Genomic DNA, 144,179 nt, shown 5'->3' on the forward strand with positions numbered 1-144,179 from the left:
CTGTGTCCTTCAGTAACAATTCTGTGTCTGTCCCTGAGTAACAATTCTGTTTCCCTGAGTAACAATTCTGTGTCCCTGAGTAACAATTCTGTGTCCCTGAGTAACAATTCTGTGTCCATCAGTAACAATTCTGTGTCCCTCAGTAACAATTCTGTGTCTGTCCCTGAGTAACAATTCTGTGTCCCTCAGTAACAATTCTGTGTCCCTCAGTAATAATTCTGTGTCTGTCCCTGAGTAGCAATTCTGTGTCCCTGAGTAACAATTCTGTGTCCCTCAGTAACAATTCTGTGTCCCTGAGTAACAATTCTGTGTCCCTGAGTAACAATTCTGTGTCCCTCAGTAACAATTCTGTGTCCCTCAGTAACAATTCTGTGTCCCTCAGTAACAATTCTGTGTCTGTCCCTGAGTAACAATTCTGTGTCCCTCAGTAATAATTCTGTGTCTGTCCCTGAGTAGCAATTCTGTGTCCCTCAGTAACAATTCTGTGTCTCTGAGTAACAATTCTGTGTCCCTGAGTAACAATTCTGTGTCCCTGAGTAACAATTCTGTGTCCTTCAGTAACAATTCTGTGTCTGTCCCTGAGTAACAATTCTGTGTCCCTGAGTACCAATTCTGTGTCCCTGAGTAACAATTCTGTGTCCCTCAGTAACAATTCTGTGTCCCTCAGTAACAATTCTGTGTCCCTCAGTAACAATTCTGTGTCTGTCCCTGAGTAGCAATTCTGTGTCCCTGAGTAACAATTCTGTGTCCCTCAGTAACAATTCTGTGTCCCTCAGTAACAATTCTGTGTCCCTGAGTAACAATTCTGTGTCCGAGTAACGATTCTGTGTCCCTGAGTAACGATTCTGTGTCCCTCAGTAACAATTCTGTGTCCCTCAGTAACAATTCTGTGTCTGTCCCTGAGTAACAATTCTGTGTCCCTCAGTAACAATTCTGTGTCCCTCAGTAACAGTTCTGTGTCCCTCAGTAACAGTTCTTTGTCCCTCAGTAACAATTCTGTGTCTGTCCCTGAGTAACAATTCTGTGTCCCTGAGTAACAATTCTGTGTCCCTCAGTAACAATTCTGTGTCCCTCAGTAACAATTCTGTGTCCCTCAGTAACAATTCTGTGTCCCTCAGTAACAATTCTGTGTCCCTCAGTAACAATTCTGTTTCCCTCAGTAACAATTCTGTGTCTGTCCCTGAGTAACAATTCTGTGTCCCTGAGTAACAATTCTGTGTCCCTCAGTAACAATTCTGTGTCCCTCAGTAACAATTCTGTGTCCCTCAGTAACAATTTTGTGTCTGTCCCTGAGTAACAATTTTGTGTCTGTCCCTGAGTAACAATTCTGTGTCTGTCCCTGAGTAACAATTCTGTGTCTGTCCCTGAGTAACAATTCTGTGTCCCTCAGTAACAATTCTGTGTCTGTCCCTGAGTAACAATTCTGTGTCTGTCCCTGAGTAACAATTCTGTGTCTGTCCCTGAGTAACAATTCTGTCTGTCCCTGAGTAACAATTCTGTGTCTGTCCCTGAGTAACAATTCTGTGTCTGTCCCTGAGTAACAATTCTGTGTCTGTCCCTGAGTAACAATTCTGTGTCTGTCCCTGAGTAACAATTCTGTGTCTGTCCCTGAGTAACAATTCTGTGTCTGTCCCTGAGTAACAATTCTGTGTCCCTCAGTAACAATTCTGTGTCCCTCAGTAACAATTCTGTGTCCCTCAGTAACAATTCTGTGTCCCTGAGTAACAATTCTGTGTCTGTCCCTGAGTAACGGTTCTGTGTCCCTAAGTTACGATTGTGTGTCCCTAAGTAAAGGTTGTGTGTCCCTAAGTAAAGGTTCTGTGTCCCTAAGTAACGGTAAGTAACGGTTCTGTGTCCCTAAGTAACGGTTCTGTGTCCCTAAGTAACGATTCTGTGTCCCTAATACAGAGAGATCTGTCTCTCTTGAATGACCAGAGGCAAATGGAGAATTGTAAGATGGCCGCAATTTATAGCTCCACCATTACACAGTGCTGGCTGGCTGGCTGCTGATTGGCTAATGCGATCACATGTCATGAATGAATGCATTATGGGTCAGCGCGCCTTGTCTGCGCGCCTTCCCAGAGATCCCTGCTCCGTCGCCGCACATGTCGCCGCCATTTTTGGAAAAATTTCGATTCGCGCATCCGAAGTCTGCTAATTTTCGGATTCGGCGCGAAATTTTCCTAATATTCGAAACGAATTCCACTTCGCAGAGTTCGATTCGCTCATCTCTAATCATGAGATCTTCCAAAGACTCATAGGAGTCAGCTTTCAGTCCCTTAGTCCACTGTCAGAATGTGGTGCGTAAGCGACTCGCCACATCCATGTAAGAGTCCCCAGGTCCCTTCTGCATGGACCTGAACCGCTTGCGGTACACTTCCGGGGTCATCTGGAACTTCCGGATGATGGCTTCTTTTAAAACTTCGTAATCATCGTCTTGCCCCTCTGGCAATTCAACAAACGCATTCTTCATAAATTTAGATCTGTCATGGTATAGGGGCCCCTGCCAATTATTGATTTCACTTAATCCCCTTATTAATTCCCCGTACCAAACGTCCCTCAGATTCAATCACTGTACGTCCTCCGTGTCACCCTGCCAAATAGCCAAATCAAATAACTGTAGCTTCCCCCCCATTCCTGCCAGCTTGCTACATGTCCCCAAATTGCATTAAATAATTCCCTGCACCAGGTCCTTCTGATGTCCCCAGGGGGCCCAGTGTCATCCCGTGTCCAGGGGGCGTGCCTCACTGCCGGGCAACGAGGCATGCCAGCTCTGGCCCGCCCCGGTTACCAAGACGACCAGGGAGCGTCCTGCATCAGCTTAAGAAGCCGATGCCGGGCGCTCCAGTCACTTTCTCCGCTGCGCAGCCAAAGCAGGGAGCCCAGCTGCGGCGGGACCCTCGTGGCTAGACTCTGCCAAGACCCCCAGTCAAGGGGGGGAACCGCACCCAAGCCTGCCTGAGACCCCAATCCAGGGGATTACCTACCAGTGCCTGAGACCCCAGTCCAAGGGGATTGCTTACCAGTGCCTGAAACCCCAGTCCGGGGGGATTGCCTACAAGTTGCCTGAGATCCCAGTCCAGGGGGATTTGCCTGCCAGCTGCCCGAGACCCCAGTCCAACAGGAGAGACAACCCGCCTACTCCAGACCTCAACAGGTACATGTGTCTTACTTTCTCTCCCTGGGAGACCAGGCACCCTGTCGGACCCGTAGGCATATGCTTTTCCCTGTTTTACTTGAACTGCTCCCGTGTTGACCCCCCTACTCCCCCTGTTGGATAACAATCTGCTACAGAGGCTCTTCCTTGCCCCCTGTACTGGACTATAGTGTTTCAGCCCCTCCTTGCTGTTTTCTTGCCGCCGAAGTCACCCTTCCGGCGAACCCCCCTATTGAGTGACTGTCATCTTTTGTCTCAATAAAACTTTGTGCGTTTGCCATCTACTCTGTGTGTTCGGTCCTGCCTACCCTCCGTCACAAGATCAAAATGATATCTGCCACATTTCGTTGGTAAAAATAACCCAAATCAGTGTATATTATTTAATCTGTAGGAAAGTTATATAACCCACAAACTATGGTATGGTACAGTATATCTGAAAATTTATCAATTCTGATGTAATGATTGTCACAAACGTGCGCAACACACAGTGACACACACCTGGCAGCCAAGTTTCCTGTGATGGAAAAAGATGGTGACATTGACACGTACTTACTGTCATTTGAAAAAAACGTGCCGTCAGTACCATGTGCCCCAAACACAATGGGCTCGGTACCTGACACCAGGGCTATGAGGCAAGGCCCTGGATGCGTTTGTTGAATTGCCAGAGGGGCAAGACAATGATTACGAAGTTTTAAAGGAAGCCATCATCCGGAAGTTCCACATGACCCCGGAAGTGTACCGCAAGCGGTTCAGGTCCATGCAGAAGGGACCTGGGGACTCTTACATGGATGTGGCGAGTCGCTTACCCACCACATTCTGACAATGGACTAAGGGACTGAAAGCTGACTCCTATGAGTCTTTGGAAGATCTCATGATACGAGATCAACTTTTGCACATTTGCCCAACAGACTTCAGACAGTTTTTCTTGGAGAGAGAGCCAGCATCTACTAAAGCTGCAGCAGATCTGGCAGATACCTTCGTCCACACACGGGTGTCTGACACTCGCAAGGCTCCTCCGAACGGCTGGAAAGGGGGGAAATCGCCCCTAGCAACCTCTCCTACGTCGGTGAGTCAAGCTTCCCCTCCGCCCACACCTGCAGCTCCTGAAGCCAAGTCATTCCTGCCTGACAACTGCAGATGTTTCACCTGTGGGAAAGCCGGACATCTCGGGATGCAGTGTCCTGAGCAGAAGCAGATGACATCATCTGGCCAACCGGCCAGCAACTCTTCCTCCGTGCTGTTTGTCCACAGGAAGATGCGGATAACCCCCGCCAACTTACAGCCAGTCACTGTGGGCAACCGGTCTGTAACTGGTTTCCGGGACACCAGGGCAGAAGTCACCTTGATCCGGCCAGAGGTGATTGAGCAAAGGAACCTCATCCCAGGAAAGTTCCTTACCCTCACGGGAGTTGGGGGGACCCGTTCACGCATACCCTGTGCCAAGGTATTCATAGATTGTGGTGCAGTAAGGGGGATGAGGGAGGTGGGTGTCTCGGAGGAAATTCCCACACCTGTTTTGTTGGGTGCTGATCTAGGTACTCTTGTTTCCTATTATGCCCCTGCCGAGAATACCCAGAAGGGCCCCCTGGAACTCTCTGGACATGCCAAGGTACTGTGTGCAGATATTGGGGTAATGTCTGGGCAACCTGTGGATGGACTGAGGGAAGGGGCTGGGAATGGAGTGGGGCTACAGGATTCTCCATTAGCTGGAGAATGAGAAGAAATCCCCTTGCCTGGGGAGGTATCGAACTCATGTGTCATTGATATTATAAACGTGATTAATGATAATGATGACAATGAGGATGATATTAATAATGTCAGTAATGTTGATGATACTGTTAACGCTAATGATGTTTTTTATGGTCATGATGAAGCATTTTCATTGTTGGGGGTCACCCACAGTGCTGTGGAGGGGGCAGAGGTACAATCTCTGGGGGCTGAGCAAAGGGATGGTCTGGATAGGCCTGTCCCATGCCCGGCCCAAAAGATTGTGCCTCTATAAGTGCCCAGCCGTTAGCCTTGCATGGTACTAAGCAGCTGGCTGGGACTTGTAGTGCCACGTATAAGGCGGCACTGAAAAGTGATCCACAAAGGACCTTCAGAGGCCAGCTTGCTGGGACTTGTAGTTCCACGAGTAAGGCAGCCCTGGAAAGCCATTCATATGGAGATTTCAGCCTCTGGCTAAATGTGCGCTCCCCAAAGGCCTGACAGGGAGGCTGGAAGGACTGGCCTATTCAGGGGGGGGGGGGGGGCTGGGAGCCTGAAAGCATGTCATTTGATCTAACCTGTCATGGTGTGTCAACAGGCAGACAAAGGTGCCCTAGATGATGACAGCACACCTGGAGGGGGAGTGTGAGGGGCCTTCTTGGGGTTGATCCTTGGATCTCAGAGAGGGGGCTGTGGCCCCTTTCCACGCAGGTTCTGAAGCTGCTGGCAATGCCTATGATAAGTGGTGGCTCAATTCTGGGAAACCCGGGGAGAACTCACCGTGCGGTTCAGGAGGTGGACGGCAGAATGCATGCCTCCCTCCTGCCCTCCGCCAACCTTATCTCCCAGGAGGTGCAGGCTGAATGAGCCAAAGAGACAGAGGGAATGGCGCAGTCTGGAATCCAGGGGTCAGCTAGAGTCTGGGCATCCCCAGTAGTCTTGGTCCTCAAGCAGGATCAGATGACCAGGCTTTTTGAGGACCTTGGAAAACTGAGCGCCAGCCCTGAGGTAGTGACCTACCCTATGCCCAGGAGTCATGAGGCAATGGAGCTTCCGGAAGGAGTCCGCGGTCTAACCATCATGGACCTGAGCAGGGGGTATGGGCCACCATCTCTAACCCAGGAGGCTCAGGACGAGCCCGCCTTCACTACCTCATGTGGCTTGCCTGAATTTACGGGGAAAGCTAGTTGGGGTTGAGAACGCACCAACCACCTCCCCAGGGGTCAGGAATGACCTGCAATACAGAGGGGAACTGGGTGCAGTTGCCCGCTTTAGGGGCCTTGCGATGTTTGGCCCTGTCTGGGAAAAGTAACTCGGGCCCCTGTCACTAGTTAGGAACAAACTGCCAGTGCCTAGTCTGACAGTCGAGAATGGTAACTGTCAGAGGGGCATGTCATTGGTTCAGCTTTGGGAACCACCAGTAGGAAAAGACCCCCTGAGGTCTGGGCTGGGGAGACTGAGGCAGTGGTGGCCTGGTCTGCTCCCCAGGCCAAAAAGCAGGTTACGTCAGTCGTGGGTGCAGCTGGCTACGATAAGACGCCTGGGTGCAACTATCATGGCTCAGCTGGACCTGTGACTGACCTAGCAGACAGGAAACTGGAGGAACTGGTGTCCTGGATGCTAGCAGGTAACAAGCACTGTTCATCTTGGATGAAGGTACCTGTGGAACCATCAGGAGGCGAGTTCCAGAACTCGCCTGTCCGGCTCCGGGGCACACAGGCGCCACTACCTTCGGGCCAGATGTAGTCCTAGGCCTGAGGAAGGAGATGGGAGAGGGAAATCTTCTCTACCTCGACAAGAGACTGCACATTAATATGGTAGCAGATGACACCCCTGAGCCGAAGTATTTTGTGAACAGGTGGGCAACCCGGCAGTCACCACGTTATTCAGATAGCCAAAGCCACCTGGTGCCCACCCGTGACCACTCACTTGGTCGGCACAGCAGTGTTCCCGGGGAGAAAAGATTCCTTTTCAGACGGAACTTGGTCCTCCCGCAGTGCAGCGGTACCAGGGCGACCCAAGGTGAACCTCTGGGCAGAGGTCAGTTGCATCAGGAGGGAAATTGTAGTTGCCTCCCATGCAACTACATGAGGGGGAGGTGTTGCAAACGTGCGCAACACACAGTGAAGGACGCAAACTCTATTTTGTTAAGACTATCCATTTCTCCCTTATTGTTCCTTCCCCCTCCCTCTCTCTCTGAGAGGAGACATTTGGCCAGCGTGTGTGTGTGCTGGTTGTGGGTCACTGGCAGGCCAAGGCAGCAAGAAACCCCAGAGCTATAAACATCTCTGAGCTAGGTGCCTAGCTGTCTTGGAAAGCTGTGCCATTTCACACCTCAGAAGAGATAAAGCAAGCTTTCCCAAGAGTTGAAAGAGATTCTGACCTCATAAACCTACCTCAGTGTAGGTGATAGAATCAGATAACCTCTGTTAAAGCCATGTTTTCCCCTATGTCTCATATCTTGGAATATGAGAGACTTACATAAAAACCAGACATATCGTCAGATGGCCAATGAGCAGACGAACAGTTTGATTGGTCACTCGCCTTGTCTCGAATACACAGGAAAGCAGAAAAATAGATCTTGCGAACCGTACAGTGTACGCTTTCATAATTCATATCTAATCAATCCTCAGACTTGGCTGCATAATAATCTACCCACGGGTGGACTGTCCCTTGTGCAGATGGACAGTTATGGGCCAAAATATGAGTTAGGGACGACTTTTGCTCTAGTTGAGGCATCTGCCCATAACTACACGCCATAAATGTGTTATTGGGCCTTGACTTAAGAGACACCCCCTGCTGGGGACTACAAAATAGGCTGTCAGACCTAAGAGTAAGGAAGTTGAAGAATTCTCCCCTCTTTACCATCGTAACACAGGGAGATCAAAAGCACCATTCTGCTCTGAAACTTGGATCTGCTAACCCAGGACTTTGGCAAGTACTTTAACCCTTTCACCTCTCTCTAATATCTCTTTGCTGTGCTATGGTTCTTTGTATATGTATATACAGGTGAAACGCGAAAAATTAGAATATTGTGCAAAAGTTCTTTAGTTCAGTAATGCAACTTAAAAGGTGAAACTAATATATGAGATAGACTCATTACATGCAAAGCAAGATAGTTCAAGCCGTGATTTGTCATAATTGTGATGATTATGGCTTACAGCTCATGAAAACCCCAAATCCACAATCTCAGAAAATTAGACTATTACCTGCAATCAATAAAAGGATTTTACATAGAACAATATCGGACCTCTGAAAAGTATAAGCATGCATATATACTCAGTATTTGGTTTGGGCCCCTTTTGCTGCAATTACTGCCTCAATGCGGCGTGGTATGGAGGCTATCAGCCTGTGGCACTGCTGAGATGTTATGGAAGACCAGGATGCTTCAATAGCGGCCTTCAGCTCTTCTGCATTGTTCGGTCTCTCATCTTTCTCTTGGAAATGCCCCATAGATTCTCTATGGGCTTCAGGTCAGGCGAGTTTGCTGGCCAATCAAGCACCGTAATCCCACGGTCATTGAACCAGGTTTTGGTGCTTTTGGCAGTGTGGGCAGGTGTCAAGTCCTGCTGGAAAATTAAGTCAGCATCCCCAAAAAGCTTGTCTGCGGAAGGAAGCATGAAGTGCTCCAAAATCTCCTGGTAGACGGCTGCGTTGACCCTGGACTTAATGAAGCACAGTGGACCAACACCAGCAGATGACATGGCTCCCCAAATCAACACAGACTGTGGAAACTTCACAGACTTCAAGCATCTTGCAGTGTGTGCCTCTACATTCTTCCTCCATACTCTGGGTCCTTGGTTTCCAAATGAGATGCAAAAGTTGCTCTCATCAGAAAAGAGGACTTTGGACCACTGAGCAACAGAGCAGGTCTGTTTTTCTTTAGCCCAGGTAAGACGCTTCTGACGTTGTTTGTTGTTCAGGAGTGGCTTGACAAGAGGAATACGACATTTATAGTCCATGAGCAGGATCCGTCTGTGTGTGTGTGGTGGCTCTTGTTGCACTGACTCCAGCCTCAGTCCACTGCTTGTGAAAGTCCCCAACACTTTTGAATGGCCTTTTCCTGACAATCCTCTCCAGGCTGCGGTCATCCCTGCTGCCTGTGCACCTTTTTCTTCCACACTTTTCCCTTCCACATAACTTTCTATTAATGTGCTTTGATAAAGCACTTTGGGAACATCCTACTTCTTTTGCAATTACCTTTTGAGGCTTTCCCGTCTTATGGAGGGTGTCAATGATGGTTTTCTGCACAACTGTCAGGTCAGCAGTCTTTCCCATGATTGTGATTCCTACTGAACCAGACTGAGAAACCATATAAAGGCTCAGGAACCCTTTGCAGGTGTTATGGCTTAATTAGCTGATTAGAGTGGGACACTTTGAGCCTAGAATATTGCACTTTATCACAATATTCTAATTTTCTGAGATTGTGGATTTGGGGTTTTCAGGACCTGTAAGCCATAATCATCACAATTATTTCAAATCACGGCTTGAACTGTCTTGCTTTGCATGTAATGAGTCTATCTCATATATTAGTTTCACCTTTTAAGTTGCATTACTGAAATAAATGAACTTTTGCACGATATTAAAATTTTTCGAGTTTCACCTGTATATATTATTATTATTATACAGTATTTATATAGCGCCAAAGGGTATGCTCAGCGCTGTACAGTAGCAAGGGGGACAGAACATGAGACGAGACAGTAACAATACACTACACGAGGGGTTCAAGGGCCCTGCTCTTTTGAGCTTACAATCTAAGAGGGAGGGGAAGGTGGTACAGGAGGAGATGGCTGTGGGGGATGGAGTGGTGAGAGGAGTGGAGGAGGTTAGTTGTTAGGTGAGGTCGGGTGTTAGGTGAGGTTGGGGTAGGCTTCCCTGAAGAGAAAGGTTTTCACGGTGCGCCTGAAGGTGAGGAGGGTAGGTGACAGTCTGATGGATTGGGGGTAGGGAGTTCCAGAGGATGGGGGAAGTCCTGGAGAAGTCCTGCAATCGGGCGTGGGAGGATTAGACCAGGGAGCTACAGAGTAGGAGGTCCTGTGAGGAGCAGAGGGCACGGGTAGGGTGGTATTTGGGTATCAGGTCAGTTATGTAGTTCGGGGCAGCATTGTGAATGGCTTTGTGGATGGCTTTGAATTTGATGCGTTGGGCAATCGGGAGCCAGTGAAGGGATTGGCAGAGGGGGGAGGCAGATGTGGAGCGGTTGGTGAGGTGGATGAGTCTAGCCACTGAGTGTAGGATCGACTGTAGTGGGGATAGCGTTCGTTTGGGTAGGCCAGTGAGAAGGGAATTGCAATATATCTTAGTTACATCTTTTTTCTGTAAATATTTTATTGCACCCGTTTTGACCTTTTAGTAATAAATCTTTCTTTCTGAAAGTGTTGAACTGTTTCTACAGCTCTGTATTGCAACTTACGAATTCCTGCCTCTAAAGAGAACGCTACTGTTTGTTTTAACCCTCTGTATAACTGGCCTGTGTTATGACCGTGTTATGCAGTCGATTACTTCAATCATTATAGTGTTATAGCTGATAATGCAGAGTTTCCTCTTTCTCTGTACAAAAAGGAGGTGGTGGCAGTGTGAAGGGTTGTGTGATTAACCTGACCCAGTAACAATCACCCAGGCTGCCTGTACATCGATTGTGGTCCATTAGCTGGAAAATCGTTGTGCAGGGTGCAGGTGGGTGTGGCATTGTTACGCACGTCACATCGCGGTTTTAGATTGGCTAGTCCTTCGGTAACGAGTTTGGTGAGAAGGTCTGGGGTCTGACGCCACGATCAAGACATATTGGACATCGCAATCGTGGGATTGTCGCATGTTGGTGGGGGCGATATTGCAATTGTGACACTGATGGTTTATCTAATTTCTTGAGACCTGAAAAATACCAGGACATTACAAATATCCTACAAATTACCCCTTTTTGGAAAGTAGATACCCCTAGGTATTTAGTAAGAGGCATAACAAGTTTTTTGAAGTTCGCATTTTTTTGTCATAATTTTTTGGGAAAATTTAGGAAATTAAAAAAAAAATTTTTTTTTGCACAATTGTGTACCACACTGCAGCATCATATAACTGGTGTGGCAAGTGTTCAGGGACACTGACTGGTGACAGTATGTAAAAAAATTTCACAATTTGATACTTTAAAAAAAAAAAAAGTTTATATATGTAATTTTTTTTTTAAGTATCAAATTATTATATATATATATATGACACCGTGATCAAAGCACTAATGTTACCATAGTACCACTGTACTACTACTGTACACACTATGATACTCACTGTTTCAAATGATCAATTTTTCTCAATGAAATCTCTTCATTCAGTGTGTACTATTGTCATTAGCTGTGATCACATGGTGCAGATGGGCTGTGATTGGCCTTGTTTGTACCATGTGATCACTGTTACCAATCATAGAGATCAACACAATAGTACATACTGAATGGCATTAATGGACACCATCCATTGTGTACAATGGTCATATGTGATCTGCTCCGATTGGTCACAGCGATCACATGGTACCAACAGTGACCCGATACAGTGGTTGACAGATCATGCAGCCCATGGGGCCCCCACAAGGCGCATTCTGGGAGTACATCATATGACATCCACTGAGAACTAGAGCGGTCCCGCCCGGCCTATAGTCAAATGACTATATGAGCTGGTTAAACTTTGACAATAAAACCTGGAAGCTGATTATGATGCAAAGTTGCACTCGTCAGTTTTAGTTAATAATCACCAATGCATCTAGATGGTACATAATATTCTGGAAAGCTGTGAACAATGGTAGTGACAGTGGGAATTATTTACTAAAACTGAAGAGTGCAAAATCTGATGCAACTCTGCATTGAAACCAATCCGCTTCCAGGTTTTATTGTCAAAGCTTAATTGAACAAGCTGAAGTTAGAAGCTGATTGGCTTCCATGCACAGCTGCACCGAATTCTGAGTACATTAGTGTCACGGTGTGGCCGCTGTCCCTGCTCGCTCCCCCCTCCCTCCCCCCTCGCCGGACCCTCTCATCCTGCACACAGCCTTTGAAGCAGGCTGTGCGGGATGGGGGGAGGGGACCCCTGCGGCGAGGATCACGGCCCCCCGGCAATCTAGCCGGAAGGAGCTGTGACCCCCCCGCCAGGAGACCCCAGCGGGGGGGCGCTGGGACGTCTCCGCACGCCCCCGGCAGACGCAGCGCGGGCACAGGGCTTCCCATGCTCTGCGACCACCAGCGACAAAGGCTGCGCTCATGAGAGCTGGCCGGAGTCAAGGGGGCGTGCCTCGTTGCCCCGGCAACGCGGTGCTGGGCCGGCCATTGCTCGGGCAACCTGGAAGCATCCTGCGTGGCTTTAAAAGGCTAGTGCGGGACCAGGCCAGTCTCTCTTCCTTGTGTGTGCCTGCTGGCCACCGCTGCTAGACTGGCAAGCTGCTGGGAGGTCCGGGTGGGGGGACAGGGCCTCCGCAGCCATCCCCACTGAGCACTCTGCAGGAGACCCCCCCCCCAAAGGTCAGGACTATTATCCGCTGCCACTCTGCTCAATACTCCAGGGTTGGGAGTACCCGCTGCCCCTCTGCTAAATACCCCCAGGGTTGGGAGTACCCGCTGCCCCTCTGCTAAATACCCCCAGGGTTGGGAATATCCGCTGCCTATCTGCGGATATTCCCAACTGCTAATATTCCCTATCTGCTAATACTCCAGGGTTGGGAGTACTTGCTGCCCCTCTGCTAATACTCCAGGGTTGGGAATACCCACTGCCACCCCTCTAATACTCTGGGGCCCGGATTACCCGCTGTGCTGCGGGCTGGAACTGCTTTGTTGTGGGCCCCACGATACCCTGCCTAATACTCTGGGGCCCGGATTACCAGCTGTGCTGTGTGCTGGAACTGCTTTGCTGTGGGCCCCATGATACTCTGCTAATACTCTGGGGCCCGGATTACCCGCTGTGCTGTGTGCTGGAACTGCTTTGCTGTGGGCCCCACGATACCCTGCCTAATATTCTGGGGCCCGGATTACCCGCTGTGCTGTGTGCTGGAACTGCTTTGCTGTGCGCCCCCTGATACCCTGCCTACTACTCTGGGGCCCGGGTTATCCGCTCTGCTGTGTGCTGAGGAGGTTCGCCCCCCCCCCTTTCTCTGTCGCCTGCTGTGAGCCAGGACATAGCTGCCGGAGCCATGAGTATCCGCACGCTGCCTACCTCCCTTGAAGCCACCTGCTGCTGAGCGTCCGCAAGCCGCCTACCTCCCTGGAAGCCGCCTGCTGCTGAGTGTCTGCAAGCCACCTACCTCCCTGGAAGCCGCCCACTGCTGAGCGTCTGCAAGCCGCCTACCTCCCTGGAAGCCACCCGCTGCTGAGCGTCCGCAAGCCGCCTACCTCCCTGGAAGCCGCCTGCTGCTGAGTGTCTGCAAGCCACCTACCTCCCTGGAAGCCGCCCACTGCTGAGCGTCTGCAAGCCGCCTACCTCCCTGGAAGCCACCCGCTGCTGAGCGTCCGCAAGCCGCCTACCTCCCTGGAAGCCGCCTGCTGCTGAGTGTCTGCAAGCCACCTACCTCCCTGGAAGCCGCCCACTGCTGAGCGTCCGCAAGCCGCCTACCTCCCTGGAAGCCGCCTGCTGCTGAGTGTCTGCAAGCCACCTACCTCCCTGGAAGCCGCCCACTGCTGAGCGTCTGCAAGCCGCCTACCTCCCTGGAAGCCACCCGCTGCTGAGCGTCTGCAAGCCGCCTACCTCCCTGGAAGCCGCCTGCTGCTGAGCATCTGCAAGCCGCCTATCGTGAGTGCCATGAACTGCGCCTATTGTGTGCTCAGACTACCCTTTCCATGAACTGCCCCTATTGCATGCTCAGACCACCCTTGCCATAAACTGCCCCTATTGTGTGCTCAGACATCCCTTGTTTGTACTGCCCCATGATGCCCAGAGTATAGCTACCTGGACTGCCCCCTGAGGGCTTGAGCCACCGCTACCTGAACCAGACCCCATAGCCAAGATCCCTCTGAGTCCCCGTGAGCCTGATGTTGTTCCTAGAAAGCTGTGTGGGAGCTGTGCTGAGGTCGGACCCCATAGCCAAGATCCCACTGAGTCCCTGTGAGCCTGATGTTGTCCCTAGAAAGCTGTGTGGGAGCTGTGCTGAGGTCAGACCCCATAGCCAAGGTCCCGCTGAGTCCCCGTGAGCCTGATGATGTCCCTAGAAAGCTGTGTGGGAGCTGTGCTGAGGTCAGACCTCATAGTCGAGGTCCCGCTGAGTCCCCATGAGCCTGATGTTGTCCCTAGAAAGCTGTGTGAGAGCTGTGCTGAGGTCAGACCCCATAGCTAAAGTCCCGCTGAGTCCCCGGGAGCCTGATGTTGTCCCTAGAGAGCTGTGTGAAGGTTGTGCTGAGGTCATACCCCATAGCTAAGGTCCCGTTGAGTCCCCGTGAACCCGCTTACCATGAGTGTCCCTACAAGCCGCATGTTGCGGAGTGCCAAGAGCTGCCCCGATTGAGTGCCTCCCATAGTTCAATAAAGCTTTGTGTGTTTACCATCTTCTTTGTGTGTTCTGTCCTGCCTACGCTTCCGTCACAACTAGTTTTAGTAAATCTACCCCAGTGTGTATTGTATCATGGTAAAGGTTGTGATGATGGTACTTGTTTAAATTCTGGGAAGCTGTGCTTCAAATAAAACAGAACTTCTTTGAAAATGCAAAAAAAAAAAAAAAGTCTTATTTTATACAAAATATTTATTAATTATCACTTAAAAACGCAACACTAGTAAAAATCAGCAGCAGCCAAATTAACAACAGATGTCTAATCAAAAATTATGCGATGAGCATTCTCTCAACCATAAGAGATTAAACCCATATTTTGTCTAATATGCTTATTTCCTTGTGGTCATCAGCTCCATCTAGTTGCCAGAATGCTGTACTTTCCTGAATGAGGTATATCAGGAAAATAACAGATTATGGCTAAAAGATGAAGCGATGATCATAGATAATTATCAAATTAGATGAAATATGGAGATAGTTAATTTTGACTGAGCGAATGCTTTGGACATTCATACAGCAATTTATTTTTTAAAAATAGAAATGGACCCCACAATGTTATTACAATAAAGTGTAAACCCACTTTAGTCTGATAATATGAGCCAACACTGTAAAATGGAATACATTAACAAAAAGTATTTATTACCTGCCTTGTTCAAATATGCGAACACAATTTTTTGCTGACTGGGAAATACAGTATAAGGTCATTTCATGTTAATGCAACAGTTGCTGTACAAAACATTTAAAGAGACCCGTTCATGAAAAACTTAAATATTTTAAATGATGGCAGATGAGATCATCCCCTAGCTTTACATAAACCTGCCAGAATGTCAGGGATAGAAATCCCCATTCATCTGTCATTATATCTACATCTATATCTGGGCATTATATCTACCACCCACTCTCACTTTCCATTTTTCCATTTATGTTATATTAAAAGAGAATATCAGGTTTTCTTGCACTTTCAATAATTAGCTTGAGTCAGTTTGGACCAAAACAATTAATTGCATGCAGGACTGGCTGTTGCTTAGACAAAAGACGGTGCGAATTTGCAAGATTACCCCATCAACGCAGACCATGAACAGGGGAATTCCTCTAGCCGAGCAATTGTCATCTCCTAGCAGGGGGTGTGCGGGGGGGGGGGGCATCCCCTCTGGGAGAGACAATGTGATTATTGCTAATGGCTATAGCAGCCATTAGTGATAATCGCCAAGTGAATCTGGCAGGCTGGTTGTACCCAAGTCGGTGCATTCCACTTGACCACACACAGTTCGAGTCTCAGCAGGTTCCTGCTGAATCGTCTGATATTCTAACCATCTATGGCTGGCCTTAGGCTGCGATATTACTGCAGCAGCTTGTGGTAAGTTCAGTAAGTGGCACTGTGTTTCATCAACAGCACGACAGACTATCCCTCAGCTCATGGATATAGACAGAGACCATTGTAATGCATCTCCACCATTTATGGGAAAGCCTTGTATTTTTTCAATGAATACAAGTCCTAAAATGCAAGATAAGTAATAAACATTATGTGCAAATGTATTTCATTGTCCTGGCTTACAATCTCTCAGCTGTCAAAAAAGTGGCCTATTACTTTCAAGCTGCTGACATTTTATAGACAGTATAGCAGGCTCTAAAGCTCTCAGTCCAATCAGTATTGCACACATTTTAACGGAATGCCCTGTTTTCTTATAACTACCACTCACCGTTTTTGCTGTGAATTTATCCTGTTAAAAGTGTAAGGTGGGGTTGCTACTATTAGTTCCTAATGCCCATATCCTTCTAATTTCAAAAACTTGGGCTCTGATGGAGGGTCCCAGAACATTCCAAGTAAACAGTTCTAAGGGTGGCCATAGACGTAGATGGTGATTGGACACACAGGTGCAATCCAAACATCCTCAGCCTAAACAGCCTTAAACATATATAAGCATACTTCTTTACATAGATGTCTTAGGTCAATAGAGAGGGGAATATCAGATGCTGCCAGCATCCCCTTATCAGAAGATAAATGGCAATCAAACTCTTTTTCTACACAGCTGCTCATGCCTATAGGCCTACATAGATATGAGGCACAGAATAGCAGCCATCATCCATGGTGCTGTCATGTGGAATCTTGTGTTGGATTTACAAATAATCACTATTGAAGAGCTTTACAAAAATATATTTAAGCTGATGAATGCACCATGAAAAGTACCCACCTTATCCCTACTTCAAGTAACCAGGTCACTGACTTGGCAATGTACTCTAATAATAGGTATATGTCAGCCAGGAGTTTTAAAATAATTTTCAGACTATGAACTATGGCACAGGTCACTAAATGGCAGACTGCAGTCCAGAGCCAGACTAATGCAGGCCATAGACGGGGAGAAAAACGGCAGATTTTTCTTTTAAAAAACGAAAAATTGGTCGTTCAAGCGGCCGACGTTACCACTAGAGATGAGCGAATCGAACTAGGCGAACCGGAATTCGAGTCGAATTTCAGGAAATATTCGATTCGTGTCGAAACCGAAATTTTGCCTACTTCGGGTGCGCGAATCGAACATTTCCCGATCAGCCGGCAAAAGTGTCCCTGCAGTGAGCTCCGCTATTTCTGACAGTTCTCTGACAGAAGGAACACATGTTTAGCGGTTGAAACATTGTATCTATTAGTTTACATTTAGGATACAGATGTTTCAACCACTGTACATGTGAAGAAGTTGTGAGAGAACTGTCAGAAATAGAGGAACTCTGCACATACACTTTTTGCCGGCTTGGAATTATTCTTCTTTTCATCCTACTTCTTCTTCTTCTTCATCCTCAGAAGAAGAGGATGAGGATGAGGATGAAGAAGAAGAAGAAGAAGAAGAAGAAGAAGAAGAAGAAGAAGAAGTAGGATGAAAAGAAGAATAATTCCAAGCCGGCAAAAAGTGTATGTGCAGAGTTCCTCTATTTCTGACAGTTCTCTCACAGCTTCTTCACATGTACAGCGGTTGAAACATCTGTATCCTAAATGGAAACTAATAGATACAATTTGTATCTATTAGTTTCCATTTAGGATACAGATATTTCAACCGCTGTACATGTGAAGAAGCTGTGAGAGAACTGTCAGAAATAGAGGAACTCTGCACATACACTTTTTGCCGGCATGGAATTATTCTTCTTTTCATTATACTTCTTCTTCTTCTTCTTCTTCTTCTTCTTCTTCTTCTTCTTCTTCTTCCTCATCCTCATCTTCTGAGGATGAGGATGAAGAAGAAGAAGAAGAAGAAGTAGGATGAAAAGAAGAATAATTCCAAGCCGGCAAAAAGTGTATGTGCAGAGTTCCTCTATTCTGCAGATACACTTAGAGGAGCTCTGCAGATACACTTAGAGGAGCTCTGCACATACACTTTTTGCCGGCTTGGAATTAATCTTATTTTCATCCTACTTCTTCTTCTTCTTCTTCTTCTTCTTCTTCATCCTCATCCTCATCCTCAGAAGAAGAAGAGGATGAGGATGAGGATGAAGAAGAAGAAGAAGAAGTAGGATGAAAATAAGAATAATTCCAAAACGGAAAAAAGTGTATGTGCAGAGCTCCTCTAAGTGTATCTGCAGAGCTCCTCTAAGTGTATCTGCAGAATAGAGGAACTCTGCACATACACTTTTTGCCGGAAACCGCTGTATGGAGTGAATGTCCCAGAACTGTCAGAAATAGACTATTTATGACAGTTCTGGGACATTCACTGCATACAGCTGTTTTAACCGCTGTATGGAGGGAATGTCATGGAACTGTCAGAAATAGACTATTAATGACAGTTGTGGGACTGTCCTTCCATACAGCGGTTGAAACATTGTATGTATTTGTTTCCATAAATGGATCCATTTATGGAAACAAATACATACAATGTTTCAACCGCTGTATGGAAGGACAGTCCCACAACTGTCATTAATAGTCTATTTCTGACAGTTCCATGACATTCCCTCCATACAGCGGTTAAAACAGCTGTATGGAGTGAATGTCCCAGATCTATCAGAAATAGACTATTTATGACAGTTCTGGGACATTCACTGCATACAGCTGTTTTAACCGCTGTATGGAGGGAATGTCATGGAACTGTCAGAAATAGACTATTAATGACAGTTCTGGGACTGTCCTTCCATACAGCGGTTGAAACATTGTATGTATTTGTTTCCATAAATGGATCCATTTATGGAAACAAATACATACAATGTTTCAACCGCTGTATGGAAGGACAGTCCCATAACTGTCATTAATAGTCTATTTCTGACAGTTCCATGACATTCCCTCCATACAGCGGTTAAAACAGCTGTATGGAGTGAATGTCCCAGATCTGTCAGAAATAGACTATTTATGACAGTTCTGGGACATTCACTGCATACAGCTGTTTTAACCGCTGTATGGAGGGAATGTCATGGAACTGTCAGAAATAGACTATTAATGACAGTTGTGGGACTGTCCTTCCATACAGCGGTTGAAACATTGTATGTATTTGTTTCCATAAATGGATCCATTTATGGAAACAAATACATACAATGTTTCAACCGCTGCATGGAAGGACAGTCCCAGAACTGTCATTAATAGTCTATTTCTGACAGTTCCATGACATTCCCTCCATACAGCGGTTAAAACAGCTGTATGGAGTGAATGTCCCAGATCTGTCAGAAATAGACTATTTATGACAGTTCTGGGACATTCACTGCATACAGCTGTTTTAACCGCTGTATGGAGGGAATGTCATGGAACTGTCAGAAATAGACTATTAATGACAGTTCTGGGACTGTCCTTAAATGCAGCGGTTGAAACATTGTATGTAAATGTTTCCATAAATGGATCCATTTATGGAAACAAATACATACAATGTTTCAACCGCTGTATGGAAGGACAGTCCCAGAACTGTCATTAATAGTCTATTTCTGACAGTTCCATGACATTCCCTCCATACAGCGGTTAAAACAGCTGTATGGAGTGAATGTCCCAGATCTGTCAGAAATAGACTATTTATGACAGTTCTGGGACATTCACTGCATACAGCTGTTTTAACCGCTGTATGGAGGGAATGTCATGGAACTGTCAGAAATAGACTATTAATGACAGTTCTGGGACTGTCCTTCAATGCAGCGGTTGAAACATTGTATGTAAATGTTTCCATAAATGGATCCATTTATGGAAACAAATACATACAATGTTTCAACCGCTGTATGGAAGGACAGTCCCAGAACTGTCATTAATAGTCTATTTCTGACAGTTCCATGACATTCCCTCCATACAGCGGTTAAAACAGCTGTATGGAGTGAATGTCCCAGATCTGTCAGAAATAGACTATTTATGACAGTTCTGGGACATTCACTGCATACAGCTGTTTTAACCGCTGTATGGAGGGAATGTCATGGAACTGTCAGAAATAGACTATTAATGACAGTTGTGGGACTGTCCTTCCATACAGCGGTTGAAACATTGTATGTATTTGTTTCCATAAATGGATCCATTTATGGAAACAAATACATACAATGTTTCAACCGCTGCATGGAAGGACAGTCCCACAACTGTCATTAATAGTCTATTTCTGACAGTTCCATGACATTCCCTCCATACAGCGGTTAAAACAGCTGTATGGAGTGAATGTCCCAGATCTGTCAGAAATAGACTATTTATGACAGTTCTGGGACATTCACTGCATACAGCTGTTTTAACCGCTGTATGGAGGGAATGTCATGGAACTGTCAGAAATAGACTATTAATGACAGTTCTGGGACTGTCCTTCCATGCAGCGGTTGAAACATTGTATGTATTTGTTTCCATAAATGGATCCATTTATGGAAACAAATACATACAATGTTTCAACCGCTGCATGGAAGGACAGTCCCAGAACTGTCATTAATGGAAACAAATACATACAATGTTTCAACCGCTGCATGGAAGGACAGTCCCAGAACTGTCATTAATAGTCTATTTCTGACAGTTCTATGACATTCCCTCCATACAGCGGTTGAAACCGCTGTATGGAGTGAATGTCCCAGAACTGTCAGAAATAGACAGAAACTGTCACAGAACTGTCCTTCTTCTCATCCTTCTCCTTCTTCTCATCCTTCTTCTCATCCTTCTTCTCATCCTTCTCCTTCTTCTCATCCTTCTCCTTCTTCTCATCCTTCTCCTTCTGCTCATCCTTCTTCTCATCCTTCTCCTTCTTCTCATCCTTCTCCTTCTCCTTCTTCTCATCCTTCTCCTTCTCCTTCTTCTCATCCTTCTTCTTCTGCTTCTCCTTCTCCTTCTTCTCATCCTTCTCCTTCTTCTCATCCTTCTCCTTCTTCTCATCCTTCTCCTTCTCCTTCTTCTCTTCCTTCTCCTTCTCCTTCTCATCCTTCTCCTTCTTCTTCTTCTCATCCTTTTTCTTCTCATCCTTCTCCTTCTCCTTCTTCTCATCCTTCTCCTTCTTCTCATCCTTCTCCTTCTTCTCATCCTTCTCCTTCTTCTCATCATTCTCCTTCTTCTCATCCTTCTCCTTCTTCTCATCCTTCTTCTTCTCATCCTTCTCCTCCTTCTTCTCATCCTTCTTCTCATCCTTCTTCTTCTCATCCTTCTCCTTCTTCTCATCCTTCTCCTTCTCCTTCTTCTCATCCTTCTCCTTCTTCTCATCCTTCTCCTTCTTCTCATCCTTCTCCTTCTCCTTCTTCTCTTCCTTCTCCTTCTTATCATCCTTCTCCTTCTTCTCATCATTCTCCTTCTTCTCATCCTTCTCCTTCTTCTCATCCTTCTTCTCATCCTTTTCCTTCTTCTCATCCTTCTTCTTCTCATCCTTCTCCTTCTTCTCATCCTTCTTCTTCTCATCCTTCTCTTTCTTCTCATCCTTCTCCTTCTCCTTCTTCTCATCCTTCTCCTTCTCCTTCTTCTCATCCTTCTCCTTCTTCTCATCCTTCTCCTTCTTCTCATCCTTCTTCTTCTCATCCTTCTCCTTCTCATCCTTCTCCTTCTCCTTCTTCTCATCCTTCTCCTTCTCCTTCTTCTCATCCTTCTCCTTCTCCTTCTTCTCATCCTTCTCCTTCTTCTCATCCTTCTCCTTCTTCTCATCCTTCTCCTTCTCCTTCTTCTCATCCTTCTCCTTCTCCTTCTTCTCATCCTTCTCCTTCTCCTTCTCCTTCCTCATCTCCAAGGGCATTTAAATTAAAGGTACAGTGTTCTGCACTAATTTAAAGGCTCTCTGAAGCCTAGAAACCCTTTAAATAAGTCATCTTCGTAGCGGAGAAATTCGCATCGAATCGAATTTCACACTGGAATTCGCCGAATCAGCCGAATCGAATTTTTCATTTCTTCGCTCATCTCTAGTTACCACCAATGGTAAAAAAAATCGGCCGATTTTCATCCCGTCTACAGCCGGCAAAAAGTGTCCCTGCAGAGAGCTCTGCTATTTCTTTGACAGTTCCTTGACATTTACAGAGGTTGCAACAATGTATCTATTTGTATCCATTTAGGATACAGATGTATTTATTCGGAAACAAATAGATACAATGTTGCAACCTCTGTAAATGTCAAGGAACTGTCAAAGAAATAGCGGAGCTCTCTGCAGGGACACTTTTTGCCGGACTGGAATTCCTATTTTTCATCCTTCTTCTTCTCCTTCTTCATCATCATCCTCTTCTTCTTCATCATCATCATCATCCTCTTCTTCTACTTCTTCATCATCATCATCATCATCATCATCATCCTCTTCTTCTTCTTTTTCTTCATCATCATCCTCTTCTTCTACTTCATCATCATCATCCTCCTCCTCTACTTCTTCTTCTTCTTCTTCTTTTTCATCATCATCATCCTCTTCTTCTTCATCATCATCCTCTTCTTCTTCTACTTCTTCATCATCATCCTCTTCTTCATCTTCTTCTACTTCTTCATCATCATCCTCTTCTTCATCTTCTTCTACTTCTTCATCATCATCCTCTTCTTCATCTTCTTCTACTTCTTCATCATCATCCTCTTCATCTTCTTCTTCTGCTTCGTCATCATCATCCTCTTCTTCTACTTCATCATCGTCATCATCATCCTCTTCTTCGTCATCTCCTCTTCTTCTTCTTCTTCTTCTTCTTCTTCTTCTTCGTCTTCTTCTTCTTCTTCTTCTTCGTCTTCTTCTTCTTCCTCTTCCACTTCTTCGTCATCTTCTTCTTCTACTTCTTCGTCATCCTCTTCTTCTTCTACTTCATTGTCTTCTACTTCATCCTCTTCTTCTTCCTCTTCTTCTTCATCCTCTTCTTCATCTTCTACTTCTTCGTCATCTTCATCCTCTTCTTCTTCTTCTACTTCATCGTCATCCTCTTCTTCATCATCATCATCATCATCTTCTACTTCATCCTCTTCTTCTTCCTCTTCTTCTTGTCTTCCTCTTGCAGGTCACTGCTCATGCGCAGATTTTTTATCGGTAAAAAATCGGCCGATTAGCCCATTATTGCCGCGAAAATCGGCCGATCGGCCGATTTTTTTCCAACTCTCCCGATTAAAAAAAACGGCCAAAATACCAAAAAACGGCCGAACAAATAGCCCACTAACGATCCGAAAATTGGCCGATTTTATTTTCGGCCGAAAAATTGGCCGATTTTCGACCCATCTATGGCCTGCATAAGTGACAGTCCTATCCAGACCGTGGCTTTGCCACTGCCACAGCTGGCCACCGATGTCATGCTCACAGCGGGTGGGGGGCTGCAGATCGGAACAGAGGGTGGGAGTCTTTTCCTATTAACAAGCCAGGTAATCACGCATGCTAACATAATATCTTGGGCATTTTCCATCCTCAGTCCTGATCTGCAGCTCTCCCCACCCGCTGTGAGGATGACATTGGTGGCTGGGCAGGACCCTTGGGAGAGGATACCCCAGGATAATTAGTACTTCTGGCCTGCCAAAGGTACCCTAAAACTGTACAGGGGAGGCTTGCATTAAAAGGGGCTCAGAGATATGAATGGGGAACAGAGGACACTGTGGGACTGCTGTAAAGAGGGGATTGTGATGTAAAGGGGACTACAGTATGCAAGGTACACTGAAGACAATGATGTACATGGGGCACCGTGATGTGTTCTAGCGCTAAAGAGATTCGGACCTCTGCCAGTAGGAAATTTTGCTGACCGGACCTCCATTAAGTTTATTTCAAGACCTCTGACCTATGGCAATGAAAACACAAGTTGAGACTACCTCAGTTTACCTGAGGAAAAGTTGGGTTCTTGTCACTCAACTGTCAGGAGTAGCCAGCCAAAGCTGTGCATACCACACGGTCTCAGTGAACAGAGAAAGGAGAGGAATGGGGAGTCATGACGTCCAGAGCAATTACAAGACTCCGGAGCACAAAAAAATACACAGACATCTTATCCCCTATCTCTGCAGGTTCCAGACTGTTCAGTCTAGTAAGAGCATGTATGCACCATCACTACAGTAACACTTCATGGTATATTATGTTCATGACAATATTATGGAGACCTGAATATATAAAAAAAAAAAAAAGCATTTGAGTCTATATCATAAGAAGGCGGCACAATTTGCATAGATAGAACTCATTATAGAAGAGAGCTCGCTCCTACTACCACCATTGGCAACTGCAGGAATTTCAGAAAATGTTTCATTTTATTGCAAAAAAACAAAATGTAGTGCTTAGTACTCTCATATGAAAGGATCCAATGGTACGCAGCTAACAGATTTCCAGCTGCTCATAAATTCTCACACCCTTCATTCTCTACCAGCACTTGGTCATTTTTCTTCAGCAGCTAAAAGATGAGAGATTTCTGGCTTTTGTGACTCCCAGTACAAATCATCAGTATAAAACATAAAATAAAACACATGAAAAGCAAGTTACAGAGACAAATATAATAATCTATGTAATTAAGCAGAGAGGATTGAAGCAAATATTTTGCTTCCCAAAAACAGCTACACACTCATCCCTTACATATATACAATAAACAAATTGATGTAAAAAAAGTAGCATCCTGTCATTTCAGGTCCAAAAACAATATCTGCAACATAGTCGGTATGGGGCTGAAACAGCCACCATCCTCATCCTGGTGATGCTTCATCACTGAAGCTACATTGCTAAATATGTAAGTCCAATGGAGTAAGGCTCCATGAACACTGCAGCTGATAAACTCACGTTTAGCTTTTCTGCATTTTTTTTTCAGCAGCACCTGAACTCTCCCTAATGTTTTCTTATGTGTCCATGTACACTATGTCGTTTACAGGCAGTTGAGTTTACAGTCGTTTTTTTGAACGCACCAAACTTGCGTTCAGGAGTAGATTTTATCAGTGTTTCAAATGCCAAACGCTTGTAAATGCGGCTAACTGCATTTATAAGCGTTTTGAAATTTTATGTAACTCTTCCATTTCCAGATGCTGTCCAGAGCCTTTTTTCATTATGAAAGATGCATGCAAAGCGTTTTCCCGGTACACAAATGGACCTGGTACACCATACTTTGAGGTTGCGCATGAAAGAAAATATGTTAGACACTGCTGCAATAATTTCCGCACAGAAATGAGCTGGAACACATCAAAACACCACAAAAAAAAAGACAGCTAATCTCAACAAATACTGCTCTCTCTGCTTCTACTCTCTCTATTTCTCTCAAACAGTCTGAAATAGTTAATAATTTACCATTTTCCAGTGCATTCTAGGCATTTGGGTGGTTCTCCTGTGTTTATCTTTAAAAAACACTTCTGAACGCAAACGTTCATAAACACAGCTAAACACGCATAAATGCGATATGCAAATGCGGCAAAACTGATGTTTTTTAACCTGCATTTTCCTGCTGTCAATTTCCAGCGTTCAGAAGAGTTCTCCAAATGCACCATGTACATGGAGCCTAACAGTGCAGAACAGCATCACATCATTTAGTTTAGGTTTCAGTCTATTATGATATGTGCAGTAGAACTATATTGGCATGCTCGGGTTATTAGACCAGAGATACAATAAACACATTCTACTGCTATAGACAATGCCAAGACCTAGTGTCCAAAATTCAATGTGCCAAAGAACAAGTCGCCTAGGCCTGTAATAAAAATAAATATTCAATGTCATAGTCACATATGCATATGACTACCCTTATTTATTAACAAAAAGTGCTATTATATACATAAACTATAATATATAGAATATTATCACAGCCACTTAGTTACCACTTTTACCAGGTTTACCTTAATGTTAAAAACTGATTTCTGATGTTTTGTTTTATATCACATCGTTTCTGTGACATCACGTATTAAAGGGCAAAATGTACTCTGCTGAGCAACCAACACTCATTCTCCCGCATGTTCCAAAGATTTCCGACAACTAACGGGTGCTAAAACAAGGAGGAGAGTCTACCATGTTTTATAAGCAGGCTATGACAATGTCCCCAGTGATGCTTATGATAGCATGTATGTTTGTATAGCCATTCTCACATCTCCTTATAGCTTCTGTGCAGTTCACTTTTTCAGTCTGTCAGGTGTGTCAGAAATCCATGAAATCCCTATAGATAGGTTAGTGGCCACCAGTATAATTGTTCATCATTGCCTGCTGTAGTGCTCACAGTGCTGATACTGTGTTTGGTCTGAAGTCAGTGGTAGAGGTGTGCATGCTGGCATACAGCTTTTTCTGTGAGCGCAGGAGAGGAGTCTGTGTGTCCACATCCCGACAACCTCTTTGTTTTAAGCTCCGTAGCATGTGTTGTGTCCATCCGTATGCTAAGCAGTTAATAAATCCGGGAGAGACTGCTGTAATGGCCTAAAAAACAACAACATATTTTAACATGAGGAATGAATTATTGTAATAATATCAAGCAGACTTTTCACATGAAACACAAAATGAGAATATTAAATAGCAGAACAGCCACATGACATAGCCGAGTATCTGGTGTGCAGAGCTTGTTCGAATGAGAAAAAAAAGTTGAATATATCAGAGCAATGCTAAAAAGGCGTATTAAACTATCATGGGGTACTTTTGGTGCCTGGGTGGTGCCGTTGGGACTTTTCCAATATGGATACTTGTTGTGAGTCAGACAGGGACAGGCACCTACCATTTCAGAAGGTTAGTGATAACCGTTTAGATATCTTTCTCAATACAGGTTTCCCTTAAATTGATCCAGTCACTAAAAATACAAATGAAAGTTCATATGTTACCTGTGCAGAAGATGATAGTAAATACCTCTACTGCTGTCTGAGCCCCTGAATGCAGCTTTGATGAAGAAGAAACACCACACTAAAGTTTTACTAAACTCACAACAGTAAAATCAGTCTGTATATTCAGTAAAGCATGCTTGTTATGCTCACTGTGGAATCCAAGGGGATAGTCCTCCTCATTGTGTATAAAGACTGTTTCATCCGGTCTTCTCTGATCCTCCCCTTCCTCTACTGTCCCCAACTCATCTGCTGATAGTACAGAGCTCTACGAGTCACTATGCACATGTTCAGTTTAGTGTGTATTTCCAAAGAATTTTTTTTTTCTTTGGGAGAGTACATGTGATCAGCACAGGGCAATCAGCACTGTCTAAACAGAGGGTCATGGGTTATGCAGCCTCATAGGACAGTCAGGACAGAATGAAAACTCCTTCTACAAGCTTTAACATGTGCTCATCCAGGCACTGATAGAAGTCACAAGACTGTTATACACTGCTGATGAGAAATGGTATTTGTCAGTTTATTAAAATAATAATATTCTATAAAAAATAAAGTATTAATGCAGCGCTTATACTGAAACAAATGATGTTCAAAATAAATAAACACATAAAAAGTCCAAATGATTCAGTCCATTTTTGTGATCACCACGTGAAATTAATTCATAATCATATTCATATTTGATTTTCCAATAATCTCCACGTGAATAATAGTGAAAAAAAATTAAGATGTGTCATGCTCCTCTCTTAGGGTATCTTGCTTACTACTACTCATGTGATCACTGATTGGCCACTCAGTGATCACATGATTGGGACCTCACACAAAGGTCCCATAAAGCAATCGGTGTACGGCTCCCAGGGAGCGCGCACAGCCTGAAAATGCGGGCGGCGTTTATGAACGGGAACCCTCTCCGTTTATGTACATGGGTCGGACGGGAGCAGTGCAGGAGCAGGTTGGTTAAAACAGCTTTGCTATTGAGGAATTAATGGCTGACAGGCTCAGCACGTTTTTCTCTATCTTAGGGACACACTGAAATTCATATGTTAGCTCCAAGCCATGGTATTCAGTAAACTATTGTGCATGGGCAAAAAAACCTGATTTAATCCAGTTATATGTAGAAATGTTAGGGACATCATAAATTACCTTGTAAGATCTATATAATCTCCATATCTGGACATGGAATATAAAGTTCATTAGCATGCAGACAACTTTCTATATAGGGCTACTGACAGTTACTTAAAGATCTAGAGGGCAGCACAGGGGCTAATTTGTTAGCACTTCCGCCTGGCAGTACTAGGGTCGTCAGTTCGAATCCCAACCATGGCACCACCTGCCTGAAGTTTGCTTGTTCTCCCTGTGCCTGTGTGGGTTTCCTCTGGGTATTCCGGTTTCCTCCCATACTCCAAAGACATTCTGGTAGGTAATTTGTCCCTAGTATTTGTATGAATGTGAGTTAGGGACCTTAGATTGTACACTCCTTGAGGCTTAGGGACCAATGTGAATGTTCAACATATATGTAAAGCGCTCCGTAAATTGATGGCACTATATAAGTACCTGTAATAAATTAATAATAATAAATGATGCATCTTAAACAAAAAAAAAAAAAAAACAACAGTACAAGCCGTTATCTCCTATCATAAACAACACGTTGGGAATTCATTATTTTATATTTCCACAGAATTATGCATAGGTAGGAACACAGGTAAAACATTAATGGGAAATTATCACCAGCTAAGGGAAAATCAAAAAATAAATATTAACTAACCTGAATGCAAAAAAGAAATATGTATAATGCAATTGTTCCTTTGTAGTCAGTCAGCTTTAAAAAAGCTAGGAGAACAGCTGTAAATGAAGACAGACAAAGTGAAACATACACAGATATCTTTCCCTCTTGTATTGAACTGTATTGTTGCTGTATTGTCTCCCGTTATATTGTAAAGCGCTGAGCAAACTGTTGGCGCTATATAAATCCTGTATAATAATAATATCTTAATAATCACTTGTTCAACTATGGCACTTAGAAATATGAACATATATTGTACATAACTATGTAGCAGAGAGTGCATATTCTACGACTTGTTCATTTAAAGGCTTATTCCAATATGATTTCTTTCTTTGGAAGATGATGATGTATTTAATGTCTCAAAAGCTTGACTAGTGCACCAGAGATCGGTTCATCCAGATCCCCCTACCTATAACTTCTACTTAAAGAAAAACATGACACCAATTTGGAGTAAAATGGCCAACGCGACCTTTTATTAACAAACACGTTTTAAACATCAAACCATTCCTTATAACAGAAAAACATACAGATTTGTTGTTGGTCTTCAAAGGCACCATCCAAAAATGATCTGAAATGCACCTGCGGACCCCATATAACACCAGGCCTCCAGCCGCAACCAACCAGCTCGGAGACAACCTTACTGTCCGCAGTGCAGCACCACCACCTTCCAGTTAAACCTTGGTTAACTGGAATGTCCCCGGGCACACCATACCACCGATGGGTCCCACACCATTCTCTGTACCTCCAAGATAATACCCGCCTCCAAAGGCCAACAACCGCCCATGAAACGCATAACCCCCATTCCCCTTAGAGGAACCCAATACTCACTAAATAGGGAGGGTGGGAGGGAAGCTCACTCACCAACGTCCAGCTCCGACTGACTGCCCCCACCCAGGACACCCCACCCAAAGGTGCCAAAGAGACCACCCACGCTCTCCCTCTACCAACCAGCTCCCCTCCTATATATTTTCAAACCCCCTGGCACTGACTTAACCCTTTCTAGTCTTCCTTCCCACTCTAGGCCTAGTCATGCCTGCCCTGCGCTACTTCTTTTCTTTCTTTTACGCTACGGGCATTACTTTTCAGCTTGGCCTCCCACTTTCTACAACCTTTACATTGGAATTTCATTGTCCTCACTGATTTCTACACTTATTTTTGAACTATAGAAGGGGCTGCAGGAAAAGTGAGACTGCATGGGTGATTGGCTGCTGGAATCCTCTACAGCAGGGGTCCTCAATCTTTTTAAACAGGGGGCCAGTTCACTGACCTTCACAGTATTGGGGGTCGGACTATAGTTTGAAAAAAATATGAACAAATTCCTATGCACACCACACATATCTTATTTGTTGTGCAAAAAAACAGTAAAAAAAAATACAATATTTAAAATGCACTGTACACTGTACCGTACTGGACACTGCAATGCACCGTACTCATAATGCACTGGACTCCGCTATGCACTGTACACTGTAACGCACTGGACATCGCAATGCACCGTACTCTGTAACGCACTGGACACTGCAATGCACCGTACACTGTAACACACTGGACACCGCAATGCACCGTACTCTGTAACGCACTGGACTCCGCAATGCACCGTACTCTGTAACGCACTGGACACCGCAATGCACCATACACTGTAACACACTGCACACCGCCATGCACCGTACACTGTAATGAACTGGACACCGCAATGCACCGTACACTGTAATGAACTGGACACCGCACTGCACCGTACACTGTAATGAACTGGACACCGCAATGCACCGTACACTGTAATGAACTGGACACCGCAATGCACCGTACACTGTAACGCACTGGACACCGCAATGCACCATACACTGTAATGAACTGGACACCGCAATGCACCATACACTGTAATGAACTGGACACCGCAATGCACCGTACACTGTAATGAACTGGACACCGCAATGCACCGTACACTGTAATGAACTGGACACCGCAATGCACCGTACACTATAATGTACTGGACACCGCAATGCACCGTACACTGTAACGCACTGGACACCGCAATGCACCGTACACTGTAACGCACTGGACTCCGCAATGCACCGTACTCTGTAACGCACTGCACACCGCAATGCACCGTACTCATAATGCACTGCACACCGCCATGCACCGCACTCTGTAATGAACTGGACACCGCAATGCACCGTACACTGTAATGAACTGGACACCGCAATGCACCGTACACTGTAATGAACTGGACACCGCACTGCACCGTACACTGTAATGAACTGGACACCGCAATGCACCGTACACTCTAATGAACTGGACACCGCAATGCACCGTACACTGTAACGCACTGGACACCGCAATGCACCGTACACTGTAATGAACTGGACACCGCCATGCACCGTACTCTGTAATGAACTGGACACCGCAATGCACCGTACACTGTAATGAACTGGACACCGCAATGCACCGTACACTGTAACGCACTGGACACCGCAATGCACCGTACACTGTAACGCACTGGACTCCGCAATGCACCGTACACTGTAACGCACTGGACACCGCAATGCACCGTACACTGTAACACACTGCACACCACAATGCACCATACACTGTAATGCACTGGACACCGCAATGCACCGTACACTGTAACGCACTGGACACCGCAATGCACCGTACACTGTAACGCACTGGACACCGCAATGCACCGTACACTGTAACACACTGCACACCACAATGCACCATACACTGTAATGCACTGGACACCGCAATGCACCGTACTCTGTAACGCACTGGACACCGCAATGCACCGTACACTGTAATGCACTGGACACCGCAATGCACCGTACTCTGTAACGCACTGGACACCGCAATGCACCGTACTCTGTAACGCACTGGACACCGCAATGCACCGTACACTGTAACACACTGCACACCGCAATGCACTGTACTATGTAACGCACTGAACACCGCTATGCACTGTAGTCTGTAATGCACTGGACACCACAATGCACTGTACACTGTAATGCACTGGACACCGCAATGCACTGTACTCTGTAACGCACTTGACACCAAAATGGACTGTACACTGTAACGCACATGACACTGAAATGTACTGTAGCTGGTGCCTGGTGTGCTCTCCTCCTCCTCTCCTGTTGCTCCTCTGGCTGCAGCAGTTGAATCATGGGTTTCCAGGCTGCTGCTTGCTGGGTTCTTGCAGCCAAGGACCCAGCAAGCAGCCTAGCTATTTGCCTGCTGGCACCGTTTTGTTTTTTTAGCAGCTGGCTCGGCGGGCCAGTTAAATGTCTTTGGTGGGCCGTATCTGGCCTGCAGGCCGTAGTTTGAGGACCCCTACTCTACAGGATACATAATTCAGACGAACTGACTTCACCATTAATAAAATTTTAGTTATAGTAGGACTGATGCTTTACACACAGGCTCTATAGCTCAGTTATTATAAAATAGGCTTGATATTAACATTTATAAAATGAAAATCTAAAATAAAATTATTTTAAAATTTGGCTTAATATTTTGTGCTTTATATGGTTTACATTTAATATATAATGTCACCAAATGAGTGTGAGCTATGGTGTTCTACCCATTACATATTTATTGGTTCATCTTGGTTGATTGAGTTAAAATGTAAAGCAGTATTAAACCCAAAGGCAAAAAAATCTTTTATATTGCAGTTTATTACCGGTAATTCTAAGATGTGATGGCTGCATTAGTATTCTTTTTTAGGCTTTTTTTTCTAAATTTTCACTTGTTGAAAACAAGTCTGTCCGGACAAGATAGCAGTTAGAGGGTTAAATCAAACTGTTTAACAATAGCAGGGTGGCTTACAATGGTCATTTTTTTTCCTTTATGTAAACCTTTATCTCAAAAGGAAAAAAACTGTTGCTGTACCTGTTAAATAGTGTTAGCTGGAGTTCTGCTTGAATTTGTTAGTTAAATCCATCTATATCTGCTAATACATGCAACACTATCCTCTCTCTGTGTTAATTCCATAAGGTAAACTTAGATATGCTTTTTATATTCAAACCCTAATGATCTCCCTATGCACCTAGGATTTTGGCCTCCTAAATTATCTTAATTAAAGATTCTTAATTAAAGACTTAAAGTGTTACTAAACCCACAACAGTAAAATCAGTCTGTATATGCAGTAAAGCATGATTGATATACTCACTGTAGTACCTAAGGGATTAATCCTCTGCATTGTGTAAAAACACTATTCGATTCTGACTTCTCTGATCCTCCCCTTTTTCCAGTGTCCCCCTCTTATCTCCTGATATGGAATATGGTGTGGAGTCACTCTGCACATGCTAAGTTTGGTGTGTATTGCTAGAGAGGTTTTTTTTTTCCTTTGGAGAGTACATGTGATCTGCACAGGGTCAATCAGAGGTTAGGGGTTCTGCATCCTCCTAGAGCAAAATTAAAACTAATCCTACAAGCTTTAACCAGTGCTCGGCTGGACACTTATAGAAGTCACAAAACTGCTCTAAATGCTGATGAGAAAAGGTATTGAGCAGTTTATATTTACTAAAATAATTGCACTTCCATGTTCCGTGTACTGTGGGAGACCAGATATAGTGAATGTAGGGTCCTGGGTTTAGTAACACTTTAAAGGCTACCTCCCTGAACACAAAACAAATGTAAATTTACATTGAAGGATTTGATCATATCCTAGAGCAGTGATGGCGAACCCGTGGCACGCGTGCCACAGCCAGCACGCCGAGCCTTATCTGTGGGCACGCCAGGAGATTCCAGCGGCGCGCTGTCTTCCCGGCTGTAGTGTGCGTGACAGCCGGGTCCCAAGTGCGCATGCACAAGAAGCAGTGCTCTTTGTGAATGGTAAGGCGGTACCTGGGACACATGACAGATCCCAGAAGCCGCCGGACCAATCACAAAGCGCAGCGCTTCTCGCGCATGCACACTGGGCATCCGGCTGTCCGACGAGCGCCCACACTACAGAAGCCGGGAAGACAGCGCGCGGCTGGATAAAGGAACAGGTAAGATAAAAAAAAACTCTGCGGAAGTAAGAGCGGGTACCTGTCAAATTCAGGTACCCGCTCCCCCTCCCTCCCCAAAGGTCAGCAGTCATCTCTGTACTGTCCGCAGTCTCTGGTCATCCCTGTGCTGTCCGCAGTCTCTGGTCATCCCTGTGCTGTCCGCAGTCTCTGGTCATCTCCTGTACTGTGTCCGCAGTCTCTGGTCATCCCTGTACTATGTCCGCAGTCTCTGGTCATCTCCTGTACTGTGTCCGCAGTCTCTGGTCATCCCCTGTACTGTCCGCAGTCTCTGGTCATCTCCTGTACTGTCCGCAGTCTCTGGTCATCCCTGTGCTGTCCGCAGTCTCTGGTCATCCCTGTACTGTGTCCGCAGTCTCTGGTCATCTCCTGTACTGTGTCTGCAGTCTCTGGTCATCCCTGTACTGTGTCCGCAGTCTCTGGTCATCTCCTGTACTGTGTCCGCAGTCTCTGGTCATCCCTGTACTGTGTCCGCAGTCTCTGGTGATCCCTGTACTGTGTCCGCAGTCTCTGGTCATCTCCTGTACTGTCCGCAGTCTCTGGTCATCTCCTGTACTGTGTCCGCAGTCTCTGGTCATCCCTGTACTGTGTCCGCAGTCTCTGGTCATCCCTGTACTGTGTCCGCAGTCTCTGGTCATCCCTGTACTGTCCGCAGTCTCTGGTCATCCCTGTACTGTGTCCGCAGTCTCTGGTCATCCCTGTACTGTCCGCAGTCTCTGGTCATCTCCTGTACTGTCCGCAGTCTCTGGTCATCTCCTGTACTGTTCGCAGTCTCTGGTCATCTCCTGTACTGTGTCCGCAGTCTCTGGTCATCTCCTGTACTGTGTCCGCAGTCTCTGGTCATCTCCTGTACTGTCCGCAGTCTCTGGTCATCTCCTGTACTGTCCGCAGTCTCTGGTCATCCCTGTACTGTGTCCGCAGTCTCTGGTCATCCCTGTACTGTGTCCGCAGTCTCTGGTCATCTCCTGTACTGTGTCCGCAGTCTCTGGTCATCCCTGTACTGTCCGCAGTCTCTGGTCATCTCCTGTACTGTGTCCGCAGTCTCTGGTCATCCCTGTACTGTGTCCGCAGTCTCTGGTCATCCCTGTACTGTCCGCAGTCTCTGGTCATCCCTGTACTGTGTCTGCAGTCTCTGGTCATCCCTGTACTGTGTCTGCAGTCTCTGGTCATCCCTGTACTGTGTCTGCAGTCTCTGGTCATCCCTGTACTGTGTCCGCAGTCTCTGGTCATCCCTGTACTGTCCGCAGTCTCTGGTCATCCCTGTACTGTCCGCAGTCTCTGGTCATCTCCTGTACTGTTCGCAGTCTCTGGTCATCTCCTGTACTGTGTCTGCAGTCTCTGGTCATCTCCTGTACTGTGTCCGCAGTCTCTGGTCATCTCCTGTACTGTGTCCGCAGTCTCTGGTCATCTCCTGTACTGTCCGCAGTCTCTGGTCATCCCTGTACTGTCCGCAGTCTCTGGTCATCCCTGTACTGTTAATTAGTTTGCACTACTGTACGAGTTGTTTTTTCTAAACCAAAAGCTCGATATTCAGGTTTCATTGCAGTGTTGGCACTTTGAAAGAAATAAGTTGGTTTTGGGTTGCAGTTTGGGCACTCGGGCTCAAAAAGGTTCGCCATCACTGTCCTAGAGCATAAAAAACTTGAAAAAACCTAATAGAGACAAAAAACAAAATTAATTTGTCTAAATTGACTGATGTGTACAGACTACAGTGGGTGGTAAGAGTTTGGGCCTTTATGTAGTCCCAGGTGTCTACTTTGTACAGGAAGCGTTCCCAACATTGCTCTTTTAAGTTAGTCCATTAGTTTAGCAGGCAGCCATGAGATAAAGGAGAACTGTTTACTGTGATCACACAAAAAATGATCAATTATACTCCTTGGCAAACATCCTTGCTATATGAAGAAACTGGGAGCTGGCTAATAAAAGTCTACACGTAAGAGACTCACCTGGCAAGCAACAGAGAAAGAAGATGGCGGGGAAGAGCAGAAGGCTCCAGCTCATTACTTTAATCACTGCCCATTGTTGGTCTTCGATGAAGCCTGCTGTCGCTAGGTGCCTTTGAACAACAACCTGCGAACATGCTGCGATCACCTAGAATTAGACATCAATCAGTCTTTGGCTTTTATGTGGTCAATAAAATCAACATTAACGATGAGAAAATGCTGGCCATTTTACATAAACCAATTAAATTGGCCTTTGATATATATTTAGCATTTTAGTCTTTCTCTTTTTAAAAGACATGGATCGAATCTCGGCCAGTTCAGGAAGGATCTATGTATGGCTGGTAAGTGTTTGAATTTATCACAATGCTTTACTGCTGTCTGTGCCTTCTAGACCTGGTGACAACTGCTGTCTACATTTTTTGTATGGGTGCCACAGGGACAGGAAGTGAGGGAGAATCTTTCTAATAGGGTTCCAAAGAGAAATAAAAATCTTATAGAAATTATCCTGTAACTCTTTCCCACTCTAAATCAAAATCCCTGCCCCCCCCAAAAAAAATTGGCTAGAGTTGGTTTAAAGGGGCAATACACTGATCTTTGAAGCTAGCAGGACTGAAACTGCAGCATGCTGCCATATTAAACCAGTTGCTGCAATTTCCTTCAAAGTTTTTGTAAGGGAAGGAACAGAAAAAAAAAGGCACCTATCAGGATAAAATCCAGTGGGAAGTGCTCTTTGTGAAGTCAACAGTCAGAGGTCATGTGAAGTTTGACTCTTGCTGACCTGTCATCTGCCTCACATCATTCAGTGCATCCTGAAGTTATCAGATCTTTCAGTTATAGTTATAAAGGTGTACAGGCTAATCTCCTAGATTGTAAGCTCCAAGGGGCAGGGCCCTCGTGTATTGAACTGTATTGTTACTGTACTGGTTCCCTCCATAACGTAAAGCGCTGAGCAAACTGTCGGCGCTATATAAGCCCTGTATAATAATAATAATAATAATCAGTTAAACAATCCAACTACCTTATGGGCACCTTTAGCTCATAACACAGAAATCTTTACACCATGGACCATGGACTTGTACTCAGCATACTGTATATTCTGCACAAAGAATGAACAATGTAGCTCTAAACAAGGTTGTTTGTGATCCCGCACAGGACGTCTGCCCTGGAATCTGTATGTCTGACAGTAGATAACTGCTTTTTAATTATGTAGCACCATTTTATAGCATAGTCAGAAACTATGGGGAGAATTAATTTAAACCAGACAGAATATGGAGCACCTGTGCATGGGAACCAATCAGCTTCTACCTTCAGCATTACCCATAACAACTTAATAAATATAATGTTCTTTAGCAAGCAACGTACAATCCACATTAATATTTATGCCACCAAAATTAGTGTGTGCTGTAAATTGCCTCAAGCAAAGTTCCTGTTTCTTCTTGCTGGAGGCTGCCATTTTGCTGAAGACCAGGGTCCTGAGCAGCAGTAAATCTTTAGGCTGTCAGCAGATGGGCCTTTATAAATTCAGCACAGTGTCTAATAATAAAGAGCAATTGAACATGTGCAGAGCAGGATGCGGTAATGCATTACTGGATTCTAAACCGTATAGGAACGTATTTGTAATGTTATACATAGCTATACCTGCAAAAGGGGCCACCCTGAAGCAGGACTTCATTTTCTGACTAAAGTTCCACTTTAAGCTTTGAAAGTAAAAAAATAGAAGCAGATCGGTTGCTATATACAGCTGTTCCAGATTCTCTCTGCTCCAGTCTTAGTAAATTCCACTCTATGTGTGCTAAATGTAAAACTATGGATTCAATCCATTCTACCACAGCTGACAGACAGCTAATGTATTATGCTGAATCTTTTATAACCACACCCCATTGAATTCAGCTGGCAGACAGTGCTCTGAGGTTCCACTTGATGTTACATACCAGTATAGGGATGACTGTAAGGCAGGTAGCCAGGTAGACAGCTGTGCTATAGAAGTGTAAGCCTGTGCAGATACTGTTGTTATATCTGCTAGGGTCTGCTGTTATCTGGGATCCAACATTCAACACCAAGCAGCTGTCAAGAATGTTAGAGCAAGTCAGTCATATAAAATTTGCATCTTTATAATAACAATACAGACTTCATAACTTTATATTTTTACTTACAAAAGAAAAGTGACCCGAGGTCTATTCATACAGGGTTAAATGTTATGTTCACCAAAGACTCACCATACATACACTATATTGGCAAAAGTATTGGGACGCCTGCTTTTACACATACATGAACTTTAATGGCATCCCAGTCTTAGTCCGTAGGGTTCAATATTGAGTTGGCCCACTCTTTGCAGCTATAGCAGCTTCAACTGTTCTGGGAAGGCTGTCCACAAGGTTTAGGAGTGTGTCTATGGAAATGTTTGACCATTCTTCCAGAAGCACATTTGTGAGGGCAAGCACTGATGTCAGACAAGAAGGCCTGGCTTGCAGTCTCCCCTATAATTCATCCCAAAGGTGTTCTATCAGGTTGAGGTCAGGACTCTGTGCAGGCCAGTCAAGTTCCTCCACCCCAAACTCGCTCATCCATGTCTTTATGGACCTTGCTTTGTGCACTGGTGACCAGTCATGTTGGAACAGGAAGGGGCCATCCCCAAACTCTTCCAACAAAATTGGGAGCATGAAATTGTCTAAAATGTCTTAGTATGCTGACGCCTTAAGAGTTCTCTTCACTGGAACTAAGGGGCCAAGCCCAAGCTCTGAAAAACATCCCCACACCATAATCCGCCCTTCATCAAACTTTACACTTGGCACAATGCAGTCAGGCAAGTACCGTTCTTCTGGCAACCACCAAACCCAGACACATCCATCGGATTGCCAGTCAGAGAAGCGTTATTGGTCACTCCAGAGAACACATCTCCACGGTGGCGTCCAGTGGTGGCATACTTTATACCACTGCATCCGATCCTTTGCATTGCACTGTGTGATGTAAGGCTTGGATGCAGCTGCCCATCCATGCAAACCCATTCCATGATGTTCTCTATGCACTGTTGTGCTAATCTGAAGGCCACATGAAGTTTGGACGTCTTTGGCTATTGACTCTGCAGACAGTTGTGACTTCTGCAGACTATGCGATTCAGCATGCGCTGACCCCGCTCTGTCATTTTACGTGGTCTACCACTTCGTAGCTGAGGTGCTGTTGTTCCCAGTTGCTTCCACTTTTTTATAATACCACTAACAGTTGACCGTTTTTAGTAGCAAGAACATTTCACGGATGGACTTATTGCACAGGTGGCAACCGATCACGGTACCACACCTGAATTCACTGAGCTGCTGAGAGCGACCCATTCTTTCACAAATGTTTGTAGAAGCAGTCTGCATGCCTAAGTGCTTAATTTTGTACACCTGTGGCCATGGAGGTGATTGGAACACTTGGATCCAATGATTTGGAGGGGTGTCCCAATACTTCTGCCAATACAGTGTATATATGGCAGTGAATCAATATAGAAATCACACAGAAAAAAGACCAAGTGGTCCATCGAGTTGGTTTTTTGTTTTATTTTTACATGTTGTAATTTTTTTTTGTTAAAGTGTTACTAAAATCAATTTTTTTAAATAAAAATAACAAAGATGTTATACTCACCTGCCCCGATCTTCCTGTAGAGAAGGTCCCCTGTCTGCAATCCTGGCTCCTCCTCTTATTCCTTTGTCCCCATAGCAAACGGCTACTATGGGGGCACATGGGGGTTTATTTACTAAAGCTGGAGAGTCCAAAATCAGACTCCCTTCTGCATAGAAACCAATCAGCTTCTAACCTCAGCTTGTTCAATGCAGCTTTGGCAATGAAACCTGGAAGCTGACTGGTTTCTATGCAGAAGGGAGTCTGATTTTGGACTCTCCAGCTTTAGTAAATAAACCCTATGGTGTCTGCGCCCCCCCGAGCTGTGTGTCTATGGAGCCCTGACCCCCACATTCTCCTCACTTAATTTGATTGACAGTCAATAGCTCCTGTTGCTATTCGAGTTCTGTGTGAAGAGGAAGCGAGAGGAAAAGAGATGCTGCCATGCACAGCTCTGGATCTGTTCTCTCCTCTCTTCCCGTCACACAGGGGGAGGACATAGAAATAAAAAAGATTTAATGCATTAAGGTAAAAAAAAGTTTTTAGCTTTAGTATCACTTTAACTTTGTTGTCTGAGTATAGATCTCTCTTTGTCCCAAGCATATTTTCAACCACTTACTGTTGACTGGCTCACTACCTCAGCTGGAAGTCTATTTCAAGCATCAACTACTCTTTCAGTAAAATAATACTTTCTAAGATTAAGGTTTTGAACTTTCCTCCAATTAGTCTGAGGTCATGTTCCTATGTTCTTGATCTTTGTTTCATATTGAAAGTACCGCTCTCTTGAACCTTGTTCACCCCCTTGATGTATTTAAAGGTTTCAATCTTGTCTCCCCTTTCCCTTCTTTCCTCAAGATTGTACATATCAATTTACTGAAGTCGCTCTTGATATGTTTTATCCCCCAGACCTTGCACCATTTTTGTTACCCATCTCTGAACTCGTTCTATCTTATCAATACTGGACACAGTATTCTAAATGAGGTCTCACTAAAGATCTATATAGGGGAATCAGGACCTCCTTCCTCCTGCTGGTGACCCCTCTTGTGATGCATCCTATAATTCCATTCACTTTTCCCACTGCCTGGCCACACTGCTCATTTTGCAATCATCTGAAATAAGTACCCCCCTTTTCCTCTGCAGTGCTGGCCAATACTGTACCCCCAATGTTGTACTCTCTCAAGGGATTCTTTTTCCCTAGGTGTATTATTTTACATTTAGGCTTCATGCACACTGGGCTTAAAAAACCCAGTTTCCTTAGCAGACAAAAACGTGGCGTTACTGGTGCTATGTGTGCTGGAGGGACTGCTGGTGTGCGGGGTCAGAGCTGCACCTCTTCCAGTCAGTATCCCGGTACCTTAAAGAGGCTAATTATCTGGAAAGACTAACGCACCCCAGGACCCTGAGGAGGACCACCCACCCCTAGGCTGTATCGTCATCCATACCCGAGGGACCTCTTCACACCAGGGATACTATACAACAACGTGCTTTTTATTAGCGCATCTGAAAGTCAACCACCAACTAACTCGCCTGGTTGGATTGCCGTCCCTGTGTTTGTCGTTACATTGAGCCTCATATACTTGTGCTACATACGTCCTGTGTTTGAGTCCATATTGTGAGGAACGTGATCTGAGAGGAATTCATTGCTTGGAGGGGGATCTTAATTGAGTCGGTGGAGTCAGTGGAGCATGAAAATCTGGCTGAGATACTATATATTTAAGGCTTTGTGACCCGCAAGGGTCGAATGTGGAAGGTGTGGAGGCCTTCCAGAAGAACAACCATCTCTGCAGCACTCAACCAATCAGGCCTGTATGGTGGTGGCCAGACTGAAGCCACTCCTCAATAAAAGGCGAATGGCAGCTCACTTGGAGTTTGCCAAAAGGCACCTGAGGGACTCTCAGACCATGAGAAACAAAGTTATCTGGTGATGAATCAAAGATTGAACTCTTTGGCCTGAATGCCAAGCGTCATGTCTGGAGGAAACCAGTACCGCTCACCACCTAGCCAATACCATCCCTACAGTGAAGCATGCTGGTGGCAGCATCATGCTGTATGGATGTTTTTCAGCGGCAGGAACTGGGAGACTAGTCAGGATCGAAGGAAGGATGAATGCAGCAATGTACAGAGACATCCTTGATGAAAACCTGTTCCAGAGCGCTCTGGATCTTAGACTGCAGCTACGGTTCATCTTTCAGCAGGACAATGACCCTAAGCACACAGCCCACATAACAAAAGAGTGCCCCAACCAGATCCCAGACTTGAAACTGATTGAACATCTCTGGAGAGATCTGAAAATGGCTGTGCACCGACGCTCCCCATCCAACCTGATGGAGCTTGATGTGGTACTGCAAAGAAGAATGGGAGAAATTGCCCAAAAATAGGTGTGCCAAGCTTGTAGCAACATACTCAAAATTACTTGAGGCTGTAATTGGTACTAAAGGTGCTTCAACAAAGTATTGAGCAAAGGCTGTGAATTGTTATGTACATGTGTTTTTTTTCGTTTTTTTTTTATATATTGCAAAGATTTCAAAACGAACTTCTTTCACGTTGTCATTATGGGGTATTGTTTGTAGAATGTTGAGGGAAAAAATAATTCAATCCATTTTGGAATAAGGCTGTAACATAACAAAATGTGGCAAAAGTTAAGCGCTGTGAATACTTTCTAGATGCACTGGACATCTGGACAATCCTGGATGATCAGCGTGTAGTTAAATACTATCTCCATAATTTTGGATCACTTGTTTTCTCACTCTACTGCTATTTTGCAATATAATATAATAGTACCTCTTCCCAGGATAGAAGACCTCTTTTTGGCCACCAAACAAGTGTGCAGGAAGACATTTTTAGCATCAACGTGCACCAGGAGTCCTCCAGCTACAGAGTGATACAAGCCTCCAATGTCCTCCAGCTACAGAGCGATACAAGCCTCCAATGTCCTCCAGCTACAGAGCGATACAAGCCTCCAATGTCCTCCAGCTACAGAGCGATACAAGCCTCCAGCTCATCCTCCCCTCCTCTACAGTTTAATTTTTTTTTTTTCCTTGGAAACGGGTGCCTTTTTCTGGCAGCATTTCTCGGCTCCGACCTGGCGCAGTGGCAATCTGACTGTGAAACAGCAGGCACTCACAGCCAGTTTCCCACAGCCAAGATGGCAGTGCTGGAGATCCGAAGATCGGCAAAAACTTGACTGGGTGAACACAGCGTTGGACTCCTGGGCTGGCAAGTACATGTTTGTTAAAAATCAGGGAAAAAGTCATGGGAAATTCAGAATTTTAGAGATGTCCCTAGGTCAAGAGGTAAGAGTAGTATTCAAATGGTGACAACTATCTCAAAGGAGATTTCTTTGGAATTTGTTTCTCATTTCCTATTGCACCTTGAGGAAAGGAAGTAAAGGGAAATCTCCATAAAGAGACAACGGCAGCAAAAATAAATTGACAGGAATGTTAACCCTTTCCTTCTCTATTAAAAAACAAACAAATTTGGGCTATACATACACTTGCTCAGGTCTGCTGATCTCCTCCACCCTTTAACCACTTCCTTTCTACATGCATGCACCATAGCATCTGCTGCACACCATTGCTCTGGACAGTATTGTTCACATTCAGCACATATACATAATCTCTTACAACATGTGTTTACCTGAGACTGCTGTTCTCATAGCATTGATAGAAATTCCCAATGCCCAGGACAGGCAAAGTGAACAAGACAGGAACAACACTGAAATAAATGGAGCTTTATTAATGAAGAGGAATTATGGACAGATATATTTAAACAAACGTATATGATTTTCTAAAAGGAAGTGAGGCAAGGTAAACCTAAGGTTTCTTTAAATGCTTTCTCGCCACCATATAGTAGAATTACTGCTACAGGGCGGCAGGGCTTCGCAACATCATGTATATATATATACGTGATTTGCATTTCTTGGTGGGCGGCTAGGGATGTCAATCACCTGGTCCCGACCGGAGATTCCCCGCCGGCACCCGGCAATTGTAGGGCAAAGCTGACAGGGGAGAGACCTGTGTGTAAACAACACAGGTTTCTCTCCTGCCAGCAAGGACATGCTGCTTTGTATGTCTCTGCACAGCAGAGACATACAAAGCAGCATGTCTCCCAAATAAAACACACACAGCACACACTTAACCCTGTTATTGCACCAGATGTTAACCCCTTCCTGCCCAGTGTCATTAGTACAGCGTCAGTGCTTTTTATCAGCACTGATCACTGTATTAGTGTCATTGGGATGTCAGTGGCAGTTAGTTATTTCCCTCCCAGTGTCAGAATGCCCGCCGTAGTCCCACTATAAGTCGCCGATCACCGCCATTACTAGTATAAAAAAAAATTTAAATAAAAATTGCAGTTCATATACCGCCATTTGTAGATGATATAACTTTCACGTAAACCAATTAGTTTACACGTATTAGGATTTTTTTTTTTTAGCAAAGACGTAGCAGAATACATTTTGGCCTAAATTTATTTTTCGATTTTTTTAAATTTTTTTTACTGGATATGTTTTATAGTAAAAAGTCAAAAACATAATTTTTTTTCCAAAATTGTCGCTTTTTTTTATATAGCGCAAAATACAGAAAATGCAGACGTGATCAAATACCACTGAAAGAAAGCTCTATTTGTGGGGAAAAAAGGACACAAATGTAATTAATGTTCAGTGTTGCATGACTGCAGAATTGTCAGTTACAGTAATGGAGTGCCGTATCGCAAAAAATGGCCTAGTCAGGAAGGGGGGTAAATCCTCTGGAGGGCAAGTGGTTAAATATTCTATGTAATAATAATAATTTGTGCTTTTAGATGTAATATCATACACAAACAATCACTTAAGTATAAAGATAAAGAGAACTATGTTGAAATAAACATAAAAAGGGCATTGGAATGAAAAAACAGCTCTCCAGAAGTGCCATATTTTTGTTTTGGTCAGTTTCTTATACATTTGTGTTTTTTTTGCCCATAACTGCAAATCAAGTATTGTCTTTGATTTTCTTTTTCTTTTAACCTGCTGTTCGTTAACAAGTGGAGCCTAATTGTTTGCTGTGACAATTTCCAGATGCTACCACAGTCTTCCCATACATATACATTATAATTTGATTATACGGCACTGTACTCATTTTGGGATCATTTAAACGGTGATGGGTTAATTTGCTAAAGGCATTTTGAAGCTTCATGTACAAACAGTGTGTGAATATTAACTTCAATTAACCAAGCATATGAAAAATATAAGCGCATGATTGGGTATTTAAAGCCAACAGAATTTTACTTTTCTCACACTTGCATAAATAAAGTGAATATTCACACAATATTTGAGTAAAAAAATCTCAACTTCTTTAGCAACTCTGACTCATTTATATCATCAAATGTAAAAATGTGTAAAAAGTAGAGAATACGCCAAGTTTGGTGGACAGGTATTTGCTAGATAGAAACATCCTAGAAAGATTAAAGTGGTATTAAACCCAAAAACAAAAATGTAATGAATTGCAGCTAATCAGTTATTAGATGTGGTGGCTGCATTAGTTTTCTTTTTTAGGCTTTCTTCTCTGTTTTCATCAGGTAATCTGGGCAGTAACACACCTGTATTAGAGTGCCCTCACCCTGGATGAAGGCGCACAGGGGCACATTTGGACAGCAGCATTGTCAGTCTGGGGGAAGCGAAATATAAGAAGTACTAGCAGATTTAGATGCACTAACAAATTGAAGCCAAATTACAACTAATACTTCATGAGCAGCTACAGCAATTTTTTATTTTCGGTAAAAGGTTTTTACATGAATAAGTAATGGTTGATGATTGTAAGCACACCTGCTACTGTTAAGTGGTTTATCTCATCTCTGTAACTGATACATTCTGCAGGAGAGCTTTTTTTTTTTACCTGGATAGAACTGTTATTATTCTTCCAAAGCAGAACTCTTTTTCTGACATCTACATTGGGGAAAAAAGAAAAGTGTGACTTTAGCTCACCAGCACACAGATATAAGAAGACTTGCTTTGCCATTCCCTCGCTGGACTCAAAAACTCACTTTTACCTGACCTTAACACCAAATGAGTAATGTTTATTGAATGTACAGCATCCAGAGTCTAGGCCTTGGACGAATGTTTTGTATCAGTTACTCTGCGTTATTCTTTGAATAGACAAACAGGAGTCAAAAGTACTTTGTATATTAGGGGTGACCACACTAAATGCCCCCAGGGAAGGTGTTGGGTGAAAAGCATGAGTAGGATCTTTTGAAGATGAGCTTGAAAAAAGTAAATGATTCAGACTGACAACAGCTGTAAAATACAACTTCTTTCCTCAAGCCATGTTGTCAGTTTGGTCCATCAGTCATTGCCTCATCCCCTTAACCTCAAGCAACAGAAGTGCTACAGTTCAAGTGCATCGTTCAGTAGTAAGAGTAAGTACAGTAAATGATACACTTTCCCCAATAAATGCTTTCCAGGCAAATTTTTAATGTGGAAGGAATTGTCTAACAATCAGGTAAAAATTTGGTTCATCAGGAACAAGCCAAAATTTGCTTTGGTTATGGCCAGATTACAATGGATTTGTGATAATTTTATATGTGTCTTTGACCACTGAACATAAAAGTATCAAACAGTACATTACAAAATTACTGTATACATCATTATACCTGCAATACCAGAACTAAAGCTGGCCATATACTTCGGTCCAGGGGTGGACTGACAACTCATGGGGCCCCCGGGCAATAGGGGGTCATGGGGCCCCTGTGTCCTTGCCCAAATTCAAAAAAACCTATGAAAAAGGTACTAGGGGCATCTCATGGGGTCCCCTACTGATCCTGGGCCCTCGCGCACTGCCCGAGTTCCCAAATGGTCAGTCCGCCCCTGCTTTGGTCAAATCCTACTGAATCAGCTGAAATTTGATTCGTGGGTGGCCCTGCAAGCATTACAGGTCAACAACAGAAGATCAAAATAGTCACATGTGATAATGCACTTTAATGCCTTTGGATGGTTCAAATGGGTCATAGGGTTGCTATTGCTCCCATTTTCTGAACTTTGAAGTTACTGACCTGGAACAGCAAGTGGATCAGAGTCAAAACCCTTGATCCTCAGTTCTCATGCACACGGGACGTTTTGATAATGCTGGTAACGTTAGCTGTGTAAAGTCACGTTAAAAATTGTGAGTTTTTCAGCTTTTTTTAGCATGCTTGCATTAGCGTTTAGTGGCGTTTTCCTGTGTTTTTCTGCATTTGCTTTTTTTAACAATTTTTTTTAACAAAAAAAAAAAATTTTTTTGGTCAAAAAAGTCCAAAAACGCCAGTTTGCTGCATTTTAACAAGTTTTGCCTCATTACAGCTAAAAACACCTCTAGAAACCCACTAGTCCTGGTTTTTTTTCCAGCCAACAAACATCCCAGCCAAAAAATGCCAATTACAGTCTATGTGTGCAAGGACACATAGACTGTAGGATAACATGCTGGGGAGTTTACTAACTGTAGAAAAAAATGTGAAAAGCCAAAAACAGCAGGTGTAAAAACATCAAGTGTGCATGAGGGCTCATGCTTGTTCTGGATCAGTATCTTTGAAAATTCAAATGTCAATAGATCAGCTTGGCAAACTCACATTTTAAAAGCAAAGTTCAGCAATATCAGCCTACATATTATTATTATTATTATTATACAGTATTTATATAGCGCCAAAGGGTTTGCTCAGTCAATTTACCTGACTTTATCTACCTGACTTTAGTTTCTTTTATTGAAAAATTAAACTGGGAGAACATGTAGGCTACCCCTGCTAACCTCTTCTAAAAGTGATAGTTTGCTGGCCTCTATGCTGATTTTAGTACTTCTCAGGGGAATCTGTTGAATTTCTGTTTGCTCAGAAGTATCGCTCAAAACAAGTAATTTACCTATCCTACACTACCTATGTCACAGAACAATGGGAAAATGTCTATGCTTTTATTTGTAAAAGTGAAAAAGAGCAATAAAATATTTTAAAAAAAAAAAGAAAAAACAAAAACTGTTGTATCTTCATACTTGCTGAGAAATATATACCAGGCACTAGCAAACATTACCAGTAACAGTAGTGGTAACAATGGAAACTATATTATTAGTATCTAGGAAAGGCAGTATTACAGCTACACACTCCTGATATGTTATTTCATTATATTTCTGCAAATGCTTTGGGATTAAAATGAATCTCCAACTAGTAACTGACCTTATAGAACTCACTGTCAAGCCTTCTTCTCATGTTACTGAAGTTTTGCCAAGTATAGTTTAAGGTGTGGAAAAAGGTGGAAATATAGAACATCTGCAGAAAGGAAAAAGAAAAATTGTAAAAACGATATATTACTTGAAGGGGTCACTCTAAACTAATGACATGGTTATCAAAAAAATAAATAAACTAGCGGATATTTTTGTATCCAGCATAATAAAAGAGTGAGATAGAGATCCAATATATAAAAGTACTATAGAGAAGTAACAAGACATATTCAAATTCTAGGTAAAATTTCTAGAAACACAAAATTGCAAGAACTACAATAAATATTTTGTACAACTGACATTTAGTACCAACCAAGGTAAACAAATTTAACGATTCATATGATGATTGCTGAAGATTCTTACAATTACGTATTACATTTAATATCCTGGGACAGACAGAAGAGGAGGACCTGTGGGGAACAGTGCAGTAAATTACAGTATCTTCCCTGCACAGCTCTGCAAATCCATAACACAGGGTTTCTCACATGGGGTTCCACCGCAGATCAATGATGTGGCAGATGTATATCCATCCAATGTTGTTTTTAATACACATTGACAGTGCGCATTGATACCTGATGCCTCCTCTGTAGTTGTGGTTCCTGCGAGCTCAGAGGGTGGCATCAAGTGGAGTGCAGAGAGTGGGAACACGTGGCTTGATCAAGAGGTGACATCTTGTGTATGGCACCAGTGAATGCAGACTGTAGAGGGGGGGAGTAGAGAGTGGGAGCACAGGGATTAATGTAGCAAAGGGTGACATCCAGTGTATGGCAGTGATGAATGAAGACTGCAGGGGTGCATGGCTGGATGAGACTGAATGTAGCTGGAGGTGAGATCATAATAGTTTTATGTATAGTTATGGCATAACATAAACCTAATATGATCTCACCTCCAGCTACATTCAGTCTTATCCAACTGTGCGCTCCCCTCTCTGCAGACTATATCACTGCTGTCAAACACTGGATGTCACCTCCTGTTTTAGCCATGTGCGCCTTCTCTCTGCTCAATCTCCAGTCTGTATTGACTGTTGCCCTACACACACATTGCTCTCTCTGCCTCCCTCTGCACCCCCTTCCCTGCACTCTGCATGGCAGTGCTACACAAAGTCATCAAGGGATCTCACCTAGTGATCCAGATATGGACTCGTGCTTTGTACTCCCTCCCACTATCTTGCGATCAGCGCTGCCATATAAAGTAACACCTCCCCCTTCAGCTCCCACTTTGTGCAGTACTCCCGGTGACTCCTTGTGCAGCTAAAGGATGCAGCAATTGAGGCACCCAGGGGGTGCCAGTTTGCCCCCTCCCAGTCATCATAATTTAAGCACACCCACTCTTCACTAGTGCACCACAGGTTGCTATTTCCCTGAGATGTCCCTCATTTCAACTTCAAAAGCTAGACGGTACATTAGTACTATTTCAGTGCATATCACAAACATTACATGCATTACAAACCTTACACCATTATTAGCCCTATCCTGGCGGAGAGGAGGGGGGGGGGGGTACAGTTTGCCATGTTCACCCTGGGCACTGGGTGACTTTGTCCTGGTACTGATCTGCTACAACCCTTTGGGGAATAGGCAATGAAGATGGATACCAATCAAGAAGATAGAAACTAATGTGCAGCCAATTTAAAGTTCAGCTCCTCAATTTATGAACCAACGGAAGATGTATGAGAAAATATACACTATGCAACACAACGCATTTATTCAATTTTTGGTCCTGTGTAATCCATGGCTCTGATACAATAAAGACTTGGCTTTTGCACACAATATATATAAAGTTTTATATATTTCAATCTAAACTCCCTTTTGCCGGCTTTTGTCAGTGACACTTCCTTGCTGTGTCCACTGCACCTGAAGCCCCAGAGAGCTATTAATTACTTTCTAAGTGGTAAGTTGCCAATTAACTGCTTTATGAATGCACTCTGACACACCAATCCACTGCGCCAAGTTACAGTTGTTCTTCAATTACTGTATAAATTAAAGACTGTTATATTTTGAGATATTACTTATTACAGACTGTTATATTATTGTTGAAATTATATACTATGGTCATTCTCAATAAATAGCTATTATTTCTACATACAGTATTCAATATCTAGTTTTACTAGTTTTGCTTGGCCTACACAATCATTATATGAAACCAACCTTGGTTAACTTTTGTATGAGAGAGATGGTTTTGCGTGCACATAAATCACCAATTATCCCTCCTTGTAACTCAGGTATTCTTTCTGATGATAGGATCAATTCACAAGGGTGACACACCATAATAGGTATACTTATTTTAAAAAAGTAAGTGATTTTCAAAGCCAATGACATCTGAAGTCACATTGCTAAATTAGACAATATTATCCTAGTGTGAGTCTTGCTTCAACCATTTTCTCTTTCCGCTGTTACCCTTCAAAAGTTTCTAATCTTTTATTGCTAAAATCGATTAAAAAATATATACAAATGAACTAGTGGATGATTTAGAATGCTACCATGTTATAGGAGGATTGCTCCTTTGACAACACCTAGCAGGTCTAGAAGTTTCGCAGTGATAATAAATCAAGCCCACTTGGAGACAAGACAAAAACCACCCAATCATGGCCACTCTTTTCTGTACATTTGCCAATTAAGTCTATGTTCCACCATATATATCCACAGCATACATGTTCTTTATGGAAAAATCCTTATTTTTTATTTTCATTGTATTTTTGGGGAATTCTAAAGAGCATATATTTACAAACTTACATTAGGCTATGTCTAAGCTGGCTCTAAATGCATACATAATGATTCAGGAACTCCAAAATTGGTTCTCTCAACATTACTTAAACCCACAGATTTTGTTCCCCTGGTAAAGACTACTGGTACCTACTGTTTTATGCACCATATTCTGTATTTTTGCATGCTGTAATAATCAGTGCTACTCCAAATGTGTTTTTCTTTATTTTTGAATACTGTGGTGATGATAGCTGAAAACACAATAGGAATGTGTCTGAACCTGTTCAGTGATTATGAACATTTGTCCTGGCTGTTACAGAATAGTTAACTTGATATCATTTAAGATATTCTAAAAGGAGTCTATTCTCTGTTAAAAGTATACTTCTAGTGCCTTCCAGGGAATGCTTGTAGGTAATCAAGATCTGTGTAAAAGAAGAAAAAGTAATGGGGCTTTTCTATGAATTCTCACAAGGTCTTGGGGAGAAGCCCATTCATTTTTTTTTTACAAAGATCTGGCACCAACATCATCAGTGGGCTAGCAGAGAATAAAGCTGGCCATGCACTGATAGAACTTGGGCTGGTTTAGCAGGGACCAGCCAAATTCTGATCAGTGCGTGGCCATCCATGATCAACAGAAGTAGATTTTTTGGTCAACTTGTGTCAAAGGGACATTTTGGAAAACTTTTGTCATTCAGTGCCTACAGTCACTGATCATTGTATTCTGACAGCGGTGGGTCCTACTATCAGAATACAAAGTCCTGGTGTGGGTATTCCTCCATACACCTCTTTTGTGAATATGAAGGAACCTGTTAGTTTTTCTTTGTTTAGCCCACTAGCTGAAAGAAAAAAAAAAGAAATAACCACGTACAGCCAGCTGAAGGAAGAAGCCAGCCACCAGTTGGGGTATGCGACGACACGCGCGGGGGGGGGGGGGTGGGACGGATCAGTGAGACCCAGAAGTAAGGGAAAACAGTGATTTCTTCAGTTTGTTCAGTTTGGTCAGTTTTTTTTTAAAGGGGGGGGGGGTGCTTTAAAGCAACATTGCAAATATGCTAAATTTGGCAGGAAATCTATACCTTTAGAAAAAAGTGTAAATAATTACCACCCCTGTTGCCCTCACCACTTACCTATGATGACTTAGATGTCTGCAGCAGTAACCAGTGAAGGCTGCAGGGGACCTGGACGATTGACACTTTTGGAGTTGTGATCAAAGATGCAGCTAGCAGGACAGGTAAGCATTTACACTATTTACACTATCATCAGGTGGAAATAGCAAAATACTGAAAATGCTTATTTCACAATATTTTTTTTTTCCTTGCTTAATGCATATCTAAACCCTCAAACAAAAAAAATTATATTTCTGCTTACCAGGTCTTAGATGAGATGGCTGCATTAGTTTTCTTTTTTCATTTTTTTCCCTTTATTATCACTTGGTAATCCTGTGAATCATACATTTTCTGTCACTCACATCTCTACTGTATCTATGAAGGGAGCTATTGTTGCGACCCAGGCTGGGTTTCAAAAATACTATCTTTTTAACTTCATGTCTTGTACACTGGGATGGGGAAATTTAGTTTACAGAAAGAGGTCTGTTAAACTCACAGAAAATGACAAGGACACTGCATTTCTGACAAGATCAACAAGTATTTTCTGTACTTGCTGAAAATGTTCTTACTCTGAAAATTAAAAGCTGATGCAGCCACCACACTTAAGTACTGGTATACTAGGATGTATTAAATTTTTGTTCTTGGGTTTAAATATCCTTTGACATTTTTTACTGTTTTTTCAGTATTCTTCTTGTTTGATATAAGTAAAAACCTTATCAGTATATGTTCAGGTTTTAAGAACTATGTAGAGCATATAATGAAATGGAGGCAGCCAAACTTACTATTAGAGATGAGCGAATCGAAGTATCCGAAGTGGAATTCGAGTCGAATATCGGAAAAATTTCGATTCGTGCCGAATCCGAAAAACAGCCTAATTCGGACGCGCGAATCGAAATTTTTCCGAAAATGGCGGCTGACATGTGCGGCGACGGAGCGGGGATGTCGGGGAAGGCGCGCAGACAAGGCGCGCTGCCCCATAATGCATTCCTCAACGACATGTGATCGCATCAGCCAATCAGCAGCCAGCCAGCCAGCACTGTGTAATGGTCGAGGTATATATAGCGGCCATTTTGGAAATCTTCATTTGCCTGCAGTCATTGAACAGAGGCAGACCGCTCTGTACTAGGGACAGGGACAGAGTTAGGGCCACAGAAACGAGAATTGGGGACAGAGAGAAGTTACTTAGGGACAGAGAACCATTACTCAGGGACACAGACTTGTTAATGAGGGCCACAGAATCGTTATTTAGGGACAAAGAAACGCTAGTTAGGGCCACAGAATTCATACTCAGGGACAGACAGAATTGTTACTCAGTGCCAGAGAATTGTTACTTAGGGCCACAGAAACGTTATTAGGGCCACAGAATTTTTACTCAGGGACAGACAGAATTGTTACTGAGTGCCAGAGAATTGTTACTCAGGGACAGACAGAATTGTTACTGAGTGCCAGAGAATTCTTAGGGCCACAGAATTCATTCTCAGGGACAGACAGAATTGTTACTCAGGGACAGACAGAATTGTTACTGAGTGCCAGAGAATTGTTACTCAGGGACAGACAGAATTGTTACTGAGTGCCAGAGAATTGTTACTCAGGGACAGACAGAATTGTTACTGAGTGCCAGAGAATTGTTACTCAGGGACAGACAGAATTGTTACTGAGTGCCAGAGAATTGTTACTCAGGGACAGACAGAATTGTTACTGAGTGCCAGAGAATTGTTACTCAGGGACAGACAGAATTGTTACTGAGTGCCAGAGAATTGTTACTCAGGGACAGACAGAATTGTTACTGAGTGCCAGAGAATTGTTACTCGCACAGACACAAAATTGTTACTTGCACAGACACAGAATTGTTACTCGCACAGACACAGAATTGTTACTCAGGGCCACAGAATTCATACTCAGGGATAGACAGAATTGTTACTGAGTGCCAGAGAATTGTTACTCAGGGACAGACAGAATTGTTACTGAGTGCCAGAGAATTGTTACTCAGGGACAGACAGAATTGTTACTGAGTGCCAGAGAATTGTTACTCGCACAGACACAAAATTGTTACTTGCACAGACACAGAATTGTTACTCGCACAGACACAGAATTGTTACTCAGGGCCACAGAATTCATACTCAGGGATAGACAGAATTGTTACTGAGTGCCAGAGAATTGTTACTCAGGGACAGACAGAATTGTTACTGAGTGCCAGAGAATTGTTACTCAGGGACAGACAGAATTGTTACTGAGTGCCAGAGAATTGTTACTCGCACAGACACAAAATTGTTACTTGCACAGACACAGAATTGTTACTCGCACAGACACAGAATTGTTACTCAGGGCCACAGAATTCATACTCAGGGACAGACAGAATTGTTACTGAGTGCCAGAGAATTGTTACTCAGGGACAGACAGAATTGTTACTGAGTGCCAGAGAATTGTTACTCAGGGACAGACAGAATTGTTACTGAGTGCCAGAGAATTGTTACTCAGGGACAGACAGAATTGTTACTGAGTGCCAGAGAATTGTTACTCAGGGACAGACAGAATTGTTACTGAGTGCCAGAGAATTGTTACTCGCACAGACACAAAATTGTTACTTGCACAGACACAGAATTGTTACTCGCACAGACACAGAATTGTTACTCAGGGCCACAGAATTCATACTCAGGGATAGACAGAATTGTTACTGAGTGCCAGAGAATTGTTACTCAGGGACAGACAGAATTGTTACTGAGTGCCAGAGAATTGTTACTCAGGGACAGACAGAATTGTTACTGAGTGCCAGAGAATTGTTACTCGCACAGACACAAAATTGTTACTTGCACAGACACAGAATTGTTACTCGCACAGACACAGAATTGTTACTCAGGGCCACAGAATTCATACTCAGGGACAGACAGAATTGTTACTGAGTGCCAGAGAATTGTTACTCAGGGACAGACAGAATTGTTACTGAGTGCCAGAGAATTGTTACTCAGGGACAGACAGAATTGTTACTGAGTGCCAGAGATTTGTTACTCGCACAGACACAAAATTGTTACTTGCACAGACACAGAATTGTTACTCGCACAGACACAGAATTGTTACTCAGGGCCACAGAATTCATACTCAGGGACAGACAGAATTGTTACTGAGTGCCAGAGAATTGTTACTCAGGGACAGACAGAATTGTTACTGAGTGCCAGAGAATTGTTACTCAGGGACAGACAGAATTGTTACTGAGTGCCAGAGAATTGTTACTCAGGGACAGACAGAATTGTTACTGAGTGCCAGAGAATTGTTACTCAGGGACAGACAGAATTGTTACTGAGTGCCAGAGAATTGTTACTCGCACAGACACAAAATTGTTACTTGCACAGACACAGAATTGTTACTCGCACAGACACAGAATTGTTACTCAGGGCCACAGAATTCATACTCAGGGATAGACAGAATTGTTACTGAGTGCCAGAGAATTGTTACTCAGGGACAGACAGAATTGTTACTGAGTGCCAGAGAATTGTTACTCAGGGACAGACAGAATTGTTACTGAGTGCCAGAGAATTGTTACTCGCACAGACACAAAATTGTTACTTGCACAGACACAGAATTGTTACTCGCACAGACACAGAATTGTTACTCAGGGCCACAGAATTCATACTCAGGGATAGACAGAATTGTTACTGAGTGCCAGAGAATTGTTACTCAGGGACAGACAGAATTGTTACTGAGTGCCAGAGAATTGTTACTCAGGGACAGACAGAATTGTTACTGAGTGCCAGAGAATTGTTACTCGCACAGACACAAAATTGTTACTTGCACAGACACAGAATTGTTACTCGCACAGACACAGAATTGTTACTCAGGGCCACAGAATTCATACTCAGGGACAGACAGAATTGTTACTGAGTGCCAGAGAATTGTTACTCAGGGACAGACAGAATTGTTACTGAGTGCCAGAGAATTGTTACTCGCACAGACACAAAATTGTTACTTGCACAGACACAGAATTGTTACTCGCACAGACACAGAATTGTTACTCAGGGCCACAGAATTCATACTCAGGGATAGACAGAATTGTTACTGAGTGCCAGAGAATTGTTACTCAGGGACAGACAGAATTGTTACTGAGTGCCAGAGAATTGTTACTCAGGGACAGACAGAATTGTTACTGAGTGCCAGAGAATTGTTACTCGCACAGACACAAAATTGTTACTTGCACAGACACAGAATTGTTACTCGCACAGACACAGAATTGTTACTCAGGGCCACAGAATTCATACTCAGGGACAGACAGAATTGTTACTGAGTGCCAGAGAATTGTTACTCAGGGACAGACAGAATTGTTACTGAGTGCCAGAGAATTGTTACTCAGGGACAGACAGAATTGTTACTGAGTGCCAGAGATTTGTTACTCGCACAGACACAAAATTGTTACTTGCACAGACACAGAATTGTTACTCGCACAGACACAGAATTGTTACTCAGGGCCACAGAATTCATACTCAGGGACAGACAGAATTGTTACTGAGTGCCAGAGAATTGTTACTCAGGGACAGACAGAATTGTTACTGAGTGCCAGAGAATTGTTACTCGCACAGACACAAAATTGTTACTTGCACAGACACAGAATTGTTACTCGCACAGACACAGAATTGTTACTCAGGGCCACAGAATTCATACTCAGGGACAGACAGAATTGTTACTGAGTGCCAGAGAATTGTTACTCAGGGACAGACAGAATTGTTACTGAGTGCCAGAGAATTGTTACTCGCACAGACACAAAATTGTTACTTGCACAGACACAGAATTGTTACTCGCACAGACACAGAATTGTTACTCGCACAGACACATAATTGTTACTCAGGGCCACAGAATTCATACTCAGGGACAGACAGAATTGTTACTGAGTGCCAGAGAATTGTTACTCAGGGACACCTAATCGTTGAATTAAATAGTATGTCAGACAACATGCAGAGGAGTGGCAGAGGAGGCAATGTTTTAGGAGCGAGCAGACGTGGCAGCAGAGGAAGGGGTCGAGGCAGCAGTATTCGCAGCCAGAGGCCAGTGCTCCCGGTGTCATCCAGCGGTCGTGTCTCCACCGACAACCCTGCCGTCATTGATTGGTTGGCTCGGTCGTCTTCCTCTTCCCAGGTCACCTCTGACACCTACAGCCAACGGTCGGTGGGTACGTCAGACACAACCGTTAGTTGGCATGGCCCGGGACCAAGCCCACTGAAATCACGTGTCCTCTACCTGCCCCTGTCCTTTGCTGTTCCCTCACCAAGCGAAGTATCGCATGCTGTGGGCTCAGCCCCACTGTACAGTGAGGAAGAGCTAACAGAGGGCGGTCAGGAACGGGGGGAGACATCGGCCTTTTCAGCAGCCAAGCGAACAAGTACTGGCGAGGAGAGTGGCTCGGTAGCCGGTCTAGAGACAGGTCTGTCTCCTGACCCAGACGCAGCCGAGGGGGCTAGTAGTGAGGCGGAGACCCTACTTGATGATGAGGAGGTTGATCGCACTTGGCAGCCTCGTCGTCATCAGGCAATTTCTTCCGCATCATCAGGAGAAGAGGGTGGCAGCTTGGCAGCGAGCAAAACAGTCGGTGGGTTGCCCAGGAGACAGCAGCAGGGTCGCATCAGTGTCAGTGGAGCCAAACGTCCACGGAGTAGAGCACCAGCTCCACTGCAGCCTACCACCACGGCCAGTAGTGGTGCCGTTGCGCACGGAGGAAGTAGCAGTCAGCCAGTGAAGAGTAGCGGGGGCAAAGTTTCCTACTCGGTGGTGTGGCAATTTTTCCTCAAGCCGCCCGAGGAAGTAAACGTAGCCGTATGTCGACTATGTGGCCAGAAATGCAAGCGTGGCCAGGGGGCCCATGTTGGGACTACAGCGTTGCGTCAGCATATGCAGCGTCACCATTCGGTGGCCTGGGAAAACCGTGATAAACATACGGCGGTTCTGCCTGCCCCAGCCCCCGCTCCATCACCCGCTCCGTTACTTGCTCCGTCACCCGACGTCGTCAATCGCCCTCTATCAGCCAGTCAAGGCTCCAACACCTCTGCTGAGGGGAGTTGTCGCTCATTGGCATCTTCCGCTCGTTCAGATGCTCCTTCTCCTGCTACTCCTCTTCTCGGATTCCGTCAACAGTCTTTCTTGGAATCCGTATCCAAGAGACAACAGTTTGCGAGCACGCACCCGACGGTGCAAAAGCTGAACGTCCTCCTGTCCAAGTTGCTGGTGCTGCAGTCCCTCCCTTTCCAACTGGTGGACTCAGCACCTTTCCGAGAAATGATGGCTTGTGCCGCGCCGCGGTGGAGAGTGCCAAGCCGTCATTTCTTTGCCCAAAAGGCAGTGCCAGCCCTGCATTCACATGTAGAAGAGATGGTGGGCCAGTCTTTGAGCATGTCGGTCTCTGCCAAAGTGCACGGCAGCGCCGACGTGTGGAGCTGTAACTACGGTCAGGGACAGTACATGTCATTTACGGCCCACTGGGTGAACGTGGTGCCGGCACAGCCGCACCAGCAACTTGGACAGGTCACGACGCTTTTGCCTCCACGTTTGCACGTCCTTGGTCCAGCAAGCATGTCCGCCTCTACCACCTCTTTTTCCGCCGTGTCCTCAGCCGCCACCCCCGTGCCAAGTCCCATTACCCGACCGGCATATCACATGTGCAGGGCGCAACGGTGTCACGCTGTGCTGCACCTGGTATGCCTTGGCGAACGTAGTCACACAGGGGAGGAACTGCTGAGTGTAATGAACAGAGAAATCGACAGATGGCTGTCTCCGCGCAAACTAAAAATCGGAACCATGTTGACTGACAACGGAAAGAACATGGTGTCTGCTCTGCGTCAAGGAAGGTTGTGCCATGCGCCATGCATGGCTCACGTGTTCAATCTGGTTGTCAAGCGGTTCCTAAAATCCACCATCCCACTGCAAGACATCCTTAAAATGTCACGTAAACTGTGCATGCATTTCAGCCATTCCTACACCGCAAAGAACACCCTCATTGAGCTGCAGCGGCAGAACGGAATTCCACAGCATCGCCTGATCTGCGACGTTGCAACAAGGTGGAATTCAACCCTACACATGTTAGACCGCCTTTACGAGCAGCGAAAGGCCATCACCGATTTCCTGATGTTACAAGCGGATAAAGGTACTCCCCTGTGTAACTTAGATGTCAGCCATTGGCAGCTCATGCGTGACACCTGCCGCTTGCTCAGGCCCTTTGAGGAGGCCACGCTATTCGTGAGTCGGCAGGACTATGGGATGAACGACGTCATTCCTCTGTTGCACGTCCTGGAACAAATGCTGTTAACAATGGCTGGTCAGGGTGCGGTAGACGTGGCGCACAGATCTCAACGCCACATGACCCCTGTGGGGGCAGGACAGGAAGAAGAGGAGGAGGTAGAGGAGGACATTTGTGCTCAGGAATTATTGAGTGAAATGGGTGGTTTTTCCACTCAGCGGACAGGAGTGGAGGAGCAGGAGCATCTGGTAGAGGAGGAGGAGGAGACAGAGGACCCAGACGCACCGTGGCAGTATGCTGTGGAGATGGAGGCAGGGAGTCCCTCGCATTCCTTGGCACAAATGGCCCATAGCATGCTCGGTTGCTTGCGTAGCGACAGCCGAATAATAACCATCAGACAGAGGGATGACTTTTGGCTGTCCACCTTGTTGGACCCTCGCTACCGGTCCAAAATGGTGGCCTTTTTCACACCTGCTGAGAGGGAGGCCAAAATTACGTACTATAAAAACCACCTATGTAGTCAGTTGGTCTCTGCCTTTGTGCGCCAACGTCCATCCTCAGACACTGTGGGCCCTGTGCGCTCGCGTTCCGCTGGCATGGCAGCAGGGGAGGGGTGGGGTGGTAGGAGCAGTGGCAGCTCCACCAGCAGCGGCTGCCTCAGTCTGCAGTCGATGATGAGTAGCTTTCTTCACCAGCGCAGTGAGGAAACTACTAACCAGCCGCAGCAGCAGCAGCAGCATCAGGTGGACCTGGAGCAGGAGCTCAAACAACAGGCTTGGGCCTACTTGGACAGCACCCTGCCAACCGAGGTAGACAATCCCCTTGACTACTGGGCAACGAAACTTGACCTTTGGCCCCAACTAGCTGAATTTGCCCTTGAAAGGCTGTCATGCCCGGCCAGTAGCGTGGCATCGGAGCGCGTGTTTAGTGCGGCAGGAGGTATTGTAACTCCGCGGAGGACACGACTGTCCACCCAAAGTGTGGAGAGACTCACGTTTGTGAAAATGAATCAGGCGTGGATTAGTCTGGATTTCAAACCACCAGTTCCTGACACAACTGACTAAATCCGCCATGAATCATGCCTCAAACATGTGCCACTTTCAGGTCTCCTCACACTGCTGGTGTGTTTAATTTTTTGACATAGGGTGCTGGCAGATTACGGGCCTCCTATAGCTGCTGCCAGGCCCCTAATCTGCCATAGGCCCCTATATACCGCCTCCTCATGCTGCTGCCAAGTCCAGAGTCTGTCATGGGTCCCTGTATGGCCTCCCATTGCTGCTGTCTCCATCGCCACACTCTGCTGCCATGTGCCACTTTCAGGTCTCTTCACACTGCTGGTGTGTTAAATTTTTTGACATAGGGTGCAGGCAGATTACGGGCCTCACATAGCTGCTGCCAGGCCCCTAATCTGCCATGGGCCCCTATATACCGCCTCCTCATGCTGCTGCCAAGTCTAGAGTCTGTCATGGGTCCCTGTACGGCCTCCCATTGCTGCTGTCTCCATCGCCACACTCTGCTGCCATGTGCCACTTTCAGGTCTCCTCACACTGCTGGTGTGTAGAATTTTTTGACATAGGGTGCTGGCAGATTATGGGCCTCCTATAGCTGCTGCCAGGCCCCTAATCTGCCATAGGCCCCTATATACCGCCTCCTCATGCTGCTGCCAGGTCCAGAGTCTCTCATGGGTCCCTGTACGGCCTCCCATTGCTGCTGTCTCCATCGCCACACTCTGCCATGTGCCACTTTCAGGTCTCCTCACACACTGCTGGTGTGTAGAATTTTTTGACATAGGGTGCTGGCAGATTATGGGCCTCCTATAGCTGCTGCCAGGCCCCTAATCTGCCATAGGCCCCTATATACCGCTTCCTCATGCTGCTGCCAGGTCCAGAGTCTCTCATGGGTCCCTGTACGGCCTCCCATTGCTGCTGTCTCCATCGCCACACTCTGCCATGTGCCACTTTCAGGTCTCCTCACACACTGCTGGTGTGTTACATTTTTTGACATAGGGTGCAGGCAGATTACGGGCCTCACATAGCTGCTGCCAGGCCCCTAATCTGCCATGGGCCCCTATATACCGCCTCCTCATGCTGCTGCCAAGTCTAGAGTCTCTCATGGGTCCCTGTACGGCCTCCCATTGCTGCTGTCTCCATCGCCACACTCTGCTGCCATGTGCCACTTTCAGGTCTCTTCACACTGCTGGTGTGTTAAATTTTTTGACATAGGGTGCAGGCAGATTACGGGCCTCACATAGCTGCTGCCAGGCCCCTAATCTGCCATGGGCCCCTATATACCGCCTCCTCATGCTGCTGCCAAGTCCAGAGTCTGTCATGGGTCCCTGTATGGCCTCCCATTGCTGCTGTCTCCATCGCCACACTCTGCTGCCATGTGCCACTTTCAGGTCTCTTCACACTGCTGGTGTGTTAAATTTTTTGACATAGGGTGCAGGCAGATTACGGGCCTCACATAGCTGCTGCCAGGCCCCTAATCTGCCATGGGCCCCTATATACCGCCTCCTCATGCTGCTGCCAAGTCCAGAGTCTGTCATGGGTCCCTGTATGGCCTCCCATTGCTGCTGTCTCCATCGCCACACTCTGCTGCCATGTGCCACTTTCAGGTCTCTTCACACTGCTGGTGTGTTAAATTTTTTGACATAGGGTGCAGGCAGATTACGGGCCTCACATAGCTGCTGCCAGGCCCCTAATCTGCCATGGGCCCCTATATACCGCCTCCTCATGCTGCTGCCAAGTCTAGAGTCTGTCATGGGTCCCTGTACGGCCTCCCATTGCTGCTGTCTCCATCGCCACACTCTGCTGCCATGTGCCACTTTCAGGTCTCCTCACACTGCTGGTGTGTAGAATTTTTTGACATAGGGTGCTGGCAGATTATGGGCCTCCTATAGCTGCTGCCAGGCCCCTAATCTGCCATAGGCCCCTATATACCGCCTCCTCATGCTGCTGCCAGGTCCAGAGTCTCTCATGGGTCCCTGTACGGCCTCCCATTGCTGCTGTCTCCATCGCCACACTCTGCCATGTGCCACTTTCAGGTCTCCTCACACACTGCTGGTGTGTAGAATTTTTTGACATAGGGTGCTGGCAGATTATGGGCCTCCTATAGCTGCTGCCAGGCCCCTAATCTGCCATAGGCCCCTATATACCGCTTCCTCATGCTGCTGCCAGGTCCAGAGTCTCTCATGGGTCCCTGTACGGCCTCCCATTGCTGCTGTCTCCATCGCCACACTCTGCCATGTGCCACTTTCAGGTCTCCTCACACACTGCTGGTGTGTTACATTTTTTGACATAGGGTGCAGGCAGATTACGGGCCTCACATAGCTGCTGCCAGGCCCCTAATCTGCCATGGGCCCCTATATACCGCCTCCTCATGCTGCTGCCAAGTCTAGAGTCTCTCATGGGTCCCTGTACGGCCTCCCATTGCTGCTGTCTCCATCGCCACACTCTGCTGCCATGTGCCACTTTCAGGTCTCTTCACACTGCTGGTGTGTTAAATTTTTTGACATAGGGTGCAGGCAGATTACGGGCCTCACATAGCTGCTGCCAGGCCCCTAATCTGCCATGGGCCCCTATATACCGCCTCCTCATGCTGCTGCCAAGTCCAGAGTCTCTCATGGGTCCCTGTACGGCCTCCCATTGCTGCTGTCTCCATCGCCACACTCTGCTGCCATGTGCCACTTTCAGGTCTCTTCACACTGCTGGTGTGTTAAATTTTTTGACATAGGGTGCAGGCAGATTACGGGCCTCACATAGCTGCTGCCAGGCCCCTAATCTGCCATGGGCCCCTATATACCGCCTCCTCATGCTGCTGCCAAGTCTAGAGTCTCTCATGGGTCCCTGTACGGCCTCCCATTGCTGCTGTCTCCATCGCCACACTCTGCTGCCATGTGCCACTTTCAGGTCTCTTCACACTGCTGGTGTGTTAAATTTTTTGACATAGGGTGCAGGCAGATTACGGGCCTCACATAGCTGCTGCCAGGCCCCTAATCTGCCATGGGCCCCTATATACCGCCTCCTCATGCTGCTGCCAAGTCCAGAGTCTGTCATGGGTCCCTGTATGGCCTCCCATTGCTGCTGTCTCCATCGCCACACTCTGCTGCCATGTGCCACTTTCAGGTCTCTTCACACTGCTGGTGTGTTAAATTTTTTGACATAGGGTGCAGGCAGATTACGGGCCTCACATAGCTGCTGCCAGGCCCCTAATCTGCCATGGGCCCCTATATACCGCCTCCTCATGCTGCTGCCAAGTCTAGAGTCTGTCATGGGTCCCTGTACGGCCTCCCATTGCTGCTGTCTCCATCGCCACACTCTGCTGCCATGTGCCACTTTCAGGTCTCCTCACACTGCTGGTGTGTAGAATTTTTTGACATAGGGTGCTGGCAGATTATGGGCCTCCTATAGCTGCTGCCAGGCCCCTAATCTGCCATAGGCCCCTATATACCGCCTCCTCATGCTGCTGCCAGGTCCAGAGTCTCTCATGGGTCCCTGTACGGCCTCCCATTGCTGCTGTCTCCATCGCCACACTCTGCCATGTGCCACTTTCAGGTCTCCTCACACACTGCTGGTGTGTAGAATTTTTTGACATAGGGTGCTGGCAGATTATGGGCCTCCTATAGCTGCTGCCAGGCCCCTAATCTGCCATAGGCCCCTATATACCGCTTCCTCATGCTGCTGCCAGGTCCAGAGTCTCTCATGGGTCCCTGTACGGCCTCCCATTGCTGCTGTCTCCATCGCCACACTCTGCCATGTGCCACTTTCAGGTCTCCTCACACACTGCTGGTGTGTTACATTTTTTGACATAGGGTGCAGGCAGATTACGGGCCTCACATAGCTGCTGCCAGGCCCCTAATCTGCCATGGGCCCCTATATACCGCCTCCTCATGCTGCTGCCAAGTCTAGAGTCTCTCATGGGTCCCTGTACGGCCTCCCATTGCTGCTGTCTCCATCGCCACACTCTGCTGCCATGTGCCACTTTCAGGTCTCTTCACACTGCTGGTGTGTTAAATTTTTTGACATAGGGTGCAGGCAGATTACGGGCCTCACATAGCTGCTGCCAGGCCCCTAATCTGCCATGGGCCCCTATATACCGCCTCCTCATGCTGCTGCCAAGTCCAGAGTCTGTCATGGGTCCCTGTATGGCCTCCCATTGCTGCTGTCTCCATCGCCACACTCTGCTGCCATGTGCCACTTTCAGGTCTCTTCACACTGCTGGTGTGTTAAATTTTTTGACATAGGGTGCAGGCAGATTACGGGCCTCACATAGCTGCTGCCAGGCCCCTAATCTGCCATGGGCCCCTATATACCGCCTCCTCATGCTGCTGCCAAGTCTAGAGTCTCTCATGGGTCCCTGTACGGCCTCCCATTGCTGCTGTCTCCATCGCCACACTCTGCTGCCATGTGCCACTTTCAGGTCTCTTCACACTGCTGGTGTGTTAAATTTTTTGACATAGGGTGCAGGCAGATTACGGGCCTCACATAGCTGCTGCCAGACATGTAATCTGCCATGGGCCCCCGTACCGACTCCTCATGCTGTGACGTTGCAACAAGGTGGAATTCAACCCTACATATGTTAGACCGCCTTTACGAACAGCTAAAGGCCATCACAGATTTCCTGATGTTAAAAGCGGATAAAGGTACTCCCTGTGTAACTTAGATGTCAGCCATTGGCAGCTCATGTGTGACACCTGCGCTTGCTCAGGCCCTTTGAGGAGGCCACGCTATTCGTGAGTCGGCAGGACTATGGGATGAATGAGGTCAAATCGGCCATGGGCCCCCGTACCGCCTGTTCACGCTGATGCTGGTCCCACAGTGTGACCTGGGTCCCTGTACGGCCTTCCATTGCTTCCACTCTGCCATGTGCCACTTTGAAATCTCCTCACACTCCTGCGGTTGTCCATTTTGTCATAGGTTGCTGGCAGATTACAGGCCTTCCATAGGTGCCACCAAGCCCCATATCGGCCATGGGCCCCCGTACCGCCTGGTCACGCTGCTGCTGGGCCCATAGTGTGACCTGGGTCCCTGTACCGCCTCCCATTGCTCCCACTCTGCCATGTGCCACTTTCAGGTCTCCTCACGCTCCTGCTGGTTTCCATTTTGTCATAGGTTGCTGTATGGCCTCCCATTGCTGCTGCCTCCACCGCCACACTGTGGCTCCAAACACTGGTTTTGGCCCCGTGACTGGCCAAAGGAGTGAAGTGTGCAGTGATTCTAAGATCGACGGCACTCATCTGCATGTCATACTGACAGACAGTATTATTTCTCTTCCCCAGCAGACTCCAAGGGCATTTAAATTAAAGGTACAGTGTTCTGCACTAATATTAAGTCTCTCTGAAGCCTAGAAACACCCTTTTTTAAGTTAAATTCACAGCGAATTTATTCGACTCGAATCGAATATTGTCCACGAATTCGCCGAATCAGTCGAATCGAATTTTTCATTTCTTCGCTCATCTCTACTTACTATATATGAAAATTATGTTCCTTTCCTAGCATTTCTGAACAGAAAAAACATAGCTCAGAGCAGTAATAACCCTTTTATTTATCCTAATCTATACATTAGATCAACCTTTTTTCAGCATGTTTACACCAGAAGAACCCTTACTAAAACCAATTCGGGAATCAGCAGGGAAAATGCCCCATACATTGGTGGTCAGTTGAAATAATGCAACCCTTACTGACAGCTAAAAAAAAATAATTGGGTCATGCTGCTGATTATTCCAAGTATCGTTGGCCCTGAAGCTATCATAAGAGGGTCAATCAGCCACAGCTCAACGAACCCCTGGAAACATCTAGTTGGGTATGGCTGCATTAGACCTTTAATAAGTATAGTTGTGGAGAGGGACAAAAGAATATGCATTGAAAATAGGGACTGTCTATCCTAAAATGTAAAAAAATGGAAACTATTCTTTTCTCAAACACGACAAAGTGGGTTATTTACTAAAACATGCGTGCAAAATCTGGTACAGCTCTCCATAGAAACCGATCAGCTTTCAAGTTTTATTGCTAAAGCTTAATTGAACGAGCCAAAGATAGAAGCTGATTGGCTACCATGCACAGCTACTCCACATTCTCACTGCATCAGTTTTAGTAAATCTACTCCAGAGAGTCTGCTTAGTTTAGTTAATCCACCGATACAAGACACCCAGTATTGCTGTTATGAGGTATATATCTGGTGTGATCTAGCATCAATCTAGCATGATCATGATGTGATCTAGCATGTGAGTGACATTTTTTATCCAATTTAATAAAGTGTTTAAACGATAAAGCACTATTTCTGTCTATTCCATTTTTTACGGATCGCTGGGGAGAGGAGGAGAAGGAGGACAAAATTCAAAGCACGTTGTGGGTAGGAGAGCCAACAGAGGAATCTGCATCTTATCCTGTTCCATTAGAGGACACAAGCGTGATGTGACCAAAACATTGTATAATGTGAGGTCAAAAAGCTCCAGGTGAGAGCACAACTTGGGTGCTGGTGGAGGAACACTGTTTATGTCGTATGAAGATAGAATATTGAAAGATTAAAGGTACGTGAAGATATATGGGACTTTATATACTCACTATTGTGCACAAGATTTCTTTGCAATGTGTATATATTAATGATTACTGTTTGGTAATTGGAAGGCGCTGCACTAATTTGTTTGTTTAGCTTTAGACATATTGATGAGTATGTGGAGGGTGTAAGCGACCTCATTTGGAGTGATTATTTATTTTTATAATATTTTTTGTGTGTTTGGTTGCTCGCTGAATTTTTTATATACTTAGCTTCCAAGTTTTATTGCCAAAGCTTAATTGAACAAGCCGAAGATAGAAGCTGATTGGCTACCATGCACAGCTACACCAGATTCTGAGTGCATCAGTTTTAGTAAATCTACTCCAAAGAGTCTGCTTAGTTTAGTTAATCCACCAATACAAGATATTGACATTGTCAAAATCCAACTACATACTTCATCACTGAGCAAATATGACATTCCTTCTCACTCTGCCCTGGACTTGCCTAATTCAACACTTAAACAGACTTTGTATGTCCAAAGAACTTTGTGTTTATGATTATAATTATTTGAATTCCATTGTGTTCATTTCCACTCCCCACTGTGAATGTTTCCTTACATTATTGTAGTGGTAGACAACACACATAGAGTTTAAGGTGTTTTCATACACACGTTTTCCTGTGAAAAAAGTTCATTACATGTTTTCTTTGTATTCATAGCAGCAGACTGCCTGTGACATAAGAGTTTGCAAAATCAAAACCAGTCCCTCCCCCTTTATTCTTGCTTTGTCATTTTTCACCGTCATATTTTCAAGCACAATAGAATGTATGTGAGTGCAGAGGGCAAACATCTATTTTTAGAGGAAGCGAACTACCTACAAACTGGGGTTGATTTAAAAGGAATATAAGTTATTCCCTTATATACACTCACCGGCCACTTTATTAGGTGCACCTGTTTAATCACTTGGTAACATAAATTGCTAATCAGCCAATCACATGGCAGCAACTCAATGCATTTAGACATGTAGACATGGTGAAGAAGACTTGCTGAAGTTCAAACTGAGCATCAGAAAGGGGATTTAAATGACTTTGAACGTGGCATGGTTGTTGGTTTCAAATACTGCTGATCTATTGGGATTTTCACGCACAACCATCTCTAGGGTTTACAGAGAATGGTCCGAAAAAGAGAGAATATCCAGTGAGCGGCAGTTGTGTGGACGAAAATTCCTCGTTGATGTCAGAGTTCAGAGGAGAATGGGCAAACTGGTTCGAAATGATAGAAAGGCAACAGTAAAATATGTAAATGTGGACCAAAATCATGTTTCCAACACCTCGTTGAATCTATGCCACTGAGAATTAAGGATGTTCTGAAAGCAAAAGGAGGTCCAACCGGGTTTACCTAATAAAGTGGCTGGTGAGTGTAGGTTTACTATTAAAAATATGAAATATGTGGTGGGCCACAGTGATGACAATATTCTACAGAGACCAAGTTTAAAACATCTGTCGGAACACCGATGAAAGTATTACAGCCATAGTAAAGTGAGATGACCCTTTAAAATGCTCTTTCACTGATGTAGAACTTTTGCATGCCTATTCTCTTCACTTCCTGTCCCAGAAATACATGAGGAAGTGAGTGGAGATTTTTTCCAAAGCACCATACATCTTAGACAATTGTCACTTGAACACATTTATTCATTGGAAGATTTCAGGCCATGTGTATTTACACAATTTAACAGATACACTATATTGCCAAAAGTATTGTGACACCCCTCCAAATCATTAAATTCCAATCACCTCCATGGCCACAGGTGTAAAAAATCAAGCACCTAGGCATGCAGACTGCTTCTACAAACATTTGTGAAAGAATGGGTCGCTCTCAGAAGCTCAATGAATTCAAGCGTGGTGCCTTGATAGGTTGTCACCTGTGCAATAAGTTCATCTGTGAAAAGTTCCTGCTGCTAAATATTCCTCGGCCAACTGTTAGTGATATTATAACAAAGTGGAAACAAATGGGGACCACAGCAACTCAGCCACGTGAGACGTGTTCTCTGGAGTGACGAATCACGCTTCTCTGTATGGCAATCTGATGGACATGTCTGGGTTTGGTGGTTGCCAGGAGAACGGTACTTGCCTGATTGCATTGTGCCAAGTGTACAGTTTGGTGGAGGGGGGATTGTGGTGTGGGGTTGCTTTTCAGGGGTTGAGCTTGGCCCCTTAGTTCCAGTGAAGGTAACTCTTAAGGCATCAGCATACCAAGACATTTTGTACAATTTCATGCTCCCAACTTTGTGGGAACAGTTTGGGGATGGCCCCTTCCTATTCCAACATGACTGTGCACCACTGTACAAAGCAAGGTCCATCAAGACATGGATGAGCAAGTTTGGGGTGGAGGAACTTAACTGGCTTGTATAGAGTCCTGACCTCAACCTGATAGAACACCTTCGGGATGAATTAGAGCAGAGACTGCGAGCCAGGCCTTCTCGTCCATTCGACATCACTGCCTGACCACACAAATGTGCTTCTGGAAGACTTGTCAGACATTCCCATAGACACACTCCTAAACCTTATAGACAGCCTTCCAAGAAGAGTTGAAGCTGTTTTAGCTGCAAAAGGTGGGCCAACTCATGTTGAACCCTACGGACTAGGACTGGGATGCCATTAACGTTCATGTGCGTGTAACAGCAGTGTTTCTATTTATTTTCTTTTACTTTCTATTGTGTTTATTGACCAGAAAGAGCAACAATATGCTGCAAGCTACATAGAGGGTCACATGTTATAAGAAACTGCCTTACTAGAAATGTGTCTGCAACAGGGTAAAAACTGGATTGTCCAGAGTCATGAGATCACTGACAGCTGAGAAACAAAACAAAGCCATTACCTGAGACATAACTCAACAAGCTGAGGACTGAACTCTGTACTTTAATGTTAACTGTAAATGTTTGTCATTGTCAATGTTTCTGTGTACAATGCTTAGACTTGGTCATCTGGATGTGAGGAGGACCTACCCTAACTCTACAAGGTCTACATCATCTTAGTGCTCATTCACATGTGCAGCTATTCTTGCTGCCACTCTGAAAAGTGATCAGCGGTGAATCCCTTTTCAAATGATGACTGGCAATGAGGAGGCAATATTTTGCTTCCTCAACGCTTTTTCAAACCCTCAAAATGCTAACCCGCTGCACCGCAACCAAGTGCATTGCACATTGATGCCGCATGGCTCCATTCACTTGAATGGGTTGTGTTTGGAGGCAGTATTGCCCTCCCAAATGTGACAAGTCATTTATTTTTAGCCATGGCTACAGCTTGTGTACAACCCTGAGTGGCTGCATTTCTGTGTTTAGGTGGGTGGTTGGGATTTGTAAAAAACAACAGATCAATTGCATGCTTTTGTTGCCCCTGGCTACCCATATAAATGGGCCCTTACTCATAACGAAACACATTTTGTGGACACAAATAAATAAATAAAAAGCTGTACGATATCTGTATACTTTAGCCCAGCCTTTTTCATCCAGAGTGCCCAGGCACCCTGAGGTGCATTCAGGTTTCTTCAGGGGTGACTTGGCAAAGTTCCTGAAAAGTGTATACAAACCATCAGGTGGATCAAGCCTGACTTTTAGTTACACAAAGTCATGGGTTTTCACTGTGCACCATTACAACCTTCTAGCCCTCGGAATCCTAACAACCAATGACGTCATCGATTGATAAGGACGACATCGGGGACCTGCACAGCATCCTTGTTTACCCCTCCCCTGCTCCTCTCCATTAGCCCATTAGCTGAGGGAGGGATAGAAACTGAGGGAGAAGAGAAACACTGGAATACTAGCCAGTGCCAGTGTGCAAAGGTTTATTTCCTTTAGAAGAATAAATCACCTCAAATGTTGGGTGTCCTACGTGTGGGGATTCTGCTGCGCTATGTTAAACTATTAGTTTAATTTTTTTACAATTTATAACGGTGCCTCCAAGAATGTGCATAATTTTAAAGGGTGCTTTACTGAAAAAGGTTGAGAGACACTGCCCTAGCCCATGGACAGATGAGCCCTTCTTTGAAGTGACAGCACTGACATAAATCAAAGGACTAGGGTGAGCATTAAAGTAGAACTACAGTGCATCTGATCACCACAAACCAAAGATGGTGTTTAATTGATTTTTAATATTCAAAGAAAACTCCCCTATCCCTCCATGTCTTCGTTATTTAGTTTGCTGGGAAATCACTTTGCAAAACATCCCTTTGCACTTCTGGCTGTGACCATGTTGAGTAAGGGCAGATTAATCTTCCAATGAGGACACCAGTTTAGGTTACCCTGGGGGTCCCCAAGGAATTCCCCTAATTTCCATGGATTTCCATTCATTTCCTGTTTGGCTGTAGGACAGGAACTGAAGGGAAATATCAGCAATGGGACACAGATGGTGAAAAAAAATTGACAGAGGTTATAACCCTCCCTTACTCTATCCAAAATGAAAAAAAAAAGTTTTGCCTATAGCTCTACTTTAAGTTAGGTTTAGTGATGACTAACTTAACCCCTTGACGCCAACCGCATGCAAATATACGGCCTCTCGGCGACTGGGCCTTGACGCCGAGAGGCCACATATTTGCATACCATTTGAAAACCCATACGTGCTGAGTGTGTGCGCCTTGCATGCTCCCAGGACATATGTCGGTGTCTCATCGAGACCTTTACCGATCATGTGACCACCGTGACAGCGAATCACGGCGGTCACATGACCTTAAAACCCTGCCTTGCCTCCCGGAGTCTAAAACCCCTTAAAGGCCCGGGATGCGCCGGCGTGAAGAGGTTAAGAGACAAGCCATATGATTTTTTTTTCTTTCATACAAATTTTGCTTAACCAGCTTGTATGATGTGACAAAAATTTAAGCAAATTTTGACAAAATATCAGGATAATCTGTCATTTGGCCTAGTTGAATCTTCCATAGTTATTACTGTAATGCAGTCAGGCTGCATATATAACTAAACATGTTGTTAAAAAGGTTAAAAGACCCTGTGCTAGCAGCATGCTAGGGAGTGGGACCACTGCTCAACACAGAGTAAATAGTCTGGTCTTGAGAAGGTGGACACACTCTTCCAGGGCTTCATTCAGCAGTGATCAAGCTTCCTGAGCAGCACTGTTGACAGGAGCATTCAGTAGGGACTGCTGGAGATCTAAACCTCTGCTCTCTGGCTAACACTGGTCCAACCCTCCAGCATGCTGTTAGTACAGGGTCCTCTACCCCTGCTGCAGCACAAAGCAAACAAAAAAAGACCATCATATTTATTACTGTATATGCAGCCTTGCTGCATATACAATAATAATTTTGGAGGTTTCAATTATTTTTAATCAGCATAATAAAATTATATTCAAACACTTTACAAACAGATGCCCTGATGTCTATAACGAAAATGGGTGACTGATGTGCAAAAATAGGGGATCACTTACCTGACCCACTGCCTGCAGGTTATAGCATGCTACATTGTGCTGGCATGATCTCCTATATAGGACGGCCCCAATGAGCCAACACGCTGCGAGGAGCAAATCAGAAAGACTAAGGTAGAAGAGAGGGCGAACCTAAAAGTGACAATTACAAAAATATTATTGTCTGCAATAAGTCTGACATATCATTGAAACTAAAACACACACCAGTAGAATGCATGTATATGATATGAATTCTATAACTACATAAATATGCGGTGAGCAAAGTGCTACAGAATGATTAGGTCTTTGAAGAGAATTTGAGCCAAGTTTTTTTTAGTGTTGGGTAGAAGGTTTAGAACCTCTTTTAGGTATTATTGATGCCTATATCCTAGTGGGAAAGATTTCCCCTCCCCTACTGTTCAAGGTTTGAGATATTGTTCTCATGTTGTTGTGAATACCTGTTGGCACTACAACAGCCTAAGCTTTTGGGGGGGGGGGGTTTGACAGGTACCCACTCCCGCTGCGATCACGTAGGCGATCGGAAGCGGACGTTGTCCTCCCTGTAGTCTTCTGGGACATATGACAGGTCCCAGAAGAGTACAGGACTATTCACAAAGAGTGGCCCTACTCACACATGCACAGTGGGCATCTAGCTGTGAAGCCACAAGCTGTCACAGTTGGGTGTCCACACTGAAGATGCCGGTGCTGAGGAGACGGGGCGGTCAGTCAACCTGGCCAGTAAGAGGACACAGAGGGATCAAGGGACAGGTGAGTGTCCACTTTTTAAAAGTCAGCAGCTACAGTTTGTGTATCTGCTGACTTTTATTTTTTTTAATTCTAGCTGGACCTCAGCTTCAATCAGACTGAAAGAACTCTCTGTGTTGTCTGTTCCTTCAGTGATTGATGGTGTTCTCCCAAGTAGGAGATTGGTGGTATTCTACTCAGTAAGAAGTAATTTCACAACAATCAGTAAATTGAGTTGTTGCTTAAGGTTGAGCAGTAGAGGCTACAGAGAAGGCCTGGTGTACTATGGATGGGAAGTTACTATGTAGATGACATACTGTGCCCCCTATCCCTCCAAAGGCATCATTGGCCTTGCTTAAAGCAGAGGTCCAGTTGGAATAAAAGTCAGCAGCTACAAAAACAGTAGCTGCTGACTTTTAAAAAACAGACACTCACCTGCCCCTCGATCCCGCGATGTCCCCACACCGGCTGGGTTGACAGACTGTGCTATCTCCTCAGAGCCAGCATCTTCAGTGTGGGCACCTGGCTGTGGCACCTGGTTGCGCTTTGTGAATGGTCCTGTAGTCTTCTGGGACCTTTCACGTGTAACAGAAGGCAACGGGGAGGGGGGTGAAGGAAAACTTCTGCTTCTGGTCGCCTAGCGAAAGTGGGAGCGGGTACCTGTCAAATTTGGGTACACCCTCCCCCCCGCTCCCCAAAGGTGCAAATCCTTAATGGGGAGCGGGGGACAAAGCCTTAATGCGGATTTTTTCCCTTTTGGGTAGAGCTCCACTTTAACTACACCCCCTAACCGTCCTGTAACCTAATCCTATAGTTAGGACCTGGTAAAGAAGTGTAGTTAAAACTAGCTTCGCTCTCCTGAATAATGTTCAATTACACTCTTTATATGCACCAAGAATGCCTCCTCTGTACTCTTACCAGGTGCTTTAAACAACATAAACATTACATTGGTGACCACACAGGAAGTGGGAGGTAATTACCCATGAGGGACACAGACAGCAACAAAAAAGGTAACATAAAGAGGATCTAATTTTTTATCATTATACTTTTTTTTGCTATTGCTGGAGAGATTGGGGTCATTTTCAACTCACTTCTGGTAATATTATTGAGACAGAATGTTAACGGGAAATTATCCAATGGGGTCTGAGGCAGAAATAATGCCTGACATAGGTTCTAACCCAAGCTAAAAAACAGTTTAAGATTGAGCTGGGTTTTAATTGGGCTGTAATTATGGGCTGAGTGTTATAACCGCTGCTCATTCCTATATGAAAATATATAAGTTAGCCATTTTAACTAATTACTTACCTCTGGAGATGTAACTATATTCTGAAAGACTGCATAACCAATTATTGATCCTGGACCTAAAATACTAAAAAAGACAAAACAAAACTGTAAATATATATACAGTATATATATATATATATATATATATATATATATTCAAAACTAGTATAGAGGAACTTGTGGATCTTGCAGACGAGATAGATTAAAACAGCAGTTTTTTTATTGTTGACGTTTGGAATTCTCTTTATTGGCCCGTTCACTTCCATGTTGTAGTGGATTGAGAGAGATGGATTGAGTTTCATCAAAACGTTGACAATTAAAAGGATGCTGTTTTGATCTATCACCTCTGCAAGATCCATGAGTGCCTCTATACCTGTTTTGGATTTGTACGGATTTTTTTGTGGGTGAGCACCACGGGATTTACCTCAAACATAGAGTGCCGTGGCTACCCAGGAAACCATAGAAAATATATACATTTTGCACAGTAAACAACATGTTTCTATGCACGCTGTAAGATTTATCAGTCATGTTTGCTCATTACATACACAGGTTCTACTTCCAGCTTTAGGCAGTCCATAGATTATGCAATTAAAAAAAATTTTTTCGATTTGACTGTTGATGGGGGAATCCGTCCCGTGGAGCATTCCTAGTGCCTGTTGCCTACTCCCACTCTCAAACGGCTGTTTGTTAATTTTCCTGGTAGCCCGGTTAGTTCTGTTCCATCACATCTTGTTGGGTTGTTTTTGCCCCTGCATGGTTGCACTTGACAAATTTCCGATCTACTGCCTCTTTTTCAATGCCACTTATGTGTATCCCTGTTGGCCATTCTGTTTGTGTCCACAGCAAAGGCCACAATCTGGGGGTGTTCCTCACAATTCCACCACCAGTCTTTCTGGTGAAGACTAGGCACTTTCTAATTCTGCCCCCACTTCTGGTGACACAACTATTAGTTTATGTTCCCTTATGTTCCCTCATAGTTGTCTAGTCTGTTTATTTATACAGTCCTAACCCTGCTTTTGGCTGACGTTCCAACCTGGCATTTGACCCTCAGACTCTCCATACATTATCTATTAGCTATGATCTTCCTTGACGCTGCACTAGGTGTGTCCACGTTCCTAACCCCAACAAGCAGTCTACTGCTAATCCTTACATAAGACATGCTTAGATCATTAAGATGTAAACTAAACTTTGCCATGGATGCATTCATGTTTATGAAAAACAATGTGTTAGTTCAGGTTTTACAAGCAGCACAGTTATGTCATTTCAGTATCTTTGTGATTTCTAAATTTAGTATCAAGAAAAGTCAGGCTAGTCATGTGGATTGATGTTTTCTTACACACCCTAATGACATGTGATTTTTAACCATACCTGCAAGATCTATAAACTATATGATATGCAAAGCAAAACGTCAAAGCTGAGTGGCAGATGGTACAGATAACAGCGTTTGTATGATCTAAAAATAAAATTATTGTTATATTAATACCCAAAAAAAGATATGTACCTCTGTGGGCAACGGTGCTGAAAGCCTCTCCAGCTCCAAGAACCATACGCAAGGCTTTCTATTGTGCCAGGTCACCTAACCTTTTGAACTTCATACCAGGAGCAATGCTGTGACATTGTCTTTGAATGGGAGGATCACTATTCAGTCAATGAGACCTTTTCCCCAGACCATGCAAGTCAATTTAAATCCTCATATGAGATTCTATATTCATATCATATGTTCTCACAAGGAATGCAGCGGGGAGGTCTTGTCAACTATAGTGTTCCAGGCAAGAGAGCAAGTGCTTGGAGATGAAGAAAAGTTCCATCTGTCAAAGCAGTTGTCTCCTTGATAGCAGTGTTTTCGTACATCCTTGGAGGAGAAGGGGCCCCTTGTCTAACCTCACATCTAGCCTTAGACAGCACATAGGAAGATGGGACACAGTACTATATGTACTTTGTCCCCTTGAGAACACAACACAATAATAAAAATGGAAGTGTCTGCTCTGGTTTGGGGGTTCTCTAATCCGAGTGCACCTTACTGTTCTCTACTGTTCAATGTTTTCTTGTAGAATGTGATTGGGGATTTTCTACATCTCTATATTGACATGATATCCCTTATATGTCGCCTGTTTGTTCGCTAAAATGTATGTCTCAAAAACCCAATACATATTCTTTAAAAAAAAAAAAATGGAAGTGAGACATCTTTATTTAGAGCAAATCTGTCAGCTGTTACATACTGGCTATAGCAAGATCCTGGTGTGTACAGTAGACTGAAACCAATGCAGATGCCAAATTATGACTGCCAGGTCATTAGCACTGGAAATCAATTACTTTGCCAAAGACTGACTTCAATGATTTTCTGAGCTGGAGAACTGCAGATAGTTATATAACATGGCGAAAAGTTTGCTCTGTGTTTTGACATTAACCTAGACAATGAGAGACTCAAAGGATATGCACCATGTAATCTAGTTAGTGTACTGCTGCATGTCCAAGTACCCTTCCCTTTAAGGTGACAGACACCCGTCAAATGTCAGATGATTTTATTAAAAAAACAGAAAGAAAGCCCATGAGGTCATGTAACCTCTAGCAGGAGGTGTGGCGTAAAGCTGCAAAAGTTGTGTACATAGGGGCTCCAGTGATGACAACCCAGCTAATTGGTTCTCATACCTTAGTGTAGCTGTAATCACTTGTATCCATTTGATTGTAAAATACACCTGTGAAAAGAGTAAACATATTAGTACTATAAAAGAACATTTAGTCACCGGTCACAGCACTGCGATTTAATCATTTTGTGATTTGTGTGAAATTTCAGCGCTATTTCAGGTGCACTTTCTGAAGACTTTATTTCTACTTTTGAAGATTTTAAATGATTTCTTGCAATTTGCAGTACGATTTCCATCATATTCTATGTATGTGAAATCACAACAAAACTGCAGAAAAAGCAATGCAAGAACTACTTTAGAAGTCGCACTGCAGCAAATTGCAAATGTTAAGACACTGATATTCACATTCATTAAATGCGATTTCAGGTGTGATTTGAATTCCCAAAACGCACCTGAAATCGCACCAGTATGGCCGGGCACTTAAGCAAAGGAAAAAAAAACTGAACACTATGCCTTATATATTTTACAAGCAAGTGCTAAATAAACTAGTTATTGGCAATATATCTCTATATAAAGCTTTGTTTAAATATATTTTCTTTGGTGACATATCTTTAGAAGACACAGAAGAATAGGCTTTATACCCAGGAACTCCAGATTTCCTCAGCTATGGCCAAATTAATTATGCCCATAGACATTAGATGATTATCGCCTAATCCTGCTGATTTGGCACACCTTGATCTGAGCACCATTTAGATCCTAGATGACACCCTTGTTGACTGATCTAACATAAAGCTTCTATTAGCTAAGCTGTATTTTATCACCAAATAAGTAGCGCAAGAAAGCCTTTTTAGAACAGAAGCTATTCAAATGTCACACTCCATCACGTATCCCAAAAAATAGGGGATTAATCTTATTTTTAGTATAGGGTGGCGGGGGTGCACATAGATCAGATCGTTTCTTTATTCCCGAAGACTAATTGTACATCCAGAACCACTGATGTATAGCAATGTTCCTCAACCAGGGTGCCACGGTGGGATGCTTCTGATGTCAGTGGCCCAACGTGGACACATGCCTATATTTAGTCAATGTCACTGACCATATATGGGCATGAGTTCTTATAAGGGCTCCAGAGATGCAACCTTCCCAGTGGGCAATTGTGAGACCCTAGCTACTTCACCAGTGCCTACTAAAACCCTAAAAGTAGAAGGAAGAAAAAGTAACTTAGTAAAAACCCTTTGCAAATATAACTGATGTTTAAGTATGTGCATGATGAGTTTGTTTCTGTGGAAGTAAAGATCTGTTTTTATCAGCCACAGAAGATATGTACCTGCTATGTTTCCGTAAGTTAACAACAACCCTAGAACATAGGAACATTGGGTGTTTTTACCTGTTCTCTGCATAGCTGGTGCAGACTTCCACACAACTGTACTGTAGAAGATTATCAAGCATTTTCCCTGGATGGTAAGATATGAGGAGCGTTGATACTTCTCCTCCCAGGTCCACAATGCAGTTCCTGAGCAGCATATCACTAGATCTGAGCACTGCCACCATGGGGGAATGCTTCAGCCAATGCAGTATAAATGTGGTATTTGCACAGGTAAGTCTTTGAACTCTGCCATATAGATGACTGCATATAGAGAAGCCCAATCAAACTCCTCATAGGTCCTGCTATCAAGTGGAGATCTTAGATGAACACATTTTTTTCCACATTGCAGGCACTCTTTATTGTGTACGTAAACCTTAACAATGATTTTCTCTTTTTTGTCTGTTAAATTTACTGTACTGTACTGTGTTACATGTACTGTAAATGTCTGTTAAATGTGTGTATTTTGTTCTGTTCTATAGTTAAAAAAAATGCTAACTGTTCCAGCATTCTTGTGATCTGGTACCTTTCCGTGCTCTGCCTCTGTTCTTTCTGTGGACTACAGAACACCACCCCCATATTATGGAGAAAATGAGGTGTTCTGCAGTTCCAACACAGTCTAGCAAGTGAGAAAAACGAGTCTCTTTCCACAACTTCCAGGATCTGGAGCTTCTCCTTTGCTGTTTACTTTAGATTTCTAAGGACTACATATCCCATGGTACCTGGCTCCCCGCAAACAGTAATCCCTGTATTGATTCTACCTCCTGAAACTTCTCTTCTCAGCACCTCTGTAGTTCAGAAGGCAGGCTGTGTGAAATGTGTGTGATGGCAGTGCCTACCCACAGGGAAAAGTGAGTACATAGAATTTGAGGAAGAAAACATGTGGGGTTCTTCACAAGGTAAGTTTACAAAAAGATTGTTCAGATTAATATCGCAGTTAAAAAATTGAAATACAATGTGTAAGTGAATATGATTTTAATTTTGAGTACAGATACAAGTTAAAGCTGAAGTTTAAAGAATAACTCCGGGACAGGCAAAATAAATCACACATTAGTACATCCCCTACACAAAACACTAAACAGTTAATAAAATGTTGAAAATTCTCACCATGTAAGAGAAAAGTCTGATTGAATTTTCATGACCTCATCTCTATAATTAAAAAGATAACAGCATCTGCTCTGCTAAGGAGGAGGTGTAACAGCAGGGATTATATCATATCCTCTCTTCTCTCTCTGTAGCAAGAGGAAACTACAGTTCCCATGAACCACAAGGAATTGTAATGAATGTAGGTGGGTACACTAGGCCTCTACATGTTGAATATGTCTGAGAGTCTTGGTCCGCCCACCACTGCAAGTGGGGCTGAATCACATCACTGTTTCCTGGAGAAATAACTACAGAAGGGATGTGCCAAGGCCAGAGGGTGGGGGAATAGGGGGCATAGCAGCCACCGGTCTTGCAAACAGGAAACCAAAGAGAATGAACAGTTAAATATTTATTTTATTATCAGTACTTATATAGTGCCGTCAATTTATGCAGAGCTTTACATACTGTATATATATTATACATTCACATCAGTCCCTAACCCTCATGGAACGTACAATCTAAGGGCTGGTTCACACTGCTGCGATTTCAGGTGCGATTTGCGAATTTAAATCATACTTGAAATCGGATCTAATTAATGTGAATGTGAGTGTCTTAACATATGCGATTTGCTGCAGCGCGGTTTCAAAAGTAGTTCTCGTATTACTTTTTCTGCAGTTTGTTGCGATTTCACATATAGACTACAACAGAAATCACACTGCAAAACACAATGGAAAACACACAAATCATTGAGAAATCTTCAGAAAACGCGGTGAAATTGCAAACAAAATGCGCAATTTTAAATCGCATCCAGTGTGAGCCAAGCCTAACTCACATTCATACATACACATATTAGGACACATTTAGACAGGATCCAATTAACCTACCAGCATGTCTTTGGAGTGTGGGAGAAAACCAGAGTACCCAGAGGAAACCTACTCAGGCACAGGGAGAACATTAAAACTCCAGGAAGGTGGTGCCATGGTTGGGATTCAAACCAACAACACTAGTGTTGGCAGGCAGAAGTGCTAACCATTTAGGCGTTATGCTGCCCCGGTTTGGTTTGAAAATGAATAGACTATTTCAAAGCAACTACTGAGTGAACCAGAAGATGGATGACATGTTCAGTGAAGGTAGGAAACAGGGGCGGACAGACAACTCATGGGGCCCACGGGCAATAGGGGATCATGGGGACCCTGTGTCCTTGCCCAAACTCAAAAAAGCCTATGAAAAAGATACCAGGGGCATCTCATGGGGCCCCCTATTGACCCCAGGCCCTCGGCCAGTGCCAGAGTTTCCAAATGGTCAGTCCGCCCCTGGTAGGAAATCAGCAACAAGGCCAGTAAAGAAGTTTTTGCCCACAGTTCTGCTTTGAGTATGCATATTTTTAGTTAAATTGGTTCAGCTTGGACCAGTGTAAGTACAGTATGTATGTACCATACCTGTGGGGTCCCCATGAAAGCTGGAAATCACTGTACCAGGCCCCGATACTACTGTGACTGCCATTAGTTTCTGGGTTCCCTACCTAGTGGCTGCCCTGCTCCTTAGTGATGGTCACTCCGCATGGGCGCCATTCAGAGAACACTTCAGCCTCCAGGGATGCATGATGTAAGTATCCCACAGTATCAGGAAGAGGGAATACATCATACTTGTCTAAGTGATGAAAGGTGGATGAACACCTTGGGTCCCACAAAAGGTTTTTTTGGGGGGAGGGTGAGGGGGATTCAATATCCAATTGTTTTAAGGTGGGGGGAGTAAAGCAAATTAAAGTAGTTAAAGAGGGTGAAGGTACAATTTAAATTGGATCATCAACACCATCGTGGAATTGGCAATCACACTTGCTGTTTATGATCCCAAGGAGAGGTGTATACAGCAAACAGTCTATTCTTTAGTTATGAATGGACTGTAATTGCATGTTTGTGGTTTCTTTTTCACTTCTCTTATGCTGTTCTATACAGCTGTATGAGTATGAAAAGCACATTTAGTTAAAAGAGAAGTAGGGCATTTTTCCCCATTTGCACTTCTGAATGCATCTATGGCTTGGAATTCAGCCTTGAAAAATAAGTTTTTGTTTTTTATTTTTTTTGTTAAATCATACTCACCTACTGTAGATGGATGCAGCATCCATCCAATGCTGGATCTGGCCCCCTGCTAGCTATAATTGTGAGAACTCAGCGATCACATGACTGCTGATCCTTGAGTCTTCACAACCGCTCTGAGCAGAGAGCGGTGACTGTCAGTCACCGCTCTCTGCTCTGCCCCCCAACAGCACTGGGCTGTGTGTGTGTGGGGGGGGGGGGTGGCTGGATTCGCTGAGAGGCTGAGCCAAGTGCTACTCCGGACTCTGGGTTGGATGCTGACTTCAGTCTGCTGTCAGCTGAACACAGGTCAGAGGAGTGCAGCAGAAACTGCACTCCAGAAGTACAACCAAAAGAGTTGACTGTACATCTTTAACAATGAAACCTAGAAGTATAATATGTATTACAATTATGTTGCAATCTGTAAATTTGTTTGCTGCAAAGTCAACATGCTATATCTGTAGATACTCCCAATTACAGTTACTTAGTAAGATTACTTAAGATATGTGAAAACTGGTTAGACCAGTGTTGGCCTTTCACTACAATAACGGATGTTGAATAGAAAAATGGAAGTTATTCTCAGGAGATCAAAGAGCAACCTTGTTGCTCTTTGGTCTGCTGTGCTTTCTTTTTTTTTATGTTGCTCGAATAACTCATTTTACAATCTTTCTGTAGCAGACAAAACCATAAGTTCACAAAATACATAAGGTGCCATGACATTATGGCCATGTAGATACAAATGTTAGAACCAGCAAACACAAATTCCTCAGAGCCCTGAGGAAGAGGCAAGTCCTCGAAATGCGTCAACCTTTTGGATGTCTATACTCCCTATTGCGGACTGTTACTCAGCGTGGTGTTGACCCAGCTGTTCTTTATGATGTGCCTTGACTATATTGTCGTTTGTGAGTACAACACATACTTTATTTTTTATTAAACATTTTTTATGGTAATGCACTAGGCCTGTAGATACAAATGTTAGAATGGGGCATTAATGACCCCAGAGCCAGAAACAGTACTTTATTTATTGTATCATTTATTTATTTATTTCAGGTTCTCATATAGCGCTGTCAATTTACGCAGCGCTTTACACATATATATTGTACAGTCACATCAGTCCCTAACCCTCAAGGAGCATGCAATCTAAGGGCCCTGACTCACATTCATACATACACATACTTTGAGTTGAATGACTTGATACATACCAGAGATCTGCAAATAACTGTCATGCTCAAACTATAGAAATATAGACAGTAGCTTCTAGGTGCATATGATTTTACTTATGATACTTCACTCTGGCTCATTTTGATTGTTCTCCCCAGTAGAGCAAATCATCTGGCAGCCAACACAGATATACAGACAAAGCTTTGCACAATTAGATGCAAAGGGGACAATATAGCCAGGCATATGAAAGCCAAATGTTCTTAAAGCATATCTAAAACCAAGAATAAAAATGGACGATATTGCAGCTTACTGGTCCTTAGATGCAGTGGCTGCATTAGTTTTCTTTTCCCTACTTTTTTCTATTTATTTTCTAGTAATCCTGCCATTACCCCACTTTCTGCCCTAGAGTGGCAACTGTACTGAATAGCATTGTCATGCCTGAACAAAGAGTGTGTTATGATTACACAGGGCTTTTTTAACCCCTTGGCACTGGTGCCTCCCGGCCCTTTAAGGGTTTCTGAAGATGGGAGGGCGGGGTGGGGTTTTATGGTCATGTGATTCGCTGTCACGGCTGTCACATGATCAGGAAAGGTCCCGATCGCAAGAGGAGATCGGAACCTTTCTGTGAGTACCGGACATGTGTGCTGGGAGTGCGCAGGCGTCAAGGCTCAGACACCAGGAGGCTGCACATTTGCAAGAGGTTAAGTGGGAACGTGGGGGAATGCAGTTCCGGCACCTCCAGCACTGAATGTATGTAATGGCAAGGGGTGCTGGGGTGTGCTGAAGGGTCTATTGATGCTGGCTGCCTGGGGATCTGTTGTCAATAAAGGCTATCTATTTTTGTTGTCTATTGCTGCTGAAGAGGGATCTATTTTTGCTTGGAGGTCAATTGTTGCTGAAAGGGATCTACTGCTAAGGGAAGATATGTTATTGCTACTGGAGGTCTGTTGTTGCTGGGGTGGTATTTTGTTGCGGGGTTCCTTTGTTGCTGGTGGGATCTACTGTTACTGCTTTTCTAGTAATCATTAACAAATTCTATACAAAAATGATACTTGGATCTGTATTCTCTAAAAGGAGCAGTGCGGGGAAGTGGGTAGGGGTAGGAACCAATGGACGGTGCTCGGAGATGGGTAGTGGGGCGGAAACAAGGGGTGACTTAGAAGGGAGGAGTTCCTGCACCTATTCTCGGAGGAAAAAAGCCCTGTGATTACATAACATCTCCCTCTCTTCTCCATAACATCTTGATAAGGTGTTTTGTAGTTCATGAAGATAGCAAGTAACAATGCTAACTGGTATATTCAGGGGTCAAAAACTTAGAAAGTATTCAACTTACAAGTGTTGGGAATGGATTCCCATCCATCCGTTTTTAGCTCATAGGATCAGATGAGAGCTATGGATGGTCCGATCGGGTCTGCGTGAAAAACTGACAGGTGGACTTGATTGGATCGTTGAGTGTGAAAGGGGCTTAACGACGTCAACGACATCTGCATGTAAACAAATTCCTGGGCACTATAGAGGTTTGGAAACATTAATGAATATGTAAACCCAACATGTCATATTCTTGATATGTGCCTGCTGTACCATGTACTTGTATGAAAAAGTATTCTGATCTCTTTGTATTGCTTCCTTTGTGTGAAATCCCTGCCGTTCCTTCCAGTTCCCCTGTTTCCTATTAAAAACTGACCACATTAGGCAGGAGAGCACAGGTGGTTAGTTCTCCAGTCTATGATCAGGCTTGCCTTGACACAGCTCCTTTGCACAGCCATTCACTGGGAAAACCAGTGTCCTGCTGTTTCTCCTCTCCTACCTCTTATGCAGTTGAGAACAGAGGGTATGTGATCACTTATCAAAAAAAGGGTAAAAAACATTTATATTTATGATGTTGTTTTTATAGGCATACATTTCTATTTTAAATTTAGTGGGTTGTTTTACAAAGTGAGGGTTTACATATACTTTAAAGCAATTGTAAAGATACATTTTTAAATGAAAATATTAAACAGGTTATACTCACCTGCTCTGTACAATGGTATTGCACAAAGCAGCCCCAAATCTCCTTTTCTGGGATTCCCCACCAGCCAGTGCCAGGACTACCAGGGTCGCAAAAGTCGCACTTGCAACCGGGCCCTGGAGTTCCACCACTGTAGGGGGCCCGCTGCCAGCTGCCTGAAGGTTCTTCTGGTTCAAAGTGATGATGGGAGATAGTACACCGAGCATTCACTATCCTGTGTCAGGATGGAGAATGGAGGAAGGGGCCAGGAAATATGTCATTTACCAGCCCTTTCCTTTGCTGAATGGACACAGTGAGTGATCGGTACTGATCTCTCCTGTGTCCATTCATAACTAGGGCATAGTAAACCGTCCACTGCCCTATTGACTACGTCCACTGCCCTACTGACCACGTCCACCGCTCCAACTGACCATGTCAACTGTCTCCAACTGCATTTCTGAAAAAGTCTACTGTTATACTGACACCATCCACTGCTCTACTGACTGGCACTATTAACAGTCCTACTGACACAAGTGGCGGTACTACCAGGGTTGCAAAGGTCGCACTGACCATCGGGTCCTGGTGCTCCGCCACCAATGGGGGGGGGGGGGTGTTAGGATGGCAGGAAGGCTTGCTGCAGAATGTGTGAAAGGGTCCTGCTGTGGAACCATAATACAGAGTCCCACTGCAGGACTGTAATAAAGGACCCCTTAACAGGAGTAAAGAGGAAAGGATCCTGGCCCAGGGTCAGGAGGGTTCTTGATGGTTTCTTGCACCGGGGCTCTGAAGGTTCTAGTTATGCCTCTGCCACCAGCGATCTTGGCTCTTCTTCTACGACTGCACCATAGCAAGCATTTGTTACGGGGGCAGACATGACACAACTTGCATATAAAATCAGCAGGCTATATCCACTAGATCCACTGATCATTTTTTGCGTGCGGTTTACTAACTCACTTATTCAAAGACACCCCATGTCATAATGGTGTATGTCCATTTATTTTAGGTAACTGGATGAGACTAAGTACAAATGCTAGAATATAGCATTATATATTACCTGTCTGTCATCATGTTTGATGAAAGTTCACCCTATAGTAGGGCTCCTGGCATTAATTCTTATCCACCCTTCCAGGTGTATGGAATAGTATGTTCCCAGTTAGTTGCTGTTGTTCCTCCTGCTGACACCTAGATCTCTCTCTCTCTCTCTATATATATATATATATACAGTGGGGCAAAAAAGTATTTAGTCAGCCACCAATTGTTCAGGTTCTCTCACTTAAAAAGATGAGAGAGGCCTGTAATTGGCATCATAGGTAGACCTCAACTATGAGAGACAAAATGAGAAAAAAAATCCAGACAATCACATTGGCTGATTTGGAAAGAATTTATTTGCAAATTATGGTGGAAAATAAGTATTTGGTCACCTACAAACAAGTAAGATTTCTGGCTCTCACAGACCTGTACCTTCTTCTTTAAGAGGCTCCTCTGTCCTGCACTCATTACCTGTATCAATGGCACCTGTTTGGAGTGTGACTGTTTGAGGTTGTGGACAGGTGTCTTTTATACTGATAACAAGTTCAAACTCCAATATGGTGAAGACCAAAGAGCTGTTGAAGGACACCAGAAACAAAATTGTAGACCTGCACCAGGCTGGGAAGACTGAATCTGCAATAGGCAAGCAGCTTGGTGTGAACAAATCAACTGTGGGAGCAATAATTAGAAAATGGAAGACATACAAAACCACTGATAATCTCCCTCAATCTGGGACTCCACGCAAGATCTCACCCCGTGGGGTCAAAATGATCACAAGAACGGTGAGCAAAAATCCCAGGATCACACGGGGGGACCTAGTGAATGACCTGCAGAGAGCTGAGACCAACGTAACAAAGACTACCATCAGTAACACACTACGCCGCCAGGGACTCAGATCCTGCAGTGCCAGACGTGTCCCCCTGCTTAAGCCAGTACATGTCCGGGCCCGTCTGAAGTTTGCTAGAGAGCATTTGGATGATCCAGAAGAGGATTGGGAGAATGTCATATGGTCAGATGAAACCAAAATAGAACTGCTTGGTAGAAACACAACTCGTTGTGTTTGGAGGAGAGAGAATGCTGAGTTGCATCCAAAGAACTTCATACCTACTGTGAAGCATGGGGGTGGCAACATCATGCTTTGGGGCTGTTTCTCCGCAAAGGGACCAGGACGACTGATCCATGTACAGGACAGAATGAATGGGGCCATGTATCGTGAGATTTTGAGTGCAAATCTCCTTCCATCAGCAAGGGCATTGAAGATGAAACGTGGCTGGGTCTTCCAACATGACAATGATCCCAAACATACCACCCGGGCAACGAAGGAGTGGCTTCGTAAGAAGCATTTCAAGGTCCTGGAGTGGCCTAGCCAGTCTCCAGATCTCAACCCCATAGAAAACCTTTGGAGGGAGTTTAAAGTCCGTGTTGCCCAGCGACAGCCCCAAAACATCACTACTCTAGAGGAGATCTGCATGGAGGAATGGGCCAACATACCAGCAACAGTGTGTGCCAACCTTGTGAAGACTTACAGGAAACGTTTGACTTCTGTCATTGCCAACAAAGGATATATAACAAAGTATTGAGATGAACTTTTGATATTGACCAAATACTTATTTTCCACCATAATTTGCAAATAAATTCTTTCCAAATCAGCCAATGTGATTGTCTGGATTTGTTTTCTCATTTTGTCTCTCATAGTTGAGGTCTACCTATGATGCCAATTGCAGGCCTCTCTCATCTTTTTAAGTGGGAGAACTTGCACAATTGGTGGCTGACTAAATACTTTTTTGCCCCACTGTATATATATATTCTATGTATCCTAGCAATGGCCTTCTTTGATCCAGTGTGGTAAATGTGTATTATTATCATTATACAGGATTTATATAGCACCAACAGTTTGCTCAGCGTTTTAGCGCTGTAGGTCAGCTTAGTATGTGTGAACAAGCCCAAAATCAACTCCACTAAGTATACAGTATAGACGTAGGTCACTTTTCATTATACATCCACGAAATGCATACACAAGTGTTGTACTGTATATATGAAAAGAGAAGGGTGACAATTCAGTTGCTGCCTAATGCAGGCCATAGTTGTGTTCACAATCTCCCGATTTTTCGTCCGATAAACAAAATAATGGTTGGTCTGAAAGCCAACGTTACCACTAACTATTACAAAAATCGGCAGATAAAGCCTTGAAAATCCTACCCTCTAATGGGAAATGATGTCATTTTGTGACCTTTGCGGCGCTACCTCTCTTCGTAACCTGACGGAAGTACACATCAGCAGCGTGTCGTTCGTACGAATTTTCGCTATTTATTTGATGAAAATGCCGCCAAAAAAAAACTCAAGACAAAAACTGGCCGTTTTAATACTCGGTCTGTTATCAGTGGAGGAGGAAAAACAAAAAAAAAAACCAAGGAAGAGCAAAGTTTGGTCCAAAGACTGGCTTCTCCATTGTGCCATGTTCTCACACATGAACCTGCTTTCTAATTTAAAAGAAAATAATCCAGATGACTTCAAATATTATTTGTAAATGTCACAGCAGTCTTTTGTACCATTAAACAATATTTGTCTATAAATATATGTACACAATGTACACTTCACATTTTATATTGTAAAAAAAATAGTAATATTTTTATAAACATAATGAATCCAAATAAAAAAAAGATGTTTTGGATAATGACAAAATGTGTCAATAAAGCAGTGCTGCTTTAAAAGTATATATGGCTGGTGTTATTTAGATAAAGTTTAATAGATGATGATAATGAACATAAATTCATTCATTTGTGGGGTACTACAGCACAGTGCAAAAAACATAGAGGACGCATGTTCTTCTGTACATCACACACAAAGCTATTAACACAGAAATACATGAAATAATGTTTGGTTTACATGCTAGAACTTTTTAACATTTTTTCCGGAAAACAAATTTCGTTCGTGAGAAAATTCACAAATGCAAATGCGCATTCATTTTTTGTTTAGATAATCGTACGTTTTTGACCATCAATGAGTTGAAAATCGGTCGTTTACCAAACATTTTCCAGCATGACCGATAATCCAAAAAACCAAAAAATACGAAAAATGGACGACAAATTGCCCCACACACGGCTTGAATATCGGATATATTTTTCTGTCGGCCGAAAAATCTTGAGATTTTCAGCCCATCTAGGGCCTGCATTAGGCAGCGCAGTGTTGGGCACGCCCTTAGTCCTTATCTTTGCCTCACTGGTCTTCAATACAGCATAGGCTATTGATGTCAGCAGACAAGAAAGCTGTGCAACTTGTTTTGACAGAAACTTGCTTACAATCCAAAAAGAAAAACCGTTTAATACTCTTTAGTTATACAATAATCTAATATTTTTATGCTCCAGGTAACAATGAGTTTTCCTGTTTCTCAAAAATAAGACCTTAGTAAAGTCAATGCAATATATCCAGCCACAAAGAAAACAAAATATAAAAGTAAAAGACTGTAAACAATGTTACTATTGCATAGCAAACAAAGACAATTAGAAACATTCTAAAGACAAATATAGTCTAGCAGTCATAACCAAATCCAATGGAAAATGGGAAATAACTCCAGCAGAAAATATAGAAGATAACTGCTGCCAGAACAAATAGTTGTGGGCTGATTCATGAAAACTGGAGAACAAATGCAAAAAAAACCCCTGATGATCCAATCAATCAGTATTCTTCTATGAGTTTGCCAGAAAAAGACAAAAAAGACAATTTTGTGCTCATTTTCTTTTCTGTTTTTATGAAGCAGTCTCTAGTTCCTGCAGCATGTCCCCAGTCTCCAACCACTGCTGTAGCTGTAGCTAAGGGGTGTCTAACCTGCGGCCCAAGGCGGCTATGAATACAGCCCAACACAAAACTGTAAACTTACTTAAAAATGTTGATTTTTTTTAATGTTTTGTAAAAATGCATTTACACTTAGCAAACACTTGTGGCTGAAGAATAATTTGACAGTGTTTCTTTACTGGACTTGTATAAGTTTTCTCTTCCCAGAGAAAAATCTCACTCTTCACAATCACGCCTCATTCAAGTGATCAGTTTTTGGCAGCACCTATATTTCTGTGCAACTATTTTTAACCCCTTCACGCCTAAGGGTAAAACAAATCTTAAAGCACAATTTTGCAAAGTTGACATGTGTTAGTAAAACCGTCCATATCATCACAACTACTTTGTACATCCAGGTGGATTATACCTTGTTTTTTTCAGGACAAATTGGGCTTTCATTTAGTAGTAAATGGTAATGGATATCTCCTGATTTTATTATCAATGGAAAACTGGCCCAAAATAGTAAAAAGAAATATATATTTTTTTAATTTAGCTTTGCGTTTCTTGTTACTACCATAACCTACCGCCAAATAACAACCCAAAATAAACTTTCCAGCTTTTGAAGATTGCAGTGATACCATGCATGTGTATGTTATTTGTTGTTTGTACAGCCCAGAAACAATAGTGCGCATTTTGTTTTTGTTTTTTTACCTAAAACACACTGACACCAATTTAAAAAAAAAAAATACTGACCTTTGACCCCAACCTTTGACCCTGACCTTGACCCAAACACTAACCCTGGCAATGAACTAGATCAAACCTTGAGTACCATTTTGAGTTTCTGCCAGGGGCGGACTGACCATTTGGGAACTCAGGCACTGCCCGAGGGCCCGAGGGCCCAGGGTCAGTAGGGGGCCCCATGAGATGCCCCTGGTAACTTTGATAGGCTTTTTTTTGGGTGTAGTTTGATTGTGGGCGAGGACACAGGGGCCCCATGATCACCTGTTGCCCCATGAGTTGTCAGTCCTCCCCTGGTTGCTGCAATGAAATTTCAGCACAATGGACTATCCTGCTGCATAATTTTTTCACTGTGATTTTCGGGGTGTCTGAATTCAGTCTTCTGTAGGTTGATAATTTTCATTTCCATCAAACAATGGGGCATCCTTATGTTCCTAACACATTACCCAGTCCATATCAATATAGATATCCAGCATGATATTTTTCCCCATTGAGATCTGATGTGTTTTCAAAGTGTTCCTTTAATTTTTTTGAGCAGTGTATATTTTCTGAAAGCAGAGGTCCAGTGGTCAAAGTATTATTACTGCTTATTCAGAATATTCATAATTTAATGTGCATGATCTGACCACTGATCTGATCTGATCACTTTAAAGTATATCCATAGCCCATTTTTTTTTTCTTTGGATAGCTTGGATAGTTTTCGATAACGTGGAGAAAAGTTGGAGAGATTTCCCCTAAAGCCAACCACAGACAGATTGAATTTTGGCCAGTTCAGCAGGAACAGGCCGAATTTCAATCCATCTACAGGTCATCTTCAGTACAACCAGGCTGTCGGATTTTTTTCATATGAAAGCTGCCAGCAGTGATCATTGTATTCTGATGGCGGGGAAATCTCCCACTGTCACAATACAATAACATGCGTTAGATTCCCCCATCAGCACTGACAGTGCATAATCTAGGGCCAGAATACCGTTCTGTTCTAGTAAAAAACGTTTTCTCCAACACAACCATATCCGATTGTCTCTTGGAGATCAGGAAGGAATTTTTTTCTCTGCAGGAGCAAATTGGATCATGCTTTGCTGGGTTTTTTTCCTTCCTCTGGATCAACTGTGGGTATAGGATTATAACTTTTTTTTTTAATGGTTGAACTGGATGGACTTTTGTCTTTTTTTCAGCCAGACTAACCATGTACCTATGTAACCTCAAGGCTGCCCGTAGACATGAGTTTATAACTGCACAATCTATTTTCAGACAAATCAGGTGACAATCTAATGTTTATGGAAAGCCCACAACCCCAGTCACTGTCTATTGGAACAGTGACTGGGAGCTTGTTAAAAAACGTGCCATGATCGCTATTGTTGCACCAGATATAATGACTTCATCTTCTTCCCTGCCTCCACTAATATGAACAGGTATAATTGGCTGAGTGGCTGTTTCTGTCCTGCTCATGTCTCATTTGAACCTGAGGGCGTTCAGATTTTGTTAGCTCAGTGGACTTCTATTCCATGTCTATGTACACTTCTATAGGAGGCCATAGGTTCCTCTGTGTAAATGGGCTGGGTTCCACCTACTATGATCTCTCTTTTTTGGTTTTTCCATTTCAGGAAGTCATTCCACTTGCTGAGATTATTACCATAATGAATATACAAAGAATCCCCCTGCGCTCCACAGAACCTAGTGACCAAAAGTTAGCTGCTATCACCTATTCTTTATACCTCAAGATATGTGCAAACAAATTATATTTATGATGAAGCGCTCAACTTATATAAAAGTGAAAATGTTCTCCTTCCAAAATAATAATAAATTATTCCAAATATAAAAACTAAATAGTCATCAATCTATACAAGATATCTAGTGCAAACTCCCCACACACAAATTATACGCCCCCTGGTGGTATAGTGATAATCAACTAATGCCTCTTGAACTGTGCAAAGTGATACATATATCCAATTATATAAAAAATCAATTATATAAAAAATCAATTCAAAATTATTTGTGATGCCACACTGTGCAAAAATAATAAAAGTGTTCAATGACTTCACTCCATGCTGCAATTGTGCTCTTCGTGATATTCTTGATGTGACTCCCCTCAATAATAGCCAAAGTGCCCCCTCACCTTCCACATTCGACCCTTGCGGGTCACAAAGCTTTATATATGTAATATATCTTTGCCAGGTTTTTCATCCTCCACTGCCTCCACCGACTTAATCAAGATCCTCCTCCAGGCAATGAGTTCCACTCAAATAACTTCCCTCACAATACGGACTCAAACACATATGCAAGAAAAAACAGACCTCCATAGTGCAACAATATCCTCCAACACAGAGAAGCAGTTTCCCATGTGCTATGGGTATACTCAGGTGTACAAAGATGGCGTCCGAACCCGGAACCGGAAGTACGTCACCCCTATGACCGGAAATACGTCGACGCGTTGCGCCACGATCACGTGGCTTCTTCAGGATTTGAACCTGAGGGCGTTCAGATTTTGTTAGCTCAGTGGACTTCTATTCCATGTCTATGTATACTTCTATAGGAGGCCATAGGTTCCTCTGTGTAAATGGACTGGGAGCAGGTGTTTTCAAATTGTCATTTCTGGTATATAATACAAAAATCACTGTGCTTCTGTACGATGTTTAGTAAAAAATCTTATAAATTGAACTTTAGTCAAAAAAATTAACTTTTATGAATGATTAACCTAACAGAATTACAGGAAGTGCACAACTCAAGTAATAACTGATCTCAGATATAACAGAAACAAATTAATACAGCTCTTAAAAGAGAAGTGTGGGATTTAGAAAAACAAACATTCATACTCATCTATGTGGATGCAGCATTGGTCCCCTGCTGGCTCTAAGACTGAGAACTGAGCGATCAAAGACCGCTGATCACTCAGCTCTCAGACTTCAGTGAACAGAGAGTGGTGACTGTCTGCTCTGCCCCTCCAGTGCTCACTGGAACAATGGGTTGTGCAGGAGGCAGGAGCGGCTGGCTCAGGCTGTCAGTGGCACGCTGAAAGAATGAGCCAGCTGCCAGTCGGGCATCTGGGTGGATCCCAATATTAACTATTTCAATTCGCTGCCCTCCTGCCCAGGCCAATTTTCAGCTTTCAGCACTGTCATACTTTGACAATTGCGCGGTCATGCAACACTGTACCCAAACAAAATTTTTAGCATTTTTTTTGAGAAAGATTTAGCTTTTTTTTGGTATTTAATCACCACTCTTTTTTTTAAGTTTTTGCTTAACAAAAAAACCCTGAACATTTTGGAAAACAGTTTTCTTAGCTCCTGTTTTAAAACGTTTCAAATAAGTAATTTTTCTCCTTCACTGATGAGGCTGCACTGATGGGCACTGATGAGGTGGCACTGATGAGGAGCTACCAATGAGGCTGCACTGATAGGGGGCACTGATGAGGAGGAACTGATAGGCAGCACTGATGGGCAATGATAGGCACTGATGAGGCTGCACTAATAATCAGGGCACTGATGATCAGTGCCCTGATTATCAGTGTAAATGTGCCCTGTTTGAATTGCTGTTTACTGGCTCTCCTCTCCTCGCGCTGTGAAAGCACGTGAGGATGAGACTGCTGGCAAGTCTGTTTACTGTGTGATAGGACACAGCTGATCACATGGTAAAAGGTGGCTTTGATTGGCCCTTTACTGCGATCTGTGATCAGCTGTGTCAGAAGGATGCAGCAATCACAGAGAACGCCAAGTGTGCACCACAGGGGGTGCTTGGGGGCCGTGCTTCTGGGAGGATGTCTATAGATGCCCTTCCAAAACTTGATGACCGCACTGTAGCCATTTTTTGGTTATGGTGTGGTCAGGAAGAGGTTAAAGTCAGAGTCTGGACCGACAGTGTCGCCAGCCAACAGTAAACTAAGTGCACTCCTTTGACCCACAGAAGTAGGGTCAGTAGAGTTTTGGCCCTACCTCTCCCATATATATATATATATATATATATATATAGTTGTGCTGCAGTGCAGAAAGTATGCTGTTATATGGCGAGAGTGGAGTAGCAGTTAGTTGTACTCATCTCCTTCCACTGTCCAGGTAAAGGGTGGGGAGAAGGCCTGTATATGGTACTGAATGGTAGCAGGAAAAGATCATCTCCCCTCCCCTACCAGACAGGGCTCTGCTGTTTGGCAGAGCTGTGCAAATCTCAGAACTGGATGAGAAGAAATACAAACGCTTTAGCAGGTAAAACAGCTCCTTTACACATATTTCACCTGTGTGTACAGCTGCTTGGCTGGAGTTCAGCTTTAACCAAAATGGGTCATCAAAGCAAAATAGTTTTCTATGAAGCAGTTGGATTCCAGGCACCCTTGCTAGGTCCACCTGTGAATCTTTTGGTAAACACAGTAAAAGACCACAAATAAATGAGGATGTCCTCCTGCGCTTTATATGGATGTGATCCCTATAATTATAGCTGCTGCCACTCAACTTACACCAATAAGTGTTAAATGTACATACATAAATTAGTGAAGCGCTATATCAACCTAAATCATAATCGTAGATAAATTCATGCTAATTGTGCCACTTGTGTAAACATAATAGCGCTCAGTGATAAATGACCCATAAACAGGAATATATCCTTATTGTGAAACTATTACACAAAAATAAAGTGAATATATTACCAGTGATATAAAATATCATGTGCAAAAAACAATATATTCAATCCTAATAATCATTCAATATATTACCATATAAATGTGAATCAAAAATACAAAAAAAATCCATGAATGATCAAAATGTAAAGTCCATGCAAGTGAAACTGTGTTAAAAGGTGATCTTCACTCTGGTGAATAAATCCTCAAATGGCAGCAATGCCTGCTCACCTCCACACAATGACCCACACAGGGCCAAAAGGCTAATAATTTCCTCTGTACCAGATCCTCATAAATATGCTCCTAATCCAGGGACCACAAGGTAAATGGAGACTCCTCCCCCAGCGTATCTATTCCGCTCCACCTCCACTCAATGGCATATAAGTGAGACACAAAAAGATCCTTCCATAGTGCAATGATGTTTATTGGAAGTAGATATAGAATAAAATTGCACTCACATGTATTCCCCAATACATCAGCCTGTCACCACATCCCATGGGTGTACTGCATGGAACCTGGGGAAACCAATATGGCTGCTGCGTCTGGACATGCGTCACCTCGTGATCGGAAATGGCATACCGACGCGTTGCGTCACGTGCATCGTGACTTCATCAGGGTTGAACCTGGGGGAGGAGTCTCCATCATTGGTGTCATTAGACCCCATTGTTGCTGTCATTGGGTGGAACTATGCCCCATCATATATGTCAATGGTAGGATTTTGCCTCATCATTGGTGTCATTAGGAGGAATTGTGTCTTTTCATTGGTGTCAGTGAATTAAATAGTGTCCCAAGGGCCAGATAAAAGCAAGCAAAGGGCTGCATTCGGCTCCTGGGCCGCAGTTTGGAGACCACTGTTAAACAGGACAGAAAATTAATCACAATAGATGATCGTTAATGGCAGATGTTATTAGTATGGTCAGCCAGGGTCACTGGGGCTGATTTTCTCAAGTGATTGATGCTGTTCACTCAGCAAATGTCACTTTGAATGTCCAATCATGTGTGATGGGAATTCAAAAATCAGGATATTTGCTAGGGCATGTTTGGTTGATTGACATGAACATAGCTTTATTTTATTTACTAAATTCAATGAACATTTGCTTTGCTAAGTAGACAGTCTTTACTCCTTTAGTAAATCAACTGAGCATTCACATTGTTAGGTAGACAGTCTTTACTCCTTTAGTAAATAATCTGAACATTCACTTTGTTAGGTAGACAGTCTTTACTACTGTAGCAATAATCTGAACATTCACTTCGCTAGGTAGACAGCCGCTAATTCTTCAGTAAGTCAACTAACTTTACCTTGTTAGGAAAGTAGTCTTTATTGCCGGCACGCTCCAGATGAGTGGCTAGCAACTTCATGTCTGCTCTGACAGCTACTGCTGTCACACTACACAATTAAGTGAATGTCCATTTGATTTATGGAGTGCAGACAGTCTTTACTACTTTAGTAAATCAACTGAACTTTCACTTTGCTAGATAGACAGTCTCTACTCATTTGGTAAGTCAATGGAACACTCACTTTGCCAAGTAGAGATCTGCGCTCCTTTAGCCCTAGGTCACACTTGTGCGGGCCACGCGGCCTGCGTTTGCATGGGTATGGCAGCCCATTCATTTGAATAAGCTGCCGTGCCTGCATTTTCTGCAAAAAAAAAAGGTGCATTAAAAACGCAGCTACAGGGAAATCACATGGTCATTTTGACCATGCAATTTGCCTGCGGCTCCCACACCTGCAAATATGCTACGGGCTAAGATGTGTGAGGGTGCCATTCATTCTGAATGGCAGCCCCACGCATCCCCTAAGAGCAGTGCAATTTGGCTGTGGGTGGTTGCGAGTGTGGGAACAGATGCAATTCCCGCACCCGGAACCAGCCTGAACAGTGTGAACAAGGACTTAGTAAATCAACTGAACATTCACCTTGTCAGGTAGACAGTCTCCGCTCCTGTAGTAAGTCAACTGAACTTTCACCTTGCCAGGTCATCGGTCTGCTCTCCTTTAGTAAATCAACTAAACATTCACCTTGTCAGGTAGACAATCTCCGCTCCTTTGGTAAATCAACTGAACTTTCACCTTGCCAGGTCATCAGTCTCCTGTCCTTCTCTCCTTTAGTAAATCAATTAAACATTCACCTTGTCAGGTAGACAGTCTCCGCTCCTGTAGTAAGTCAACTGAACTTTCACCTTGCCAGGTCAACAGTCTCCTCTCCTTTAGTAAATCAACTAAACATTCTCCTTGTCAGGTAGACAATCTCTGCTCCTTTGGTAAATCAACTGAACTTTCACCTTGCCAGGTCAACAGTCTCCTCTCCTTTAGTAAATCAACTAAACATTCACCTTGCCAGGTAGACAATCTCCGCTCCTTTGGTAAATCAACTGAACTCTCACCTTGCCAGGTCAACAGTCTCTACTCCTTTAGTAAATCAAACACACTATGACATCTGTATACAATCAGCTACATCACTAGTACAACCGGTCAGAGCAATTAAAGGAGAAGTACAGCCGAAGCTCTGTGGATCACAGTAGAGCAGTTCATTCTGCACTTCTGTATCCGTTTGACGCTGACAGCAGGCTAAAGCCCCCTGTCAGCTGACGTGACTCAGCCAATCCAGGCTGTCGGGATCCACCCCAGAGTCTGGAGCAGCACATGGCTCAGCCTCTCAGTGATGCGCTGATTGCCTGAGCCAGCCACTGCCTCCCCCTCCACAGCCCAGCAATCCACCGCCTTCTGCTCACAGCGGCTGTGAGAATCCAGTGATCAGGGGTCATGTGATTGCTGAGTTCTCACACTTAGAGCCGGCGGGGGACAAATGCAGCACAGGACCGATCCACCTTAGGTAATTATTAAAAAAAAAAAACGAAGCCCCATACTTGTCTTTTAATAATTTTTTGAAAAAAAACGATAAAAAATTAACTTGAGTCATTGGGGCTGATTAGCGAAATGAGTGGAAGCAATTCACTTGGGAGGTGTATGTTTACTTTACCAATTATATGTTACTGAATAAGCTGAAACCCAATGCACAATCATGCACTGTACTAGAAAACATCATTGATTGCATTCCCTAGTGAAAGTAAATACAACTTCACTTTTTTTTTTATTTATTAAGCTTTGTTCTTGAAACAGATAAGAAATGTCTACATACCAGGCAATAAACTTCCATTGCTGAGTACAGCGTGGATTCGTCAGTAATTGGGGTTGGGTCAAATAAGGTAAAATACGCATATCATACAAAATTGGATCAATAATATAGTCTGCTGGGGATGATGCTGTAATTAGACCATCAACCCCAAATTTGATGAAACTTCTACAGGGAGACCCTATTAGACAAAGTGCATGAACATAGTGGCTAAATGATTATCACTTCCGCCTGGCAGTACTAGGGTCGTTGGTTCAAATTCCACCCACAGCAACACCTGCTTGGAGTTTGCATGTTTTCCCTGTGCCTGCGTGGGTTTCCTTGAAGTACTCCAGTTTCCTCCCACATTCCAAAGACATGCTGGTAGGTTATTTGGGTCCTGTCTAAATTGGCCCTAGTATGTGTATATATGAATGTTCCTTACACCCCTTGAGAATTATGGACTGATGTGAATGTAAAATACTGTATATATGTAAAGTGCTACGTAAAACTAGGTGAAGTACAACTGGGGGAATCAATGGTGGAGAAGGATCTGTGAGTTCTGGTAGATCACAAGCTTAATAATGGCATTCAATGCCAATCTGCGGTTTCTAAAGTGAGCAAAATCCTCTCTTGTATTAGAAGAGGTATAGACTCCAGAGAGAGAGATATCATATTACCCCGGTACAAATCATTAGTAACACCTCATCTGGAATATGCAGTTCAGTTTTGAGCACCAATTCACAAAAAGAACATTGGGGAACTGGAGAAAGTGCAGAGAAAGGCAACCAAAGTGATACAAGAGATGGAGGAGCTCAGCTATGAGGAAAGATTAGAGGAACTGAATTTATTCTCTCTTGATTAGAGGAGATTAAGGGGGGATATGATCAACATGTATAAATACATCAGTGGTTCATATAGTGAACTCGGTGTAGAGCTATTCACCCTGAGGTCATCACAGAGGACAAGGGGGCACTCTTTACGTCTGGAGGAAAAGAAATGTAATCTCCAAACACGGAAAGGATTCTTCAGTGAGAGCTGTGAAAATGTGGAATAGACTCCCTCAAGAGTTGGTTCTGGCCAGCTCAGTGGATTGCTTTAAAAAAGTCCTGGATTCTTTCTTAGATACACAGAATATAACTGGATACTAACATTTTGTAGGTAAAGTTGATCCAGGGAATAACTGATTGCCTCTCGGGGGATCAGGAAGGAATTTTTAACCTGCAGGAGAAAATTGGATCATGCTTTGTTTTTTTCTGCCTTCCTCTGGATCAACTGTGGGTATAGGATTATAATTTTTTTTTTTTTTAATGGTTGAACTGGATGGACTTTTGACTTTTTTTCAGCCAGACTAACTATGTAACTGACGGCGCTATACTGTATAAGTAATTTAAATAAATAAATAATGAACATAGCTTCAACCTTGTTTGCCTCCATTCACTCTGAAAAAATGAATATATACAGTTTGCAATGTCCAAATCCTCTACTCCTATAGTAGATCCACCCTATTGACAGCTGGGCAAAATTATTTTCATCACCAGCACATAACAAGTCAGAGCAAGGATTTTTCAGTTTAAGGCTTCTTGCACACTGGAAGTTTTACAGCTGCTCCCTGCTGTCTCTAAACTCCCCTGCATGTTATCCTATGTGTTCATGTTCATGTACACATAGGATGTTAGCAGCATTTAGTGATAACAAAAACAAAACACTGCCAGAGCGTCCTGGAGTAGCAGCGTTTTGGCGTTTCAATGCGCGATAACGCTAGGCATGCGTTTACACGTGCATCAATGCTAGATGTGTCTAGTGTTTGAGTACTAATGCATTCCAATGACTGGAATAAAATATTATTCTGGCCAATAGAATGCATAAAAGCTAGACATGCCTACATGCGCCTAAATGTGTGTGCAATGTGCGGCTTTTCAAATGTTTCCAAAGCAGCATTTTCCTGCCAGGAGTTCTAGCTTTCAGAGGGGCTTTTACAGACTCCCTGTGTGCCTGAAGCCAAAGGTCTAACGTGAACAGACGTTTGCAGGTGTAAAATATGACTAGTGTAAAATCCCCAGCATTTTTCTGGTAGAGGTGCTGCAGATGGAGCCATGAAATGAAGAGCTGTACACCCCTGTACTTGTGCTTCTGTGCGCCCCATCTGCAGCACCTTGGATGTGGGAAAACTGCAGGAAATTTACACTGGGAATACTTTACGTCTTCAAATGTCCGTGTGCACGAGTCCAAAATGTGCAAAACTGGAGCTGTACATGTTACTTTTTAATGGCTCCATGCACACTAGCGTTTTTTTAAGCTCCTAGAAGCTGTTATTAGCATTTTTTCTGCTCCTAGAAGCTAAATATTGTTATCCTATGTGCCCATGCACACTATTTTAGGCTAGTAGCATTTTTCAAGCTTTAGCCTGGGTTCACATATGTGCAGTGCAGTATATCGCATGTGAATCACACCGCATTCCTGTGCAAATCACATGCAATTTGTGTACGGTGTGACTGGAGCCATACATTTTGTATGGCTCTATTTGCACCACACCTGCACCAAAAAATGTGCAGGACCCTTTTTTGGGTGTGCACTAGAATCGGATCGCATAAGTATTCACACCTATGCGATCTGATTCTGCACATCGCTCTGCATTTTGTGGACCGCTTTCGGGGTGTTGTTAACTTAACATACACACCCGCAGCGGTTTGCATAAATGGGGTGCGATTCTGATGCGGTGCGGAATTCGCACTGAAAACTCTGCGGATTCCGCATCGCATCAGTGTGAACCAGGGCTCAATGTTTAGGAGCAGCAAAATAGAGTTTCTGGGGGGGGGGGGGGGGGGTTCTAAAGAAAAAAACGCTAAACACTTTGAGACTCCATACACACTAGCATTTTTTTAAGCTCCTAGAAGCTGTTATTAGCAATTTTTTTCTGAAGCTAGAAGCTAAATAGTGTTATCCTATGTGTCCATGCACACTGCTTTAGGCTAGTAACGTTTTTTGAGCTTCAGTGTCTAGGAGCACACAAAAATTGTTTTTTGTTTTTTTTTTATTATATCTTTTATTCATTTTTTACTACAAAAATCAAACAATTAAAAAATATTCAAAGTTTTCACATAAATTTACTTATTCCCTTCCCCTCTCACCGTCTTTCCGCCCCTCCCCATTAAATTTCCCCCTGCCCATATTCCATTTTCTTTACTTCTAATCAGAAAAAAATTGTTTTTGTAGAGTTTTTTTGGAGCATTTTTCCAGCAGAAAAAAATGCTAAACGCTCCTAAATGCTCCTAAATGCTACTAAATGGTACTAAAATGCTCCTAAAACACACTTTTTATTACTATTTTATGACTATTTTATCCAAAGTTTTTTCCAGTGTTTTTTTAGCTAAAAAAAAAAATGAAAAAATGCTAGTGTGCATGGAGCCTTAAGCACTCGTAAACACTACTAAAACGCTCCTAACAGTCTTTTTATAGCTTTTTTTCTACAAGTACACACATGTACATGAAATGCTAAAAAAACACTATTACCAGCTGTTTTTGAGCTTAAAAAAATGCTAGACTGCATGAAGCCCATTGTGTTGGATTAAAAAAACCTGTCCCATCTACAGTCAGCCAACAATATAAAAAGTCTAGGCTGCATCCAGAATAGTAATGAATGTATTGTCTACACTGCAGTAGAAACACAATTTCAGTAAAAATAAGAAATCGAATACCTTAAAAATGGGGTTAGCACCAGGGGCGGACTGACCATTTGGAAACTCGGGCACTGCCTGAGGGACCGGGGTCAGTAGGGGGCCCCATGAGATGCCCCTGGTACCTTTTTCATAGGCTTTTTTGAGTTTGGACAAGGACATAGGGGCCCCATGATCCCCTATTGCCCGGGGGCCCCATGAGTTGTCAGTCCGCCCTTGGTTAGCACTGTATTGCAGCACTGGGGTCCTTAGTTCAAATCCTGGTCAGGATGCTATCTGCATGGAGTTTGCATGGTCTCCCTGTGCTTGCATGGGTTTCTTCCCACACTCTACTCTAGAAGGTTGATAAGCTATTGTCTAAAATTGGCCCTAGAATGTGAGATAGGGAACTTAGATTGTAAGCTCTTTGATCAGAGATATGAACATCAGATATGAATGTGCAGCATGTAAATTGTCAGTAAAAAAAAAGTGTGTGTTTTTTGAATTGTTTTTAGAAATTGTCTAGAAATGAATCATGATTGTTGGTTGTAGATGTAGAAGGGATAGTTGTATAGAGGAGTCTGTATGTACTCACCCCATGTATGTGATCTGCTAGGGTAGCATTGATTAACAGGCAGTAATTGTCTTCCATAGTATAATCCATGGGTGCTGGGTGAGCTCTCCTCTATAGAGTCCAGCGGGAGTTGTCACCCATCCTGGGGCAGATCGGAGCTGACAGTTCCTGCACAGAGGCAATGCGATCAGTCCATGCAGAGGGAGGCTGCCGCTTTTATATGACAGGAGGGGCTGAACAAGGGAAGTCCCTGAGAACAGACAGGAGTCAGGTCAGCGGGATCGGGACAGACACGGGGCACACACCGTCATCACACCTGTCACGTATATAATTGTATCTCTATATGTATGTATAGAGCCAGGATCTGCTCGGCTGTTTCTGTTCCCTTTACTGTCTGTGTGTCCAGGACCCCTATGGTAATGTGTCTGAATGTTCACTTCCCTGTCTGATCTTATCTGTGGTCAGTGACAGAAAGGTGTTAGGAACTTTAGTTGTCAACTTTCCTCTAATTGTACATACTGTATATACAAGTACACAAATGTAGCACCTTGAAGACCAAGCGTTTTCTGGCACTTTTTGTTTACATCAGTATTTCTTGCTAGAAAATGACTTCTAACCAGAGGCGTCCCTAGGCAGGTGTGGGGGGTGCGCCGCACTGGGTGACACCTATTGCACAGGGTGACACCGGCCCCGCTCCACGAAAAAGCAGGTTTTAAAGTAAGCCAATGATCCCTGCAGGATGTATCGGATCTGCTGATTGAGCATAATGGATCGGACTCCCATCCATTATGCTCCCCAATCCACAGATCCAATCCATCCTGCAGGGATCGTCAACTTGCAACCTATACGGGGTTAACTAATATCTCCACGAGCTCCACGAAAAGGTATGTTTTAAAGCAAGCTGATGATCCCAGCAAAATGGATCGGATCTGTGGATTGAGCTTAATGGATCGGAGTCCAATCTGCGGATTGCGGAGCATAATGGATCGGACTAAAACTTAGCTTTTCGTGGAGCTCGTGGAGAGATCAGTTAACCCCGTATAGGTTGCAAGCCGACGATCCCCGCAGGATGGATCGGATCGGCAGATTGCGGAGCATAATGGATAGGACTCTGATCCATTATGCTCAATTCGCAGATCCTATCCATCCTGCGGGGATTGTCGGAGGGAGTATCACCAAGTGTTATTGCATCGGGTGACACCAACCCTAGGGACGCCCCTGCTTCTAACCCCCAAACATTATATATTTTTTAGCAAAGACCCTAGAGAATGAAATGGCGATCGTTGCAATTTTTTTATGTCACATGGTATTTGCACAGTGGTTTTTCAAACGCAATTCTTTTGAAAAAAATACACTTTAATTAAAAAATAAACAATATATACCAGACTTTTTTTGTAAAATATAGAAGAGGATGTTAGGGCGATTAAATAGATACTTAACATGTCATTCTTTAAAATTGCACACACTCATGGATTGGCGACAAACTACAGTACTTACAAATCTCCATAGGCAACGGTTTAAAAGATTTTACAGGTTACCTGTTTAGAGTTACAGAGGAGGTCTTGGTCTTGCTCTAACGTTTGCTGTGATACCTCACATTTGTTCTGCGAATACCGTTTACATATGCGTGAGCGACCTATGTGTTCACTTCTGCGTGCGAGCACAGAGGGATGGGAGCTCTTTAAAAAAAATGTTTTTATTTTTTTTTTTTTACACTGTCCCCTTATTGTTTTTATCACTTTTATTCCTATACAAGAAATGTAAACATGCCATGTAATAGAAGTAAGCATGACAGGCCCTCTTTAAGGAGAGATCTGGAGTCAAAAAGACCCATAATCGCTCCTTTACATTTGAAAGCAAATGATCAAAAAAAAATTTTTCTTTTAAATTTTGCTTCAACCACTTCTGCGCTGCCCTATAGCAGAAATACTGCTACAGGGTGGCACAGGTGCACAAAATCACGTATGTATATGTGATTGTTCAGTTCCGGGTAGGGGCCGCGCCGCCATTCGCGACCTCAGCTGTCAATCACCAGGTCCCGGGCCGGTGATTCCTCGCCGCCACACGGTGATCGCCGGGGTATAAACAAAACCAATCTCTCCCTACGGCTCATGCACACTGCTTTGTATGGCTCTGCATAGCAGAGCCATACAAAGCAGTGTGCTTACAGTGTAAAGCACTCACACAACACACAGTAAAACAGCACACAGTTAACCCTTTGAACGGCCCAGATGTTAACCCCTTCTTGCCCAGTGCCATTAGTACAGTGTCAGTGCTTTTTATTAGCACTGATGACTGTACTGGTGTCACTGGGGATGTCAGTGACACCAAGTCAGTTCCCCCCAGTGTCAGAATGCCCTCTGTAAGTCACTGATCGCCGCCATTACTAGTAAAAAATAAATAAAAAATTCCAGTATATATACCACCATTTGAAAACGCTATAACGTTCAGGTAAACCAATTAATTTACACATATTGGGATTTTTTTTAACAAACACATGTAGCAGAATGCATTTTGGCCTAAATTTATGATGAAATTTGATTTTAAAAAAAAAATTTTACTGGACATGTTTAATAGCAAAAATTCAAAAATATAGTTTTTTTCTCAAAATTGTTGGTCTTTTTTTGTTTATAAAGCAAAATATAAAAAACACACAAGCAATCAAATACCATTTGAAAGAAAGCTCTATTTGTGGGGAAAAAAAGGATGTAAATTTCATTTTGGTGCAGCGTTGCATGACTGTGAAATTGTCAGTTAAAGTAACGCAGCGCCGTATTGCAAAAAATGGCCTGGTCAGGAAGGGGGGTAAATCCTCTGGAGGGCAAGGGGTTAAAAAATAAAAATTATCTACATCTGCCCCAGACCGGTAGTGATGTCATGATGTCGCTCTGGTCCTCCAAGGTCATAGAGACGATAGAGTCTCTCATTGCCTCTGTGACTAGCTCCAGCATTCTCCTCCTCGAGCACTCTCCTCCTCTTCCTCCAGCTTTTTCCTCCTCTCCCTCCAGCGCTCTCCTCCTCTCCCTCTAGCACTCTCCTCCTTTCCCTCCAGCACTATTCTCCTCTCCCTCTGGCACTCTCCCCCTCTACCTCCAGCATTCTCCTCCTATCCCTCCAGCACTATCCTCCTCTCCCTCCAGCACTCTCCACCTCTCCTTCCAGTGTTCTCCTCCTCTAGTGCTCTTTTCCTCTTCCTCTAGTGCTCTTCCCCTCTCCCTCTAGTGCTCTCCTTCTCTCCCAACAGCACTCTTCCCCGATCCCTCTGGCACTCTCCTCCTCTCCCTCCAGCCTTCTCATCCTCTCCCTCCAGTGCTCGCCTCCCCTCCCTCTTGCACTATTTTCCATTTTCCTCTACCTTTGGCACTCTCCCCTTCTCCCTTCAGTACTCTCCTCCTCATCCTCCAGTGCTCTCTTCCTCTCCCTCCAGCTCTCCCCTCCTCTCCTTCAAATGCTCTCCCCTCCTCTTCCTCTGGTACTTTCCTCCTCTTTCTCCAGCACTCTCCTCCTCTACATCCAACACTCTCTTCCTATCCCTTGAGCACTATCCTCCTCTTCCACCAGCAGTATCCTCTTCTTCATCTAGCATTATCCTCCTCTCGCTCCATCACTCTCCTCCTCTCCATCTAGTATTAACCTCCTCTCCCTCCAACACTCTCCTCCTCTCCCTCTGGTGTTCCACACTGTCCCTCAGAACCATTACATACAAGGCAGGGCTATTAACCCTGCATTGTACATGGAGGAGGCAAGAGAGTGACTGCATTCTGGAGAACCTTAAGGCCCTTGTAAAGCAGATGAGTGGGGCTGAGCTGGAAGCCATCTGCAGCACAGCCCCAATCAGCTACACCACATGAATGCTCTGGTGGGCTCTGAACAAATTACTGTATGCACTACTTTTTTTCGGTGCAACAGGTTGCAATGTAAACCACCACATTGCAATGATGCCTCAGCATGACATTTCAAAAAAGTTATGTAAAACAAAGGAAACAGTAAATGTGCTGGAATCAAAGTATCAGCATCAAGTCACAGAGTACACACCAGTGGCCATGCATTCTGCACTTTTAGCCCTTAGAATGGGTTTTTAGAAATTTGAATAACACCACTTATTTATTACATTTATATGGCACTAACAATTTACTCAGTTTTAGCCTTCAAGTAGCTTACAACCTAAGATCCCCACCTCCCTTGCACATACTAGGGCCAATTTACCTACCACCATATCTTCTGGCGTTTGGGATGAATCTGGAGTACCCAGAGGAAACCTATATGAGCACAAGGAGAACATGTAACAATTTACACACTGCATATCAGTCTCAGCCCTCAAAGAGCTTACAATCTAAGGTCTCTACCTCACATACACATACTAGGGCCAGTTTACCTATCACTAAGTATTTTAGAGTGTGTAAGGAATCCAGAGCACCCAGAGGAAACCCATATAAGCACAGGAAGAACATGCAAATTCCATGCAGGTAGTGTCCTGGGTGAGATTCACACAGGACCCCAGTGCTTTAAGGCAGAAGCACTAACCACTGAAACAAATGCTGTGGGTTATTATTGCAATCAATGACACCAATGCTTGCGGCCACTGACAACATTACTGGAGTTATTGTTGTGGCCATTGACATTAATGCTGTGGATTAATATTGCAGCAACTGACACCACTGCTGGGGTGATTATTGTGGCCACTGACACTAACACTGGGGGTTATTTTTGTTGCCACTGATAACAATGATGGGGGCTATTATTGCAGCCACTAACACCAATACTGAGGGCTATTATTGCAACCACTGACACCAAATCTGGGTGTTATTATTGTGGCCACGGACGCCTATGCTAAGGGTTATTAATGTGGCTACTGATACCAATGCTGAGGGCTATTATTTGAGCTACTGACACCAATGCTGGTTTTTTTTATTATGGCCAGTAACACCAAAGCTGGGGGAGAGGGCCATTGATGCAGGGGTTATTATTTTGGCTGCCTACATTAATGCTGGGGGTTTTTACTTTGGACAATGACACCAATGCTGGGAGTTATAATTGCAGTCACTGACACTAAAGATGGGGGTCATTATTTTGTCCACTGACACCAATGCTGGGGATTATTATTGCAGTCACTGACACCAATGCTGGGGTTATTATTATGGCCACTGATGCCTATGTTGGAGGTTATTATTGAGGCCACTGACACCAATGTTTTATATATATTGTTCAACAGCCAAAAAAAGATATAAATCCATTTTGTATGCACCAAATGCCTTTGCAAACCCATTTACTACCTTATAAATGTAGCACTGACATCATCACTGTGATGTACATAACCTGTGCAAATAGCAGAGAGACCTGTAGCCCGATACTGGGCGGCAGCTTTCCTCTTGCCAAATACTGGTTTCCTGCCTCTTCTGACAGTTAGACTATAGCTGTTGGAGCAGATGGGGACCACAGCTCGGCAGGAGTGCTGTTTCCTGCACTCACGATAGCTCCTTGAGTGGGGGATTGGGATGCGGGGGTCCTTCCAGAGAGCTGTTGCTTCCCTTGGGATCTATCAGTCCCAGCAGAGTGATGCACACCATGTTCCTGTTTCCCTACTAGCACAGAGCAGCAGCTGAAGTTGGCTGGGGGTCATTGTGGCTAGAGATGTGCATGATGGAAAAATTTGTTTTGTTTCGGATTCTTTCATTAAGTCGATAATCTATTCTATTTTATTTCTATTCTTTTATTTTCTATTTTATTCTTTTCTATTGTGTTCTGTTTTATTCTATGCTATTCTTTTCCATTCGCTAAAGAAGCTTAAGTAGGAATCCTCTTATTTCACTTTTATACCTTATTGTAGTAATTGCAATATATTTTCATTTCAAATTAATTTTCAAAGTCAAATTAATTTTCAAATTCAGATAATATGTTTTGTTATAATTTATTTTGGATTCGTTGAAATTCGTTACTATTGTGATTAGGAAATTTGAATACATCTGAATCTCCGAAAACCAGAAATGTTGTCTGAATTTCAGTTTGTAACAAAACAAACCACACATGCCTAATTGTGGCTTTGCCCTTGACCAAGGGGTAGTGGGAGAGAAGGAAAGAGTGTATCTGTGTGCCATGGAGGATCTCGGCATGTATGCTACTGATGTCTGTCTGTACAAGTCCAAGCCTGCAGCACTGCAATGGAGCTCAAGATGCAGACAGGAATCCCAACTGGAGCATGAGGGAGGTGAGAAGATTGCTGATCAGCACAAAGTTGTCCTGCGGCCTACAGGTTCAGCTGAACTGCAGCACACACGCTAGGTTGGCAGGGAAGTGTGCAATCTACTGAAATCTACTCTGGGGTTGGTCAGTTGGGACATGCACTCTGGGCTGCTGTTAGAAACCACGGGGCTCCATACAGCCAACCTGACAGCCTACCCCCCAAAAAAAAAAAACACAGTTTACTGTGCTTCAGTTATGAATGAACACAGTGAGTAATTGGTACTTATTGTGTTTATTCAGGAAAGAAATAGGCTGGTAAATGTGACATATTGTGACCCTCCCTGCACTTACCATCCTAAAGGATTCTATTGCGTGCTTGCAGCTGCCAGTGGGAGGGAGAGGAGAGAAGCCAAAAGCACTGCAAGGGTGGGGGCACACGGGGGGGGGGGGGGGGGGGGCTGGGCAGCAGGGGGAAACATATGGTGCACAGGGATGGTGATGTGTGCGGCGGGGGGTGCAATTGCTGGAACCAATCCCCTGTAAGGCTCTCTCTGCAGTAGCTGAAAGCCAGCGTGAAGAAGAGGAGAAGAGAAGAGGAGAAGAAGCCCCCACCCCCTGCTGTGCTGATCACCCTCTCTGCCCACATCTGATTCACCCAGCTAGTCAGAAGAAACAGAAATACTACAAATGAACTATATAGGCACAAGGACTAGATACACGTATTAATGAAATCAATATTGCTTCATTTGACATTAAGTCACATATAGATCATAGTATTCTAAAACTTGTTTAATAGTATCCCCGCAATGAATGTCCCAAAGCCCACCATGTATAAAGAGGAGCACAACCTGTTTGGGCAAACTCTCCAGCGCTAAAATGTCCCTCACTCCACCATAGGATCATCCTGGTGGTCTTCTCCATGCCTCATCACTGGTTGTGCTCCTTTTTATACATGGTGGGCTTTGGGACATTCATTGCGGGGATACTATTAAACAAGTTTTAGAATACTATGATCTATATGTGACTTAAAGTGGAACTCCACCCAAAAGGGGAAGTTCCACTTTAAGAACTGCTCCCCCGCTCCCCATTAAGGACTCCCTGTGGTCTTTTGGGACACGTGACAGGTCCCAGAAGACTACAGGACCATTCATGAAGCGCAGTGCTTCTCGCGCATGCACAATGGCTACCTGGCTGTGAAGCCGCAAGCTATCACAGCCAGGTGCCCACACTGAAGATGCCAGCCTCCTGGAATACAGGACGGCCAGTGAAAAGAGCTGCGGGGGACACACCACGGGACCGAGGGACAGGTAAGTGGCTGTTTTTTAAAAGTCAGCAGCTACAGTTTTTGTAGCTGCAGACTTTTATTTTTTGACAGGTGAGTGGAACTCCACTTTAATGTCAAATAAAACAATATTGATTTTATTAATACGTGTATATAGTCCTTGTGCCTATATAGTCTATTTGCAGTATTTCTGTTTCTTCTGACTAGTCTAAATTAGGACGTGGCACTAGTGTATATATTGGGAGTGACCCTTCACCCGAGGGCACCCCAGCCTCTTTTTATTTGATTCACTCAGCTGTCTGGGCCCCCTTGCTGAGATGGGCCCTGTACAGGAGGACTGGTGGTACCCCCTTATCCACGGCCCTGTATGCACTCTCACATTCACCTCCTCTTATTATCTATTGCTGGAGCTGCATACTGCCTTCATACTGAAAACTTCTCTGCTGTCTGCCAGGCTCAGTACTTCCCCAGTGATTGCTCTGCTTTCATTGATATCCAGTTTGAAATTGTTTGTTGCATGTTTGTATCCATTCTGACTGGTGTGCTCATTTATGTGACAGGTCATGGTGCAAAAATGAAGTTCCACCAGGGAATTAACATTACATTAAATGTGTTCATTGAAAATACGCAGTGAACTCAACTTGTAACCAAGGGATCAGCTCTTTGTTTTTACATTGGGGCATGGAAGGTTTTGGAATAATTCACCAGGCCCTGGTCTCCCTAAGGTTCACAATCACAGGTTTAGGCAATATGCGCTTATCCAAGAGTTCAACTTTAATGAGAACCACAAATGAGCTATTACAAGAATCTAAGTATGCAGATTATTGTAGTGAAAACCTACTACTGAACAGGCTACATTTGCTCCAGTATTAATCATCCACAAGACAATATCCTGCAGTTTTTTCACATTTCCCTGCACATGACTGGGTATTTAAAGTGAACATTCACTAAACATTTTCTACACCTTTAGAAAATCAATCCTGGTGTGTTAAGTCAGGCAGGGCAACTTCATGTGACCTCTGACTCCTAATTCGCAAAAACTTTTGTAACTGAGCCTGTACAGTTATAATACTTGATAAGAAAATATATAGGTTTTTGCATATGGCCTGATGTGACAGTCCTCTTCAAAAAAATTCCACTTAGAAAATCATGCATATAGGCTTACAAGCTACAAAAACTCCATCGACTAACTAAATGGTGAGTCATTGCCTTGGACTGTCTTAAAAGAGCAGATTCTTGAGTCGTCACACAGATATTATTACTTATTGTAAATAGAACTCGTTTACAATCACCTGTATTCTGTACAGAACTTCCTCATAGAGTACTATACTAGAAGAATTAAAGTGTTACTACACCCACAACAGTAAGATCAGTCTGTATATGCAGTAACGCATGCTTGTTTTATTCACTGTGGAACCTAAGGGGTTAATCCTCCGCATTGTGCAAAAGGATGTTTGATCCTGACTTCTCTGATCTCCCCCTTCTTCCCCAGTCCCCAATCCGTTTGCTGATAGAAAAGAGTCTTGGGGGCAAGCTGAACATTGCTAGAGAGTTCTTTTTTTCTTGGGAGAGTACATGTGATCAGCACAGGGCCAATCTGCTCTGTCAAGACAGAGGTCAGGGGTCCTGCAGCCTCATAGGACAATCAGGGGAGAATGAAAACTCCTCCTACAAGCTTTAACCAGCGTTCTGCTGGACACTGATAGAAGTCACAAAACTGCTCTAACTGCTGATGAGGAAAGGTATTTAGCAGTTTATATTTACTAAAATAATTGCATTTCCTTGTTGTGTGTACTGTGGGAGACCAGATAGAGTGAATGCAGGGGCCTGGGTTTAGGAACACTTCAACAAGTGATAAACTTTATTTATTTGAAATAACAAAGTACCTCTTTCTTGAAATTACTAAAAATTAATTTATTAAGCTGCTTATGGATAGCTTGGATTTCATCCAATTCCTGCTGAATCAGATAAAATGTAAACCATGGTTGGCCCTGCAAGCACCACTTGTCTTGACAAAAGTTGATTTAAAAATCGACTGAGTCAGATGGAAAATTATCAGTTGAACAGTGACTGGACTCTACCAGATGCATTTTCTCTTCCACAGCATCAGTGTATTCAGGCAGTCACAGGTGCCTCAGCTGATGGTGTAGATTCCTCTATCAACGCTGCTTATCATGGATGGGGAATATATTTATTTTCTCTTGTTCAGCCCACAAGCTGAATGAGAGAAAACTGAGCCATGTATGGCTACCTCTACTAAACATTTTTTTTTTGTGCAACCAGGGTAATTTTGGGTGTTTCACGTCATTAGATTATGCAAAGAATCAAAAGTTTGAATTCAGGCAGTTCCTGTCTGGTAGACTTCCAGTGAGATAACAGGATCAGCAAGGTGCAGCATTGGGAAATACTACTGAACAGAAGGCAGACTGTGAGCAAATATGGTTGGCCCTTTTGTACATTTATAATGACATAGTATACAACTCCAAAGAAATGTTTTTTTTGTAATACAGTAACATACTTTGATAATCTTATTTAAAATAAAATGAAATCTATTTTATATTTAGATTTAAAAACATTTTAAAATAGCAAACCCAAGCTACAAGGTAAAGTGATCAGTGAGCTACTAATACTATTGAACAAAGGCTTAACTTGCCAAAGAGCAGATCACAGAGTCAATTGGAGTTTGCTTCCAAACACATTTGCTATGTAAAGTCCAAGTTTGAATCTTGGTTGCTGTTCTATTTACTCAGTATAATACATTACGATTTCTGTATGTGAAAAACAGGACGCTCCTGCTATGGGTGTGTTTGGGAATAGTTCTGCTGCATTACAAGATAGGTCCTCAAATTGTCAACGTGCGGACTGGTGCAATATAGCTATACACTATATTGCCAAACGTATTGGGATGCCTGCCTTTACACGCTCATAAACTTTAATGGCATCCCTGCCTTAGTCCATAGGGTTCAATATTCAGTTGGCCCACCCTTTGCAGCTATAACAGCTTCAACTCATCTGGGAAGGCCATCCACAAGGTTTAGGAGTGTCTATGGGAATGTTTGACCATTCTTCCAGGAGTGCATTTGTGAGGCCAGGCACTGATGTCAGACGAGAATCTCTGGCTCACAGTCTCCGCTCCAATTCATCCCAAAGGTGTTCTATCGGGTTGAGGTCAGGACTCTATACAGGCCAGTCAAGTTCCTCCACTCCAAACTCGATCACCCATGTCTTTATGGACCTTGCTTTGTGCACTGGTGTGCAGTCATGTTGGAATAGGAAGGGGCCATCCCCAAACTGCTCTTACAAAGTTGGGAGGATGAAATTGTCCAAAATGTCTTGGTATGCTGACGCCTTAAGAGTTCCCTTCACTGGAACTAAGGGGCCAAGCCCAGCCTCTGAAAAACAACCCCATACCATAATCCCCTCTCTACCAAACTTTACACTTGGCACAATGCAGTCAGGCAATTACCGTTCTCCTGGCAACTGCCAAACCCAGACATGTCCATCGGATTGCCAGACAGAGAAGCGTGATTCATCACTCCAGAGAACATGTCTCAACTACTCTAGAGTCCAGTGGCGGCGTGCTTTACACCACTGCATCCGACGCTTTGCATTACATTTGATGATGTAAGGCTTCGATGCAGCTGCGTGGCCATAGAAACCCATTCCATGAAGCTCTCTATGCACTGTTGTTGTGTTAATCTGAAGGTCACATGAAGTTTGGATATCTTTAGCTACTGACTCTGCAGACAGTTGGCGACTTCTGTGCACTGTCCGCTTCAGCATGCACTGACCCCGTTCTGTCATTTTATGTGGCCTACCACTTTGTGGCTGAGTTGCTGTTCCCAGTTGCTTCCACTCTGTTGTGATACCACTAACAGTTGGCCGTGGAATATTTAGTAGCAAGGAAATTTAACGGATTGACTTATTGCACAGCTGGCAACCTATCACAGTACCACGCTTTAATTCACTGAGCTCCTGAGAGCAACCCATTCTTTCACAAATGTTTGTAAAAGCAGTCTGCATGCCTAGGTGCTTGATTTTATACACCTGTGGCCATGAAGGTGATTGGAACACCTGAATCCTATGATTTGGAGGTCCCAATACTTTCGGCAATATAGTGCATATCCACTTGAAGATCGAGCCTTTTCTAACACTTTTCTTTTACGTTTAAAAAAATCAGTATATTTTGCTAGAAAATTAATTAGAACCCCCAAACATTATATATATTTTTTTAAAGCCAAGGCCCTAGAGCAGGTGTCCTCAAACTTTTTAAACAGGGGGCCAGATCACTGACCTTCACACTATTGGGGGTCGGACTATAGTTTGAAAAAAATATGAACAAATTCCTATGCACACCACACATATCTTATTTGTAGTGCAAGAAACAGAAAAAAAACCAATACAATATTTAAAATGCACTGTACATTGTAATGCACTGGACACCGCTATGCACTGTATACTGTAACACACTGGACTCTGCAATGCACTGTACTCTGTAATGCACTGTACTCTGACATATTGGACAGTGTCCTGATGTGCTATCCTCCTCTCCTGTTGCTCCTTTGGCTGCAGTAGGTGAAATCCGGGGCTTCCAGGCTGCCTCTCACTGGGTCCTCGACCGTGAGGACCCAGTGAGCAGCCTAGCTATTTGCCGGCCGGCGCCATTTTTTTTCTTCTGATTTATTTTTATTTTTCAGGTGGCCCGGCGGGCCGGATAAATGTCTTTGGCAGGCCGTATCTGGCCTGCAGGCCATAGTTTGAGGATCCCTGCCCTAGAAAATAAAATGGTGAGTTTTGCGGGTTTTTTTATGTCACACAGTATCTGCGCAGTGGTTTTTCAAATTCAATTTAAAAAAAAAATACACTTTTTAAATTTTAATGCACAAAAATAAAATATAATACCCAATTGTTTGTTAAAATATAAAAGATGATGTTGCACTGAGTAAATAGATACCAAACATGTCATGGTTTAAAATTGTACACACCCATGCAACAACGACAAACTACGTAAATTGTATTATCCATTGATGACGCTTTAAAAGCCTTTACAGATGACAAATTTGGCTTTACACAGAGGTCTGCTGCTAGAATTACTGCCCTCAATTTGCGGTGATACCTCACATGTATGGTGTGATTGCTGTTTACATATGCGTGCAGAAACTTTACACACAGGCACAGGGTGATGGGGGTGTTTTTTTAACATTTTTTTAATTTTTTAATTTTTACACTGTCCCTTAAATTTTGTTTTATTATCACTTTTATTGTTATCACAGGGAATATAAATATCCCCTGTGACTGCAATAGGAATTGACAGGTACTCTTTACTGAGAGATCTGGGGTCTATTAGAGCGACTACATCTCCCCTCCGGCCTTCAAAGCTTTGGATCATACCAAGATTAGTATGATCCGATGCTTTTTTAAAACTACTAAGGGTTTGTTTACATTCTGGGAAACCAGAAGTAGTGAAATGCTTATTGCTTCCATTTTCTCAGACCACTGAAATGATTGTAGCCATTTCGGTCACCGATCAGCTCTATGGTCAGCCAGGCAGAAATGCCAGCTGAACACTTGGGTCTACCAGTTAGATCGGAGAACCCATGATAGCTGTGGAAGGCAGCGGGAGGGGGGGGGGGTCATCCTGTCCTGCTGCTTGTAAAAGCAATACAGTGACTTATTAGCAGCTAGAATTGCTCTTGCAAGAAAGCAAACCGCTGCCTGAAAAAAACAATACTAGGATGCCGCCTGCAGTTGCCAGTATAACCACTCGAAGTCCAGTGACGTACTGGTATGTCGCTGGCCCTTAAAGCGGAGTTCCACTCATCCTGTCAAAAAATAAAAGTCAGCAGCTACAAAAACTGTAGCTGTTGACTTTTAAATAACAGCCACTTACCTGTCGTTCGCTCCCGTGGTGTGTCCCCTGCAGCCCGTTTCACTGGCCGTCCTGTATTCCAGGAGGCTGGCATCTTCAGTGTGGGCACCCGGCTGTGACTGCTTGCGGCTTCACAGCCGGGTACCCACTGCGCATGCGCAACTAGCACTTCACTTCATGAATGGTCCTGTAGTCTTCTGGGACCTGTTACGTGTCCCAAAAGACTACAGGGAGGGAGGATACCTTCCGCTTCTAGTCACCTAGGTGATCGGACCGGAAGTGGGAGCGGGCTCCTGTCAAATTCGGGTACCCGATCCCCCCCCACCCCCCTAAACTTGCCAATCCTTAATAGGGAGCGGGGGAGCAGTCCTTAAAGCGGAACTTCCCCTTGGGTGGAGGCCCACTTTAAGTGGATACTGTATAGCTGCCTGCATGCATTACAAAGCTTCTTTTTTAAAGGTTTTTAAAAACTATAAGTTTCCTGCAAGGGACACAATATCTTTCTAGTATAGAGGGAAATGGTTTTGGAAAAAACTCTTCTCCTACACTATTCTTTTATACCAGTTAGTGTATAAGGAAGGTTTCATTTTTTTAAAAACTCCAAGCAGCTACTCTTCATAACAAATGCTATTCTTTTGTGTTGCTACCTATTTGTTCATTGGTATTTGATGACTCATAGACCACATGATCACATGTTTTTCAATCACATGCTATGCTGTAGACAAAGCTTCATGCCCCGCAGGCCAGTATGCCATATGCTCCCCTGTCTGTACAGTATTAGGTGCTTAAAAAAGCTAAATTCAAATTTGTTATTGTTTTACAACTAGCAGGTCAGGACAGTATAGCCACATGGTGCCCAACTTGTGGCCCAGAGCCCACAAGCAGCTTTTGACAATTTCTGTGCAGCCATTATTTCTAGCAGTCTAATGTAGTGTGTCTTCAGTTTATGATCATCTCCTGAAGCATGTCCTCATTTTTTTTTGCATGCATGTCCTCATTTTCCACCAACATCTATGGTGTGTTTGTAGTCTCTGTCCATCTCTTTCAGCATGTCTACAGTCTCTGATCATCTCTTGTAGGAAGTTCATAGTCTTTGTACATCTCCTGTCTGCAGTCTCTGACAGCTTTTTGTAGCATTACTATCACTAAATGTTATGCACAGCACTTTGATAATGTCAGAGGTTGTACTTGAGGCCTCCTGTAAAAAGAAGTTTAACCATCACTGATCTAGACAATAGGAAAACTGCCTGTCACAGGGACTGCACGTTATTTCTTGACCATGGAAATACGGTTGGTTAACAAAAGAAGTTGAGAATCTTCAATTATCCAATCAAGTGATCAGTTCATTGGGATTGGGTATTCAATGTGAACAATAATTTTCTTTCCATATAGTTACATAGTTAGTCTGGCTGAAAAAAAGACAAAAGTCCATCCAGTTCAACCTTAAAAAAAAAGTTATAAATCCTACACCCACAGTTGATCCAGAGGAAGGCAAAAAAAACAGCAAAGCATAATATAATTTGCTCTTGCATGGGGAAAAAATACCTTCCTGATCCCCCGAGAGGCAATCTGACATTCCCTGGATCAACTGTACCTATAAATAGTAACCAGTTATATTCTGTGTATTCAAGAAAGAATCCAGGACTTTTTTAAAGCAATCCACTGAGCTGGCCAGAACCAACTCTTGAGGGAGTCTATTCCACATTGTCACAGTTCTTACTGTGAAAAAAACTTTCCATGTTTGGAGATTAAATTTCTTTTCTTCCAGACGTAAAGAGTGCCCCCTTGTCCTCTGTGATGACCTCAGGGTGAATAGCTCTACACCGAGTTCACTATATGAACCACTGATGTATTTATTCATGTTGATCATATCCCCCCTTAATCTCCTCTTCTCAAGAGAGAATACATTCAGTTCCTCTAATCTTTCCTCATAGCTGATCTCCTCCATGTCTCTTATCAGTTTGGTTGCCCTTCTCTGTACTTTCTCCAGTTCCCCAATGTTCTTTTTTTGAATTGGTGCCTAAAACTGAATTGAATATTCCAGATGAGGTGTTACTAATGATTTGTACAGGGGTAAAATGATATCTCTCTCTCTCTCTGGAGTCTATACCTCTTTTAATACAAGAGAGGATTTTGCTCGCTTTAGAAACCGCACCTTGGAATTGCATGCCATTATTAAGCTTCTGATCTACCAGAACTCCCAGATCCTTCTCCACCATTGATTCCCCCAGTTGTACCCCCCCTAGTATGTATGATGCATGCATATTCTTAGCCCTCAAGTCCATAACCTTACATTTATCAACATTAAACCTCATTTGCCTCATAGTTGCCCAATTAAACAGAGCATTGAGGTCAGCATGTAAATTGGAGACATCCTGTAAGGACATTATTCCACTGTACAGCTTGGTGTCATCTGGGATTTTCTATCTGAGACCCTATATTGTTTATAAATATATTAAAAAGTAAGGGTCCCAACACTGAACTTTGAGGTACATCACTGACAACCCGAGACCATTCAGAGTATGAATCATTAACCACTACTCTCTGAATTCAATCTTTTAGCCAGTTTTCTGTCCATTTACATACAGATTTTTCAAGCCCGTAGACTTTACCTTACACATTAGCCGTGTGTGGGGAACTGTGTCAAACACTTTTGCAAAATCCAAGTATACCACGTCCACCGCCACCCCTCTGTCCAAGGTTTTGCTCACCTCCTCATAAAAAGAAATCAGATTTGTTTGACAACTTCTTTCATGAATCCATGCTGTCTGTTGCGTAAAATATTTTTTTCCAGCAAGAACTCATCTATGTGGTCTTTTATTAAACTCTCCAGTATCTTCCCAACTACAGAAGTTAAACTAACAGGTGTATAATTACTTGGTAAAGATTTTGACCCCTTTTTAAATATTGGCACCACATAGGCCTTACGTCAGTCCAGTGGTACTGTGCCAGTCATTAAAGAGTCCCTAAACATTAGGAACAATGCCTTTGAAATGACAGAGCTCAATTCTTTAAGGACCCGTGGGTGTATGCCATCCAGTCCAGGTGCTTAAAAAAAAGGTCTAAATATTTTTGGATCATATCATTTGTGAGCCAGTGTGGACCATCTGGAGTTGTGTCAATCAATACCATGCCCATTATGGACAAGAGCTCCCCCACGCTCCTTTGTATACACAGAGCTGAAGAAGGTATTTAATAAATTTGCCTTCTTTGTCCCCAGTCACCCACTCTAGATTATTTTGTAAAGGGCCTCCATGCTCGGACCGGACCTTTTTAATATTAATATATTTGAAGAATTTTTGGGGGTTGGTCCTCGGGAGGGACTACAGCATCTTGACATCACGCCACCGCTGGTGGCTATCCTGAAACTATATGGTCAGTTGTCTTTCCTTTTGTTATTACCTTGCTTTTTGGAAATAAAATTCCATTGAGAAAAACAGTATCACGCTATGTGGCATCTTTTGTTGGGCTCTCTGTGAGTGCCATCATTCACAGAGCCTATTTTAGAGGTGATCCGATGCAGTGATACCTGTCAAGGGACCCTGAAGGGAACAGGAACCTGGCCATACTTTGGAGCAGATGACCTGAACATACCTGATGAGACAGTAGTAATCTCAAATGCGTGTCTTTAGCGCGCTTCTGGTGAGTGCGCCCTTCACGTATTACTAAGTCACATCATCTGTCACTCTTGGATAAGGAATTCGAGCACTTTGGTTGTGATCTGCCGTGATCCTCACGTTCATTTTTTTGGACTGATTTATCACTACTACCACCTTTATGTGGTTATAATTATCCTGCACTTTATATTTTTATACTTATTGTATTTTATTGCGTTTATCTATAATATTTATGCTGTTATTTTGAGATATATCTGCCACCTTATATCATTCATATGGTTGATTGAACTATATATTTATTCCATTTAATATTCTTTATTTATCAGCGCTGCACCTGTTTACATTGATATTTAGAATAGTTTTACATATCGCAGCATCATCCACACACGTAAGACACCCAACATTAGCGGTTTTGCACAATGGTACTAACTAGTATTCCAGCATTTTGTCTCCATCAGAGAGGGGCTAGGGCATTAAACAAGGATGCTGTGCATGTGCCCAATGTCCTTCTTGTCAACCAATGATGTCAGTGGTTGTTAGGATGCTGGCAACTGGCCTGCACAGTGCTCAAGGTTGTAATGTAGCACAACCAGGGGCGGACTGACCATTTGGAAACTCGGGCACTGCCCGATGGCCCGGGGTCAGTAGGGGGCCCCATGAGATGCCCCTGAAACCTTTTTCATAGGCGTTTTTGAGTTTGGGCAAGGACACAGGGGCCCCATGATCCCCTATTGCCCGGGGGCCCCATGAGTTGTCAGTCCGCCCCTGAGCACAACAAAACAAAGACAGGCTTGATCCACCCAATAGTTTGTATACAAAAGAAAACAGATACAAGAAATTGTAAGGTTGTTTTAACTCTTCAGCATCTACCAAAAATTGAAATAGCAGTTTTGGCTTCACAGTGGTGCGTAAAAGCATACGCTAACTATGCAGTTAGAGCCCTAGAATACAGTGAGCCATTAATATAAGCAATGCACAAAACACACAATGACCCATGAAAATCAATATTCACACTGCTTTGACCTAACTGATGAAGTTTTTGTAGGGGTAGGTGAACTTTGCACATAATTCTTTTTTTTATTACCTGAACTATGTACATGTTAATTAAATATTTTATGGAGGGGGCCAGGAGTGGTTGTTTTATTTCTGTGTGTCTGTAAAAGCAGTAGAAGTCCTGGAAGCAGTGGATATGTGTTTACATCTGATTGTGGCCAAGTATTCTACTTTAAACAACACACTAACTCTTCCACTATTTTACCGTTGATGTTAATAATCTGGGTTTAAAAATGTACTATGGCAAACCCTTTAGGATTGTAAAACCACAGTGGAAAGTCCCGAATGAGAGTTTAAAAACTTAAAGGATAACTTCACCTTTTGTAACATGTTACAGCCATATTCAGGGTGTAACATAGAACATGTTACGTTCAGACTGGCCCCCACTCCCCCCTGATCCCTGCTTTGACAGCCAGCAGGGAATCTTCTTCCTCCTCACTAGCTGTCAAATTTTTAAAAAATGGGGCCGTGCGGGACTTACATGGCCGGGTCACTAATTCACAGTCATCTGTGAATGAGAGACTACAAGTCCCGACAGCCTTAGCGACTGTCAGCTTGTAGTCCTCAATGAACTACCACGGCGCTTTGATGCACCATGGTAGTTCGTTCATTCTGCCTGTCAGAATATCTGCTTGCTCGTATATCCCATACGGCAAGCAGATATTCTGACAGGACTGCAGGAGACTTACATGGCATCAGCGATCTTTACAAGCTCCTGCAGGCAAAAATAATAAAAAATTTTTCTAAAAGGTGAACTTACCCTTTAAAAAAAATCTGTTCTAAGAGAAGCAATAAGACTGTCATTGGATTGGTACAAACTTTGGAGTCACTGGCCTGGAACTAATATGAATATTAGGACTTTTGGCTATACTCTGGCTTTTCTGATCTGCATACTTATTCCAGATTAGTGAAATGCTAGTAGTAAAACCAGTGGGTTAACGTAACTGCCAGAAAACCTGTATTTTCATAAGAAAGTCAACAATGGCAGCCTCAAAATTTCTCTTATGAAGGGTATGTTCTAAATAATTCTATTTTGGCAGGTTATATAATTCATGTGTGTGTTTTTTAACTGTGTATTAGCTCTCTGTCTGCAGTTCCACTTTATTCATTCCAAGCACCTCCATTGCTTAAAATTATACTTAAAGCGTAACAATACTCACCTCAGCTCCAGCGATACAGCGTCTCCAAACTCCTGCCCGACCACTGATATCTTGGGGCGGCCGGCTTCTAGGTCTTGACTTCTGGCAACTGTCATTGGCTGTTCGGGGATGATAGCATTCTTGTGCATGCGATGGAGTTCAGTCAGATTTGGAATTGCGGACAGACAGGTAAGTAGCTTTATTGCAGAAGAGGCAAAGCATGTCTCTTCTGCATTAAAAATCGCCTGTCTGGCAATATTAATTCCTAGCAGGGGCAGACTGACAACTCATGGGGCCCCCGGGCAATAGAGGATCATGGGGCCCCTGTGTCCTTGCCCAAACTCAAAAAATGAAAAAGGTACCAGGGGCATCTCATGGGGCCCCCTACTGACCCCGGGCCCTCGGCAGTGCCCATGTTTCCAAATGGTCAGTCTGCCCCTGATTCCTAGCTTATAGTTCCACTTTAAATGCAGTGTTAGTAATACATGTAATTATCACTTAGCACTGCATGTTATTTTTCCTTTATTGATTTACTGTTAACGAGTCTAGTGTTATGTCTATATAATGTAAGAGTGAATGTTTCACACTAGTCTGAGGCACAAATGCATAATCATTTCTTCCGCATTTTTACCAAGTTTTTACCGCATTTTACTGCGTTTGTGGTGTGTTTTTGGCATGTGACTCAAAAACCACACCAAAACAAGATGTGTTTTTGTCGCATTTTGTTTTTTATTTCAACGAGGAGGTATGTTTCTGGTGTGTTTTTGTTTACCACACCAAGCCTGCACCAAAAATGCAGCAAGCAGATCTCTGAAAAATGCACTGGACCCGCAACGGATCAGTGTGAAGTAAAATTTTTCTTTATCTTTAGATGATACTAATTTCTTGTGTATCCTTATGAAGGATCATGCAATTTATTCATGCTGACAATAGAAGTAGTTTTTCATTACACAAAAAAATCCTGTTACAATATAACACTTTGAACTCCTTGGCACCAAGCGCATGCGAATATACGTACCAAATGTAAACAAAAGATGTGCTGAGAACGCACGCCATGCGCTCTCCTGGCACATTTACCAGCACCTCATGGAAAGGTCCTGATCGCTACTTGCGGTCAGGAACTTTCCGATCATGTGACCACTGTGACAACCCTGCCTCCCGGCATCACAAACCTCTTACAGGGCTGGGAGGCGCAGGCTCCAAGGGGTTAAGGCCCCATTCTCATTAATGCGATTTCTCCTACATCTGCTGTCGCGCTGCAATGCACGACAATGGAAATCATATTATTCTGTATGGTGACTCCTCACATCAATGAACATGATGCTGTGCAATTTTCGAAAAAGTGCCAGTGCTTCTTTTGGTGCAGCATAGAGCATTTGTGAATCCATAGAGTTTAACAGGAGTGCATGAAAAACACATATACTGTACATGTGTTTTTTGGCAATGTTTTGTGTTTAACAACCAGTCTCCTCCTTCTACAACAACAAAATAGAAAGCGTAAAAACACATACAATTTTTCAAAATAACATGTAATAACGCACTACAAAGATGCACTTAAAATCACATGATTATGAAGAAACACTAGTGTAAACCTAGGCTGAGAAAGGTATGTCCTCTGTTTGCTACTAATTACTTTTCTGTTGTATTATAATGAGATTAATTTCCTTTTAGAAAAGAAAGAAATGTAACCAGTTTGAGTCAGCCTTAGTAAAACGTTTCATATTTCAAGTGTCATAGATACCGTTGGAAAAAACAGCCCAGCCCGCCATAAAAAGCACAGCATTGGTTTCACTAGTGACTTAGTGTACACGTTATTTTTACTACCTGCTGGGTAATGCATTGCACAGTACCTTGGGCATTTCCAGTCATCATATAACATCAACACACGGTTGCTGGCCAATGCATTGTTTGTTTGATCATATCTTATTGGGCATTTCAGCAAAATATAATATAAAATTAGTTTACTAATTTGCTTTACAGTTATAGCAGGTTTCCTTTTAAAGGGGAGCTCCAGTTGTTTTTCTGAAAATTAAAAGTCAGCAGCTACAGAATTTGTAGCTGCTGACCTTTAATAATCAGACACTTACCTGTCCCAGAATCTAGCAATGTGCTTCAGTCCTCGGTGTCAGCATCTTAACTATGGGCGCCGTCTGTGACAGCTTGCAGCTTCACAGCCGGGTGTCCACTGCGTATTGTGAATGGTCCCACAGTCTTCTGGGATTTTTCACGTTTCCCAGAAGACTGCAGGGAGGGAGGATGGAGGAGAACTTCCGCTTTCGATCACCTAAGCTGTCAAGGCAGAAGTGGGAGCGGGTACCTGTCAAAATCGGGTACCCGCTCCCCAAAAATGCCAATTCCTTACGAAGAGCAGGTTGGCCTTAAAGCCAAACTTCCCCATTTGGGTGGCTTTAAATAAGAAAGCAAAAGAGGCTTTTCTGCACCCCAAGTGTACCATGAAGTCATGGCTATTAGAGATGTGCACAAAGGGAAAATTTGTTTTGTTTAATTTCGGATTTATTTGTTAAGTTAATCATTTTGTTTTGTTATATTCGTTAGAATGATCTTTTTGTGTTGTATATTCGTATTTGTTTCGTATATTTGTTGTTCCAAATCAATTTGTATTTCGGAAGTTATTTCGGAAGATTGGCTATATTCATTTTAACGTGTTAATTTGTAAATTCGGGAGATTACTTATGTACTCTGCTTGGGTTGGATGAAGGTGGATCCATCAGAATCTCTGAATCATAACATAACAAATGGAACAAGATTATTTTCAGATTCATTCATTATAATTGAGAGATTCTGATGGATACACCTCCATCCAACCCAAACACAATAAGTAGGAATCATCATTATATTTCACTTGAATACGTTTCTGCATTTATTGCAATATGTTTCCATTTTATATGTAGTGTATTTTTTATAACAATGAAAAATGTTAATGCAACATAAAAATGAAATAGATCCAAATCAATTTTGATCATTGGTTATGTTGTTCCGCTATTTTGAATGCCTCAAACATCCGAATGCAATGAATGAATACGAATTAATTGTTTTATTACAATTTATTTTGGATTGGTTGAAATTCATTTTTACCTTTGGATCTCCAAAAAATGAAATTTTGATTTGTAATAAAACAAATTGTACATGTCTAATGGGCATTTTAACCAGTTAAAGACCGTCCGCCTACAATGTACTGTGGACGGGTGGCAGCTACAAGACTAGCAACGTACCTGTGGATGTCCTAACACGGGGGGCAGCACTTACCCCCTTGTGTCTGGTGAACACATTGGAATGCGGATCCCAGAAATCAGGACCTGGTGATCACTATGCAATCACATAGTGATCTATTTGTGTGAAAAAAGGACATAAGAGATTTATTGAAAGCTCTTAGTTACAGCTTCCAGTAGTACGAAAACCTCACATTTTGAACACTAGAATGGCAGAGGCTCTCAAAAACAGTTTTTCTGCTTTTTTAATAAAAGTGGAAAAACCCCTTAAATGACATATTACTCAGAAGCATAACAACACTAGGCACTGATCAATTGCTAGCTTAAACTTGGAGTTTGTTGAGGCACTGAGACCACTTTTTACACACCATTTTGGTTAAGGCCATGGAGAAGACTTTTGGCAAGAAGGTGACAAGGGGTGGGTCAATTTCCTCTCATGTTCACCCTTAGTGCATGACAAATTAACAAGTTCACTTGTCTGTCCACCCTCCTCCTTCACACTGAATGCACTTATCTTCTCCTCACTCCCCAATGCTGCTTTTGACCCCCCAGGAAATCATGAAACACCAGTGCTGTGCTAGGTGCCTGAGGGGGCGGTTGTATTACTGAGTTTCCCGCCACCTACAATCTACAGTCCCCTATGCTACTCCCTGAGGCTGCGTTCGCACAAAAAATGTATGTGCTAACACATTGATATATGTCCGACAAGTATTTAGTTAATTTCATACTAACATAATGAGGCACTGACCTGAAACATTTATGCAGATCAGGTGTTCTGACTTAACTGTGCCTTTCTAATGTGCCTGTTCATCCTGGGTCAAAGAATACAAAAGCCAGAGTGTCAAGCGTCTGTGGTAGTGAGCCCTCATACCACCAGCTCGGGGTTCCCCATGGCGCGGAGTCTAAGCCTCAGACTGCTTCTTCTCCAGGGCCCCTGATGGTGGGGATGGACTTGCAGCAAGCTGGGACCAGGTCACAGCCCCCAGGTACGCCCAGCTGAGGATGCGGAGACCACTTGCGTGTGCAAAGTACCAACAGCAGGAGACAAAGGGCAATCCAGGACAGAAGTCGAGGTCAGGACGGGCAACAGAGAAGCACAGTACACAAGTAGTCAGAAACAGGATACACTAGAAGTAGCAAACAGGATATCAGAGAACTGTGAAGTTGCTCAGGCAAAGCAGACTGCACTGAGCATGTGTAAATATAGGGACTGGGAGTGACCCAGGAATTAATAGAAGGGAAAAGGATATAAATTCACAATAGAGTAGCGATGCCCACTGGTGATCAGAGAAGCCTGCACACATGTGAATGAAATCACATGGCTGATCTGTGCAACAGCAACTTCCTGCAGAAGCATCAAGAATTATGTGGTTTCCCCCAATTTTCTTGATACAGGTGGCCTCAAATGACATGATCAAAGTCGCACATAATAATTTGTCAAGTTTATGCTACATAAAGCCGTCAAACACTGAAGACACACAACAGCAGACAGTCAAAGACTATAGGCATCCTAAAAAATATGGTCATAGACTGCAGGCATGCTATAGGAGATGCTAAAATAGATGGTCAGAGAATGTAGACATGCCATAGAAGTAGCTACATGAGATGGTCAGAGACTGCAGACATGCCATAGGGGTTGCTAAAACAGATGGTCAAAGGCTGCAGACATGCCATAGGAGCTGCTAAAAGAGGTGGTCAGTGATTGTTAAAATGCAATAGGAGTTGCTACAAAAGATACTTGGAGACAAGCCAGAGATGTTGGTAGAGACTGGGTACATGATATAAAAGATGGTCATAGTCTGAAGATCACGAAGACTGCTAGAAATCCCTGCTATTACAGACCTTTACACATCAATGCTTCCACATCTGAGCTCTGTACAGCCCACTTGAAGCTTCAAAAAACTTTTTAAGTGGACTTTCACCCATTAAAATAAAGTTTTTCTTCCTTGGTTCTCCCCCGTCCCTCTCGATCAAATTAAGGATTTTCTTTTTCTTTTTTTTTAAGATTTATTATCTTCATTCTCAGTAGGAATGTTGTAGGGCCTTCCCCCTGGTGTCTTGTGGGATGATCACATCACACATCCTAGGAGGCAGAAGGATTCAAGGGTATATGCACAGTGGGTCTTTGGGACCTGACACAGACACAGGGCACAATTGCGCACATGTGGGGGACACCCTAGGTATCAAGGTACTAGATGTCAGCATTGTGTGCACATACACGGGAAACCCCTATGTGTGCAAAGATGTAGCACAGGTTTCTGCCGTGTCCCAAAGACTGGCCAGGGCCTTTTGGCACATCTGTGTATGCATGAGATATTTAAAGATGGACAGAGAAGGGATGACACCAAAATAGCTGGGGACTGCAGTTCCTCTTTAAGCAGGATTCATTATTAAAAGATGAAGCAAAAACATAAATAGAGAAAAGGTCTGGACAGCACAGAAATATATGAACAGATACTATATAAACCAATAAATGTAACTACTTGAAAACAGTCTAAGGGTAGATTTAGACATGCATCTAAATATCCCTTGCCTCTGAAGTCAGATCTGAATTCGGATCACGATCCAGAGGCTACTGACAGGCGGTGAAAGAAAGAAATCCCAACAATTAGCCCAAAGAGGACTCTCTAAAAGCGTTCTAGCCCATTGCTCCACTAGGGCCTACAGTGTACCCACTGTCACATTTGTAAAATGGTGATGTGCCTCCTCACCGCCTGTTTTAACCCTATTTTTGTTGACAATCAGGCCGCAACTGTGCGCATTGCACGCTCTTGCAGGGCCTTTGTGGCACTTCCCCATTTGCTAGACTGCTTGGCATTCGGCTGGCTTGCCGCATGCTGATCGCTACATGTTAGGTGAACTTTGCCAGAGGCGTGAAGGATTGCAGCCCTGGCATGTTTGCACCTCTGTAAGCTGCCTTTTGAAGCTAAGGGGGGGGTGGTTGGCAGGTAACAGAAATGTGGCTGAACCAGGCATTGTTCCCGCTTCCCAACTACAGGTCTAAATGAGGCCTAAGGCAGCCAAATACTACAGAGTCTAGCAAATGGGGAAGCACCACAAACACCTCACAACCACATACAATGTATGCCATTGTGGCATGATTGATGGCAAAAATGCGGTTAAATTTGGCGGTGCGGAGGCATTGCATCACTTTCTCACCACCTGTCAGTAGCCTCTGGAGCGCGATCTGAACGCAGATTGGGCTCAGAGGCAAGGGAGATTTAGACACATGTATAAATAAAGGATATTTTTCATTCTTTGGTCTGAAGAAGCGCCTGTGTATGCAAATCACATGCGACCCCTGGGCCACAGGATGGGCACCAGGAATTTAAACCTTGACATTGCAAAATGGCCTTAAAGCAGTTCATTTTGCAGCATTTGCAGAAACAAATATGTGGGTATTGCAGGGTTTTAACAAATTTATATGCAAATGCCCTCACAAATGATCAAAATGTTTTGATATTGTTCATTTACATAGCAACTGCATGTTTATATGAAAGGTGAATTAGAAATGATAGACAAAACATCAATAATAGCAAGCCTTTGCTGTGGGGCCCATGCTTCGTGCTCACTCCTGACCTGTGTGTCTACAGAGCCGCGCTCCATAGACACACACTGCAGGACTTGGCCCCCCTACACTTCCTCTTCACTGCATTTGATTAACAGCAGCAAGAGCCAATAGCTCCTGCTGCTGTTCTAGTCCCTGTGTGAGAAGGATGAGAGGGGAGAAAAGATACAGCGGAGCTCAGCACTGGATCTCTTCTCCCCTCTCTTACCCTTCACACAGGGATGATCACAGGATCCTCTCTATGGTAAAGAAAAACCCATTCACAACATCCAGACAAGTGAAGGACACTCTTCAGGAGGTGGGTGTATCATTGTCAAAGTCTACGATCAAAAGAAGACTTCACGAGAGCAAATACAGAGGGTTCACCACAAGGTGCAACCATTCATAAGCCTGAAGAATAGAAAAGCCAGATTAGACTGTGCCAGAAAACATCTAAGGGTCAATCAGAACTGTCCAGAAAGAGGCTCAGATGTTTTTCATCCCCCTAGAGCAGAAAGAAAACTCCTCCTGCAAGCTTTAACCAGTGCTCTGCTGAAGTCACAAGACTGCTCTAACTGCTGATGAGAAAAAGGTATTTAGCAGTTTATATTTAGTAAAATAATTGTATTTCCATGTTCTGTGTACTGTGGGAGAGCAGATATAGTGAATGCAGGGTCCTGGATTTAGTAACACTTTAAAGCAGAGCTCCACCCAAAAGGGGAAGTTCCGTTTTAAGGACTGCTCCCCCGCTCCACATTAAGGATCGGCACCTTTGGGGGGCGGGAGCAGGTACCCGAATTTGACAGGTACCCGCTCCCACTTCCAGTCCAATCACCTAGGCGACCGGAAGTGGAAGGTGTACCCCCTCCCTCCCTCTCTGTAGTCTTTTGGGACATGTAACAGGTCCCAGAAGACTACAGGACCATTCATGAAGCGCAGCGCTACTCGCGCATGCACTGTGGGCACCCGGCTGTGAAGCTGCAAGCTGTCACAGCCGGGTGCCCACACTGAAGATGCCGGCCTCCTGGAATACAGGATGGCCGGTGAAACGGGCTGCGGGGGACACACTGTGGGACCGAGGGACAGGTAGTGGCTGTTTTTTAAAAGTCAGCAGCTACAGTTTTTGTAGCTGCTGACTTTTATTTTTTGACAGTGTGAGCGGAACTCCGCTTTAAGGTATTAGACATGTCCAAATGGATATGGATTGCTCTCTAGGTATGTAAAATGACACAATGTTTTGTTTCCTCACCCTATGGGTATTTACAATTGCTTTCCTTCAGGTATAATTTTACATGATATAATTAAAAGTTATATTTTAGTCAGGTGGCCTTTGTGGTGTGGACGGACACGCACCCCTGTTCAGTTTCATTTGACATTAACTACAAGTAGCGTATATGTTTCAGTAGCCTTTTTACAGCAACTAACCCATGAACATTTAGTAGAATGCGAGATTTAAACCAGTCATGATTTTTTTCAAACTACTTCCTACTTCTTGTTCTTTCATACAGGTCACACCAGGAAAACAATCTCTTGCAAAGAAACAGAATTGCATAACACAGCTAAATGATTCTTTAATGAGGTAAAGAGACAACATGTTGAACAGCAATTTTTTGAGTTTGGAAAGTCCTGCCCTGGACAAACCATTACCTGGCCGCATACTCTTGTATCTGTATTGTTTTGCAACATTTGCATAAAATAGTGATCATTTTCCCTTAACTTCACTGTTGAAAGAAGAAAATTCTGTTCAAAGTAGGACATTTTCAGCTGCAGGCTATTAATTACCTCATTGGTACAGCACTGGCCACCAAGGGGACCTGTCACATGCACAAACTGAAAGCACACTTCCTAACTTTAGGATTTGAAAAAGAGGAAAAGACTGGGGAAGGTGACAGGTGGTGCACTCTGTGGCAAAAAGTGGGCATAGCTACACTACACTGAATACTGGACTGTGGATTGTGGGGGTATGAGGACTGTTGCTATTGTGTGCTGTGTATACAGCAAGTAGCTTCTGACTCTATATAACCATGCCCTATAAGCCACTTAAAGGGCTTGGTTAAATAGAGTCAGAAGCTACTGTACTCGCTTTAAACACTGCACACATACAGTATGCCACTGTGCTCATACCGCCTTGAAAGTCTACAGGTACATATAAACCTCAGTACAAATTATTTTTATTTTTAATAAAACACTTCCATATGCTTTTCTGTATAACAAAAAGGTAACACTGTGAGCCTTCCTTAAAAGAGAATTTCACTTCATACTTAAAGTGGTTGTAAAGGCTGAAGTGCATCATTCTGTGCATGAAGGTAAAAAAACACCTGTGTGCTGCTTCCCTCACAGTCCCCCCCCCCCCCCGCATTCTTACCTGAGCCCCATCTCAATCCAGCGATGTACACGAGATCAGTGGCACTCCTGGGTCTCTCTCTGCTCAGGGAGGGAGCAGGGGCAGGGCCAAGCCGCCCTCTGAGTGTTTTGTGGACATACAGGGATGGCTCTGGAGCGAGCACCACGAGTGCCCCCAGAGCAAGCGGTGTGCTCTAGGGGCACTTAGCAGGGGAGAGGGGCCAGGAGCGCTGTCGAGGGACCCAAGAAGAGGAGGATCAGGGCTGCTCTGTGCAAAACCATTACACAGCGCAGGTAAGTATGACATGCTTGTTTTTTTTTTAAATGAGCCTTTAGTGTTACTTTAATAACCAGCAACTGAGAAACACAATAAACACTTTGGTCATATATTGTACAACAGTGTATGGAGTGCAACATTCAGGACTATGTTATATACAACTCAAGTGCAGGGGTCAGGTATATGTAATGTAGTGCCTTTACACTGCTAATCAGCAGCAGTAAAAAATACCCTCTAAAGCAGTGGTGGTCAGTGTATTCTCCCAACAGCCAAAGCATTCATTAGTGGTCACTGAAATCTCCTCCCTCCCTCTCCCCAGGGTATTAGTGGTCAGAGAACTCTCCTCCTAACCGCAAAAGCACTAGTGGTAGGTTGATCCATTACCACAGGCATTAGTGGCCCTGCCCCACTTCCAAGGTATTAGTTATGATTTTTGGTCAAAACCCCCTAAAAACATTTGCAGCTCAATGCAGTGCAGCAGTTAGTACTGAGAGCCACGTCGGACACCCAAAACAGGAGCTACTGCCATAGCCTTTCAATTTACAGCGAAGAAGGCTGCTGCTCTCCAGCTCCAATCACATGACCCAGCCTATGGAGTATTTCCCTTACCTTGAACTGTCCTGGTCTGGCAAGTGTGCTTTATGGAAGGGGGGAAAGCTGTACTGAAGGGGCAGATCTGTACTGGGGGAGCTGTACTTGATAGGGTAGAGCTGTACTGGGGTAGAGATCTGTACTTGAGGGGGGAGAACTGTACTGTAGGTGGATCTGCGATGTGGGAATGAATCTGTACTAGTGGGGGGAGATAAGTGCTGGGGGGGTGAGATTTTGGCTTGGGGAAGGAGGTAATTTCTTTGTTGTACTCTGTCTACTGATCATTGATGTTATGCAATCCTTTTGCAAATTACCTTTAAGAGATGTGGAGAAGTCAATATTGAGGAAAGGCAAAACTCTGAAATGTGTTGTGGTCAGCTGTTAAAAGAAGCAGAATGATAATCTTTAATTGTGATGGTGGCATGGTAATTTATTTAGATTAATGTTATTTCCACAAAACTGTGGTTACCTTGTTCAGCTTGTAAAATACTTCTTTATTCACAATTCAGACCTTACAATTTCACCCTTTTAGCACATACAGTATTGTATATGTCAAAGGAGTGTTATAGTAAACTACCCATCTTTTTATCATAGTCACCAAAGTCTGTGATACACTTTGTCTCAGGGGTGTATTTACCACAAGGCATCTGCCTAGGGTGGCATTTTTCAGGGGGGGGGCAGCACTGCCCCTCAGAAGAAGGGATGGAAGAAGGAACACACACAGCATGGGAACCTGGTGGGTTCTAAGAGAGGTTGCGGGTTTCATGACAGTGTATGCACAGCCCGACTCTCATTCCCGGGGATGTCCAGAGCTGTGAAGGTGAGTGTCTTTCTCTCTCGCCAAGGGGGATGGTGGCTGGTGTATGGGGGGCAGTGGTAGTGGAAGGCTTTCTTGGGTGGGAGTCAAGGGTGTTGTTGGTCAATGTCAGGCTCTCTCTGTGGGGGGGGGGGCTCCAATTATTGTGTTGCCTAGGGCAGCACAAAACCTAAATACACCACTGCTTTGTCTACAGTAAACCATTCCTACCAACTGATTGTGTTTGCCTCCTAGGCCAAAACTTTCTAGTCTTCCCTTGCTTGGACAGCTTTTACTTAATTTTATTTTTGTCATTTTATTCATAGACAAATGTAGCACAGTTCATACATCTATACGCTTTGCAGAAATATTTGGTACTGGACAAGGTTCTCTTCCGGTCAATTGGTAGCTTACATTCAGTAGTCAGCACTATGAAGTTAATCTTTCCAGATGGCTAGGAAGGAGAATGGACAATAGACTTTGTGTCTTGAGTATGACAACTGCCCAAAACTTGACCCACTTTCATCGACTCATTGGAGATGTCACTCTATGTTATGGTGAAGGCAGGTTTTCAGCTTTTTGTATTCATTGTCACTAATAGTTTTTGATGGCTCATTTACTTCCCATTGTTTTCATGCTGTGCCTGTAAAAACAAATGACCTAAACCAGTGTACTTTTGTAAGAAAAAAAAAAAACAAATAATGAAATGTGTACTTTGTGTTGCTTACTCACACATTGACTTCAGCATTTTCTTTAAAAGCATTTAAACTGAATGCAAACACCTCTACCCACTATCCCTGAATTAACAAATCAAGTAAAGAAGATTTAATTATTGGAGCTTCTCACTGCTAGAATCCACAATACATTAAAAATGTGAAGTTTGGGAACACTGGTATAATTATGTTCTAGTTTTCTAACCCACCCTCAACTCCAAACCAAATGTGGTTGAGAAAGGTCTATCTTTTGATTGTCACTTAATCTTTTTCCCTTTTATTTTAATTTAATTTCTGCTCTACGCTTTTCTTCCTTATCTCCATATCTGGTTGAAGAATGAATGCATTATATATTAATCTATTAGTAGTAACTGTCTGTAATTACTACTGCACATGCCCTGTACACACGATGAGACTATCGGGCGAATGATTGTCTTTTTTTTTTTGCATGCTAGTCTCATATTGAAAGTGAAGAGGTTACTGTATTTGTATTGTACTTTCAGACAGACACTGTTCTGATTAAACAAAAATCATACGATCTGGTATCATACAAGAAAAATTTCCTTCCTTGTCCCTTTGAATAATTTCAGACAAAAGCTGAGCACTAACAATCAGATTATTGTACGATCGCTTTGAAAGCGGTATTTACTGGACGATTTTCTGATCATGTTTACTAGGCTTTATAATCACTGAAAAGACTTTGTTTGTTGCAACAGAAAATTGAAAATGTATCTAAAGCCATTATTTTTTCCATTCTCCATAGAGTGTGGAATGATGAAAGCCTCTTCTTTCCTTTTTTTTTGCTTCCTGTATCTTTGTATCTCCACTGAGAATATATACCTTCTCTGTTTGTCCTGGTGACCATCATCACTTGGACTGAAAGTGAGGGAAAATCCTAAATTTTGTGTTGCCACCAGAAAATAAATTGAGGGGAAATCTATTAAGTGGACACTCGATCCGGCGACAGCTGTCTAAGAGGGGAAGTATTTGTCTCAGAGAGGTTTCCTTTCACTTCCTGCTGTGTCTATAAAATTCTCCCACAAAAAAAAATCCAACAGGTGTTTTCATTATTCGTGTGTTTTAAGCCACAGAGATAATGCTTACTATACAATGGCCATCTCCACTGCATGCATTAACGTATCAGGATTCTATTAAATTACTTATCCCTAACTTTTTGATATAACAATAACCTGGGTATATTAAATTAAAAATGACCCACACAAAATGTTTGTTGCATTTATTTAACATTATTATTCATTTATGCATTATTCTTTATTGGGAAACAATGAATATACATTTAACAGGTCTTTGCTGCTCCCACTATTGGTCATTTCCGCAAGGTATTTATTACCTAATTTGTTAAATGTTCTTGCTTGCAAATATAGAATATGATTTTAGCTATTCCCGTTAAAGCCTACCTCCAATCAAAATTTTATTGGGAGTTTTTGATTCCCTGATTTCCTTGATCAATCAGAATTCCATATATCCTTCTTTATACCAATGAAAAAGACATATCCAACATGTTTCGGGGACCAACAGCATCCCCCTCATCAGGGCTGGCAGGTGATGGACATAGTGCCTGGTTTAGCTTGATCTTTTGGAGATTAATTCTTTTCATTCACCTAATCAAATCAAATATGGTGGGTTCCACTTCTGTGGGTATGTACCCCCACTGTGTGTTTCCTGAGCATCTTAGATCCATCCGACATGAACTTGATATGAACATGAATCTACATGCACTTGAAGTAAAACTGAGCTCCAAGTCTAGAGCTTCCATTTCTCTTCCTGCATCATATGAGAAATGGGGGGGGAAGAAGGGGGGTCACGGCAGATGAAATATAGCAATAAAAACATTGACAGAAGTTTTAACTATTCTTCATTGGGCTAAAATGTATATTTGTCTTTGTTACATTTAGAGAGATTTGCCTTCACTTCCAGTCTTTACAGGAAGCGAGAGGTAACTTCTCCAATAGAGACAGCAATAAAAATCTTATAGAGGCTCAGCCCTTTATGGTGATTATCAGTTGCTCAGCCCTTCAAGGCTTCACTGGAGTGCTGGGCTGTGGAAGGGGTGGGAACAGCTGGCTTAGCCTCTCCGCGGCTCACGGAGAGGCTGAGCCACTTGCTGGTCCAGGCATCCCGATGGATCCCAACATTAAAGTCAGAATCTCTCCAGAGTCTTGACTGGGTGAATACGGGTCACAGGAGTACAAAACGAAATAGACTATTGTGATCCAAAGGAGAAGCATAGCCAAAGAGCTTTAGCCCTACTTATCCTTTTAGAGAAATCTATAAACTTTTCTATTACCAAAAACATGGTATGGTAAAATAGGCAGTACTGTTATTTTTTTTTTTAATTCATCCCAGTTTGTGCAATTTGTTGATCAGGTAAAATGTTCAGCGGCAAATGGACTATTTGATGCTTATGCAGTCTTCATACTTCTGGGCCAGTAGAAACAGGCTTTCATTTATATGTTTCAGGAACTGTAGCAAGTAACGAAAAACCCTCCCAGTAATGCTGTTAGGCTGCAGCTAGAGGGAGCTCTAATGATTTGTAGTAAAACTTCAGGAGACTAACAACCAACTAGCTCACATTAAACTCGAAATGCAAGTGAGCAACATGTGTTTTCTGTCTCCTCTTAAAATACAGATACTGCAGGCTGCATCTTTGTCTTACCTCACACTGAGATTCTGTAACATAACCAAACTGACTTTGCCAATTTATTCCAAATAAAGCAACTGTCAATAAGGCTAAATTCACATGGCTGCATGAGAGTTGTTAGTTTGCTGCATTCAGGGGTGGATTAACATCGCCTTTGGACACAAAACATTTCACTATGGCTTGATACAAACTACTCGATTAGTTGCAGCCAGTTTGCATGCAGCAAAAATTCTGCAGCAATGCTGACCCTGGATGCACACTGTGTCCAGGGTCGGTTGGAAGATCTGTTTGTATTTGTACAGAGCACGATATTGACAGCTGCCATTAAAAGCTGCTGCTGGTCACACACAGTGTGTGCTGGCATTGTTTAGTATTGGCAGTAAGAATATACTGATTGTTGGCGGTGGCCCCTGAATAGCATAGATTAAATGACAAAAGAGACAACTTCCTTGTGCCACAACTCTAACATACTTTCATTGAGCTGCACCAACCCTTATCATTGATGTAAGCCTTGTGGGTTTAGGTGTCATCCCAGTTCAGAAACAAGATACTGGAAAATGTAGACCTACTCAGTATGCAGAAGTGCAGTTATTGATGTGAAGAGACAATGCTCGAGGATATGATTGTTCAAACTCATAACTTTATGGACTTGATTTTCGGATTGTGACAGATGTCAACCATTGTCAACCAATGTCAACCATAAACATTCCAAGCTCTAAACCTTCTGCCAGAACAGAGGGGTGGGTTCTTTTCCCTCTAGGTTACTGGAAATACTGCCCTGGACCTGAAAATACAGTATATTTACCCTGTACCTGAAAATACAGTATATTTATATATATATATTTATATATTTACATTCATCTCCTAATCATATTATTGCAGAGGCTGCATTACTGATACCAATGCAGTTCCCCGTGCCTTCACACCTTGAGATCCAACGGAAGCATCAGCAGTGCATTGAAACATTTCCCAGATAACAGAAGATATTTGACTTGTGCAATGAAATAAATGTGCTCTTGTCCACCAAAAGGTAGAAAATGAGCTCACAGTTGCTAGCCAATTCATTTTATTTGGAATCCACATTCTTGTGCCTAATCATTTGCACAAACAGTTTATTTGGCCCATGAGGCATTAAGGTCCTGTTACCACCAAGCAGCAGTTACCTGAGAAAGTCTGATGGCCAGGAACTGATGAGGAGAAACACATGGTCTCCTTATGTCAAGCAAGCCAACTTGTGACTGGCAAACCAAATTCAGAACCAGTTGTGTGAATAGCTTTGTAAGCAACAGCTAAGCAGCCTCTCAAGCTACCAGCATACGTTTAAGCGACTTATAGAAAGTTGATAATTTAAGAAGTACCTGCAAAGGAGAAAGTAAATATTCGCCTCTACTGGTATCCAAGCCTCCAAATGCTGCCTGTAATATACAAATCTCCAGGTGACATTTCCAAATCTCTAGGTGAAGCCAACTCTTCAGAAAATTTTGCTCGTGTCCCCTACTGCATGCAATGGTTCCTCCCTCCAGCCCCTACATTACCACTGGACACAGTAGTGATGGGGAGGTTGGAGGGAGGAACCATTGAGCATGGCAGGGGACTAGGAATCTGACACTCCTGGAAATATGGGTTTCCTCTAGACTCCTCTACACTAAGCAGCACAGGCAGCATTTAGTGATACTGATTTTCTGGGGTGTAGTTTAGTGACATGGTTGCTTTAAAGCTTAATTTGTAATGGATATACAGTATCTCCCAGAAGTGAGTACACCCCTCACATTTTTGTAAATAATTTATTCTACCTTTTCATGTGACAACACTGAAAAAATGACACGTTGCTACAATGTAAAGTAGTAAGTGTACAGCTTGTATAACAGTGTAAATTTACTGTCCCCTCAAAATAACTCAACACACAGCCATTAATGTCTAAACCGCTGGCAACAAAAGTGAGTACTCCCCTAAGTGAAAATGTCCAAATTGGGCCCAATTAGCCATTTTCCCTCCCCGGTGTAATGTGCCTCGGTAGTGTTACAAAGTCTCAGGTATGAATGGGGAGCAGGTGTGTTAAATTTGGTGTTATCGCTCTCACTCTCTCATACTGGTCACTGGAAGTTCAACATGGCACCTCATGGCAAAGAACTCTCTGGGTATCTGAAAAAAAAAAAAGAATTGTTGCTCTACATAAAGATGGCCTAGGCTATAAGAAGACTGCCAAGACCCTGAAACTGAGCTGCACAGTGGCCAAGACCATACAGCGGTTTAACAGGACAGGTTCCACTAAGAACAGGCCTCGCCATGGTCGACCAAAGAAGTTGAGTGCACGTGCTCAGCATCATATCCAGAGGTTGTCTTTGGGAAATAGACGTATGAGTGCTGCCAGCATTGCTGCAGAGGTTGAAGGGACGGGGGGTCAGCCTGTCAGTTCTCAGACCATACACCGCACACTGCATCAAATTGGTTTGCATGGCTGTCATCCCAGAAGGAAGCCTCTTCTAAATATGATGTACAAGAAAGCCCACAAACAGTTTGCTGAAGACAAGCAGACTAAGGACATGGATTACTGGAACCATTTCCTGTGGTCTGATGAGACCAAGATCAACTTATTTGGTTCAGATGGTGTCAAGCGTGTGTGGCGGCAACCAGGTGAGGAGTACAAAGACAAGTGTGTCTTGCCTACAGTCAAGCATGGTGGTGGGAGTGTCATGGTCTGGGGCTGCATGAGTGCTGCCGGCACTGGGGAGCTACAATTCATTGAGGGAACCATGAATGCCAACATGTACTGTGACATACTGAAGCAGAACATGATCCCCTCCCTTTAGAGACTGGGCCGCAGGGAAGTATTGCAACATGATATCGACCCCAAACACACCTCCAAGACGACCACTGCGTTGCTAAAGAAGCTGAGGGTAAAGGTGATGGACTGGCCAAGCATGTCTCCAGACCTAAACCCTATTGAGCATCTGTGGGTCATCCTCAAACGGAAGGTGGAGGAGCACAAGGTCTCTAACATCCACATGTTGTTGATGGAGGAGTGGAAGAGGACTCCGATGGCAACCTGTGAAGCTCTGGTGAACTCCATGCCCAAAAGGGTTAAGGCAGTGTTGGAAAATAATGGTGGCCACACAAAATATTGACACTTTGGACCCAATTTGTACATTTTCACTTAGGAGTGTACTCACTTTTGTTGCCAGCAGTTTAGACATTAATGGCTGTGTGTTGAGTTATTTTGAGGGGACAGCAAATTTACACTGTTATACGAGCTGTACACTCACTACTTTACATTGTAGCAAAGTGTCATTTCTTCAGTGTTGTCACATGAAAAGATAGAATAAAATATTTACAAAAATGTGAGGGGTGTACTCACTTCTGGGAGATACTGTAAAAGAAACATATTTTTATAACTCCTTATTAACGGATATATCCTTAGATGCTTTTTTTTATTGCAAGCAGTATAAGTACCTGAAATTGACCTGCAATCTGCCTATTGCACCCAATACAGGTGAGCACAGACTGGGAGCGGGAGAAGAAGCACTGGAAGCCTGTCAGTTTTGCCTCAGTGCTGGTGTACTAACAAGGAGCATGCTGACATTAGTAGAGAGCAGCAGAGTGACAGAGGCAGCTCAATATTCAGCTGTTTCTCCTTTCACTGTCTAGTCACAAGGTGGGGGAGAGAGGCAAGACCTGTAACTGTTAGTGAAAGCAGAGCTATACCCCCCCGATACTTACCTCCCTTCAACGGTATGATGTTCCTCACTGACTCGGACATCTTCTACCAGCCATTGCATTTCTCTTCTGCAATAAAAAGCCTGTCTGCTCATAGTTTTTAAAAGCGACTTTAGTTTTGCTTTAAAGCTCGACTTCAGGAATTGGACAAAATCTATCCTTGCAGTGCTTCTGCCACAGTCCTAGTGCTGCAAATGTTAGCTGTTTGTTCAGTCTAGGGGTTCAGGAATGAGGTGTAATAAATTCTTCATTCTAGCAGGCTTCATCCATCTGTGCAACCAGACCCCACAGCCTTCTCTCCCATGCTCTCCTGACCTTGGTCAGACTGCTGCGTCTCCATGTACAATGAAGGTTTAATAGCCCTGCATTGTATGTGAAATACTGAGGAACTGCCCATAGCCTGGAGCATAAGAGGTACAAGAGGAGAGCGCTCAAGCCAGTTGGGTACACACACACAGTGTTTTTTCTTCTTTGTTTAAACAGCGGGTTGAACAAAAAAAACTGACAAGCGATGTTGATGCTCTCTGGCTGAGATGCATTTTTGACCTCTCCTGTCCGACCAAAATACACTGATCAGTGCTTGCAACTATTGGCTGTGAGCACTGATTGAATAATATCCCGCATGGTAGCAACATATGGCACCCTGCACATGTCCTGGTCGGCCCTCCTGCCAGGGGTGTATCTACCGCGAGACCAACAAGGTATTTGCCTTGGGTGGCATTTTCCAGGGAGGCAGCGTTGCCCCCAGGTAGAAGGGACACACATATGTGTAAGAGGCAGGGCCACCATCGGGGAGGGTTGCCAACACACAAGTAGAGGGACTGGCTGCAGAGGAAGGTGAAGTGCTGGGTGAATCCCTGGTGTGCACAGGGAGCAGTCTGGCGCTGGGGTCTGCTGTCAGGCAGTTGCCCTCCTCCTGTCCCACTGCCCACCTGCCCTGCTGCCCCCCCTCCTGTCCTGAAGGGGTGGATCTTTAACAGGAACTGGTGGTAAAAATTTAGATGGGGGGGGGCGCCCAATTTTAGTCTTGCCTAGGGCAGCACGAAACCAAAGTACACCGCTGCCCCCTGCACAATGAAAACTAAAGATATAGTGCAGTGGATAGGGGCGGAGCACTGTGTAGTCATGCTGACGCTGTGCAATGTCCGTTGGGTTCTTACCAACATCACTGGTCCTTGGGGTGGCATGACCGAAATCTGATGGGGAAGGGGGGTGCAGAGTCCACCCCCCAGAATCAGCAGATGACCCCTGTAGTAGTCACCATTGTTGTAGATGGGGCAAACATACACATATACAGCAGGTTGCCAATACATGTGTGCTGCAAATGTATCTCTTCTGTATATTAGTCAGCCCCAGGGGCAGACTGACCATTTGGAAACTCGGGCACTGCCCCAGGGCCCGGGGTCAGTAGGGGGCCCCATGTGATGCCCCTGGTACCTTTTTTCATAGGCTTTTTTGAGTTTGGGCAAGGACACAGGGGCCCCATGATCCCCTATTGCCTGGGGGCCCCATGAGTTGTCAGTCCGCCCCTGGACACAGGGGCCCCATGATCCCCTATTGCCTGGGGGCCCCATGCGTTGTCAGTCTGCCCCTGGTCAGCCCTTTCCATATACAGTACATTCACATCAGTCTATCTCACAGTGCTCCTTCTTGATGTCCACAATGTGATTCGTGGAAGGTCAGCCCACTGTACAATGTATGGAGACGGTGACACCAGGGGCCATGGACTGCTCTGGATGGGACCTGGGAGAAGTCACACAGGAAGTATGGTCCCAGGCACACCACGTGACCCCTCCTCTGCTCATCAGCAGCCTTTGATCAGTCTCCAAAAACCATGGCGAGAGGATGCGCTGTGCCGTCCGTGTGTGCAGTGCTGCTGCTGGCTTCCAGCCTCCTGACACCGTGCTCGGCGCTGCACACCAGGGGCTCCCTGTCTCTGGACCAGATCACCTTCTATAAGGTAAGGCCATGCTTCTCCTTCATCCCTCTCCCAGCAGACATGATGGATCCCCCCGTGCAGGCAGGCTGCTGTGTGCTGCTGGCCCTTCTACCACTCGGATTGTGTATTGTACAGAACAATGAGGAGAGGAGAGCAGACAGCCTGGAGCAGCTGTGCATTGCAGCCAATCAGCTTCTAGCTTTTATTTTTAAGGCGCAATTGGAAAAAGCTTCTCCAGATTCTGTCTGTGGCAGTTTTACCGCCCCCCAATAGTGTTCAATGTGCTTCTCTTTTGCAATGTGTTTTTTTCCCATTAGAAATGTGTGTTGATGTACGGCCCCCAGCCCTCCGATGTGGCATTTGTATTCGGTGCTGACAGACTGGTGTCTGTGTTGTAGACGATGATCTGTCTGATACGATGACACTGACCATCATGAATGGGGATATCGAATCCCTGCCTGTACGAGCTGTCAGTGCACGGCGTTCTCACAGCTTAGCAGCAGCCAATAGGAAGCCTTCTGGGCGGCCCAGCCTCCTGTGCTCGGCCAATGACAGGAGCCTACGTGTCCAGCTGCTGTCAGAAGACAGACAGTTGGAAAGGCAATGTGTGATCTGTTGGAATCTAGAACTGTCTGTATAGCAGACTGCTCCCCCCAATCACAGGACGTCACATAGGTCTGCTTTGTAACTGTTCTCCTGACTTGGAGTGTATATGGAGGGAGGTGACAGTGTACAGTGCAGCACACAGCAGCTCATGAATCCCTCCCATGGACAGACACTTCAGCCTCAACACATTTCTGACACTTTTTGTTTACAGTTTAAAATCAGTATTGTTTTTTGCTAGAAAATGTCTAAGGGCTCATGTACATGGGAGACTTCTGAATGATGGAAACTGCTGGAAAACGTAGGTTAAAAACGTCAGTTTAGCCGCATTTGCATACCACGTTTGTGCGTTTGCGTTTAGAATCGTTTTTAAAAGATAACCTCAGGAGACCTTCCCAAATGACCAGAATTCACTGAAAAATTGTGAAATATTAACTATTTCAGACATTTTGAGAGGAATAGAGAGAGCAGAAGCAGAGAGAGCAGTATGTGTTGAGATGCCCTGTCTTTTCTGGTTGTATTCACTATGGATCCCCTCATGAGCAGAATGCGGCACATTCTATAATTTTTTCCTTCATGGGAAACCTGGAACTGACTGCTCTGGTGTACTGGGTCCATTTGAATACATGGAAAATGCTTTGCACGCATTTCTGATGATGAAAAAAGGCTCTGGACAGCATCTGGACATGGAACAGTTAAAATACACTTCTAAATACAAACACATATAAACGCGGTTAACGGCATTTACAAGCGTTTACAAGCATTTGGTGTTTTTTTTTCTGTTTCTTCAATCTGACGTGCAGCCAAAGGCTTGGTACACACTGTAAGAAAATCAAGCGAACGATCATCTGGTTTTTCTCAATATTTCACAGCAAGTCGAAACCAAGGATGGTGCTATTGTGCAAACATTCTCGTATGACAAAGGCTTTTTTTCTTGTTGTTCATTGTTTCTGATTATTGTCTCCCACTATAATGTACAGCGCTGATCAAACCTTTTTGGCGCTATATAAATACTGTATAATATTAATAATTATGCGTAGTCTTTCGTATCCGATATTTCTCATACGAAAACCATACAAAAACAGTACACATTAAACGAAAATCATTAGTTCCGTTCATGTACATTAAACATTTTGGAGCTTGTCCCTGTGGAAATTTTAATTTGGAAAGTCTGAATCAGATGTCAAAAGTTGTGTACACACCATACGAAAATCGAACAATTGTTCCTCATACAGAATTTTTCTTCTGATTTTCATATAATGCATCCCACCTTAAGGTTAGGTTCACATTATTGTGACCTGCATTCTGTGTGTAGGCAGCCGATTCATTTCAGTGGGCTGCCCTACCCATAGAAATGCAGCTAAATAAGTCCCTGACGCTTTTTTTTTTAAATCACGCTGCACCGAGCCACATTTGCTGATGCATGGAGGTGCTACTAAAGTAGAACTCCAGTTACATTTTCTTCTAAACTTTTTTTATAACATTTTTTATAAAACTACTTGTTTTCTCCAGAGGCTCACGTTAAAACTATACATACCCAGTTCTCTGATCCCCTGGAAAACCACGCTCCCTGTCATCCAGCGGTGGACTGTTCCTTCCATCCTCACGTCCGGAGCTGGGCGTGATGACGTCAGGAACAGCCCATTCACAAGTTCACTAGCGTGGGGCAGAAGCGACAGGGACCAGTCTTGCTCTTGGATGATCGGTGGATTATGTATGTGTATCACAGCTTTATGATCACCTAGACAAAAATGAGCATTTAACCCATGCAGTGCAGACACAGCCCCAATGCATGGGAAAATAACATTTTTGTTTGGATTTCTTCTTTAAGAATCAAAGTGGTTGTAAACGTAAACTTTTTTTACCATAATGTATTCCTTGCATTAAAGTAAAAAATGTTTCTGTTAAAGTATCGTCCCCCTCAGCCCTCTCCCTTATAATTACCTGAGTCCTCACTCGATACTGCAGTGGCTCTCTCTCTTCTCCCTACTTTCACAGGCTTTGTTGAGAGCAGCAGGAACAATTGGTTCCCGCTACTGTCAGTCAAGTCTTGTAACGAGGGATTGGCCAAGCCTTGCTGTCTGTGTCAATGGACACAGGCATCGTGGCTCCAAATCAAGTACACAGTTGCTTCCTATGGTGGCATACCAATAAGAGGAGGAGCCAGGAGAGAAGGGGTGGGGGGACCCAAGAAGAAGAGGTTCGGGGCCGCTCTGTACAGTTCCATTTTACAAAGCAAGTATGTATAGTCCTGTTTGTTATTTAAAAAACAAAAATTTAAGTCTTTACAATCACTTTAAAGGCACCCCCATGCATCTGCTAAAGAGCAGCACATTTGCCTACAGGTTGTGAACAAGCACAATTTGAAAGCTTCCCTGACCTACAAAAATGTAAACCTAGCATCTGATAAATTTGCGTTTTCACCCTACTCACAACAAACACGCCAAAGAAGCTTATGTACCCTTTTGGGCGTTGAGCTTTACATATTTCTTTAACCACAAGTGTTGACGCACACAAAAACGTGCAACTGCTAGCCACATTTGGGGTGCCATTAACAAAACAATGGCATCACAAGTGCGACGCATGCGTTTCGCGTGCTCATATTACACTCAGTTGTGAATGCAGCCTTAGTGTCTATTAGGGATGGAGCAGGAAAATTATCACTTATACAAAGTATTTAGTTTTTTTTTTAAACATTCACACATATTAATAGTTACAACAAGCAGATCGCTAAAAATACATTGAAGAAAACTATGCTTTCTTTTTAAAGAGGCCCTGCCACCAACTTACAAAAAATATGAGCAAAAGTGTGTAAAACAATCAAATATTTGAACTACTTAACGCCAGCCATATGCATATATGTGATCAGCAGCTTTCTGATCATGTGGTCGCTGTGACAGCCAATCATGGTGGTCACATGATCGGAAACCCCGCCCCTCCTCCTAGCATATGAAACCCTTTAAAGGGACAGGAAGTTCCGGCATCAAGGGGTTAAATGCTTACAGAGTTTTCTATTCTATAAATGATTTCTTATTTACTGTCAATGTGCCTCTGAAAATAAGATTACTCCAGGAAGAGTTAATTCCCTAGCATAGCCCCCTCCCTGCTTGCATGTCATAACTCTCTCCTCTTCTGTGTGTAATTGCTGTCTGTGCTGACCCAGCTCCTCCTTGGTCTGCCCTCACTTTTTTGTAGCCAGGAGATGAGCAAAGAGGAATACTACAGAGTGTCACTGTATTGACAGCTCTAAGATTGCTGACATCCCATGCAAGATGGTGGTGCCCAGCAGCAGTCTCAAACATTTCGAATATCTACACAAAGGAGGCATTTCCAGGTAAAAAACATGACCAAAATGTGTTATACTGTATACACATGTAATATATACACATAATGTCCTTCTTTCAGAAAAATATCCTTTGCCTATTCGCACTCTGCAATCAGGAGTCTTAGATGTTATATAAATTATGGCACCATAAGGCTAAGCTCACAGTTGCGGGTCTGCATATTCTTTCATTTCTGAGATGCGTTTCTGATGGGGTTTCCTTGCAATTTTCCTGTGCTTCCATTGAAGTCTATAGGGCCAAAAACTCACATTGTCACATCGAAAAAGCAATTGTACTTTTTTCAAGAAGCACAAGAGAAATGTACAAGTGTGAATGCGCTGCATAGAAAATAATGGCAATCCTCTTGTTGTGTATTGTTACACATCAGCCAATGGATGTAAGTTGGAATGGAGATTTACTTATAATTTTTTTTTTGTATAACACATTCTTCATTTCCTTTGTCCCGCAGGTGATTCCAAGATGTAAATTTGTGTTGGTAAAATTTGACACTCAGTATCCTTATGGAGAAAAACATGATGAATTCAAACAATTGGCTGAAAGTTCGTCTTCTAGTAAAGAACTTCTAGTGGCTGATGTTGGGATTTCAGGTAAATATGTGCAATGGTTGAGACACAC

General features: G+C 43.6%; 2 protein-coding genes across 2 annotated transcripts in view; one reads left to right on the top strand and one right to left on the bottom strand.

Annotated features, from left to right (window-relative positions):
* Positions 1 to 23,915: 23,915 nt before the first annotated feature.
* TMEM116 (transmembrane protein 116) lies at positions 23,916 to 100,874 on the bottom strand. Its single transcript, XM_089676907.1, has 11 exons — positions 100,687 to 100,874; positions 75,580 to 75,626; positions 72,952 to 73,015; positions 70,927 to 71,055; positions 46,941 to 47,033; positions 44,642 to 44,691; positions 42,408 to 42,485; positions 37,106 to 37,238; positions 35,178 to 35,322; positions 28,214 to 28,290; positions 23,916 to 26,059 (listed from the first exon to the last, which is right to left on the bottom strand). Exons 1-11 carry the CDS (start codon positions 100,753 to 100,755, stop codon positions 25,862 to 25,864), a joined length of 1,083 nt encoding a protein of 360 aa, XP_089533033.1. The 5' UTR covers positions 100,756 to 100,874; the 3' UTR covers positions 23,916 to 25,861.
* A 38,509-nt stretch (positions 100,875 to 139,383) lies between these two features.
* The window catches only part of ERP29 (endoplasmic reticulum protein 29), an 11,478-nt gene continuing 6,682 nt past the window's right edge, over positions 139,384 to 144,179 (top strand). Inside the window, exons 1-2 of the mRNA XM_089676919.1 lie at positions 139,384 to 139,638; positions 144,013 to 144,151. Of these exons, the coding sequence (XP_089533045.1) occupies positions 139,513 to 139,638; positions 144,013 to 144,151 (265 nt within the window). The 5' untranslated portion in view covers positions 139,384 to 139,512. The remainder of the gene's footprint in view (positions 139,639 to 144,012; positions 144,152 to 144,179) is intronic.

The sequence above is a fragment of the Staurois parvus genome, unplaced genomic scaffold (genome assembly GCF_062004578.1).
Source record: "Staurois parvus isolate SC_StPar_1 unplaced genomic scaffold, SC_StPar_1.0 ptg000014l, whole genome shotgun sequence".
Taxonomy (NCBI): Eukaryota; Metazoa; Chordata; class Amphibia; order Anura; family Ranidae; genus Staurois; species Staurois parvus.

What these genes read in the sequence shown, in the direction of transcription:
- TMEM116 (XM_089676907.1), bottom strand. Translation starts at nt 100,755, where the DNA reads ATGGATTATACTATGGAAGACAATTACTGCCTGTTAATCAATGCTACC. An exon ending in GTGATTACAGCTACACTAAG is followed by an intron (nt 73,016 to 75,579) that starts GTATGAGAACCA and finishes TGTCTTTTTTAG; the next exon opens with TATTTTAGGTCCAGGATCAA. An exon ending in TTGACAGTGAGTTCTATAAG is followed by an intron (nt 44,692 to 46,940) that starts GTCAGTTACTAG and finishes TCCCCAATGTAG; the next exon opens with ATGTCAGAAAAAGAGTTCTG.